Source organism: Chiroxiphia lanceolata, chromosome 1 (assembly GCF_009829145.1).
Source record: "Chiroxiphia lanceolata isolate bChiLan1 chromosome 1, bChiLan1.pri, whole genome shotgun sequence".
In the NCBI taxonomy this organism is placed as follows: domain Eukaryota; kingdom Metazoa; phylum Chordata; class Aves; order Passeriformes; family Pipridae; genus Chiroxiphia; species Chiroxiphia lanceolata.
In genome coordinates this window covers 18,024,356-18,168,534 of record NC_045637.1, presented here as the reverse complement: position 1 = coordinate 18,168,534, position 144,179 = coordinate 18,024,356, and the positions used below count along the sequence as shown (strand labels likewise).

At 36.4% G+C, this 144,179-nt stretch overlaps 1 long non-coding RNA gene across 3 annotated transcripts; it reads right to left on the bottom strand.

Annotated features, from left to right (window-relative positions):
* Positions 1–131,269: 131,269 nt before the first annotated feature.
* Positions 131,270–135,650, bottom strand: LOC116792345. Of its 3 annotated transcripts, XR_004359087.1 has the most exons (4): positions 135,584–135,650; positions 134,390–134,810; positions 133,564–133,668; positions 131,270–132,229 (listed from the first exon to the last, which is right to left on the bottom strand). It is a non-coding gene; the product is annotated as an uncharacterized LOC116792345 (long non-coding RNA). The 3 variants fall into 3 exon arrangements; XR_004359088.1 differs by lacking the exon at positions 135,584–135,650 and having other exon boundaries at positions 133,564–133,671; positions 134,390–135,271; XR_004359085.1 differs by lacking the exon at positions 135,584–135,650 and having other exon boundaries at positions 134,390–135,271.
* Between the last annotated feature and the right edge of the window lie 8,529 nt (positions 135,651–144,179).

Sequence of the window (144,179 nt, the reverse complement as noted above, 5' to 3'; positions counted from 1 at the left end):
GTGAATGGCATCCAGCCAGGTACTGAGACTGAAAAACTACAAATTGGTGTGCTGTTTTCTTTATCTCTCTATTCTGACCTGCTTAGTAAGAGATGTGGAAAGCAGGCACAGCAGGAACATGAGAGTACAGGAGTGAGCATCTGAGTGAACATGAGGTTCATCTCAGCAGAAATCTGATGGGACTCAGTGACATAAGGGATAAGAAAATGGGGCATGAAGCCATTTAGACTGATTAATTGGGTCTATAATCATCAATGAATTTCTAAGTGATGGTTGTCTCTTGACTAATGTGAAAGAATCTGTTGGACTTGGTAACATTTTTCATTGTACATGTAACTACCTGGAAGTTTAAAAACAATAGTAGAATAGGTGGGATAATAATAAAATGCTTTTGGAGAGTGACCTAATTTTCAGAATTGGGTTAACACAAATCACCTTTAGGGTGAGTGGCTTTAAGGTGCTGATGCTTGGGGAAAGGACAAAACTTAGAGTAGAAGGAACTCAATGAGCCAGTTTCCATGACTGCTATCTTACACAAACATATTATTTAGACTTTCTTAAATTGACTAGTACTAAATTAAATCTATGATTTAAAAAAAAATATCTTACTTTTGATTAACAAATTAATGAATGGACATAACCTATGCACCTTTTTCAGCATGGTAGGTCATGCAGAAATATTAAAAAAAACCCCAAACCAAACAAACAAAAAAACAAGGGGGTGTGTGTAGGAATCAAGTATACTTTAGGATCCTTTAAACAGTCTCCATTCTATTTTTATTGCAAACCATCTTCTGCCTGTGGTATAGTGCAGTAGGGGTGGATTAGAGGGCACAAATCAATCTCTGCCTGAAATGTTAGAACACTGCTTCTGCTAGACAACATGTATAACTTTTCAAGGAGACTAGGTCTGTGTCTTGCTCCCATTTTCAATGGCTGCTGAACATGAAAAGCTAGGCTGTCTGACCCCAAAACAAGAAAAGTTTATTCATTTCCTGCTTGTGACATTTATAACTTGTATATTTAAAAATCCATCAAAATAACTCTACAGAAGAGTTTCTGTTTGCTGTCATGGAGATATAATGGGTTATTCTGGTGTAGACAGCTAAATACCAGGGTTTATCTTAGGATCTGCTAGTAGCTGAGAACCTGTGATGTAAGTGTCTCTACTCATGGTACCAATTCAAACAAACAAATCCAAAATGTATGCAAAATATGCTCTGCTTTGTCATCCTCAATGACCAGCACTCCAGCTTTTGTAAACATATCTGTATTGTCTTATAAAATAATGGTAAAAATACCTGAAACAGTGCACCTCTTCACTAACTGTATTTTTCAAGTTTAAATTCTATTTCTATTGTTCCATAAGCTCAAATAATTTCTATTATATTTTAAAAATCCAGCATATTAGCCAGTATGCTAGTCTTAGAGTCAAAAGTCAATTTATATGGAATAATTTGTTCAATTTGTTGACCATTAATTAATAAAGTGATGAACTGTCAGATAAATCCTCATGTAGCTATGTATAAATGTACTCGTAATTATATTGTGAAATGCTATGACTTTATATATTTAAACTCAGTAGGGAAAACATATCCAAGATACTGGAATATCTCTAAATAACAACCTGTTAAAAGCAGAGTCTGTTAGAGTATCATATTTCTGTAGTGAATTTAAATTCACTCACCAGAAGGTGCCAGTCTTGGTCCATAGACCCAAGAATCTAGTAATTGCATTTCAGTAAATCCTATTTCAAGGGTTTCAGTGGAAACTAAAAGCACAGAGTTCTGGTGTCAAAGAAGGCAGCAGCTAATGAACTCTGAAGGTAGAACGCAAAACAAATTCCAGACCAAACATAATACCCCATAACAAATGCACTAAAGATATTAATCATTCTTTACTGATTTTTACACTGATGTAAAAATAATATGGTCCACATGAAGGAACAGACAGGGGAAATGGTAGCTTGTACACCTACAGAAGGCATTTCTTTCTTCAGTCTATGTGTACTTGCTTTTCATTATTATATTTTTCATTTTTATGTTTTAATTGATATAGAGTAGGTATGGATAATTTAGACTGTGAAGTACTGAGTTTTATCTGTTGAAATTGATTTTATTCTCTGAACATGTCATCAGAGACACATATATTCATAGCAATATATGTAAAGTGACTTTTCTTCCAAATGCTATAGATCCTCCTTGTATTTTACATAAGATCAAAGAATAAGCCTAGAGCCTGGAAGGTCATAATGTGGCACTCCTACATACTATCATTATATAGTACATGCAAATGTGCAGTATTTATAACACTTTATAGTGGCATAGCTTTGAGAGCAATTGTTTACTTTGCCATGAGCTTTCCTACTTTTGCAGGACTCAGTCTTCTTCCTTGTTCAAAAATTCATTCCTTTCTATGCAACATAAGCAAGCAGTCTGCTTAAAGCAAGGGTGTTCCTTGCCCAGCTACTTCAGTCTAAGTGTTCTGCTACCTTAGTGAAGCATGTAATGAAAACACCTAGATACAGAGATAGATGCCTAAAATTTCCCGTGGTTTGGAGGCATAGGCTGTCATGGAATCTGACAAAGGCTTAGATTAGAGTTGCAGCATGAAGTAACGGCTTCATCCTGGATTTATGCCAGTAATTAGACTATCACAGCTACCACATGTCATTTACCGGATAAAGAAACAGGAGAACAAGGAGAAGTGAAGAGAAAAAAAAAATACATTCAGCTTGTTTTCCAGAAACATTGAATAAATCATGACAAAATGGATCCATTTCTGTAATCCAGCAGTTAAAAAAATAAGACATTGTGAAAAGAGCTTGTAAATATTAAAAAACCCCAAACTTTAAATACATACCTGAATGCTCGAGAGCAGAAGTTATAGAAGTTGGGTTGGAAAACTAGTTTAATTTGAGAACAGAATGATGTTGAAAGAAACATATTTCTCCCCAGACTTTCATAAAATCAAGTGGTTAAATGCTTTCCTGGATAAACAACTTGAGTCAGGTCATTTCACAACTTCGATATGAGACATCTAAAGAGCAGCATGTGGCAGTTTGCTTTATTAGTGCTGAACTGTTGACCTCAGCATGTTATTAGGGGACATAAAGTGACTGGAGGGAATCTCTTAAATAAGGTGTAAAAGCTGAAGTCCTCAGCAATCAGATTTCTGAAAGAATATTAAGAATGACCTAAACAAATTACTTCCTGATATTTCCCCTTGATTTCCTATGTAAATGCACAGGTGCATCAGTGCAAAACCCTGGATTGTTTTGTTAGTTTGTGCCAATTACTTCTGATGAATATCTGATGGCCAAATTTAGTTAAACTTGACAGAGCAGGAGAGGTCTTAAAATTCCCAGATATTTCATGTTAGTAGGTGTCTAGGTAAGGAACAGAGATCCCATCAACATGTGAACAAAGACAAAGTACAGGGGAAAACATGTATGTCTTTCTAGGCACCAGAAAATCAACTTTTCGGGCAAGAGTTTTTTCTTGCGTGGTTGCTCCAGAGTCAATAATGCATGTCTTCTCACTGGAGCTTTTCTTCTTGTTGAGGTAGCCATAATGCTTCTCGCCTCTGCAGAACCTTGGATGTCTAATAAGAAGAGACTTTCAAGAAGCCTTATTAAAATTCACTTACAAAATAAATCAACCATGAAACACAAATCCATAGGAACCTAAGCTTCATTAATTCCACTTTCAAGAGAACTATTTGTTTGCTTACCATGATTTCCCTACAGTTTCCCTGAAACTACACATATTTTTTTCCCCCTACTTCTTGAAGCTTTTGTACATTTATTCAAAGTTTATATAGCTCCTGTAAATTCTGGAGAAATAATCTGCAAGTTAGTCCTTTTGTTTTGCTCTTTACCCTTGATTTCAATAGGACAATTCCAGAAAGAAGATACTACTCTTTACTAGACCAAAGGTGGGCTTCATCACTCCAAACTTTGTGCATTTACAGTGGAGACATCCACATCTGAGTTAATTATCTAAACTCCCATTATAGTCACTGCAAACAAATAAGTACTTGCAAACTGTGATTCATCTCCTCCAAGGCTGACATCTAAAACAGGTCAGATGAATCACCTTCTAGAAGTGCTCTTACTCTGACCGTAAAGGGAGTGCGGAGAACTGTCTCACACAGAGATCTCTGCTGTTGCAGAAGTCTGAAGTTAGGTCATGTGATTTAATTTAACATATCTAATCCTGACCTAACTTGGTTAGGGACATTACATGTCCCTAACTTGGAAGTAATGGCACGGAGCAATGACTATGGATCTTAAAAACACGTAGCTCTCATAGCTCCCTTTTTAAAAGAGAAGTTTAGCTATAAACATTTGTGATTAAAGAAACAACACTTTTCTGGCTTAGCATGATAATTTTTTATCCTACATGGAATGAATGAGGTATGATGGTATTTACCATCTGAAGGAATAATTAGTTAATTGGGCATTGGACATCAAATTTGAAATATTTTGATATTTTCCCTGTATTTCTCCTATAAATAGAAGTTCACTATCTAGAGAAGAATAGAGATCCCTGTATAAATAAACACCTAAGCATTATTTTTGGTCCATCTAAAAAGGTATTAAATGCCACTGCAACTTAGGAAAACAACCCATTTCAAAGTGCTTAAGTTCCAGTAAAAATTGTGAACTCTTATCTTCCATTTAACTCTCTAAGTGTCCATTTCACAGCAGTAAGCAGGCAGATGGTTCTGTTCTCTTTCTACCACAATGTTCATTTTCTGTTTTTATATACCATGCTTTTTGACTTAAGCTTAAAAAACTTAATTAATGCAAAGTATTGTATATATTTGAAAGTGTACTCATTAGTAATTTTTTTTTATTTTGGCTTTGTTGTCAGTGGTTATCTTTGATTTACTCATCTTTTATATATTTAGCTTAATTTTTATTTTTGATACTTATGAGTTACAGAGCAGGCACTGGCATTAAATAAAAAATTAAAGACATTCTAACATCATGAGGATAATAAAATGACAACTATTTGAGATAGCGTTCACATAGGTATTTCTCGCTTCTTTTTACTAAATGTAGCTTGGAGAAGAGTATGTGACAACATGTCTTAAAAGTTTTTGCATCATACAGCATAACTTCATGCCAGAATAATGCACCACTGCACTTTTGGTCTCCTAAAACCAATGAAGCAGCCATATTTTACAGGAATCTTCATTTAACCTGAATATATAAATCCCAGAATCTCCTTCTTTTGACCTGCTGGATTCCCATGAACTGAGAGTGTGAATGTAGGCAGGAGGCAAAATCTGAGTCTTATGTGAAGAATATAGAAAGTAGAAGACTGAGGATGATTCTATAGCATAATACATGTGAGCAGAGAGAAAAAGTGGCAGATGCATGAGCATCTCATTAGGAGATCATCCTTCCAATGCCCTTGCTAAACACATTACCCTGAATATCATTGTGCACAATCCTATTGACAGGCATATACCTCCTGCATCATTATAATTTCAAATAATTCCACTGCAAAACAAAGCAACTTACACAAGCAAAGTGTATCAATAGAGTCTGATACTGCAGTAGCTTTCCCTCATTTACTCTTGGTACAGATGATGACACTGTCACGTTCACACATTCTGACAGTGGTAAAAAGGCCAAGGTGTGAGTTCCTGTGAGCCTTTGGCACAATGGCCTAATTGCAGTCAGATCCAGATTCGGCCACTGGGCTTGCCAGAGGTGCACCCTATGCTGTGGCATGCAACCACATGAGTCATATTCTCTGATTAGGACTAGAGATTTCACAAAGGTGATACTCTTAGTCTTTCAGGTGGATGATGTCAGGTTTATTGCTTGCGCCTAACACACAGGTACGGGAAAAAGAAGAGCTTGAAATTTTCCCACTGACACATTCATCCTTTTTTTGCCACATGTGTCAGATTTATTTAATGTTTGTTAGTAGCTGCCAAATCCCATAGCCTGATAGAAGTGAAGCTTCTGCTACTTGTCCCCAGGTCCACCCAGCAGCATGGCTGAGCATGTGTTTCCAATAGAAACACATGCACACTGTGCATATATACTTGTGCACACAGTGCATATATACTTGTACACACAGCTGGCAGCACAGACCAACACAGACAGAAAATGCAGCTCTTACATGAACACAGACAGTGCTGATGGATTGATGCCTCTTCATTCTCTGGCTGAGCAAGATGGAGGCCCATTATTGGGAAAATATGTATAAACACACGCAATGTAGGTCCATCCAGCAGCTGGGCAGACAGTCTGCCCAGTATCAGACCCTCAATCCCAGTTTCCTCAGTGGCTGGCACTTGCATACAGAAACCCACAAAGTTACAACCCTACTCTGGTTGCTGGTAGAGACCAGATGTATTTGCACAGAGCGGCACAGTCACAGACACATATATGGATCCCCTGAGCATCTGGGCTCAAACACTGGCACTCCTCAGCAGAGATGCCCTAGCCACCCCTGCCTCATGCACACACGCACAAGTCAATCTCACAATCAATCCCCAGACCTGACAAACTCTCTGGAAGCTGGCTGAGACCTCCAGTAGCCAGCCCACAGACCCTCTGGTCCTGCCAGGATCCAGCTTAGATGTCTGACTCCAAAACTCCTACCCTACTCACTGGCTAGTCCAGCTTGCGCTCAGACCCCAGGCACCCATGAATACAGAATAGAGAGAACCTTACCCGGGAAAAGAGGTAGAAATGGAGTTTAATGAGAAGACAGGAGAGACCATGTTGATCAGGCATAGGACGTGGCCAGACCAGCATGCTGACCAGCAAGTTGTTTGCTGGCAGACCTTTTATGTTCTTATCTTTCTGTTGTCTCATTGTTTCTCTACTCCATTTGATTTTAATCCCTCCCTTTCCCAACCCTTGTTTTTTCCCTCAAGCATCCCGAAATAAGTCTTGCAAAACCCCAGGTTGCTCTTCTCCTGCATCTAATAATGATCCCCATCCTGCAGGACCCGTGATGATACTCCTTAGAGAGGAGAAGGGGGCCAGGGCAGGCACTCATGTCTCTGACTGGGGTGCTGGGGCATCCCTGATGTCCTCTGCCTCTGCGTTTCTCTGTGTGCCTGGGACATGAGCTTCATGTGCCCTAACACTATTATAATTTTTTTTTTTTAAATCAGGGTAAGATACAGCACCTTTAAAAACATTCAGATAAGAATTATACTCTAGAGCTGTCAGAGTAGGATTAATCTACATTTCTTCTATTTTGTTCATCGTCTCTTCTCTGGTTGGCAGATATAGCAAAGACATGAAAGTGAAGAGCAGCATTTCAAAGAATATGACACCAAAAAAAATATAGGAAACTAAGGCTCTACAGCAGTCCAAAGAAAAGTTCCATACACATTTTAGTACTTAAGGAGGTAAGTGCCACTACTTGCTGTGATTCAGACACTTCCAGTGGTGTGGAATCCATTGCATTCCACTTTCACTTTGCTCACATTTCCTGTAACCATTCCTTTTTCACATAAAAGTATAATATTAGACACAGATGAAGGACACTTTCTGAAGCACAGAACAGACAGTCTTTAACAGTAGGAGTAGCATTGCTGAAAGTTTTGTGACATCCAAAGCTGTGATTACAGGTTGACAAATCTTCTGAAGAACGAGTGAGAGCGTCACGTGCCTATCTTCATCTAACACCACGTAGATACAGGTTACAGTCTAGGAAAAAAACGACCAGTCCTGGTAACCTGATAGTGAAATAGGAAAACAAAAAATTACAGAAGGAAAAGGTTAACCTTTGCATGAAGCATTAAACTGAGTGTCTGTGGCACTCTCCACTCAGTCTGCACTCTGACCTTGGAGAAGCTGTGAAAAAATATGCCATAATTACCTTGAAAAACTGCAATGTTTCTCTAAGACCAGATGCACTGGTAAGACACCAAGATCTTCACTGCAATAGTGACTACTTAAATCAGAGAATATTTTCAAACTTGTAATAGCTTAGGTAAAGTTGTTTGAACATTAAACACTTATCCATAACTGCTTAATTTTAAGAGTATAAATTATACTGATTATAAGATACAGACCTTTAACCTAACAGAAGTATAACATGAGAAGGACATTATGCAGATAGGAATTGATGGATAAGACTGTACATAGAGTTTTCTGATGGATGAGCTGGGGGGCATGCTAAGTCGCTCACACATGTACACAATACTAAGTTGCTGCCAAAAAATTTATTTCTGCTGATTGCTTTCGGTTTTCTCTGTTGAAAATGCCATGCTCCAAGCTGTCTTTCGTTCCAGGTACCACATGAAGAAACAAGAGATAGAAGTCCAGCAAACGTCCTTAGTCTGTGACTTGACAAGCAGACAAATTCTAAGAACAGAGATAGACATTTAACTATATCTTCCACTCTGTAAATCCCCCTGAATTTAAAAGTGTACACTTCTTTTACATGTTTGCTGTTAAAATCAACTTGATGCTCAATGCTGAGAAACTAGTGAAAGCTCACTGCTTTTATGCCTACAATTACAGTCTTGGTATAATTGTGTCTTTCAGAAAACTACATCTAGTCTTGGTATAATTGTGTCTTTCAGAAAACTACACCTATTGCGTTTGGCTGAGCATACTGACACTTCAAGATGTCTTTTATGAATGCCAGGCCTCTACTTATCTCTGCTTGTGCTCTTCTCATTCAATTTATTTAGGCATCTGGAAACGTCTGTAGAAATGGCTGGATAAACATTGTCTTATTGTAAAATTACAGTCCCTTTAGAGCACAAAAAGCAACTTGAACTAGCTAACATTTACATTTATTTGACCATATTAATTACAGGAGACTCATTTAGTGTTGATGGTGTTATTGTTCACACTTCAAAAATGTTCTTTGACATATCACGTATTTTTTAAATAATTTCATTATAATTATGTGTAACTATTGGATTTGTAGTTAATTCTATTTGTCTATGTTTTATAATATAAAACTAAGATTTGGGAATGGATTAATAATTTCATTTGGTAACACCAAAGATGGACGGGGCCCAATTATTTTCTTCTGAAGGAATCTGAACTTCCTTGTTTAGGACAAATCAGAGCTTTGCATGTACGAGGCATGTAGTACTGGGGCTAAACAGCACTTAGCAGCAAAATAAGTCACAAAAACTTGTGACTTGTGGTCAGTTGCAGTGCTTTTTTGGTCACTGTCTAAGTGAGTGACTTTACCACTGATTTTCCCATATGATTTTGTGCATGTAGCTTGAATAATGGGTAAAAGCAATTTTTCTGTGTGCCATGTAGCATTTGCTCTAATGTGACTCATCAATTTACTGTGTGGAGCAATCATAGCTCAACCAGGTTGATGTTTTTAAAGCTAATGAGCCACTGATTGCTATATGAGTGACTGAAGCTAACAAGATATGTTCTCTTCCAATGATTTATAGTGATGAATTAATTAATAGGATCCCAAATTCCATCTCCAGTGAAATACGTGCCTTTCCTGATAGCTGCATAACACTGAGGAACTGCTGAATGTGTACACTGAATATGAATGAAGCTTTGCTAGTGATATGCCAATCTTAAAATGACACTCTGTATGTTCATACACATAATTTAAGTGCAAAGGTGAATAAAAATACTAGAAGATGAAAACTGGTAACAGAATTCTGTGTGCGTGAAATCACAGAATCAAAGAATAAGCTCATCTGGAAGAGACCCACAAGGATAATTGAGTCCAACTCCCAGCCCTGCACAGGATCATCCCCAAGAGTCACACCAGGTGCCTGACAGTATCAGCCAAATGCTTCTTGAACTCTGGCAGGCTTGGTGCTGTGACCACTTCCCTGGGCAGCCTGTTCCAGGGCCCAACCACCCTCTGGCTGAAGAACCTTTTTTCTAATATCCAGTCTAAACCTCTCCTGACACAATTTCAGGCCATTCCCTCCAGTCCTGCCACTGGTCACCACAGAGAAGAGATCAGTGCCTGTCCCTCCCCTTCCCCTCACGAGGAAGTTGTAGCTGCAATGAGGTCTCCCCTCAGTCTCCTCTTCTCCAGGAAGAACAGACCAAGTGACCTCAGCTGCTCCTCATACGACTTCCCCTCTAGACTCTTCACCATCTTTGTTGCCCTCCTTTGGACACTCTCTAACAGCTGAATATCTGTCTGATATTGTGCTGCCACAAGCTGCACACAATATTCAAGGTGAGGCTGCCCCAGTGCAGAGCAGAGTGGGACAATCCCCTCCCTCGACAGGCTGGTGATGCTTTGCTTGATGCCCCTCAGGACACGGTTGGACCTTCTGGCTGCCAGGGCACTGCTGACTCATATTCAACTTGTCTTTGACCAGGACGCCCAGGGCCCTTTCCATGGCACTGCTTTCCAGCACCTCATTCCCCAGTCTGTACATCCATTGAGGGTTGCCCCATCCCCAGGTGCAGAATCTGGCCCTTTCGCTTGTTGAATTTCATGTGGTTGGTGATTGCTCAGTCCTCTAATTTGTTAAGGTCTCTCTGCAGGACCTCCCTGCATTTGAGGGAGGCAACAGCTCCTCCCAGTTTTGTGTCATCTGCAAATTTGCTCAGTATCCCTTCCCGTCCTGCGTCCAAGTAATTTATGAACATGTTGAAGAGCACAGGGCCTAAGATGGAGCCCTATGGAATCCCACTAGTGACAGATCACCACTCTGATGCCACCCCATTCACTATTACCCTCTCTGCTTGACCCATGAGCCAATTTTCACTGACTACACAACGCATTTATCCAGCTGTGTGATGGACATGTCCAGTAGGATCCTGCGAGAGACAGTATCGAAATCCTTACTGAAATCTCAAATGATCTCATCAGCTGCCTTCCTTTGATCAACTACTATACAAGATAGTTCTGGACACTTATCACGATGACACAGAATTTAGGTACATCCCAGCACTAATATCTGTGCATCACCCATTGCATGATGCTTTCTTGTGCATACAGCTCTACCAACAGTGTGATCACATTCAGAAGGTGAAAAAGAAAGAAGGTTCTTAGTTTTAAAAGTGTAGGTTTAGATTGTAACCGCATTTCCTTTATGCTTCTCTTCCCTTCCCTTTCCTTCCTAAGAATACAGATAATTTATTCCCAAATTAGTTACATCACCCCCAGATTTATAAATTGCTGAATGAAATATCATCATGTGAAACTAAGTGTATGCAGATGGACAACAAATCAAAAATACTCAAGACCCTAATAGTATAGATTCCTAGCACTGGGAATAATTTTTAAATATTTGGAAGCAGGAGGGATAATAATATTTATCTTTTGCAATCTTTTTTTTTCCAGTAAGGAAACACCTTCCTGAACAGATCACAGATAAAGATAGATCAGATAGGTCACAGATAAAGTTTTATATTCCCAGCATGGTTCTCAAAAGATTAGTGCTTTTCATAACTCTAAGCTGATATTTCTATTGTATTACTAATTTGATAAAGTTATTCTTCTTGCATGTTGCTCTGAGGAATGCCAAAATATAACAGAAAATAGTGAACATCATCCATTAGTTATTTTGGGGTTTTGTGTTAGCTATATAACTTTTTTCCAAGACTCTTAATTCCTCTGCCTTATTAATATTTTACTGCACTTGAAAACCACATTCACTCTAGCTATAACACTTAAGAATATATTACCATGAGCTACTCAGTATTAATTATCTGATTAAGGTGGTTCCATTCTTGTCTCCTCTGATTCTAAGATTAACTGGAACATTATGGATGATCGATTGTAGTACGTGCCAATGAGAACTTGACAGCATCTGGAGGAAATCGGGTGTCCTTTACTGAAGCCATTCTGAGCAAAAAATATCAGGAACCGTCATACAGAATTATCTCATCAAAATTCTCTCATAATTTTGAGTTCTAAGGCTAAGAGTATTTCTTGTTGTATCTATTGGGTTCTGATTCTCTAAACTTAGATATAAATCTAAGCTTTTGCTAAAGAAAAATCTGATTATTGTGGGGTTAGAGAAGTTTTTAAACAGACAACTAATACAAAAATAATGATGACTTTAACTGATAGTGGAGATTTTCAGCAGTTCCAATTTAAAACTGAGATCTGTATATCAAATCTCCTGTTCCTTGGAGTAAAATTTTTGAAGGTTTAAATTTTTGAAGGTTTAAATTTTGGAAGATCTTTAAGCTTTTTCATTCAGTCTCTTTATTAAAATATTTGTTAGGAGAAACAGAATTTGTGGAGAAGGATACATTAAGCACACACATTTCTACATTTGAGAAATAACTACCTCATAACAAAAATTTAAAGCAAGTAAATGTTCGTATATACAGAACCATCTACACATTCCCTCTTGTTTCAGAAAACGCAAAATCAATCTGAGCAACTGTTGCTCTACATTGGGAACAGAGTAATAAAAGTCTGCTGACACACATTGCATTCAGTAAGGTTAGAAGAAAAATGTCATTTGGTAGATAAATCCCATGACCTTGTGGATGAAAGAATGCCTCAGCCAGTATAGTGTCTTCTTGAGAAGTAGCCATTCTAAGATCATTGCAATAGAGACTTGTCAATGGTGAAAAAAATCCAATTCATCGAATATAGACACAGTTGCAAAGTGCCAAGTAGCTAGTTGTTCCTTAATGTGCATTAATTAAATAATAATCTTATTATTTAGCTCACTGAAAAGCTGGAAACATATGTTTCTTAACATTCTGTAATATAGTTTAGCTTAATTCTTTCTCTTGTCTCTCTTTTAAGATCAGTCATTAGGATATATTTTTTTCATGCAAAACACTGCACTTCAAATGGGATTATAATAATTAAATTACAATGCAACCCCAAAAAAATAAATAACTTCTTTTCTTCTTAATTCTTTCCCCCTCCCACTACCCCTTTAATGTTTTTAATTTTTCCCCTAATAAGTTCTCCTCAGAATTGTTTCCAAGATCTTTGGCATTTTGTTTGTGTGATAAAATTAGCAAAACAATCCCTATTGTTTTTCAACAAAAGCCTGAGTATTAATTTATCTAATCAAGCTGAGCTTAATATTTTACTGTGCAAATTTATCCCCTGAAGCTTTTTCAGTTCGGCATCTTCAGTTTGCAGTTCATTTGAACCACAGAGAATAGAGGACACCTCACAAAGGTCAGCTATATTAATGCAGTATATAAATAATGTGTATCAACATTCCTCAGTGTACTGGGTCTGGCTGGGATGGAGTTAACTTTCCTACACAGTGCCGTGCTTTGCATTAGTGGCTAAACCAGAGTTGATAACACACCAGTGTTTTGGCTACTGCTGGGTTGGGCTCCCAGAGAATAGAGGCTTTCCTTGCAACCCCTGCCTTGATGGCCAGCAGGCTGGATGTGATGAAGAGTCTGGGAGGTGACACACCTGGGATAGATGACCCAAAATGACCTCAAGTATATCCCAAATCATATGATGTCTCACTCCGCAGTGAAAGTTGGGAGAAATGAGAAGGAGTGGGAGCATCTGTCATCTGAAGAAACAAATATGTGTTCTCAGGACCAGCTTTACAGGCCCAGTTGATGTCATCCTTTTGGATTTCAGTAAGGATTTCAATACTGTCTCTCACAGGGTCCTACTGGACTACATGTCCAGCACACAGCTGGATAAATGCATTGTATAGTTGGTGAGCAACTGGCTCACGGGTCAAGCAGAGCGGGTAATAGTGAATGGGGTGGCATCAGACTGGTGACCTGTCACTAGTGGGGTTCCACAGGGTTCCATTTTAGGCCTATGCTCTTCAACATCTTCATAAATGACTTGGACACACACCTGGTTCTTGTAAACTACGCAAATTTGCAGATGATACAAAACTGGGAGAAGTTGTTGCCTCCCTCAAATGCAGGGAGGTCCTGCAGAGAGACCTTGACAAATTAGAGGACTGAGCAATCAGCTCAGTCAGCAGTGCCCTGGCAGCCAGGAGGGCTGTAGTGGAGAAGGATACTGAAACTGAAACCATACACCATTGAAAGCTCAACAAAAACAATATTTATTACCAAGAGGTAGTCAACAAAATGAAAACCTGAGAGAGAGGAAGGAGAAGGAAGGAGGAGGAAAACAAGCCCTCAGTACAACTCCCCGTCTCATCCAGATGTTGCTTACGAAGTTTTCTTACTGACCCCAGAATGCCTGGAATTACCCGTAGCAGAAGCTGCATTCCCGGAGAGTCGGCAGACTCACAAGATAGCGGGCGTCCCCGCAAAAGGTAAGGTTGTCCTTTGATGTGAAGCTTGCATTCCCCCCCCAGCATGAGCCATCTGCTTTTTATACTATTAGTTGGTGATGTCTACCTGGGCAGGTGTGGCCAGCACTGCCCAGCCAGAGGCCTTCGGTCCCTTCCCCCATTATGTATGCGGTATCTCTTCTGTGCATGTGTGGGTACTCTGGAATGTCCCCCCGTGCCATCATGCTGAACCTCAGGGCGTCTTTCCTAAAAGAATCTGGGGGCTTACTTCATCATCCTCCTCTTCACTTCCTTCTACAAATGCCCTTGAAAGGTCATCAGCCAATAGTGAGGTACCAATTAAATATAGTTTCTACAAGATACTCCCTTCAGGGACAAAAGTTCTCTAACTTGGCAGGAAAAGAATAAACTCTCACAAGTGGCTGGGCCAACCACAGACCAAAAAATAGCAGCATCTAATTAAGCACAAATACAAGGTCCAACCATGTTCTGAGGGGCATCAAGCAAAGCATCACCAGCCTGTCGAGGGAGGGGATTGTCCCATTCTGCTCTGCACTGGGGCAGCCTCACCTTGAATATTGTGTGCAGCTTGTGGCAGCACAATATCAGACAGATATTCAGCTGTTAGAGAGTGTCCAAAGGAGGGTAACGAAGATGGTGAAGAGTCTAGAGGGGAAGCCGTATGAGGAGCAGCTGAGGTCACTTGGTCTGTTCTTCCTGGAGAAGAGGAGACTGAGGGGAGACCTCATTGCAGCTACAACTTCCTCGTGAGGGGAAGAGGAGGGACAGGCACTGATCTCTTCTCTGTGGTGACCAGTGGCAGGACTGGAGGGAATGGCCTGAAATTGTGTCAGGAGAGGTTTAGACTGGATATTAGAAAAAAGGTTCTTCAGCCAGAGGGTGGTTGGGCCCTGGAACAGGCTGCCCAGGGAAGTGGTCACAGCACCAAGCCTGCCAGAGTTCAAGAAGCATTTGGCTGATACTGTCAGGCACCTGGTGTGACTCTTGGGGATGATCCTGTGCAGGGCTGGGAGTTGGACTCAATTATCCTTGTGGGTCCCTTCCAACTCAGTACATTGTGTGATTCTGTGATGTCTGGACACCTGCCCACTGATGGGACTTACTGAACGAATTAGTCTTTTAGCTTTGTTTCTGCACACAGCTTTTACTTTACTTAGGAAACTGCCTTTATCTGAACCCATGGTGTTTTTTCATGTTATTTTCTCCCCCTGTTCTGTTGATGAGACAAATGAGAGAGCAGCTGGATAGGCGTCTGATAGGCAGCCAAGGTCAGGCTATGACACTTGGAAAGAAAGAGTTTGCTGAGAAGATAACCCCTGGATGTAACAAAGTCTGTCAAATATATTAACTCAATGTATTTATTCTGAAATCTTCCCATGTGTTCTATGCAAAATCTGCCCCATGGATATCACTAACCTTTTGCACCGCATCAAGATAGAATACCAATTTCGAAATAAAAGAAATATAAAGCAAAACTAGAGAGTTGCAAGCTTATTGTCTTAAGAAGTAAAATCTAATTTTTGCACAAATTAGAAACAGGGAATTTCACTGGAGATTTCAATAGATGAAACTGCTCAGAACCAATTATTAAAATAAATCAAAATAAGCTGGATTTTGATCATATCGCGGTTAAGCAAAATGAAGAAATTCACTGGCATCGAAATTTCATGGGATTTATACTGAACATGTAAGGAGATACAAAGAGCACTGCATGAGATTAGTTTTGTGATCTTTGCAAATGTTGAGTTAATTTTAAAACAAAACCAATCTGGGATAAATCTGTCTCTAACTAATAAGATTGCAAAAAGAATTGTTATGGATGTCTATACTTTAAATTAAAGAACCACATCAGGTTTTGGTTCAGATTTTCAATTCAAAAGAGACAAAGAGTATTTATTTTTAAGAGATAGATCTATATAAACATAATAATTTTTTGTGCAACCTGGTTAAAACATGACTTTTAGCCGTACTGCAAAGCTATTTTTGTTCAATAGGAGAAATAATTGGAATAGTTTTTTTTGCTTTCCACAACTCCTGAATCTTTAAAGGATCTGCACTTAGAAAGTGTAATCAAAATATTATAGAGACAGGGCTTGCCCTTCTTTTGTTCCCCTACTCTATTACAGGAAGCAATGTTAACCAGAAGGTGTTCTTGACCGTCTGTGGTGGGGAATTTTCTAGTTAGTGTCTTAGGTCCATGGAAGCAATACGTCAGTTATGAGACACCACAGTTTTTGCATAAAGCTGCTAAAGGACCATCAGTCCTGTTTCTTCAAAAAACAACAGTAAAAAATTAACAAAACAAAAAACCTTGAAAAACATATTGGTAGTTTATTTTAAAAATAATCAGCAACTCTATATAGCGGAGTATTACAAACCATAGAGATAGTCTAATTATCTTCTATTAAAATAGCTTTTTAACATGTTATAAACATATTAGCATAAATAAAATGCAAGCATTACCAAAAAGTTGAATGAAGTAATCTTTGAAAAATTCAATTTTCAATTTATTTACATACTGGGTACAGTTTATGTGGGGTTTGTTGTTTTTCAGTAGACTGACTAATAATATGTGCCACTTCAAAAGACAGAGAACTGTGTTGGGGAGGGTAACTGCAATTCATGAAGTTCTTAACTACCAACATTTTACAGGGAAGCAAAAAAAAAAATAAAATTTCAGCAGCCTTTGTGTTCCTTTGTGCCTTCTCATACCTTGGGACAGTGGAGGCAGGGAGGATGGGTAAGTTTTCTGGATCTGTGTCTGATGCAGTCAGCTCTCCTAAAAGATTGAAGACACCAGCCTACCTCCAGGATAAATTACCGAGGAAACATTTCAGGAAGATGAAACTGAAAAGGACTTCTAGCCTGTTCCTCTCTTTGTGCAGGCATTACCACAGATAGACTGAGAAACTACAAACTGGTAGCTTGTTAGATCATTTTGTCCTGCTGCCTTTGGGCTAAAACTGTTCCAATATTTTGCACTTGCAGCTAAGTACCTTCCTGCAGCAATTTTGAACTAACATGTTGAATTTAGATATTTTGAGTCCCTAGTACAATCAAATACTGTTTCCATTATGTATCACCCATTAGCTCGAGGAGTTAAAATTCACTGTGTTTTCACAAGATTTGAGACAAAACAGAAAATGCCTCCAGAAAAGTTGAAGGGACTAGGAATGTGAAAATGTCTGATCTCTAAGCGGGTCTAAGCTTTTGTTTCTGTCTCTGTCATTCCATCAGTGTTTTTAAAATACCCACAAAACAGATTTAGCTGATTTTATTGTTCCTACACTCAATGAATCAGCAGCTGTATCACTTTATACCATCATTTGATCTTTTGTTTCCACGCTGCTTTCTAAAGGATTAAACCTGAAACTTTGCATTCTGACACCACTATAATTAATTGAGCAACTGCAACTCTGATTTCAGGCTCTAGTTGAATTTTACTTTTCAAAAATCTTAGAACATGTTATCTTGAAAGAGTAACATATTTCCATATTCTTTATTTATGTTGAAAATGTGTTTCTCCATTTTTTTGTTGTTGTTGTTGTTGAGATGTTTCCTAATTTGGTACAGCAGGAAGATGGTGAGCTATGCCACAAAATGCCACTTCTACACAATTCTATTATTAAGTATTTTCTCCCCCTTTTTGCTGGTTTTCTTTTGCACAGTGTCCTCCACTGCATAAATAAACAACATTATTGCAGTGATGGCCTATATCAAGTATCATGGTAACACAAGGTGTACATATAAAACATATTTTCAAGTTTTATTTTAGTCCTTTATGGATGATGAAAGGTACAAGAGTTTATAACCCACCAAGTTTAACAGAATTTGCAAGGGTACTCTTGGGTTTTGGAAAAGCCAGTGGATCTTAAACATGTGAGAAAGTGTTCTGTAATAAAGAACATCTCGCTGGCTCACACTTACTCCATATTTCTTTACTAGATGATGTGATAATAACAGTTCTCCGGTGAGATTTATGAGCTCAGGAAAACAACATTTATTAAAATATTACTGCGGTTTAGCATTGCAAGCACTTGAAAAAATAGAGGAACTTATTGACAGAACAGGGTTTTTTCTTAAATTCATTTTAAGAGAGGTAATAACGAAGAAAGGAAACATACAGAAGAGTAAAGGAAGCAGTAAAGGAAGCCCTTTCAGAAAGGACTAAAAGGTGATTTTATCTCAATTGTAAGAATTTAGTAGGGCTGTTTTCTTAATATGATATCTCCTGCACATTGCAGTTAAGACTTACTCTGGCAAATTGAATAAATGTACTTTCCTATGTCTTGAAAAAATATTTATCTTCATTAAATATCATATTCAGTTTAGAAAATGAAGCTGCTGTTAAAATAATTTTTTGCAAATTAAAACTTTATAATCTTTTTCATATAGCATACAAATTCATACTGTAAATTATGTCACTGAAAAAACAGTATTAATTTTGCGTGTTTCTAACTGCTCAGAACAAACACAGAGTTTACAACATATAAAGCCATAAACAAGTAGTAGTATTTTTATGTTATATATTAACTTCCAGAGGGAGGGTAAAATTTTTGGCAAATGAAGGTACTGTGATCCATTCTCCAGAATCTGGCATTTATTATTAACCAAAATATAGCTTTGTATTAGATAAGAATATATATTTTGGGTTTGTTTGGTTGCTTTTTTTTTAGTCTTAGTCTTTGCCAAAAAGAACAGGGCAAACTAACTAGTTAGGTGCCATCTTAAGACCTTGAATGACTGAACAACAGTATTTTTGTAATTAAGTGGTCCACTTGAAAAATAAATTAAAAAAGCTTAAAATCTACACAAAGCAATGCTGTAACCAAACATATTGTTGTGCTTAAGTCCTTACAGAACCCGAGGCATAGTTTCTGTAAACAAGGGAGTGAAAATTAATCTTTGGGCAGGGGAAAAAGCATACAGTAGTGCACATGTCTTTCTTAGATATTTCTATTTTCTGTAACAGTTCTCAGGAAACATACCCACATTTTGAGGGTACAGAGATCAGGCAGTAAAATGACCTATTAAAATTTACACAATCTTTGTTTACAGAACACGTAGTTCTGAGTTCAAATGCTATCAATATCCTATTAACTTATGTCCTGAAGCAAAATGAACTAAAATGTAGATTCAAATAACAATCATTAATCTGCCACATTTTCTGACACTAGAAAAATTGTTATTGCTACTTTTTGTCTACCTTTGTGTAATAATCAGGAAAAAAAAGTGATGCTTCTATGAGTTTGGAGGGATTTTTATTTCTTTTTTTGAATACCTCATTTTTATGCATATGTCAAACTGATAAAATGTGAACTTTCAATTTAATAAGCAAAGGAAGTGCATCGAAGTGCAATTGATCTTCTTTAGCAAATCTTTAATGCCTTTCCTCCCTGGTTGTTTTATATTTCCAGCTGGAAGGGAAAAGAAAGAAACACAAGATGAATGAACAGATTAAACCATAAATGACAAATTGAACTCCGAGAAAACAAATCATGGACTGTCTTATACAAAACCACCCCATCTTTCCAGAGTATCTAATCCAAAATTGAACATATTAAGCAGCTTCACATTATAATGTCCCTATTTCGTCCCATCCTGGAATTTCAGCCTTTTCTATTGCATTCTCTTGCAAGCTTTAAAGAGGAGACTGGAACTGGAAGTTCAGTACATGGGTAAAATCAATATATATTTACAACCATGAGTATCCAGGTAGTGTCTCTGGAGAGTTACCAACCTCATGAAAAAATTTGGGACAAAAGTTTCAAACTGACAAAAGCGCCAATATGTGGTACGTCCAGGGAACAGTTGTTACAGAAATGTCATGAAAATTAAAGGCCATTATAAGCCATTTGTACCAGAAGAAATGTACTAAAAAGTACAAACTACACCACATTATTGCAGGTACATGAGGAGCAGGAAAGTGTATGAGAAGCTGGTGCCATATGAGAGCAGCTGTGAGGTCACTTGGCTTGCTCAGCCTAGAGAAAGGGATACTGAGGGGAGACCTCACTGTGGTCTAGAGTTTCCTCATGAGGGGAAATAGAGGGGCAGGTACCAATCTCTCTGGTGAACAGATCAGGGACACGAGGGAATGGCATGGAACTGTGTCAGGGGAGATTTAGGTTAGACATTAGGAAAAGGTTCTTTACCTGAAGGGTGGTTGGTCATTGGAACAGACTCCCCAGGGAAGTGGTCACAGCAGCAAGCCTGCCAGACTATAAGAAGTGTTTGTACAATGCTCTCGGGCACATGGTATGATTCTTGGGGCTGTACTTTGCAGGGCCAAGCTTTGGACTTTGATGATCCTAGTGAGTCTTTCCCACTCAGGACATTCTGAGTCATTAAACAATTTTAGGGCAAGTACATGAAGCAAGTATGATGAATGCTTCTGGTAGTATTTTATAGAAATTAAAAGATGATGTGGATACTGTCAAGTGAAGTACATTTAGAAAGGGACAAAATCATATACATATTCTTTAGATACCTTGAAGGATCTGCCTTTCATCAAGGGCTGCACACAGGCACAGCTGACATTGTAAAATTAGAAAGTATTAAACACAGAAGACAACTCATGTTGATTGAAAAGTCTCAGGACAGCAGATCACTGCCATCTGGAAAGATATTTCAGGGAAGTTAGCAATCAGCACGCTCTTGCCTTATTCTTATAATTTCTCAAGCACCTTCTGTTGTCCTGTTGAAGATACGTTTTGGGACAGACAGACCACTGATCTGATGTGATCATTCTAATCTTCTTAAAGTTTGATATTCTTCAAACTTCAAGCAATATTTTCTACTTTGATATAGTAAAAAATGTTCTCAGTTGAAGTGATTTTTCTAGACCAGGACAAACAAATGAGCACATGCTTGTACTGCTGTGACACCTCTCTACTCTTTTTGGTGTGGTTGCAGCTTTTAGCTAATATTCTGCAGTGTATTCTTTCTTTCCTTTGACATTATTAATTCATTTGCTGCTTTCCCAATGATCAAAACATAGACTTGCATTTGAAATCCTGACCTGGCATTTTCTAGGTTGAGAAGAATATTTCAGACTGTCAGAAATATGCTGTTATCTCAGAGTTTAGCTTTCCAAACATTCATTGCAATACTTGAACCATGCTATCCAACAGGGATGAAATTCAGATTTTCACAGTATAGTTGGATACTACCTGTAATGGCTGGAAATTGCACTGTGAAAAGAGCTGTGTCTTACTGATCAGCATCTAAAGCAGATCAGAAAGATTTGAGCATACACATATGCATAAGAGTGGCCCAAATATCAGTTTTTCATTTTACTGTTACATTGACCCTGCACAGAGTTGTTAGTTTTACAGCAGTTAAGGATTTATCTCATCTTTACTATTCCAAGAAATTTAAATATAGATTTAGGTTGCTGTAACCCTATATATTTGTGCAAAGGAATAGTACCAGGACTTGAGGGAATGTCACTTTTGAATGTGCAATTCTATCCTCCAAGGGAAACGGCTTTGACCACAGGATCTGGTCCATAGATTATGTCCAGGTCTTTGTCATTGTATTTTAACTAATTTGGACATTTGGAAGTCTGTTGGCAGATTCTATTTGACTTTTTCAGTTAGTGTTTCTGTCCAAATTATTGCTTGTCATGAATAGACATGTTTTTTTATCTCTCCAAACAATTTTAATGATTTGAAGTAATGGTCTACTCACCAAGGTTATCTAAGCAAGAATATATCAGTAGTGTTGTGAACAGTTGTACATAGCTCAGGAGTTTATATATTTAAAATGTATAAGCTTATCTCAGTGACATTTTTATAGGGTAATTCTAGAATATTCCATTTAAGTTAAATAAGCATAATTCCAAAAATATTAAAGACTATTCTTTCAGGGGTGATCACATATCATACACTGCATGTTTGTGGTGAAACATCACATAGGGCACAAAGTATTGTAAGTGGTTATTTGTTGCAAAATTGATGTTGTTCTGTGGTAGCAAAATAGAACACGAGACAACAAGAGATAGATAGGATTTTGTATACAGCATTATTCTGCTGCAGTGTTGAATGTGTTTAGGATTACTACTTATTTTTTTGTTTGTGCCCATGCTATTGCATTTATCTAGGTTTGAAAGTTTATTAAAGTCTTCATAAAAAAGATTCTTTTCTGTCTCTTTTTGTTATTACAAAGTATCCGGGTGTATGGACTCGAAAAATCCAAGACAGATTGTCTGGAATCTAGTTTCTTAGATATAGAGCAATAGTATGTGAATTCAATTCTTGTATATTGGTGGCACATGCTGGGATGGTGCTATAAAACTGGACCTTACATATTAAACACAGTTTTATGCTTTTTCATGTTTTTAGCATGACCAATTAACTGACCATTAACTGACCAATTAACTGTCACTGTTCCTTACAGTGACACTTGGTTGGTATTAATGTTTTCCTAATGGAAAAAAAAAAAAGAAGATATTAAAATCATAAGAGCATGGTCATAAAAGTGTCCGCTCTCAGCTGTTACATTCAAAAACAGTTTGCAAAACAAATTGTTTTCCAAAGTACTTCTGTTTTTGTTGCTCCAGGTTATTTGAAGGCCAGTCCAATAAGTATATTACATTTCACCTGAGTATGTCTGGCAAGATAAGCAAAATAAGGTTAAGCAGCATAAATTTTCACATTTTTTCCTGGGTATAGTGAAGGTATTTAAAGCTTTTCTGAAGCAAGCATTTAATTCCAGCCACTATGTTTTGAGTTTTTTGGTTTTGTTTCTTTTTTTTTTTCCTGTGTTCTGGTGGTCTTTTTCCTCATTTCTAAAGTGTCCTGTCCTTCACATGCCTTTCTTCCTACATATGTTAAGCTGCATCCTAATTTTGTTAGAAAGGCAGAAAATGTCTTTGATGAGGACTAAGTATCACTTTTTAGTTTGAAAAGGCTCAGGCTTGGCAAGAAAAGTTTCTCAGTGCTGTATGTAGAAGACACTGTAATTAATACTGGTCTGCGAGAACCCTACCTAATTTGATATGTTATGGAAAAGACAAGTGAAAAAGCTGATCTTTTTTTTTTCTTAATATTCTTTGTGTATCTGCACCAGGTATTCAAAAACATTCAATATTGCATAGGATGAAACCATCCACTGAAAATCCTTGCTCACTCGATAATTCTGCCTTTTGACAGGAATATAACAAAAAACTGTATTCAGGATCAAAGGCAGTTGGTAAACAAAATTAAGAACACCATAACTTACTCATACACTTCTCAGCTTGTGAGGAATCACAAGAAAAAATCCATATCTACCACTTTTATTTTGTCTACTTTAACAAATTGATTATTTCTTTTTGCCCTTTAGGCATTTAATGCCTTTTTTTCTCTCTCTCTCTCTTTGGGTAGATTCCTTCTATTTGACAGTGTACTTCTTATCTTAAAGTGTGCTATTAGAATGATCTGTCAGATAACTGTAGGTTAGTCTCTATTCTACTGTGTGTGAGCCACGTAAGCTAAGAGAAAATTTCAGAAGAATTCTTTATGAGCTAAGTTGCTTTTTTTTTAACAAGGGTATCAATTCTCAGGATTGATTTTCCATCTGCAATATACTTGTATTCAAGAAAGTAAAAGAAAATTATGTGCAGACAAAGAAACATTTGGATGAAAGTTTAGTTTAACAAAAAGAAAACAATCTGGAAAATTAAACAAGTCATTCTATATATAAGAATAACTGTGGTCCTGGTTTTCAGTGATTTCCATATCTAATAACTAACTAGGTCATTAATCTTTCTCTCCCTAAAGTGTAAGCTGGATCTTTTCTGACATCACTCATTTCATCTTGCTTTTTCAGTAAACTTGTAAGAAACACTCATCTTTTAACTTCTACCACTGGATCATATTTTGCAGAAGACTATCAGAATGCAAAAGTTACTAGGAGCATATTCACAAAAATTTAATTACAGGGGATGATGGTATAAATAAATAATTGTTAATAAAACCAGCTGAAAACATTGACAAAAGCTGGCAGTAGAAGTTTTGTTGGGGATGACTAAGGAGGATGGAGTTCCCACATTTAAGCCATCATATGTGCTTTCAGTCATGCTTGACACACACCTGAGAGCATGCAGTGGGTCCCTACAGCAATGCTCACCATCAAGAACACCCTTTTAACAGTGTAGTAGCATTTATGGAAGAATTACCCTGTTAAATCAATGACCACTTAAAGTTTCTACATTGAAATGGCTCTCATTGTGTAGCTCTGATGTGAGTGGTCTGCAACTTCTTTTCTGAAAAAAATATTAGTATTTTGGAAAACCAGATTAATTTTTTTTAAATGATGTATCAGAACTTCCAAGAAGTTAAAATATTTATGTAAAGAGGAGCATAACATGAGAGGAACTTTCCAGGGATAAATAATTTTAGAAAGTGAAGACAGTTATGAAGAGAGAGATGCAAAATTTTCAGTCAGTAAAGCATCTCTCTTGTCTCAACAAATAGTGTAGAGATCTTTTTAGATCTAAGCGTATATCAGATAGAATGTATTCAAATAAAAACTCAGGTTTTAAATGTTGCAGCAGTTGGGCTTTAAATAATGTTTAAAAGAAAAGGTCATATTTTAAACCACAAGGCTACTTTTTCTCTCAGAACTTATCAGTCGGTAATGTTTGAGGTAGGTTTGATACTAAAACGGTCATTATCTTTGGTTAAATCTAGTTTAAACCACAGAACCCTAGGGGTTGCCTAGCTTTAATTGTGTCTAAAAGTTAACATAATTTATTATGTCTCCTGTGAAATGGCTAACTTACATATAAGAGCAAGATGTTCTATTAAATGTACTTCTATTGTCAAAGTCAACTGCTTCTGGCAGTGCCATTTCTGAAATGCTACTGATCAAAAGGTAATGAGAACTGACAGGCAACATCACAAATGTTCCATGGTAAACACTCTGTTTGATTAGGAATGAAGTGAGTGCTACTGATTGTTTCTACAGCAGTGAAATACAGCAGAAAGAACAAGGGTTTTTAACACTCACTTGCGCATTATGATGAATATACCTACACATTAAAGCATATTGGAAATAGCCAACTACTCTGAAATACATCAAAGTGTGTATATAAATTGCTTTCAAAATAAATCTGAGTATCATGACATGCTAAACTATAAACTTCTCATGTTTTCCTTTGCTGCACAGTTATTGTTGTATCTGTATCAGTTAGAGAACCCCAAAAGAGTAAAATAAGGGAAATAAAAGATCTCACAGATGAGATAATATCCCACTTCAGTGCAATTCTTTCCAACTTTCATTACATTGGCTTGAGTAATGGTTACAGAGCCAATTTATAGGTGTCGTGCTATATTCCTCAATTAATGAGAAAAAGATAGAGCTCTAAATTCTGGCTGTGCATGTCTGTAACTGCAGGGATCAATATAATCATTTGAAGTGTATCTGCTTGGATGGGTCTGTGACCATTACTTTTTGTCCTGTTCCTTGTGGACACAGCAGTCTAATTTCTTCCTACTGTCAGCCTTTAACATACCATTATCATGTCATACTTTAAGCTTTCTCTTCTGTTTTAAACAATCCCAATTATTTCATTCAACAGTTCTGTTACTCTCCACTGGACTGTTTCTGAGTAATTTAATGTATTCAAAGACTCAGTGCTTTTCCTTCAATTTTCATATATGTTACAAACTGATTAACGTTTTTCTCATACAGCATCTAAATGCTTAATTACAAAACTGGGCAGTAGGAAGCCTGGAACATATTTTTTAAATACCTTACTTGATACAACTTCCAGTTTAAGGACTATTCCACATTGTTTAACTGTTTACTTACCCTTCTATTTTGGTTTTATCTAGACAATGTTTGCCTGACTTCCCTAGGAAAATTTTAGAACCATACTGATCTCTAATTCTGTATTAAAACATGACACTTGATACTATTCTCTTACATACAAGAACTTTTGTTGTGTCATAAAAAGACATTAAACTGTTTTGATTTGTTTTGCTCTTGATGGATGAATGCTGACTATTAAAAATAGCTGGTTTATTTTTTTGTTCCAGGTTTTCTGCATATTTTTTGTATCCTGAAGGTAGGCTGAATAAGCTAGAAATCCCTGACCATCTTATTTTTATTTTTAATCTTTTTTCTTGTTTTTTTCTTCTAAGACAGCATATACATTTGTAACTTTTTAATCTTCTAGAAATCCTCCCTTCCTCCACAAATTCCAATTTATTTTTTTTAAACACATAATAATCCTTATGTAGCCTATATGAATAGCTATAGATCCACTTCCTCTGAGACTTTTAACAAATCAAAACATTCTTATCCTCACTTTAGCTGCCACATTTATATGTGCCGTTAGTGGCACTAAGCTATAGCTACTACTTACTTTAATAAAAGTTGAGCAAAAAAAGCTTCAAAAACTTGTCATTCCTGTTATTGTCTATTATCATCCTTCTGTTTTCACTGAATACCTCACAAAAGCATTCCTTGGTTGCGTTCTACTAATTTACATATGTCTTTTTCTCTTTTTTTTTCCTGTCACTCTCTTTCCAGTGGTTTATTTCATACCTTATCCCTCCTGATTTTCTCCTGTTGTGCTGTAGCAGTTTGTCTTAATCCTTAGTAATCTCATAATTTCTCTATTGTTGGACTCCTCCTTGAGTTTCAGACCATTGTAGAGTTGAATTTGGTCAGATTAAACTTTAAGTGTATTTTATTACATATTGCCTTACATTTTGGTTTTGCTCCACCACAAATCCTTTTTCTTTAGTATGTTTTTTCAGAAGTAGAAAATCATTTATCTAAAATCCCCTTCATAATTCCCTTGTAAAATGCCCAATTAGAGATATAAAAGCAACTGCAACTATGACATTTCTAGCGTCTGACTACTTGCCCTTACATCCTGGGTAATATATTGCAGAACCATGTAGAATAAAACAAAAGAGACAAAATTGTTAGCTTTACACACCTTTTCCCTGCCCTTCACAAAAGTTCCTTCCAATAATTTTACCTTTAACACACACATCAGTACAGAAATTTAGACTGCTATCAATGCACTCCTACTTACTATGACAGGATTGTAAAATCATGGTAAGAAAATCTGCATAAACCAGTTTTAATTAAAAGTGAATTAATCAAATCAAAGCTCTTTTTCAAGATAATAACTTTAGTGCATGTGAAGTTTTCTAAGCAAACAAGTTTGCATTCTGTCTGATTTCTCAAAGAACTGTTCAGAACTTGTACAGAGTTTAGAAAATCTTCCTACATTGTTAGCTTTAGAAAGGTAATGACTATTTGGGAAGGTAAAGTCAAATGTTATTGACTCTAGTCTTTCAGCTTGCCTTTTTTTTTGTTAGTTGATTCAGAAAGAACAGTAGCAACATTTATAACTCAATTTTCCTAAAGAGGGGAGATACATTCATATTGATCAACTCAACCTGATTAAAAAATATATTTTTTCAGTATTCAGTTTTAAGAAAAACCACCAAACAAAACACAACAACAAAAAAAATTGTGCACAAATATGCAGATGCACAGATGAGCTGTTTTTCAAACTCCATCTGTTTACCACTGATTGTTTAATAAGAATACAAACAGCACAAACAAAGAAAGATCAGAGAAGCCTGTGCTCCTCAAGGCTATTACCTAGCTTATCTAATTTATAAAGCCAAGCAAAATATTTCCATCCTCTTTGCATTTGTTTGTATTAATGCATCACACTGAAAACATAAAATTCCAAAAGGAACTGACCTCTGAATATCCTTTCCCTATGTGAATAGAAAAATTCATTCTTACAACTCTCAACTCATGCCGAGGAAACACAGATCACGAAACTGAACGCAGTCCTGTAAATTGAACTGCTCCTGTAAGTAATTCAACTTAACCATGACTACTTCAGCCATGGGCATTTAGTTCTTGTGCTACTGACACCGACCTAATTACACGACAAGTTGCAGGTGATTGTCCTACTTAATCCCAACTGACTACATAGCCAGGAAAACAGTGGATTTCATTCCATCTGATCTGCTGGTAAAGTCACATATTTCCTAGCCTTTTCATGTTAGAACAAAACATCTGAAAAAAAAGCACAGGTTTGTACTGGTAAATGAAGACTGAGGAGACTGGTACATAATGAAAAGACGTTAAAGTATCGACAATAGCATTATTTGGTATAGACTTAGAAAGTGGGAACACGGGTTTTTATTAGTAACCTAAACAAGAGTCCAGATACAGAAAACTACAAGATAACTCTCTTCTTAACAGTACCCTGATATTTTAATATTCCAAAGGGCTACCACAAAGAGACTTGCATTTACTGTGCCAGGGTAATATACAAAGATGGCATATTTGAGAAGTCAGGTCTTCTTTCTAGACACGATCCATGTCCATGTCTTTCTTACTCAGTACTCCAGGTGGGGTCTCACCAGAACAGAGTAGAGGGGCAGAATCTCCCTCAGTCTGCTGCCCATGATGCTTTTTGATGCAGTCCAGGACATGTTTGACTTTCTGGGCTGTACGTGCATGTTGCCAGGTCATGTCCAGTTTTCATCAGCCAGCACCCCCAAGTCCTTCTTGTCAGGGCTGCTCCTGATTTGTTCGTCTGCCAGACTGTGTTGATGCTGGGGGTTGCTCCACCCAAGAGCAGCACCTTGCACGTGGTCTTGTTAAACCTCACGAGACTCCCATGGGCCCACTTCTTGAGCTTGTCCAGGTCCGTTTGGATGGCATCCTGTCCTTCAGGTGTGTCACCTGCACCACTTAGTTTGGTGTCATCAGAAGTAAGAAATTTTCCTTAATTTTATTTTAAAATACCTGCATAAGATATAATCTTCTATCAGTTGTGTGTTCAGTTAGACAGGGTCTTTCAGTACCTCACTATGTATCTGATCATCACAATAAATTCTTTTCCCTGTACATACAATACTTTGAATCTGTCTTTCAAGTGCAATTAGATCTAAACAGTATCAGAGGTACCTTGTGTAAAGGCATTAAAAAATCCATTCTCCTAGGAATTATTTTGCCCACTAGAGATATTATGTCCATATTTACCTTTTAAACATTTACTTTTCTTGGGTAAATTTTTATCAATTAAGGAGTACATCCATTTTTTCTTCTCTTCAATGTTTCTCTGGTATTCTTATATGTTTCTTGCTTTTCCCTTTCTGTTAAATCACTCAATAAAATTCCTACATATTTCATAAAAAATTGATTATGGGAGAGCTTCCAACCTTGTTGACCTTTAGATATAAATTGCAGATACATCTTCAATTTTCAGTAATATTGGGTTATCCTCCACAAGAGTAAGGTATCATCTAAAACCAGAAGTCTTTTCTCCATCAGTGCATGGATGTCAACTCCTCCTATTGGGTATTCTATTATTGGTCAACTTCATGTTCTCACAATTAAACATGTTTCCAAGCCTCTTATTATATTTGTGTCATTGGCTGCAATTCTTCTGCTTTGCCAATATCCCTTTTCAAATATGAATGACAGGTGTCTACATCCTATCTATATCAGGGTTATTAATTATATGTAAAAGGAAGGCCAACCTTCTGTTCCTGACAGTTTTCTGTTTCTGATACAAGAAATTAAACAACTAAATTTCATAACTAAAGAAGGGGAACAAGGAACTCCCTTTCAAAGTATTAATTATCACAATCCCTACCACAAGTCTTTTTCAATATCTGTACATTGACAGTATGATTTACCATTTTGAAAGTGTACTTACAGACTTTTTTCCTGTGTGACCTTTCAGCTTTAGTGAAAGAAACCTCTGCTGTCTTAAAGCATAGATTATTAAAATGAATTTATTTTAATGAGCAGTTCAGAATAATTTCTGGACTGATCTACCATTTATTAACCAAACCATCATGGTTTACTATTTTCTGCAGCTTTTCATCACAGTTTGATGTTATTTCCAAGTCAGGGTAAATATATCACTGAATCAAAAGGAGATTTCTCATTGCTTCTTGTCACATGTCAGTTAAAAATTTTCAGTTCTCTGATGTAGTGCTTTTTTTTCTGTGATATTTTAAGATGGGATAAATCAAACAAAAAGAACTTTTCTTTGCTGATTAGGATCTTGTGATCTAGCATGTAGAATGTATGCATATAATAGGCATTTTGATGACAAGCACATGTCAATGCTTTTCTAATGTGAGAAAGATGCTGATTGACAGTAAATCAAAGAAATTTAGGAAGACTAAAAGCACAGTAAAACCAGAATGAAATTTAATCTAGAAAGAATAATAAACATACTGGAAAAAAGGGAATATGAAAATATGGGTTAAAAATTAGACTGGACAAAGATAATATTTTCTTTCTCTTCTTCCTTTCAGTCCTATTATTTCCCTTCCTCTCTTCTTTTCATTAATATTACATTGTGTTTATGCAGCGGAAAAACAAATCTATAAAATCTCACATATTAGAATATAAACTAATGCAATTAGTCTAAGGCAGATTATTGGAAGAAGGGAAAGTAGAATAAGAAAGCAATACTTTTTCCCTAAAGGTTTTTCTACTCTGAAATAGAATAAGATGGTTTCTGAGTTGGGATTTTACAGAAATATTCATATGAAGATTGTTTCTGGAAGGCAACTGATTTATGAACTAAACAGACATAATAACTCATAGACAGCATGCTAGCATGTTTAAAATTAAACACAAAAATAAACAGCATGACAGCATGAAGAGGATCATCATGAAAAGTTTTTCTCAAAACATGATGCATCTCTTGCTGGTATATTTCAGTCATTATGTAAGAAAAAATCTCAAAGCAGGCACTCATATATGGTGTAATACCTGTAGCCTCAAAATATCTCATTAGACCCTGTTGATATGTGTTTTTTTACCTATTTGGTTGCTTAATGACTGACTAAAAGGGTTTTTTTAACATTCAGCAAATTAAAATTTTAACTGTAACATTTTAGCCAACACCTAAAAATTTTTAGTTTTAAGGCATTTCAATAAAGGGAGAGCTAGACTTACGAAGGAGTTAAAAGCTTTACAAATTTAAATTGATTGATTTATATTGATTCTTCTCATATGCTTGTGATTTTGCTGACATTTTTACACTTACTGAAAAGAAAATATAAATTCCCTGAGTGGATATAGATAAAACATAGGCCAAAAGAGTTTAGATACACTTGCTGCAGAATACTTTCCTAGTTCAACATACTAGAGATATCTCTTGAGAAGCTGCAGAAAAGACATTTGAAATAGAACATCCTAAGCAAAAATAGTAGCACGAACTTTTTCCATCACTAGCTGGAAGATCTTGCCCTTTCCAGTCAGGATCTCAGCTTGAACTGTGATTGTCACTCCAGCATACAGCAGAGCATTGGGACATTTCTAGCTAAACAACTACCAGAAGAGGTATTCACCAGCTGCAAGATTATGAGTTGTGATTTTCAGCATGTAACCTGTCAAAATCTATTAATCACCTCTTCACACACACTTTTCTCGGATGTGTACTGATCTGGTTAGTGATGTGTTGAGATAAGACCTTGAGTGTACTAGAGATCTAAGATAAAACGGCCTGCACATTTACTTCAGAACAGGACATAGCAAAATACCAAAGCTGTGTTTTATTTGAACTTTATCTTCAAAATAAATTAATCTAGATGTAGAAAACTCAGAGCATCTGGTAAAGCAGAATAGAAGTCAGAGTTATGCAAGCAAATGTCTTTCCAGCAGTCTTTCAGAATGGATTCCTTCCTTAAGTTTACTTTCAAGCCAGCAACTCTCAGTGGGTTTCTGAGTTGCACCAAACATTATGGAGTACCTAAAAAAAAAATCATCATTTTTTTCCTTTTGCTTGTTCTGGATCACGACTGTCTTAGTTCTTAGTCCTCTCAGTCTCTGATCTTGCAAACTTTCTTTAAGCCATGAGTATCTTCCACCTCTCTCCTTCCACCCTGCCTGCTTATTCCCCTCTGAGTGTAATAGGACAACATACCACATTACAACATAACTTTGCAATAAATATAAGAAAAATGAATCATACATGATAATCATTTCCACAACTGTTCTCACCATTGACAAAGATCCAGTTAGTTTTCCTACAAATAGTTGGAATTTGTTACTCACTGCTTTTGTAATTCAATCCTAATGCTATTACAAATGTCAGTATACTTCATTTATCAGGACTGTGTAATCAACACAGATTCCTTGCTCTGTTTTAACTGTTCTGACTGATATTATACATGCTTTGACAATCAACAGAACCCTTACATCCTTTCGGTACAGAAACCATTTCCTCAAAAATAGGAGCAGTGTGGTAGTTGCATAACTAAGCTGTGAAAGGCTTCACTCAGAGGTAAGTGTGCACACTAGAAAAAATGAACAAAACTGCATATTGGAGTTACCAAAGAAATCTTATCAGGGAACTGAATTGGTTGACTGAGCTGCTGACTGGAAGGTATGTGGGGTAAGGATGGCTGGACCTACAGTGTACATGTTGAGAGAATTCCTTGCTGTCTTGTCAGGAAAGGAAACATATAATTAGCCTATGATAAAATGAACCACAGAAAATAACCTCTCCATGTCACAGTGGAAATAACATTGTTTTTTTTATTTATGGGCACACTGGTAGTTCAAAGTAATCTGAGTTAAAAAGTAAACATAGATGCATAACAATATCGTCAGTAGGTGCAATAGGCTTTGAAGGAAATGAAAATAATTATGTGAAAAGTAATTCTTTCTCTGAGATGACTCTTTCTGTTTGGCCTAAAATTCCAGTACTTCTAATGTCATTCTTGTTTATTCACTTTTGTGAAAAATAACCCTTCTAGCAGCAGTCAGCTGGCTTTCAAATGCAAATCAGACTTTTATCAAAGTATTCTATGTCAAATATACTATTTCTCCCTTTGGAGTTATGCTTCTTACTCCTCTTCATGAGCTTGTAACAGATTCCATAATTTGGAGCCTCTCCCAGCATCTCATTCTAATTCTCAGTACTATCAGTGACTTAAGCAGTGGAAGCCTTTGTTAACACACATCAGTTTAAAAAACCCTGCCAAAACCAAACCACTAAAATCCTGTCTGTGGATTCTATAGCCATCTTAAGACCACTTTCAGATTTATTTTCCTGATCTAATAGAATTATAAACTTCAGCGGAAACAGACATTTTAGATTTAAAAAGAGGCCTGGCTCTGCGGTATCCGAGTGTGAAATTCTGAGTTTCTCACATTTGGATCATCTTGGACTAATGTAGCTGGAATGAATCTCCCTTATACAACTGATAGATGACTTCTGCTCTATTTAGGATACCCTGGACAGATGCATGAGGATATAGTAAGATCAGAGCAGTCCTGGAACTACTTCTTTCACTTCTGGTAAATTTGATTTATACCAAAGTACACATTCAATTATTAAAATCATATTCATCCTAAAAAAAAATAATAATTGAACTTAATAGGGCATACCTGTCTGGACACTGCTGATTTTTACTGTCATATATAGCTTCACAGCTTTGAACATTAAATAAAACTCCTGAGATTTCTTGGAAAGTATTTCTTCTACTTTCCTGGATATTCTAAGTATATGTATTTAAAATATTTATTTCACCTCGGAAAAAATTTTCTCATTCCCCCTCCTCATTGTTATCTGTTGAACAGACAGTATCTCCAAATCTTATATTTTACTACAAACACAGTAACATGACTACGTAGCTGTACCACTTGTGGATTAGATTGACTGTGTAGATAAGAAGCTTAAGAAAGTAAGGCCTTTCAAAAACAATTCAAATAGCAACATCTAAGACAATTTAAATAGCAACATTTTAAAATGTTAAAATTTCCCAAATTTCTTGAATTTCATTTTGTGGAAACCTTTTTTAGGAGAGTTTTGTGACTATAACTCACATTAAAACTGGTTACACAATACGTAGCACACATATATGCATATGAACATAGAAACCTATATAACAACTTTTTTTTTCTCACTGGGAGGAAAAGAATTTGCAGATACTTTAAATCTTGACTATGTAGCTATGCTGGAAGCTGCCAAATGTTGTCCTGATTTTCAAAGAGGGCAAGAAAGAGGACCTGGGAAAGCAGAGGTCTGTCAGTCTCACTTCAGTGTCTGGTAAAGTTATGAAGGTTATTCTGGGAGGTATTGAAAAACACCTGAAAGACAACACTGTCATTGGTCGCAGCCAGCAGGGCTTCATGAGAGGAAAGTCCTGCTTATCAAACCTAATTTCCTTCTATGACAAGGTAACCCACCTAGTTGATCGAGGTAAGCCAGTTGATGTGATCTTTTTGAATTTCAATAAGGCTTTCCGTACTGTCTCTCACAGGATCCTTCGGGACAACATGTCCAGCACACAGCTGGATAAACACACCATGTGGTGAATGAGCAGTTGGCTCACAGGTTGAGCAGAGAGGGTAATAGTGAATGGGGTATCATCAGACTGGCCACCTGTCACTATTATGAACATCACATTTATGAACATCTTCATAAATGACTTGGATACAGGACTGGAAGGGGTACTAAGCAAGTTTGCAGATGACAGAAAACTAGGAGGAGCTGTTGCCTCCCTCAAAGGCAGGGAGGTCCTGCAGAGAGACCTTGGCAAATTAGAGGACTGAGCAATCACCAACCATAGGAAGTTCAATAACAAGAAGTACCAGATTCTGCACCTGGGATGGAGCGACCCTCGATGTACATACAGACGAGGGAATGAGATGCTGGAAAGCAGTGCCACGGAGTTTAATATGCCTTGACAGTGCCCTGGCAGACAGGAGGGCCAGCCGTGCCCTGAGGGGCATCAGGCAAAGCATCGCCAGCCAATTGAGGAGGGGATTGCCCCGCTCTGCTCAGCATTGATGTGGCCTCACCTTAAATATTGTATGAGTTTGGGGCACCAAACCAAACCAAATATAAGACAGATATTAAGCTCTTAGAGAGCATCCAAAAGAGGGCAATGAAGACAATGAAGAGCCTTGAGGAGAAGCTGTATGAGGAGCAGCTGAGCTCACTTTGTTCATCCTGGAGAAGAGAAGACTGAGGGGAGACAACTTCCTCGTGAGGGAAAGAGGAGGAACAGGCACTGATCTCTTCTCTGTGGTGACCAGTGACAGGACCTGAGGGAATGGCCTGAAGTTGTGTCACGAGAGGTTTAGGTTGGATATTAGAAAGAGATTCTTTACCCAGAGGGTGGTTGGGCCTTGGACCAGGCTGCCCAGGGAAGTGGTCACAGCACCAAACCTACCAGAGTTCAAGAAGCATTTGGATGATACTGTCAGGTACACAGTGTGACTCTTGGGGATTGTCCTGTGCAGGGCTTAGAGTTGGACTCAATGATCCTTGTGGGTCCCTTCCAACTCAGCATATTCTGTGATTCTGTGTTTCTGTGATAACTGGCAGCTGTATACTTAACTAGTTAGCTAAAATACTCAGAGCATATTCTTGCATCCTATCAGTAAATATAATTTAACATTAACTTAAAAAGTGACTTATATTTCTTAGTGAAAATCTGTAACTGAAACTGGTACCCACTGTCTTGCATCACACTTTGTCATTTACACCTGCACTTGAATATACAGATTCTCTGGCCAAGCAGAAATAGTTGCGATCACTATATTTTCTGAGAGTTTGCATTTCATTAGATGATAATATGGACCTGTAAGGACTAAGGAATTAATTATTGACTTCAGTGGGAATTTTATCTGGAAGGAACACAGTGCCATATCCAGTGTGTTGTGCTGCTGTAGGTTGCCTTGTCTCTTTTGTTAATGGAATTGTAGATGCACTTTGCAGGAGAGAGACTTGCATGACATGAAGTCTTTTTTGGATGTGGAGAATGCACCTTTCCAGCTTTATGGGAGAGAAACTTTGCATTGGATCTCAGACTGCATTCAAAATTTGATGAGTTACGAAGTGCTATCACCCCATCAGATACTTCTGAAGTTATAATAATGCATCATGACCGAAATGTTAGGTTACCTTCCTCTTCATATTTTACAGAAAGTCAATCTAGATCATGATCTTGTTAAACACATATCTAAGGTAAGACCACTACTGAATTTTTTTTTAGTTTATTTTTGTTACTACAGACAGTAGTTTCTAGCACAGACTGCACAATTACTTTAAACTTTCTCCTTTACTCTAAAGACAATATTATTGCAAAGCTGTTTACTGGAGAAAAATAAGCTATCCTTTTAATTTGATGTGCTTCACCAGACTGGATTTTCAATATATCCAGAGTCACCGTACCCTTTATAATCATAAAATTCTAGAATCATTTATGTTGGAAAAGACCTTTAAGATCATCAGGTCCAACTGTTAACCCAACACTGCCAAGTCCACCACTAAACCATGAGCTCAGTTTGCTGAGCTAATGTCTATAACAAGGAAAATATTTGATGCTCAAACAGAGTGATACATGTTTCCATGGAAACCATAACCCTTAGGTTCAAACAAATTTGGAGAGGGAGTTAAGCATTATATTCCAACTGAAGAACAGAATGGTCGGAATGCCTTGTTTTGTTCAAATGCATATCTAAATACATAATCACCTCTCTCTATAGAAGTGAGTATTAACATGATCTAAATTCTGTCCCAGCTGAAATTAGTAAAATATAGCCTACGATGCTATAACTCAGTATCAGATTTCATGATAATAAGTAAAATAAGTAATTTATCAGAGTTATGAGTACACCAAACCTAAAGGATCAGAAAAAGTAGTCTGTAAAAAGCTTTCTGTAAACCATATAATAAACCATCTTCAGGAAAAAATTTGAGAAATCTACAAAGAATATTAAGTATATAAGGATATGTAATCAGGGCAGGAGAGGAAAAGGAGGATAATATCTATCTAGAAAAGAGAAAGGAGAGCTGTGGGGAGAGTAGGAGGCAGCAATATAGCTATATACAGTGAGGAATTGCTTTTCAAGGGCATTAGATATTGACATCTGTTTTCCTTCCTGACCTAAAATAATAACACCTTAGACAGAAGAAATAAAATCGCTATTTATGTTACATAAACACTGTTTGAAATCTATTTTCTCTTTTTAAATAAACAAAACAAAACAAAACAAAACAAAACATTTTTTCTTGCACAGAATATTGTTACATGGGCAATTTTGCACAGATTTAAACCAAAAAAATAAATTTTGTTCCACACTGGCCCAGTGGAATAGTGGGGCTTTTTTGAGATTGTATATACATATTTCCACATGGTCACCTCTTTCTGTAAAAACCTAGTCCTTATTTTGGATACCTAGACCTCTGTTGGATATGGTCAAAGGTTATAACACAGCTATTTGAACCTACAAAATTGTTGCTGTCACAGCACAGCAATCAAATTAGGGGAAAAGTCAGAAGACAAAGGTAGCTATAAAATAAATATTAGGATCAGTCAGAAGGCTGATCTTCTCAGCATATATAGATTTATTTTTCTGCTGCTACCTTTTCAGTTGGCTTTTGAGGAAAAGAAGGCATTAGGTTTGTTTACAACAAATGTATTTGGCTTTCAGTTTTACCACTGTATGACAGAATATGGAGTTAGAAGAGAAATACTGATTTTGTTGGAAAAAAAATGGTCTAGGAATACTTTGGAATCACAAAAAAGCTCTTTTATAATAAAAATAATGAAGAGTTATTGAAGTTCTCAATGTCAAAAACTGAAAATAAACTACCTATATACACCTTAAATTAAAATCAAAACTGTAAGTTTTCTTAACAGATACCAGGTAAATATTCTTTCTTCTGGCTTAAAATATTAAAAATGGAATATTTACTAACATAATGAGTAATTACAAGCTAAGTTATTCTACATCCAAATTGAGTGGTCTCTTTTGAGCCATGTGGTGATGTATCTCTCACTCCCTACTCCTCATAAGAAGTGCCAATAAATTTATTGTTTTAACTGTTATACAATTTCCTCTCCATCCAAATTTTCATTGCTGTGTGCATCTTAATCTTTGCTATTTTATCAGTTTTCTGTAGTGATATGCTTCTGTGGATAATTATGTAATTATTCAGTAATGAAGATATTCTGAGAAATCACTTTAATCTAGATGTCTGAGGGACAGTCTGTTTCCCATCTCACATCTAGCTGACATGTATCTGGCAAAGACAACAACAACAACTAAAAAAAAAGAGAGAAAAAATAAGAATGAGATCTTAGTAGGAAAATTGATTTCTAGGCCAGGAAAAAAGATTTCTAGGTGTGGGAAATAATACATGAGACCTAAATGGAGAGCTGGAGGTCTTGGGAAGATTAGTAAAGGCAACCTGAGTGCTATTCATTTCAAAGCACATGCAACAATAAAAAAAAACCCCTGCCAATAAAAAGAATGAAAAATAAATAACCAGTACAGGGCCTTTCAGAGTCATTAGCCCTTCTTTGAATACAAATATATTAAAATATATGTCAAATAAAAGAATATTTTTAAGAAAGATTTAAATTACAGTAGAATTAGCAAAGACTGTTTTGTCTAAGTGGTTTCTTTATTCATCAGGGTTCTAAACACTATTCAGCCTCCACAGACATAAATGAATGGAATAACTGCTAAGTGCATGAAAAATGTGCTACATTACCTAAAAACAGACAAACAAACAAAGAAAAAGTAAACCTTTATGCCAAATATTAGAAACATTTTGTGCATGACAACTACATTACCTAGGAAAATACAAAATGAATAATGTCAAAGTAGAAAATATGCTAGGCAGGTTTTCTATGGGAAGCTGATCTCTCTATTATATCTGAAGTGGTGTATGAGAAAGATCACAGATCATACATCTGAAAACTTCTTTTTAAAAAGATATGTTCATTGTATTAAAAAACACTATCCTAAGGTGGAAAATTAATCACAAACAAGAAAATAAGCTTTTAAAGTGAAAAGATGAGTTCTATGCAAATTACTAGACATTGGACCTGAATCTTCATTTTGCTTTTTCAAGAATTGTGAACTTCAAGAAGTTCAATTCGTTCATACTGGTAACATAAGTCAAAAAATGTATCTAGCTCTTTCTCTGGAGCATTACTTACCAAGTATTTACACAGAAAGAAAAACAAATAGAATGTTTTAAAAAAATCTGAGAAAATTGATGATGCTTTCACACGTGTATTTCCTTCTCTCATAAACAGATTCCCCAAAACTCTCCATCAGTACAAAATGGAAGCCCCACTGCCCCACAGCATTTACAGAAATTTGCAGTATTTAGCACTTTTGCTTTATTCATCATTCTTCAGCAATTTATAGTGATATTGGATGCAAAAGCATGTCTTATGGGACATGGGGCTGCAATTTCTTCTCTACAAACTCTGATGTGGTGGGGGAAAGGTTCACGGTGTGGAGTTTCCCACAACCCAGTGGGTGCAGAGGGTTGATAAAGCAGGAGTTGCTCTGGTCTTCGACTGCTGAATACAGCTTGTCCATCTATCAGGAGTGTAGTTTTTACCCTTTTGCCAGTGTCTGAAATGCAGCAGTAAATTTGTGTCTGTTCAATGATAAATGGAGGTCAAGGTCTTGTCATTTCAATAAGGTCTAGCCTAGCTTATAAATATCAAAATTTACATAAGTGGCAACTGATTTGACATTCTGATGTTTACTTATTTCACTTACTCAAGAAAGGACTCTTTTTTTCATTCTTTTTCTGGATCACTCATAATTTTTGCAACTGACACAATGGGAACATGAGCTGATTTTTTTTGGAAGATATAGTGGAGATTAGTACTGCTACTCATTTGGTGAGGAACCTGCTAGCTATTTCTAGACCAGTGTATTTTCATCTCTTCAGAGTTAAAACTCAAAATAACACAGTCCATCCTGTCAAAAAATCCTCCATGTAAAACAATTTAAAATATATCAGACAGCTGCAGAACAGCGGTAGAAAAATTAATCATTTCAATTATTCTCAGAACAGTTCAGGTCATCAGTGAATAATGTAATACCTGAATATTTCTTCCTGTTTGATTACATGTGTCATGGGTTTACTTGTTCTAAAGAACCAAACGGGAATTTTCTTTCCCCTGCCCCACTGTGGGGGAGGGATGGTGAATGGGGGAGGGCAGTTTTTTACCTTGGCTGATTGACCTATACAAAGGAGCTGGCTGGCAGAACTACATTCCAGGCTGATGGCCCTCTCTAAGGCTGGGGTATAGGGGGGTTTGTGCTCATCGAGGAAAGGGGAGAGTCCCAGCCACAGCCAGCAGCAGACAGAATGAGTTTCGTGGGAAAGCAATCGCCCTCCTCCCCTTCCCCTCCTTGGTGGGGGGGAAATCTCCATTTCGGCTTCTCCCACGATCCGGGGCCCACATGCGGTGACCGCCAGAGCCCCACAGTGCCCTCTGCTGACCAACACCGAGCACTGCAGGCTCTGCACCTCCAGTGATCCAACAGCGCCCCCTGCCAACCGTGATTAGAACCGCGCTAGAGAACAGAGAAGTCTCAAACTCTTTCCTTTTTTAAGGGGACTTTTGGTTACAGGATTATTGTTTAGTTGTTTTTGTGTTCTTTTGTTGTTCGGCCAATACACTTATATCCTTTCATAAAGGGTTGCTTTTTTTCGTTTTTCCACACTTCCTCTACTGGAGCCTCTTAATTTCAGATTTACACTTGCTGAGAGAGAGGAGTTTGGTCTATGTCATAACTCATCCTTCCTTAGCAAAGCACTTCACTCTCCTTAAACTGAGACAACATGGAAAATATCTGTTCAGTATTTCTGATTTGCTTCAATGATTCAGCCGGAGTCCAGAACATGCCAACACCACACCTGTTACATCTACTGTGCAATCACTTTCCAATGTTCATCAGTTAGCAAAACAAACAACCCAATTCATGCCGTCTTTCTGGCAACTGTATGAACCACCATATTTAGTTTTTTCTTTACATTTACATCCTCTCATGCCATTTGTTCAATTTGTAGAAAGAGTGTTTTGGAGAGGGGACCTCATTGTTAAGGGGAAATTTACAGCTAGGTCTAGTACTACAGTCTTGAAAAGTAACTTCCCCTGAATTCAGACAGAAAGAAATCAGTCTCAGTGACAGAGATACCTCTCAGTCTTTGGAGATAAAGGTGAACAAGAAGACTGCATCATCCTTGGTTTTAAAAAGAAGGCATTTAGTGAAGAAAGGTGAAGAGCACAGGCAACCTCAAGGAAATTAAGGAAAGTAGAAAACAGTAGTATATGGGAGACAACTGAATAATGCTCTAGGTTAAAGATGTTGACTGAAAAACTTGTAAAGTTGCTATAAAGTGGAAGTCTCCCCTGTCTGAATTTTGTAACCAAGAAAACAGCATCCGGCCAACATTTTGTTTACTTGCTGGTTTTGTTTGTTTGTTTGTTTGTTTTATTTTACATGAGAATACGTAAACCTACCTTGGTAATAAGAGCAAGCCCATGTTTTAGGCACAGGCTCCAGTGGAAGAACTCTGAGTTTGGGTTGCCATTGAAAGACGGTGGGAGAAGGTTTGGAAGGACACCAGAAATTGCATTGTCTGGCAAAAAAAAAAAAGAAAATTATTAAAATATAAAGTGCAACACAGAGCCTGATTATTTTATAAGCGTTATTGGAGTAAAGCCTATGACAGTAGCTACAAGTTTTCTGAAATGGACCAAAAGCTGGATATGATCAATTATATCTTTGTTGGACCAGCAGCTACAAAATGCTCATTTGACAGAGCTATTTTATGAAACTTCTATTCTCTCATGATGAAAGGTGTTGAAGAGGTTAAAGGCTGGCACAAACAAAAGATTTTCCCACAAAAACTGCAAGAGGCGTGGGAAACATGACAGTCCAGAGCCTTCTAACAGAGATATCTGTGCCAAAGATTAAAAGAACTTTAAGAGAATATAAGGTCACAAACCCAAGTGTGAAGTGAATAATCAGAATGAAGAACAGATTATAAATTGGAATTTTAATAATTTATCAGAATTTTTCATCCATGACAACTCTATGAAATATATTCCCCAGAAAGAGATTTTGTAACAAGACCTGTACAGTACTTGTACGCGCATCTAGAAGCTTATTATTAGTCAGATGAACAGAACATAGCAAAGGCATAGAAGATTAGAATTTGTCTTGTTTCTCCTGGTCAAACTGACAGTGGACATGTAAAGAAAGATATTACTATGTGTCCTAATCCCAAATTTGCCATGGTACTACAGACTTTCCTTGAAGGATCTCCTTAAAAGATGAAATATGCTCACTAGAGGAGAGACAAAACTAATCGCAATGAGATTTATTTATAGTACTTACTGTTCTGTGCCTAATTAAGAAGTGGTGAAATGCTGAGTAGTACTCTGAATAGAGTGTGGGATGACAGAAATTGTCAATGCTATATTTATTGGAATCTGTTCTGTTAAATGCTGATCCTGTGGAAACACCGACCTTATCTAAAACTCTCATCCATACAAAAACTACTGTACAGGGCTTGAGAAGGTCACTTGGCAAAATTAAGAGGCCACTTGGCTAAGGTAGATGTTGTCCAACGTTATGTATTTTATGTTGGATATAGTCTTTTTAGGGTTAATTCCTAAAACTTCACAAGCTCCAGCTAGTTATCTGGAGCTACTACTTTCCAACATAGCCAAACACTGAAAGTGTCTAGACTTATGAAGTAATTTGTAAGACACTTCATAGCTTCTCAAGCTACAAGCATCCAGGGAAGTTTGGCAGCCTAAAAACCTGTAAGGCACACCTTAGCATTAAGAAATTTCAGTGTACATACCATTTAATCCCTAAGTCAATCTACAGGGCACTCTGAAAGACTGTATTTGGAACACACAGAAGAGCAAGAATTATAAAATTTTAAATGAGCTGTGAAAGAGACTAACATGCAATTCCAAAAAGCCTGGGGTTCTGAAAAAAAGTATGATATTTAGCATGTAGTGTTGGGACATTCTGGGAAGGAAAGCAGACACCTGTGTAACCACTTTGGATAACTTTGGTGTCCTCAGAGGCCCCTACTTCTTAACTGGGGAAATCAAGCAGTTAATTTAACAAAATAAATAATTATTTTAGGAATTTTGGATTTCCCCTGTAATAATATTAATTTTAAACATCAGATGGACCAATTCCTGTGTTGAACAGAATAGAATTTTATAGTTTTATAAGCAGTAGCTCAGATTTTTATGATGCTGAAATCCTGATTTGTATTTCCTCCCACAACAACTTCCACCTTAAGGGCGAGCAGGACCTTTTTTTGTTTTTCTTTGTTTTACTTCTACTATACTGTTAGGGGATTTCTACTTGTAAACTGGCAGTTAAAACTTATGCTTAATTTTTAATTGTACACTTTTAGGGACCAGTGTTTAAGTAGTGCAAGTAGCCTCCAACATACTAGGGATTCGGGGAAAACCTAAAGAGAAATCTTTCAGGTCAGGAGTGTAGAAGGAAGAAGTTTAGAGCTATGATCAGAGAGGAAAGAAAATTTTCTTGTTCCCAAAGAAACAACTAAATTCTTAGAATCTGACTATACATTCTACCATCTTTGTTTATTCTTATAAAGAATCAGAACTGAACTAAAGATACTAAGTTTCCATTGTCAATTTCTTCTCACAAATGGAACAACATCACAATAAACACGTGGTGTCTATTTATTCAGGCCAACATGTAGCAATATGTTAACTATGACATTATTTCTGGAGCTACATAAAAAGTCCTTTACTGAATTTGACCGATTTTCTAGCAGGTGTTGAACCAAAAAAAATTATGAAATTAATAGCATGAGTGAAGCTATAGATATCTGAAGATAGGTAAGATTCAAGAGAAACATAAAGGCTCAAAATTTACAAATGGGCACACTAAGGCAGTTCCAGAAAACAAGGAAATCAAAAAACCCCAGTAAAGTGAACAGAAGTCTGCACAGTACATGAGTCTAGGAAATTCTGTAGAGAGGTAAGATATTATATTAAAGCTCCATGAGTTTTTATTAGGGCCATAATAAGTACTATTTTATCATAGTACTTTAAATACACTTTCATTTTGTTTTAAGTACACCACAGGACATCTAATTCAATATTTATTGTAAGTGTCACAAATAATTTATGAAACAACAGTTCCTAAAGATTTGTGCAATGTTTAGTGACAACTCAAGATTGTAATCAAGGTCGTATGCCTACCTTTCTTGTTCTCTTTTGTCACTCACTATTTCGATATTCCTTTTCCCTTCAATGACATTTTAATTAGCCTATAATTAGAAGTGCCAGGAACAGTCTCTATTCAGCTTCCTTTTATGCACAACACTTGGAAAGTTGAGAGACAATTAGGTAGCTTCTTGTAGTAACAAGTAAAACAACTTTTGTTATATTTATTTACAGATAAGAAACAATGAAATAAAATTATATTTGCACTAGGATACAAAGGAAAATAAATTTGAGGTACAATCCTTCTCCAACTATTTTGCGACACTTGAACCTGTGTTTTGACTCTGCTTTCTACAAGAACCATGTAGCAACGTGTTGGCAATTTGGTTTTAGTATGTGCATTTGGACTGACTTCAATTGTCAAACGCTGATATAAAAAAGGTTCAAAGGGGCCCTACTTTCCTATGGCAAGGATAAATGGACGAAGGAAAAAGAGAGAAGGTGCCTTAGGAACCTTCCCAGATTATTACTTCCCTCTGAAGCACCAACACTATTACAGCTGTTAATGCTGGTGCACAAAGACATTGTCCTAGCCTAGATGACAGTGTGGTTTTCAAGTTGTTTTTTTCAAAGCACCATTTGTACCATACAATAATGGTAAATACAAATCATAAACGAAGGAGTTTTTGCTTTATGCCAGGCACCAAGGAGCTTCTATCCATCCAGCAAGAATTAATTGTTGTGGGGTTTTTTTTTTAAAAAGTCTCAACAACTCAAGTGATGTGTTCATAATAACACAGCACCGTTTTGTCCCATGGGATATGAATGTACCTCTTTTTGTAATAAAGTTCTTTCTTCTTTTACATTTTCTCTATGCACAAAAAGTGGCTGAAAGTTGTGGGGAAAAGAAGTATACAGTTCTCTAACTGAAGTCAGTTCCATAATTATTCTCCCTACTGTTGCCATACTAAGCATTGGTAAATTTGGGTTAGCAACTAATTAACAATATTTTGACAGTGATATGAGCTAGGCCTCAGTACATCAGAGTTCCTGCAATGTCTGCTACACTTCTCACATAAAATATCAGTGGTGATAAAAAATTGGCAATTCTCATAAGTTCATATTTTGCCATAGAATAGATTTTGTTTTATATTACAAGAGAAAACCACAGAAAAATATTTGAACATTGAATTTTTGCATCAATATTACTATATTTTTTCAAAGTATATTGTTTCATGTGACATTTTCAAAGAATAAGGAAAATCCAACACTACCTAACTTATAAAAGGTATGGTAGGTTTTGTTATGTCACTTTGACAAGCTAATCATTTTAAGCTCTGACCTCACTCCCTGTATGATCAACATTGCAAATTAGTATCTGCCATGACTGTTTGAAAATTTCTATTTCCTGCATATAAGTTTTACATATGATTTGATAGAACACTTAGCTACATTGTTAACATCTAGATCTTGGCTTCAAAGGGGCTTTTAGAAACAAGAAAACAATATAAAAATTTGATTTTCTAGAAAATCACTTGTATGTGAACCACTATGAAGAATTATTGACTTGCAGTCTTCATGTTAAAAGTCTTTATAGTCTTCATTTATACATTTGTTCCAACACCGTATTTTTTCAAAAGTATTTAATTATTCTGTCTAACACAAATACTAGCTACCAAGTGTGACAATATTTTACAATGTAATTTTTTATTTGTGAATAAGTAATAGGTATTTGCAGATAGAATACCAGTGTAGCAAAGTAAGAAACTGAGATACAACCAAGAAGTTGAACCATTCTAAATTAATATTCTTATTTACAATTAATTTCTTTGAACAAATTATGCCATTCACCATTTTTCCTACTCAAACTTTCCTTAGAGCTTTCCTATGAACCTATTCATTGTAATAATTATATGTCTGCAAACTCATGCAAGAACAATGCACTCTGTTACTTGCTGCCAAAACCTACTATTCATGTAGTCAGCAGTTATCTAAGTAATATTATCTATTGATTGACAATCTGACCTAACTTATAAATAATTTCACTGCTGAAATATAATTTAATCAACTAATCTTGTTTCATAAAAAACTTAAAAGTACTATTAGCCTAAAACTGCTTTATTGTATGAACATAATTTGAAACAAGACTTAGGTCTCATAAATTATTGATGAGAAAGAAACTGATGACATAAAAGGGCACCTAGTTCACTGAAATGTTTGTGAGGAATTTTTTATGCCTATAATAATTTTAAATGAAAGGAAACTCAAAAGATATATAGAGATATTAAAAAAGGAAAAAAGGGCTTTTCTACTCCTTTTTTTCTGAAAGAGATTTTAATTTTTCAACAATTAGAAATTATTTTAAAAGGGCTATGTAATTCGATAAAGCAAAAAAAATTAAAAAGTCAACATTAGTATCCTGTGGAAAAATATTCCCTATCCTATGATAATAATCCCTCAACCAGCCTTTCTACTTAACCCCTCAAAGCAGTAAGTTTTTTCTGCCTTCTGCCTCTGTAAAAAAGTATCTCTTCCCACTTGCAAAAATTCTCTGACTCATGCTTTCCTTCATCAAAAGAGAAAGAAACAATAAATGTGCCAGGTAAATGGCAGATGCAATTTCCTACCACTATTCTGTGAAACAGAAGTAGAGTGACTTACCATTTCTCCTGCAAGGAGCTGGTAAGGAGGGTTAACCTACCAGCTGTAGAACATTGATTGGTTGTTCGGAAGGGCTGGCAAATGCAGAGAAATTCATTCCTTACCAACAGCCATTTTGCTCAGCTGGTTGAGAAGCACATACTGCCTTTCAGTCCTTTGGGAAATGAGATATTTCCCTATATTTTGGCTGATAGCTTAAGGAAAATGGCTTTGGTGAGTGTGGTTTTTTAGCACACTCTAGAGAATGCAAGACAGAAACAAATTAAAAAAACCAGTTTTACTATTGACTCCTACCAGTGCACCTATGTTCAGATATTCTGGGGTTTTTCTACTTTCCATAAATTCACAGCATTCAAACAAGGAAACTTGAAACTCCCCAGATCATTATCCTTCTTAATCCACAGATGGTAACTTTGGGATAAATAGCCCTTGATGGATTTTTGTGCCATGAATTTTTCTGATTGCTTTTAAATTGCAGATGAGCTTGGAAGATTCAGAGACTTCTGTGGCACAATTCCCAGTACCCAAAGAAATATTTCATTTTTCTTTCTTTGAATTTATCACCTCCTAGTGATATTTGATTGCTCACTAATTGTTTTGTGTCTTCATGTCACTATGTTTTCTACAGATCAGCATCACTTTCTCCTTACATTACCTTGCAATGCTGAAGAATCATAGTCTGCTTAGTGGTTTCTGAGAAAATCTAGATATTTTATCATCCTGACTGTCCTTCTATTTTTCTAATTTGATTATATTATTTTTAATACGGGTGTCATATGGGCAGACAGTATTCAAGAAGTGGATTCTGACTGATTTGCATAATATTCTACTGATCTTCATGATTTTATTAGGTTGAATTAAAACAGCTTGCACAACTGCCTCCATATTTTCTGTAAGAATACTTCTTGTATGGAAAAATGAACAATACAGAGAATAGTGAGAAGCTTAGGAAATAGTGGTGACAATTTGAGTGGAGCCTGCATTACTAATAATAAGAATATAAGAAAATCTGCATTCTATACTAATGACATAAATCCTAAAAGACCAGAGAGGAGGTTGATGTATTTTTTTAGACAGATCTCAGTGAACATGTGAAGAATTCACGTATCAAGACTAATAAATAAATGCATCCAGCCTTTTAAATCACAGGATCAGATTAATGTTTTACTTTATTTAATGATAAACAAATGGGTAGAGCAACAACTTATACATACTTGAAAATATTAAAATAAGAAAGAAGTATCACTTAGCTTTGCATAAAAATTTTATTCATATCTTATTTGAAAAATTATAGCCTCTGATTCATGCATTGTTGCTGTATTGTTTTGACTGTTCATCCAAGATTTAAATTACCATGTGACTCTCTGAGAGAACTAAATGCAAAAAAAAAAGTTTGTCTTGACTCTGACCCTTACTCTAGCAATCGTGATATCCTAGGCTGTGTTTCTTCTCCATCCATTTCGTCAATAAAACAGCCAAGGAGATCAATTCTGTATAATTCTCCCTTAATATGGGGCTCAGACTGAGTCCTCCCAGCTTCTCTTAAAAGTGTCTACTTTCATTCTCCTCCTTTTAGATTCCAAATTCTGAATACAGGCTTTATTTTTCTATAAACCACCTCTGGAAAAAGTAGTGAAACTTCTTCCTCCTCTCTTCATGTGACAAACTCAACTCTACCTGTTTCTTATGACATTCAGTGTCAGGAGGAGTAGTAATCGTGGGAAGGAGTGGAGTTTAGCTCAAAATAGTTCTTTAAACAAGGTGTAGCAGTGGTACCAGTAAACTGATCTCTGGCAGAATAATTCATAAAATGGTTTTATTGTGCAAGAATGTGGCCAAATTTTTTTAGAATAAATAGAGTAAATTAATACTGGAGAGGAATAACATTGAGAGTTACAGGAGAAAATAGAGAGTTGTACACAGTAAGGTAGCAACAAATCCTATTGGGATGTTCCTCTGGACAAATTCATTAGCTAGAGAAAATAATTTGAATTCAGTGTGCAATTCATTTTCTGCTCTTCCCCTCTGTGGTATGATTCCAGAACTCAGAAAAATACATTAAAACAAGGGACCATGCAGTGGCTTGTACAGGTGAGACGTAGATCAGTGCATCCCTCGTTTAGAAAATTAGAGATATTTCTTGTTTATCTGTTGCTAAATCAAAGACCAAGTGTGTGTAGCAGCCGACCTTGGTATAAATTTCTGGGCTATGTAAGGGTTCTACCAGTACAAATTGAAATGAAGTTTGTGGACTCAGTTTGAACCGAGAAAATATGCTATATTCCTTCCAATTTGCTCCTATGCTTTTCCAAACTTCCATCAGGGATGCTAATTTGTGTTAATTGATGCAATTTTTTTCCTGTTCCTGATAATTCTCATTGTGAATCTGCTTGCCAATCAAAGAGATCATAATAGACCATAATGGTAGCTTCACTAAGAATAACCAGCCATTGCTGTAATTAATATCTGTAGTATTTTCCTATCACATATGCTTCCTCATGGTGAACTAAAAGCTGCAGAAAAAAAGTGTCAGGAGCACCAACAAACATGAAGAGGGATTTTACAAGTTTAGAGAGAAAAAGGAACATATTGTTAATGTATAGAGTATGGTACTGAAATAGAATAAAAAGCAAACCAAAACACAAGAGATTATTTGTAAATCTGGACCACGCTATATAAAGAAATAGAGTAATTGAAATTTCTCAAGTGATTGAGTAGTACACTAAAACCTAAGTTCACAGCTCAGCTAGAAATAAGAGGGATGATAAGATTTTGTAGCTTTAAAAGTTTGGTTTTTTCACCCCTATATTTTAGGGCTGTGTGCTGAAGAGAGAGCACATTTTACTCACTTTCTGGTAACTTCTTTGCCAAGAAATGATAATTTTGAGAAGACTATTATCCTCCAGGAAAGTTTTTAATGAACCCATGGCACATGTGTATCCTCTGCCTAAATGGCATTGGCATGGATGCTAGTGTTATCTTGAAAAGCAGTTTTACAAATTCTGCTTCCGCTCCAGGGAAGCAGATATCAAATTTTTGATCCAGCTCTAGTATGTGGTGAGTTGAAGCAAAAATATATTCACTTGAGGGAAGATGTCTTCCCCCCCCTTTTCCTAAAGGGCCACAGATCGATTATTTTATCTCCTGAGAGCTGCTATTACAGATCACAAATTCAGATTTATAATCCTGGTCCAACATCTACAGCATGGCCATGTCACTTTGTAGATATGCTTGGCCTGCCTAATCCAATCTAGGAATTAAGGAATGACATTACTTCTTCCCGGGCTAACAGTCAAAAGGAAATTGAAATGCATCTTGAAGACGCCTAAAACATAATTCTTCACTGAGCACCAGTATCTTTAAAATATGCTACTCCTTCCAGCAGAAACAGAGGTTGAGGTTAAAAGATGGTATGTAAGCCATCACCTCTCATGAACTCTAGAAAGAAATGAAGAGGTCATCATGGAAGAATACAGGTCATAGAATGAAGTTCTGTGTTCCAACCAGTGACTTAAAGTTCCTCCAAAAAATGCAGACAAACTGGGAAAAAAAAAAAAGAAAAAAAAAAAGATAAAAAAAAGTTTAAAAAATCCAACAAAGTTGAAGATGGTCTGAGTTAGTTTTTTAGCTACCAAAGGTACAAGGGCTTGGTATTTTTTGGCCTTGACCTGTATAAATTCTGGACTCAATAAGTGCTTCATATAACAGCATGAGAACATCAGATGATCCAAACTAATGATCTGACAATATTAGTCAGGATTTTTTGGTCTTTAAAGTTGTTCATACAGATGTAACAGTTCTGCTCAGGAGATGATTGAGGGTGCACAAACAACAAAGTCCTTCTGGAACAGCTGTTATGGCAGGAGAAAAGGTTTTGAACTCTCCAGCTCTTATTAATTTACAAGGCTAGAGCATGTGAAACAGTAGGGAGTATGAGAGAAGAACAGAGGACTGGATGAGGTCAGAGAAGCTGCCAGATCTTTGCCCTCACTGTTGGAAACTTTTTCAGCTGCTAGGAGCAAGGAAAATAACTAATCAACTGTCTACTCCTTTCACAAGTCCCAGAGCAACCTCTAAGGCTGCCATCTGTGCAAAAAATATGATGGCTTGAGCACCTGTCTTAACAATCAAAAAAGTGTGAAGTAAAAGTGAAAGTCTTCCATTGCAGTATCTTTCTGCTAAAAGCTCCTGATCTAAAAATATTTTCTATTTCAGAGGGCTGTTAATATTGGACAAAAAATTGACATACATTAATAGGAATATTCCATCGTTGTTGATCCTTATTTTCCTGCCTCAGGCTTTGGGCAGTACTGGAAGGGAAGTGTTCAAAAGTTCTCTAATTGTACCACGATGAGCAACTCCCAGTGAAGTATGTTGAACTGTCAATGCAATGAGTTATACATAAGCCACGAAAGCACCTTTCACAGGATCCCACTCTTATCCCAAGTGTCTATCACACAGAATATACTTTTATTAACAAGAAAAACATAGTGAGTGTGGTCTGTCTAAGCAAACAGTATATGAAAAACTGTTCAACTAGTGCAAATATGCAAAATTACATGAGAAAAAGTAGTAATAACATGGTTAAATAGAAAACCACATATAAAAAACCCATCAGAATAAAATAAAAAAATGGGTTTGAAAGCTGCCATTTAAATGTATTTGCCTTTTAAAGAGTCTGAGAGATTGAGATGTTTAGAGACGTCCTATGGAGTGTGTTGGAGTGTTCCTTTTATGATTCTTGCTTGCTGTATGGTTTTTTACTGAACTGGTTGTGTCTAACACTTCAGATAGCTAGAGGATGTACTAACCTAGAGTTTATATTCCCCATAAGAACCTACAAGTCAATTCATACTTCCACTTGGCAATCTTCTTAGTAGTGGCAGCTTTTAACTTTGTATGGGAAGTACCAGGATTTTGAATGGGCACCACTCAAAAGTATGGCCAGGCGTAGCTGTCCAGTGGATATTGAAATTGCACTGAAACCTGAAGGCTAGAGAAACTAATGTGGGAATCTAAAAGTGGGGCTACAGTTAGAAATCTTTAGGAAGCAAAAAAAGTTTTGTGTGATCTCAGGGTTGATGACACCTCTCAAATGGTGTAGAACAAATTAACAAACAGTAAATTCTTGAAACTAAAGACTAAACTTTGCATTTTGATACAGAATATGCCAGTAGTCAATGAGGTCTGAGGGTTGATTTTGGCCCATCAGTCCAAGAATATGTGTAAGCACTTTAAAGGACACATCCATACATTAAAAGAAGCCAGAATAGGAGAAGAGGAAAGAAGCAAAAATACTGCATGTTTGGAATGGAGTAATATATTCAGGGGTAGATTGATGTTTACTGGCTACTAATACTCTACAAAGCCTCCTAACTCATATCAGGACAAAGGAGTTATCATGGCCAATCAGATACCAGTGAGGTAACATGAGTTCTTACAAGACAGTAAAAAAAACTGAATTTGAATGTTGCTGGAAAGCAGGGTCGTACAAAAGTAGGGCAGCACCTTTATGGAACCCACTTCCCTTTTCTGGTCTGTGGTGACCACACAACATAAAGGGCAGTACAAACACAGAAGTGGGGTGGAGAAGCAGGCATAAACTGATGATCAATCCAGTAGAGGGGGATCAAGAACATCAAATGGCCCTCAAAGCCCCTGGCCCATTTCAGGGAAAGGTCCAGAAGAGCACACTGCACATGCTAACTCATTTGCATGAATAGTGAGAAATCTAATCCCAAAGCAGGGTAAATTTGCCTAAAAAAAAGGTAGTCCCACAAAGCCTGGGTGGTACTCCCAGGACCCTGAACACCTTGTCATCTGGTTTGATGTCGGACCCAGGATTGGTGATTTCCTTTCCTTTCCTTTTCTCTCTGATCTCCCTTTCACTTTCTTCCCTCTTTTCTTTTATTCTTTTTTTTCTCTTCTCTTACTATTAGAAGATAGGGGAAAAAACATACCAATTTCCGTGCTGAGTGTATAGTATGCTAGTTAAATTTACAAGATATTTTGGACCCTTTTGGCTTTTGCCATTCTTTTTTGACCACGGGTATCTTGGGTGGTCCTCCATGTAGGAGTGGGAAATGACAGCTCCACACAAGCATGACATCATGATGAATGATATGTAGTCTTCACTGGTAGATTTACCCAGACATAAATGATTTACCTAAAGTGGACTTGCCCTCTCTGTGGATTAGCAGAGATGGAAGCGAAATTTAGATTTCTCTGATTCATAGAAAGTCTACTAGATTATTAGTACAGCAGCAATTCATTTCTACATTAAGTGAGGAATTAGACTTTTTTATTTGCCTTAAAACATTGCTGCTGGAGTGAGGTGTGCAAGACTTCTGCCAGGGGATTGAAGATAAGTCTGAAGGAAGGAGGCCATAGCCCACAAGCTGTTAGATTTGTGAGGTCCTAGGGGTGAAGTCTTGGATGTGTGATGCTTCCTTTGGTGTGTGATGTTTATCTAAAGAAGACCAATGGCACTTTGGGGGTGTGATGTTTATCTCCTATGGACCAGGCCCATGTCAAAGGAGGCCCCTGTGTGCACAGATACAGCTACCCTGGAGAAGGCCTCTTAGCAGGAATACCTTTGAAGCAACCCCTACCCCAGCCTAAATGACTTCGCAAAACCCAGCGCTTTTGCACTCTGCAAAAGCAGCACCCCCCCACACACACACATGGGGCGGCCTCAGGAAGGTTTCTGAGGGTACCTTAGAACCATCATAGAACCATAAAACCATCAAACTGAATGTTTCCTGGGCTTCTGTCCCCTACCACTCCCCAGTGGACCAAGACACTAGGGTCAACAACAACCAAGTTTGTTGAAGACCTCTAAAGTGGTGACTGTAAACCTTTATTCTTTTTTTCTCTCTCTTTTCCCTTTAACTCTGATTCTTTTCTCTTTCTCTCTCTTTCTCTCTTTTCCCTTGGGTGGATATATTACAACGAAAACAGCTAAATTCCTGTTTTCCTCTGCAAACAAGTTGTATCAACCCTATATATATAAAATAATTAAATAAATAATAAAAAAATATATATGTATAAACCCTATATATATATATATGAAAACACTCATCATCTAGTATTGTTTTACTTTAATTCACTCCAAGCAATTTAATGATAAAAGTGAAACCTAGTAGGGCAGGGAGTAACACATTATTCTAGATAAGAAAGAACAATTTTATAACACTGGTTCAGAGAGAATATGATCGGTCACTAAAGAAAGTGCAAAATATCAAAATCAGTCCAGATACAATCTGATTCATGAAGAAAGAAAATTTTTAGGATGTATACTCTTTTCATGGGTTCAAGTCAGATGACAGAAGTCTCTGTCATCAATGGAAGCACCACAGGACAAGATTCATTGTGGAAAGTTCAGGATAAAATTAATTAAATTTTTTGTACAGCAAGTATTTTTGGAAACATCTTTGACTGATTCATTGAAACCACCATTACATAAGAACATTACTTGTCAGTGTTCATGACATGATACTGAAGCACTACCCTAAGGCATCAGTGCTTAGATTCTCTGACGCCAACATGGCAGTCACTGTTTGAGTATATGCACCCAGAGAAGTTTTCAGAGTTTGTCTGTAAGACAGAACTTGTTTCATATGCAAGACAGTTTCTAAATAATTATGCCCAGATTGAGAACTACTTACTGTGTTGTCCATTGCAAAAGGTGGACAACTGGGGAAGACTGTTGTAAGGTCACATCACAATCTATGGAAAACAAAGTAAAAACACTAGAAAAATCTCATGTAAGCTGCAATATATTTTGATTTAGCTGCAAAAATTATTGTAAATGTATGTTATCTCATATACCAAAATGTGTATTTTAGGTGCTACATGGAACTGCAGTGAAACATATCTCAAAACCAGGGAATGAAATTTTACCTCTAATATGATCTAACTCTGCACCCTATATAATTTTATGAGATTGAGAGAGAGCATAATTTTAGCTTCACACAAAGTTTTTTATGAAGATTAGCTTCACAAAACCTAATGGACTATGGAACAGAGTGGGCTACAGAAGATGCTATGGTATTCTGATAGTACAGAGGCTTTGTCGATGGTAAATGACAGAAAAAATATTCTGAGAATATAGAAAAAAACCCACCAATATAAAATTAAAGTGTTTCTTTATCTGAGAGTGAAGATGTTCAGAAAGAAAGAACTAGACTGGTATGCAAAGTAACAACAAGGCCTGAGACTACAAAAATCAAATAAAAATCAAATAAACAAGAGGAAATGTAATTTTATTGCAATTTTTTTGCATTTTGGTGAACACTTATGTGCTTATTTTTTCCGAAATGTGTTGCATCTACAAGACAAGTCAGCATTAACTGGCTATTCCTGAACTAAAGGCTGCTTTTGCATGGCGGTATGTTTAAATAATCACGAATTAGATTAAAAAAAAGGCTCTGCTATCACTTAGCAAATTTACCATTTGGGACCATTAAAAACGGTGGTAATGTTGCTACTCCCGTTTGTAAAGAGATATATGATCCAGTGATGACAAATTTCATGTTACACCAAGGAATAATCAGTGTTCAAACGACTGAAAATTTATTATCCATGAGAAGAAAAGAATTGATTTTTAATGGGTAAATCTACCAGGTTTTTTTGGATTCATCTATTTTTTGTTCTGAAAGCTTAGAAGAACTACATCTTTTCAGTCTAGGCATTAGAGAATATAGTTGCATTTAGATGGCAAATACCAGAAGAAATAAAGGCAAGAGAGACCTACTAAAAATTACAATAAAAACAAACACAAAAGTCAGAGTGACCAGGAGAGCCATAACAGCTACAGAAAAAAAAATGGGGCCGTAAAGAAACTGACTAAAGACAATTTTTCCCAATCTTGTGATGCATAAGATTGTCATGGGAATATTGTTATGGTACCATATTTTATAATAAAACGAAACACAACACCTGGGAGCTGCTATGGGACTTATGTTCCCAAATAATGCTAAAACAGGAGTATGCAGGACCTATTTGGAGATGTAATTATGCACACGTTTGTTTTATTCTTGCCTCTATATGATAAAAACTGAAACAGAGAATAAGCTCTGTTTCAGTAAAAAAAAAAAAGATCATACTAAAGATTTGTTACATCATGTGAAAGAAAATGAATGATGCAACATAGAAATAACTGAATCAGGATCTAGATGTTTGTGTCGACTAAACACATTTATTAAACAGTTCAGACTACTGAATGCTTACTTGGCATATCTAATGATGAAGTAGTTTTCACTGACAAGCTGGTTTTCTCCCAGATTTGGTACCCATATGTCTGAAATTTATGCAGTTCTATTCACCCTAGTTCTCCCTTAAGAAGTAGAACAAATGCTGATGAAACCAATTTTGAATAGCCTAACAACAACTTTTTGTCTCCATATGTCTAATATTTTCCCTTTTGCATGTACTGTTTTTGAATGCAACAGATTGAAAACAAAACAATTTTTTGCAGATTTTTTTTACCTGACATACACAAAGGAAAATAAATCTATTTGTTTACTTTTGTAAGGAGAAAGCCTTATACTTGTTTGAAAACTATGGCTGTTAATTATTCATTGACTGTCAGAACACTCTTTGAATTTAAATTGTACAATCACAGAATAATTTAGGTTGGAAAGCACCTTTAAGTCACCTATTCCAATCTTCTGCTCAAAGCAGATTCAGTTGCACCAAGGAGCTCAGGTTCTTGTTCATTGTAGGTTTAAAGCTCCAACAACGGGAATTCTGCAACTCCTTTATTCTAATTTTCCTTTTGGAAATATTTAATTGTAATATTAAATTGCAACTTTTTGTTCATTTCCCTTTCTCATATTGCTCTGCATCTCCCAGAAAACTCTGGGACTTTTGCATGAATTATCTCTTAGTCTTCATAGATGCTGTAGATGGTAAACTTCCTCCATTGAGCATGCTCAGCTGTTGCAAAAATTTCCTTTCATAAATCTACCTTAAACGTTTTTAACAAAATGCCTAATATTTATCCAGAAACTGAAAGCAAAATCCATAGTTCTATCACCTATCATGTATTTCAAAGGAAAGAAATGAGATTTTTTCAGATGCTTAGAAAAGAGAGTCACAAAAGCTTACTTTCAAGACAGTTTTAGACTTGGATAGAAGTAATGCATTTAACCATGAAAAGCTCATGCCTCAAAGGCCAGTCACTATCCTCAGTGTCTTTTATCAACTGTCTTTAAATGCGTTACTGTCTAGTAGATCTTACTGCAAGGTACTACTTCTCCCTTGCACTGCAGAGGGGTTTTGGTGTATAAAATTGTGTTCCAAATGACACTACGGCTAAGATGATGCTGTGACTAATTCTCACAATGATCAGTCTTCTTCTGGGCCCAGCTGTAAATCCTGCCTGCATTGTTACATTTCATTCAGCTGCAAGCACTACTGGTGAAGGTGTTCTTGGGATCACTTCTCTTTACAGAGTTAAAATTACCTATATATTCCTTTCACAGTGAAATACAGAATTACTTCTCCAAAGTCTTGGATTGACTGTATGTATTTTCAACACAATATTCCAATATCTTTGATTTCGACTATGAATAGGTAAATATCTGCTTTTCTACTTTTATATTTCAACTTTTATGCAGTTTCATCAACCCATATCCCATTAAAAATGTATATACTTACTTGTTCGGTTGGTCTTCATACTCTTTCTCTCTCACTTTCTTTCTCTCTCTCTCTTTTTTTTTTTTAATAAAAATTACTTCTACTATAGTAGTCTGTAATAGGTCAGCCAGGTTTAAAAAAGGCTTTTACTTGTATTAATGCCTTTTTTGGGAACTTCCTTATTTTAGAGTCACATTTACAGATCCTATTGGTTTAGAGAAGAAATAATCATTTTGTGGCACAAGATAAGTCGGGGAAATATAAAAGAGTTTCTACATCTACTCACATTTTATAAGAAGTTGTATCTGACTTTAAAGAGGTATTTTTGTTTGATTGCTTTTTATTTTCTCCTTCTTAATATTCATGACATCAGTTCAAAGGTAACTATGTGTTAACCCAGAAGACTGTTGGATTAGAAATCATGTGAAAGTACAGTCACTATGAAGAAGCCAGACTGTGATACAAAGCATCTTGGTTAACCTTGCAAACTGGGAAAAGCAGACTTATCCTGAGTACTGACAGGTTTTCGCCTGATGAGCTGCAGACATTCCATTAGAACCTGGTTGTGTTACTCACCATAAGATGCCTATAAACCTCTCCAGGATGTGATGGTAGACAGGGAAAGGTAAACGAGATTTAAGATTTTAATGCACAAATTATTTCCAGCAGAGATGAGAATGTTATTACACAGAACAGAGCTGAAATCTTGTTGGGATATTGCACAGATAAAATATGCCAGCAAATATAGGGAAGGACAGCTAAAACTAAAATACAAATGTAGAACCTCTCCTAGTAAAAAAAGAAAAGGCTTTGACTAAGAAGAAGGAAGAGGAGGGGGATTATCAATAGTGTGTGTTTAGACACTGAGGAGGAAACCTATAAAAGCTAAAGGATAAAGTTGTCAAAAGAAGAAAAAAGTATAATGTGAGCATGAATAAATTTATGTTGCTAATTAGTAATTTCAAACCCTGAGAACAGTCAGGTATTGGAACAACATTTTATTCAGAGTAATGAAGGACAAAAAATTCAAAAACCTTCTAAGATGAAGGTGAAGAAATGTATAAAAAGGCTTATACACTATGTTTGCCTTCAATAACAGGAGCTCAAGTCACTGCTGACCCAGAAGCCTTCTAGCCCTATATTCCCAAGTACACATGTATTTTTTAATTTTAAAGTTAATATAAAAGAAATTGCATTTTAGTCCATGTCCTATAAATCAAATTTTAATATTTGGCTATTTTAGAGCTACATTTATTTTTTTAGCGGTTGTTACTCTAGAAGATATTTAAAGGTTCTTACAGCAACTTGTGATAATATTAACTTCCCTTGATTGATACACTGAAGGTGCATACTAATTGGAACCATTTTCATCTAATTATTGCTGTGACATTTTTCATAATAGCACTACTTGACATTTACAGTGAAACATATGATTGTTTCCTTATATTAATTTTCTTTATGGACATTTTAGTTTGCCATCACAGTAGGATGCACATTGTATATGAACTTTCTCTTGCACTGTGATTTTCTTTAAATTTGATAACTTATGTAGTAATATTTGATATTAAGAAGGACGGGAATTTTATTAAATTTAGCCCTCTGACAAGTACTGTTTCAATTTCTCAGTATGTGTACAAAAATTTTCTGTATGTGAATTATTACTATTGCACTGAAGATACCATACTGAAAAGATAATATGAGAGACAGAATTATTTTTGCATTCTGCTCAGTGTTACAGGTAGAAAAATATAGAGCTTTTTAAAAAATTTTAAAGCTGTATGACCTCCAAATTAAGTCTTCCTAGAGTATATATAATTTCATTTGCTCTTCCTCACTTTTAAGAACCAAAAATGTAGATTTGGTCTGTATTTAGTAGTTTGAGGGACTGCAGAAGAATGACTAGAGTTCTATGGGACTTTGTTGATGTCGATTTTATTTACTTGGTGAACAGTTTCACTTTGCATTTTAGGAAAGAATAAATGCTTATAAATATAAAAGTGAGAAAAAAATTTTACTTCATCTAGCAATCAATTCTATATAATTTGAAAATATAAATTAGCTTGCATATTTTTACGTGCAACCTGAAAGACTTTCTAACCTTGTAAAATAGGGACTTAATGGAGCTTGGTATATTATGTACCTTGCTATTCCAGTTTTACCGTAAAATTTCTCCAGGAGTTCTATATTTACCTATACTAATCAGTTTTTCTTGAAGAGAAATCCAGCACTGAGTTATATATGAATTGCATGGAAACCTATTAGTGTGCGATTATTAGCACTACATCAACAAAGCTCTTGGTTGTCCTGTCTCATACCAAGGTCATAAAAAGGCTGAATTGCAGTATCTGTCAAAGGTACAATAATTGGCCCAAATTTTCCAGCATAAGAATAATATGTCACAGGCTGTTTCTTGCTGCTGCTTCTCTCATTTGGGATGTTGTGAGATATTTTCAGTCATAATCCTTCGCTTGCAATTGCTGTCTCTTTCTAGATGTGTGATTAACAGCAATGTTGTAGAAATAAAGCAGACTATGCAACATGCAGTAGAATGAATTTTGAGCCAAAATATTGACTAGTACAACTCTGCCAGTTGGAGCCTCAACAAAAAAATTCTCCATTTTTCACAAAAATTTATTAAACATCTTTGAAAGTCCCAGAAGCCTCTGGGTCTGCCAGAATGTGGAATCAAAAAAACAGTTTATATGAAAATTTCTTTGTTCATTAAATGTAAGATTTTCTTCTCTTTGTAATTAAGGCCATCCTAATTCAGTATTTAAATTTTATTGATCAGTACAAGTCTCTCACTTGCTTTTTCTCTTGCAATTCATCTTTTTATGCAAAGCTCTCGCTGCAATTTTTTCATTTTATCTTGCACTGTTCTTTGTGTCTATAACATAGGCTTTGCCCTGAGCTGTCCAAATGACAGTTGTTTGACCCTTAAAAAATCAGTAGTATCTACCACTAACTCTCCAAAATGCCTCTCTTTTCTATGCAAATAAATGCTAAGTAAGTCCTCTAAATTTTAACTTTAAATGCATGATGGGTAAAAGTGTGGTAGTCTTGTGAGTAGAAACTGTTAGGCGTTGTCAAATTTGGTGGTCCATCAGAGGTGAGGCTGCTGCAGCTCCATGTCTCCAAGTCCAGCTAGTAGCGAGGATGAGCTTGTGCTCCCAGTAGGTTGTAAAGCCCCAGATTTGCTCAATGAGTTTCTTAAAGGGGCTTAGGTTCTTTGATACCCTGAGACAGGTGCACGGGAGTAACACGACAACGATCTCAGGAGGTTAAACAACAAAATTTTACTGGCAAACTTTAGAAAACAAGAGTACTTGGCCAATTTTAAAGCAAATATTCAATAAAAATAAAGCATTGACTTTGCAAATTCTAACCCATTCAACTTTAAGTTGCTCAGATTTCAAGAAGAGAAGATTAGGAGAAGAAAAAGAGAGAAAGAAAAGGGACAGAGGAGGATTAATGATCACTGCTTGAATTCCAGCACGATCTCAGCTACTATAATATCCAAGAGGTGGGTCATGAACATGTGCACCTTTGTGACATTGTTTTTGCCTGCTTTGGTCTCTCTTCCAGCACCTGGCCTTGGACTTTTGCCCAGGAACTGGCCCCTGGATTCACCAGGTCTCCCCAGTTGTCTCACGCAAATACATGAAAATGGCTTTTCCAATAGGTGGTTCACAGCTACAGACTCACCAACAGCAGACTCTCAGAATCCTGGCTTCTCTGGTAATCTGCTTGCTCCTCCAGAAACCAACTCTCACATCATCTGGTCTCTTCAGTGTCCTGTGACCTCCCTGATACCTGGTTCCCAAACTTTTTAGTCTACTCTCTGTCTAGTCTGGTCTGATGCTCACTGCTAAAATACCTGCACATAGATATACACACTCACCATATACACACTCTGGTCTCTCCTTCTGCTGCACCATGGACACATGGGCTCTGACCTGTGGCCTGACTCCAGTAGCTGCACTCAGAGCACAAATACACCCAGAGACAGCCCTCAGCCAGTCAGAAATGGAGTTTAATAAGAAGACAAGACAGATTGCCTTCTATTTTCCTCTATTTTACCATACTTGTTCCTCCTCAAAACACCGTAATCCTTCGCTTTCTCCACCTTTAGTTTCTCCTTCAAGCATTCCATAACAAATCTTGCACAATCCCAGAATGCCGTTACAAGCATCTGATAATGAGCCCCGTTCACACTTACCATGTAAAAACAAATTCAAGCAAATTTTCACTAGGGACTTCTCCATCACCCAGCTGGCAGATTTAACCTCAGTGAAGGAAGACTTAAAAGATATCAGTATGGCTTTTCGGGCAAGGCAAGGGCTGAGTTCATTCCTATTCTGAGATCTTGCATAAGATGAATTTCACATGCTGAGAGTGATTTTTAGGTTATAATTTCTGGACAAAGCTTTCTTTTTATTGCACATACACTTCATACTCTACATACTGTGTCTGTAATATGGTTTAAAACTGTAATATATCACAACCTGATCCACAATTAGGTTCTGTTCCTAATTAGTTCCTGTTTTGGAAAAAGCAGATGAATAGATGCATGTGACTCTTGTCATGTTATGCATATGGAATTTTAATCCTTCAAAAAGGTGATAGAAGATTGAGAGAAAACATAAACATGCTTGCAAATACCTCTCTTAAGGCTTTACCCATTTTTTTTTTGTGCTCTACCACTGTGGCAACAACAATGGTCTTTTACTAACGTGTACATTATTATAAAATGCTCTGCTGAAGAAAATTTGAAACTATATATTGTCAAATTACAACTGCTGGCCTCTTTTTTTCTGATTTTTATTGTATTTAGCAAGCTAAACACAATATCTAATATAAGTTTATGACAAAAAAATACACACTTTAAAATCATCTGAGCAAAATACAACTGTGCTGCAAAATATCTATATAGCTAAAATCACTTAAATTATGCTCATTTCAAGTATGGAGTCTTTCTGCAAATATTATAGCAAAGACCTTAATTTACTCCTTCTACATTCTCTAAAGGGTAATAAAATAATTATGGTGATACATATGAAAATCAATTTTTAGCTAACATATTGAAGTAGAAAAATGTTATGTGTTATCAGTGTTTATCAAATCTAGTCAGAATAACTTTGATTCTGAAAGTTTACTAGCAAAAATGCACCTGCATAACCTCAGTGGAACCAAATCCTCTGAGGGGTTTAGGTCTCTGATTTCACTAATTTCCACATGAGGTTTACTTCTTGAGCCAACAGACTACATCATAGGAATTCCAGAAAGTAATTAAAATATGAATAGAGCTGAAACAGCAATATGAATAATGAAAAGGTGCTAAACACCACTGCTAAACTAGTTATAAAATGTATATGCCTCTTTAATCAATCAAAAAACTTTTCATAGAGGGAGACAGTGATTAAAATTTCTAAAATTAAAGCAAAGAAACTAAAATTAACTTGATAAATGCAACTGTTATCCTGACGAAATTATAACAGTATGTTCACAGAAAATTGTTTTGGGGTTATTTCTGGAAATAGTTTGTGTGTGCATTGGGGTTTTGTTTTGTTTGTTTTCTCTAATGTGAAACTACCCTTGTGGGACCACCTGTAATCACACAATCTAATGGCTTTACTGATAAATTTCAACAAATATTTTCTGATGTCAGTAGACTATATAAAGTTTTCTGCCACAACAGAACTAAAGGTTCTATTGGAAAAAGGGTGTAAATCTTGTAAGATATTTTTCAAAAGTAAGGTAAAGAACAATTTGAACATGATAGCTGTGGAAATCAATATTTTTCATTCATTATCTTTGAAAAAGTTTTGGGACTATGAAAAGGTACCTTTTTACAGAACACAATTCAATGACTATTAGATTTCTGTTTGATCATATTATAAACAGTTTTTGGCTTCACTTCTATCTGAAATGTTTTACCTTTCTATTATGCAAAAGTTTTGCTATTGTTCCAGTGGTGCTTATGAAATTGATATTAGTTATAGTTGTGAAAGTCAACAACCACCTATCTGCTAATGATGGCTAAATTAAGTCCTAACATAGACTTAATTCATGCCTTTTTGCCTACAGGCTTACACAAGGGTAATTCAATTGATACCGATCAAACTAGTTTCAGGGTGCTGCTGACATGCTGATAGCATATGATCTAGGAGGGTTTGAGTATCCTTGTGGTGATGATGAGCTCATTGGTAGGACCAGGATATAGCTTGCCAATTGCTTTTGTGCCATTTCTAAGTATTTGCTAGAAAGGAGTCATAAAGATGATGATGTCATCAAATCTGGGGCAACTACAGGCCTGGTGGTATCTGAATTTTTAGTCTATCACTTTTGCATCTTCCCTGCACCATCCCCTTGAATGAAGGATGGGTTTGACTTGTGTGACCAGGTCAACTGCTTTTGTTTCTTGTCCGGCTCAAGCTGCAGAACTCAAGCACATCAGTTATTCTTAACAGCCAGCAAACTATTGTATCATTGCCTGTCTCATTATCCCCTTTCTGGATCCTTAACCTTTTTTTCTCTCACACTCATGACTATCCTTTTCTCTTTTCCCTTTGATCCCAGCTTTGCTATATCTGTACTAAAATCTGATTTTTCTGATCCTGTCTGCTTATTTTGATGCGGGATAGAGTCAGTTTTCTTCACAGCAGCTGATATGGTGCTATGCTTTGGATTTGTGCTGGAAACAGTATTGTTAACAGAGGGATGTTTTTGTCATTGCTGAGAAGTACTTACATAGTGTCAAGACCTTTTCCATTTCTCATGTCACCATACCGACGAGGGGACTGGGATGCACAACAAGCTGTGAGAAGACACATCCAGGACAGCTGATCTCACCTGACTGTGAGATCCAGATGTCTTTTGTGTCACTGTCTCTGACTATTCCCAGCCATGTTATGTGTTTAGGAAGGGTAGGTCCTGTCTGACCAACCTGATCTCCTGTTGTGATCAGGTGACCCACCTGATGGATGAGGGGAAGGCTGTGGATGTGTCTATCTGGACTTCAGCAAAGCCTTTGACACTGTCTCTCACAGCAGACTCCTGAAAAAGCTGCAGCCCATGACTTGGACAGGGACACTCTCTGCTGGGTTAAGAACTGGCTGTAGGGCCAGGCCCAGAGAGTGGTGGTGAACGGTGCTGCATCCAGTTGGCACCAGTGGTGGCCCCCAGAGATCAGTGTTGGGCCCAGTTCTGTTTAGTATCTTTATTGATGATTTAGATGAGGGGATTGAGTATACTATTAGTAAATTTGCAGATGACACCAAGCTGGGGGGGAGTGTTGATGTGCTGGAAGGTAGGAGGGCTCTGCAGAGGGACCTGGACAAGCTGGAGAGATGGTCTGATTCCAGTGGGATGGGATTCAACCAGGCCAAGTGCCGGGTCCTGCATTTTGGTCACAACAACCCCATGCAGCGCTACAGGCTGGAGAGCGGCTGGAGAGCAGCCAGGCAGAAAGGGACCTGGGAGTTTGGATTGACAGGAAGCTGAACAGGAGCAAACGGTGTGCCCAGGTGGCCAAGAAGGCCAGTGGCATCCTGGCCTGTGTCAGGAACAGTGTGGCCAGCAGGACCAGGAAGGTGATTCTGCCCCTGTACTCAGTGCTGGTGAGGCCACACCTGGAATACTGTGTCCAGCTCTAGGTCATCAGCTCAGGAAGGACACTGAGGTGCTGGAGCAGGTCCAGAGAAGAGCAACAAGGCTGATGAAGGGACTTGAGCACAAGTCCTATGAGGAGAGGCTGAGGGAGCTGGGGTTGTTTAGCCTGGAGAAGACGAGGCTCAGGGGAGCACTCATCATCCTTTACAACCACCTCAAAGGAGGTTGTAGCCAGGTGGACATCAGTCTCTTCTCCCAGGCAACCAGCAGTAGGACAAGAGGGCATGGTCTTAAGCTCTGCCAGGGGAAATTTAGGTTGGATATTAGGAAGAAATTTTTTACAGAGAGAGTAATCAGGCATTGGAATGGGCTGCCCAGGGAGGTGGTGGATTCACCGTCCCTGGAGGTTTCAACATAGCCTGGATGTGGCACTTAGTGCCATGGTCTAGTAACCATGGCAGCACTGGATCAAGGGTTGGACTTGATGATCTCAGAGGTCTTTTCCAACCCGGTTGATTCTATGATTCTACGATTCTATGATTCTATGATTCTATTCTATGTCCACTTGCTCTGCTGAATCATCATAACCTCAGCCAGCACCTGGTCAGTGGTCAAAGCATGTGCCTGTAACCTAACAGTGCAATCCTGTGGACATCTAAACAAAGTACATGGAAAATATTACTGTACCACTAGTTTTAATGTAAATATAATGATTCTGGATGCAGTTTAAGTACTGGTCATAAAAAACTGTCATGCTTTCCTTTCCTCTAGTAGATTTCTTTCATATGGTTAGCCACAAACCAACATGTGGGTTTTTTGTGGTGTTTTGTTGTTGTTTTTTTTTCAATAAGATAACACATTCTAAGGGAGACAGGGTGCATTATTTTTCCACTGCGTTCCCACAAATAAAAATTGCTGTCTGCCATACTGTGTTGAAATGCCACCTGTCTCTCAGGTATGGTCTGCCATATATCTTGATAATGAGACCCTATAAGCTTCTCCTGAGATGTGCATTTCAAAGCAGGAATACATTCTTTTAAAACAGGCAGTAAAGTTGTTAATGGCCAACTGGTACCAATCCTCAGCAGCAAAAAGAGTTTCATTCAGCATAAGGGAGTTAAAATCCTCACATATATTGCCAGCAAGATGCAAGCCTTGATCTCAAAGGCTTTAAATGCTGGCGTTACAGTCTGCTTTTGCAAAGAAGAAGTCAAACTTTACAGGGGTACGGGTAGATTGGTAGAATCGATTGACTCTTTAGTCTAGTGTTTCAGACACTTGTTCACAGCTCATAGGATTAATTGTCTAATTGTGTTGAATAGCATCAACATGACGTGCAGAAATAGTACAGAGAAGCAGATTGTCTTTCTCATCTCCCTCTCCTTGAATTCACTTAGGATTCAAAGGGGCATTGTCCTTTTCCTTTAATCTGTTTCCTCACTCCAAATTTGGAAAATATGTGTTTTGGAAATATAGGTGTGGAAGGGTTTGAAAATCACTGTGATATTTCATAGGAAAGTCTAATAATCACTAGGTTATCACTTTGGAAAGATGAATGGCAGCTTCTCTCCCTCTAATAATTTCAGAACAGGCAGCAGCCATAGCTATATTTTATGAGAAATTTAATTTTCTACATTTGTATGTAGGTGCACCTGATTTTTGAACATGTTCTGAGGAAAGCCTGGGTTACTCTGAATTCAGTGAAATTTAGAGGAGATAATCATCAAGCTTCTCAGACAGAAGCAATTCTGAGACAGTCCATAGTTAAAACTCTAGGGAGCAATGATTTCAAGCAGGGAGGTATCCATCTACTTAGATACATCCTGTATTATACAATGCAGCTAAGCAGGAGTTTTTGATATTGATGAAATTCATTTAAAGACCTCGGTTCTACCCAAGCCCTTCTTGGAAACTTAATTCATGTATTTAAGTTTGCCCGGTATTGTCTATTAAAATATTTGATTTGCTACCAGCATTTCTGAGATTTTGTCAAGATGGCTACAGCCCACAACAAAACAAAGATTGTGATATAGGACATGAAAATGTATAAATTCTGCTGTTAATAACTGTGAAATAGAACACGAGGCACTGGAAAGAAAAAATAGCTTGTAATTAGAGCAGTTAAAATATTTGATCTGATATTCAATTAATGATTGACTAAAAGGCATGAGCAAGATAAAGACAACTGCCAAGTGTATGTCATAGTTGGGAGAGCATACTGGGGGACTGTAAAATTTTACTTTCCCCACTAATTAGTAAAGTTAAAAAAAGAGGGAAGCAGCCTTAGCAGAATTAATCAGGAGACTGAGTTAATCAAGAACACGTGGAACTGTGTGACCAGAACAAGTATTAATCAATAAAATGTTCTGGAATAATGCTAGGCATTAGAAAATGAGTGCATTGCAGTACCATATATCAAGGTTTGCAATGATCAATGAACGTATGATGGGAGCTCTTTTACCAACTGAAGCCCCAAGAGGAGTAACCAACCTGAGAGTGTTCATTGCTATGTTTTTTATAGTACATGAATTCACACGTCACTGCAGTAGAGCAAAAGAGCTTATTAATTTCGTTACTGACATCGGTGACAATCATCAATATGCAGTTCCTACAGTGCACAAGAAATCTTACTTTTCATAGTCAATCTTGAGGTAGTTTATTGATCACAGTTCACCAAGTAATAGGAGAGAAACAGCACAGACTTTGCTTGAAGGATGATGGATCTCTTCATCCCTTTGGCTAAAGGGCATCTCCTAGTGAAGCCCATTTTATTACCTCAGGTGAATAAGTAGTTTCTGATAGAAACTTCTTTGTACAGTTGTGGAATATATCTATGCTAGACAATATCAACGCTGTAAATGTATTAATCTTTAAAGTTTCAGTGCCCTTACTCTTGTAACTCAAACTGCTTTATTGTGTTTGGAGACTGCTTGAATGATGGCAAACCACAATCACTATAACCTACAATGTAACAAATCACAGGTCTTTAAAATTTCTTTTTCTTGTACAGTGGTTTGCTAAGCAACTCTAAGCTATCTTGATTATCTCAAGATAATTTTTTCACTAGGGTAGCAAGAGTTAGGGTCTCAATGGTAATATTTATGGTCAAGTGGTATTTTGGTAATACAAGAAAAATTTCTAATCATATTACATGATTGTGAGTTGTACAGTTCTCGTCACAAGATGCCCTGACTGGGCCCTTTCCCTGGGCAAAAGTAAAGCCTGTGTGATACAAGACAAATATCTTAGAATAACTCCTCCTAGATTTTCACAATATTTTTTTCAAAAAGTGACTCATTTTTTTAGATTATTCTTCTCTGTCTCTTTTTTCATAGTGTTTTCTACTTAATATTTTTATTTTCCTATTTTCATTTTCTAATTCTAGACTTCTCAAAGAAAAAATTTCTGAACTTTGGAGGGAATTATTATTGTTGCAGTTATTAAAAAAGGGAATGCATTAAATAGGAAAAAGATTAATGAAACTCCAAGCTTTCTAATCATATATTTTCATTAATTTAGAAATTAAAAGTAGGAGTTACAGTTACATTTTATCACTTGTGTCTAAGGGACAGTTTATAGACAGATTATACCCCAATGAACTCCAATCCTTCAAGGGTGATGATCAGCAACTAGAGGATGGTGGCTCCTGGCCTAAGAGGAACCTAAAAATTTAGATATCCTGTATATTTACCTGCTGAACTTCTGGATCAGGGTGACAATTTCCTGACAGTCATTCATGTTGTTCAGGCTCAGCTCTCACTATATCAGCCTGTAGTTTCACAGTAATGGAAAACAATTTAAGACTGTATTATAAGCAGAGATTAGTAAAGATGAAAAATTATAAATAAATTATAACAATTGTAATTTTGTTTTGTGATTCATTAAGTATATAGGAAGCTGAATGACACAGTTAAATTACTCCTAGTTATTTATTGTTACTTTTCATAGTAATTTTGGTTTTAGGGTTTTTGTGTTTTGGGGGGTTTGGGGGTTTGTTTTTGGGGTTTTTTTGATAATTGAAATATAGCTAAAAAAAATTATGAAGGGCTAGAAGGGCTAGAGGAACATCTCTGAACTGACAAATGAGGATGGATGGAAATTCATTAATTCAATACTTCTGAATTTGGGTCAGATAAGTAAAACCTCTTTTGAGACTCCTTGTCTGTTGGAAGAGTGAGAACCTGGAGTACCTGTGCCTTGAGGGAACTCTTGCATCAGGTGATTATGAGAAATGCAAGAAATTAGCTCCCAATTTTTGCATTGACTGTGTTCTGCATTACATAGATTAGATAAATAATCAGGCCTCCAGGATAGGATATTTCCATTTAGGGAAGAAAAATCACAATTTTTTTTCTTGTTTTGTTCTAGATTCCATAAATCTAAGTCTTCGTTATTACCAATGATAAACAGTTCTGATCATGTAATAAAAAAGATTTGGACACTTTTGAAAGTGCTACCATTTTAATTTCAGTGAAAACTGCTCATCGATTCAAATCACATTTGGTTTATCCAAAATTGCATTTAGTTTATTCAAAATTGCATTTAGTTTTAAAGTCAAGTACTAGTTCTAAAATATGTTCTAAATATATATTACCAGATGTTTACACAGATGTGTAGACAGTCAATATCAGTGTGAAATCAGTTGTGCACTAAGGAGCTGCATTGGAGTGGCACAGTCACACCACCTGTGAGGCTGTTCTACTTCAGATTATACATTTAAAGATGCTGAGCTAAACCTAAAACTGAGAAACTTTAGAAGTCACCTACTCTTTTCTCCTGCATCTTTTCATCTGTTTATAAGTCCTCTAAGTTATGCATGAGAGATTTTGGGTCTTTCTGTGCTAATGCATTCTGCTGTGATGTTATCATCATAATTTTAGATTTTGAAGATAAGAGAAAAATGTCTATATCTCTGGTCTTTTATTGCAGAAATTAAGCAATTGTTGAGATTTTCAAAATATCAGGTAGCCTTGTGTTGTGCCAATATCAGATCAATATGAAACATTTTTTGATTAAAATTTTTGAAACAATTTTAATATGTAAGTAGTGGGAGTCCGAGGGACTTACCACAAATTTTAGAAGAGCATTTACCACTCTCTTTAGTGGATTTGTCTAACATACATGTTTCTTATGCCCCTGTTTTTCTTGTGATGTGAGTGCTGTACACTCTTGAACTCTGAAAGGCCTTTGATTTGAACTGCATATTAGCATAGAAGATGCATGGACAATATCAGGAAAGTCTGACTGTTAAGACTTCTATTGTTAAATTAGAATTATTTTAGTGAAATCTAACAGCTCTCCTGAACCAGAAATAAGAAATTGTCAGAGTTTCTGCTGAACATTCATTGATAAATTTCAAAAGGTTATAACTATTTTTTTTTCGCATCTCTAAAAGTTCTGGAACTGGAACTAATTAAAGAAATTTTATGGTAAAATTTACTAAGGGAAAATAAAATAAAACTGTGTGTGTTTTTTAGCTTAAAAAGAACAGAAATCACTATTTATCCCAGTCTTTGACCCTGAATGGATTGTTTTGGTTTTTGTTCAGGGTTAATTTTTTATTTGTTTGTTTGTTTGTTTGTTTTTGTTAGATTGGAGATATTTTCACTTTATTGTATAGCAACATTGGGCGTGGCCCCAGACCCGAAAGTACGTGCGGCACAACCGACCCTGGACGGGGAAAGGAGAGGGGGAGCTTCGCCGTGTGGACTGCGCCCTCATGGGAGAGGAGAGGGGGAGCCTCGGAGCACACAGAGGTTTGCCAGTCAGGTTTGGGGGAGGGGAAGGGTGTCAAGTGGGTCATGGGGGTCGTCAGACTGACGGGAGGGTGTGCGGGGCAGCCCTGTATGAAGTGTCGCAGGTGAGCAGTACATGGGAAGATATGTGGTAAAACGGTGGGGGGAGGATAAGATATGGGTGGATAGTGGGTTCTTCTGGGGGGTTGGGGGTCTCGGCCAGGCTGGGGCCTTGAGAGGTACCTGAGCCCCGGGTGGGTATGGGTGCCAGAACAGTTTGTTTTTGGCTCACCTGCGGCTACTGCCCAGGTTCGGTATGTTCTGGATATATTTGTTGCATCCTGAAAGTGTGATCAGGACAAAGGGATGTTTCTGGGTACTTCCCTGGAATTGAATATTGATGGGTGGTAGAAAAGTAGGGATTGAAAGCCTTACCCTAATCGTCTTAATGGGAAAGAAGCCTGTGTACCCCTTTGCGGTTGCGAGCTATGCTGGTGATGGTACATGCCTTTGGTAGGGTCACCCATGCCAGACAGGTCAAAACCGTAGGGTCAGATACAATATATCCATGGGCAGGATGAGCTTGCTAGCTTTCTGGCAGTCATCCTATGAGAAGGACAACTCTAACTCCAAACCTGGGCAGATGGAAATTGCTTAGCCCTGTAAGGCCATCCATCTAAGAGAAGGATACTCTAATTAAACCTACGTCCTGAGGATCTCGCTGCCACCATCCAAGCTCGCTCGGCACTGGCAGATGAACCTTAGGATTAAAGGGTGGGTCCAGTTACATGCATACTGCGTCTCACCTAAAAAATCCGTTGTGCAGGCTCAAAGGCTTTACCCACATTTGCAAAGCCCTGTAGTGATGGGCGAGGGTCGAAACGGCAGGTGAAAGGTGCACTGGAAACTGCAGACCCAACCCTGCATGCAGGCGGTTCAGGATATTGGTCGTTAGAGACTGACCAGAGATGACAGTCTCTTTTGGCAGCATCCTGAATGACCAAGCAACCTTTTTCAAGGAGAGCACTGCTTGCTCCTCTGGGAGAGGAGTCTAGAAAAGTTGACCTAACCAAAGATCATCTCCCTCTTCACCTGGTTGGTTAACCGCGGCCAATGGGCAGCTTCTACTAATGAGGTCACACAAAGATCAAAAGACAAAGGCTTACACCTGACACCAAAGGTGTACCCAAATTGACACTCACATGCTGGAACATCAGAACCATACTTGATACTGTGGATAGTGGACGTCCTGAGCATCATTCTACCCTAATTGCCCACAAACTATCATGTCTCAGCATCGACATCGCTGCTCTCAGCGAAGTTTGTCTCCACGAGAAAGGCAGCCTTAGAGAACATGGTGCCAGTTACACACTCTTTTGGTCAGGTAAACACAGAACCAAAAAGCATCTCTCAGGAGTTGGTTTTATAATTAAAAACTCCATTATTCCTAAACTTGAAAATCTACTGACAGGTCATTCTGACTGCTTATCTCCCTACGCCTTCCACTACACAACAAGCAACACGTTGTCCTCTTTAGTATATATGCCCCAACTCTCCAAGCTGACCGTGCCAAAAAAGATAAATTTTACGCTGACCTGTGCCGCCTTACCCAAAAGATTCCTGCAGATGATAAGATCATTATCCTTGGTGATTTCAATGCCAGAGTAGGAAAGAACTTTGAAGACTGGAAAGGAATATTAGGCAAGCATGGTGTTGGAAACTGCAACGATAATGGTCGACTTCTGCTAGAATTCTGTGCGGAGCAACAGCTCACCATCACTAATACTATCTTTCAGCAGAAAAATAGTCTGAAGACAACCTGGATGCATCCTAGATCTAGGCATTGGCATTTCATTGATTATGTCTTGGTGTGATGGAGAGATGTCCGTGATGTCCATCACACCCACGTGATGCCCAGTGCAGAATGCCAAACAGATCATCGACTTGTGCGCTGTGAACTTAACTTCAATCTTAAGTTCAAACTCAAAAGTGGCGGTATCCCAAGGAGGAGACTCCAAGTTAACAATCTTCAAACAGCTACAGTGAAAGACAGATTCCAGGCAAACCTTTAAACTAGGCTCGAAAACCTTTCCATAGATTCTATAGATCCCTCTCCTGAAACACTTTGGCAATATATTAAAAATAGCATCCAGCAGTCCTCTGAAGAATCCTTAAGGTTCTCCTTCAAGAAGAACAAGGACTGGTTTGATGAAAACAGTCAAGAGAATCAGGAATTATTGAGGAAGAAGAAAACTGCTCACCAAGCACACCTTGCACTGCCATTCTGTCATGTAAGAAAAACAGCCTTTCGTCTGGCATGCAGCAAACTCCAACAGAAACTCCGTGACATCCAGAACAAGTGGTGGATCAATGTAGCTGAAAAAACTCAATTATGCGCAGATACAGGTGATCATAGAGGATTCTATGAGACCCTGAAAACAGCAACAGGCCTACATACCATGTCCAAAGCCCTCTACTCAGCGCAGATGGTCAAACGCTTCTGACAGAAAAAACCTCCATTCTGAATCGATGGTCTGAACACTTTCAGACTCTTTTCAGTATTAGCAGTGTAGTCCATGGCTCAGCTATTCAGTCCATCACTCAGCAACCGGTGAAGTATGAACTGGATATTGTCCCCACTTTGGGAGAAAACTTTAAGGCCATACAGCAGGTGAAAACAGGCAAGGCAGCTGGGGTTGATGGAATTCCACCTGAAGTCTGGAAACATGGGGGCCAAGCACTCCATGCTAAATTTCACAAGTTTGTGGTGCACTGTTGGGAATTAGGCGAACTACCATCAGACCTTTGAGATGCAGTCATTATCACCCTGTATAAGAAGAAAGGAGATAAATCAGACTGTTCAAATTGCTGAGGTATTACTACAATGGACTGCTCTCCATTGCTGGTAAAATCCTGGCAAGAATACTCTTGAACAGACTAATACCCGCTATAGCAGAAGGAATTCTACCTGAAAACCAATGTGGTTTCAGAGCCAACAGGAGTACCACAGATATGGTATTTTTTCTCAGACAACTGCAAGAGAAGTGTAGGGAACAGAATAAAGGTCTCTATGTAACCTTTGTTGATCTCACCAAGGCTTTCGATATTGTGAGCAGAAAAGGTCTATGGCAGATTTTGGAACGTTTAGGTTGTCCCCCCAAGTTCCTTAAAATGATCATCTCACTCCATGAGGATCAGCACAGCCAAGTCTGATATGGCAATGCACTTTCCGAGCCCTTTCTAATTACCAATGGTGTGAAACAAGGCTGCGTTCTTGCACCAACTCTATTCACAATCTTTTTCGTCATGATGCTCCAAAGAGCCATGGCAGACCTTGAGGATCAGGACAGTATCTACATTTGACACCGTACTGATGGAAGCCTATTCAACCTAAGGTGACTTAAGGCCCACACCAGGACCTTAAACCATCTTGTCCGGGAGCTGTTTTATACTGATGATGCCGCCCTTGTGGCCCACACAGAAGCAGCTCTGCAGCGTTTAACATCCTGCTTTGCAGAGGCTGCTGAGTTCTTTGGGCTGGAAGTCAGCTTAAAGAAGACAGAAGTTCTCTATCAACTGGCACCTCAGGATGTCTTCCATCATCCCCATATCACCATTGGCCAATCAGAGCTCAAGTCAGTCCAACAGTTTAATTACCTAGGTAGCCTCATTTCCTCGGATGGTAAGACTGAGGGGGAGATAGACAATGGGTTAGCAAAGGCATATAGTGCCTTCGGAAAGCTTCATAAAAGAGTTTGGTAAAATAAACACTTGAAGAAAAGTACCAGGATCAGTGATTACAGAGCCATTGTGCTGTCTACTCTCTTATACAGATCTGAATCATGGGTCATCTACCACCACCACCTGCGTCTCCTAGAATGCTTCCATCAACACTGTCTCCGTACAATCCTAAACATCCACTGGTCAGATTATGGGACCAATACATCTGTTCTAGACAAGCAGCAGTCACAAGTATTGAGGCCATGTTGATGAGAACACAGCTGTGCTGGGCAGGACACGTCTCAAGGATGAAGGACCACCGCCTCCCTAAGATCTTGCCCTATGGTGAACTTGCCACTGGCTGCCGCAAGAGAGGAGCCCCAAAGAAAAGATACAAGGACTCCCTGAAACAACATCTCAGCCTTGGCCATATTGATCAACATAACTGGTCTACTCTGGCCTCCAATCGGGAGGTCTGGAGACACACTATCTTTAATGCTGCTGATGCTTTTGAAAAAGCACACAGGATCATTCTTGAAGAGAAAAGACAACACAGAAAGAATCATATCTTGCAGAATTTACCATCTAAGGAGTCTTTCTGCTGTGCCTTTTGCAATCGGACGTGTCTATCTCGTATTGGCCTTTTTAGCCACCAGCATGCTTGTAACAAATGTTGGTAGAGCCCTTCTCAAATCTTCGTTCGCAAAGCCTAGCCATGACGATGATAGCAACACTGATGGAAGTAGAGCTATTATGTATTTACTATGCAACAGAGTAGATTTTGCTCTATGTTGTGGAAAACATGTACAAGCATTTTGTTTTGATTAGCTAAAGACAACTATTAAGGAAAGAAATCTATTTCCTCATCCTAGGAGTCAAGTTAGACATTCCATTTTTGAAGGAACAAAATTTCTTTGTCCATTTTAAGAAATACTTTATTTTTCTTAATAATGCCAAACACATAATTTTCATGGGATACCTAAAAAGAAAGAAAAAAAAATCCCACAAAATGAAACAATAATTTTATGTTTTTTAAAGAGCTACATATGGAAGGTAAGTAACATAACCTTCAATGAAAACTAAAAGAACAATGAGAGAGCTCATTTTTTTGGTCCTCTCATAGCTCACCGCATGTCTTATTATGCACTGAATGGATCATGTGCACGTGTGTCAAGATATAAAAAAGCCTGGTTGTATCTTATCCCTCTATATGAAACCACCTTTTTTATGGGTCTGTTATGGGAAACTAGAACTATGAGAAATTCTTTGAGACCTTATGTTGCCTACTGAGTCTGAAAAATCACTACCATCTCTTACACCAAAGGAAATTTGTTAGTAAAGAGTAGAAAATTTCAACTTCAAAGATGGGGGTTTTGTGAGTTACCTGTAAAAAATGATATTCTAAAGAATTATGTTATTATGTTACCAAATTCAAGACTAAAATTCTCTTGCATTTCTGAACCTTGAGACTTCTTTTCTAGAAATTTTCTTACTCGTGATATGCTTTCGATGACCTAAGGTTTAATTTCTTCTTTTCATCTTCCTTTTTCTCTTGCACTGGTTATTTTACATGGTCAAAAAATTGCATATCTTTTTTCTTTAACATAAACCTTCAGTTCTATTTTACAACTGGATTTTATACAAATTATTCATAATTTGTGTGTTTTCAGAATGTGTATCTTAAACCTAAAAAAACCCTATGATATATCTGCTATGTGGATGTACCAATTATCTTCTTATGGGAATCAATGGAATTATATTCATTTACCTATGTTGCACAGGTGTAATTGAGTCAAATTTCCAGAAAATAAAATTTATCCAGGGGATTTAGTAGACTTATGTTGAGAACTAAGGGGGTTTGTGTGTGTGTGTGTGTGTGTGTGTGTGTGTGTGTGTGTGTGTGTGTGTGTGAATAAAATATAACAACCTGTGTTGGGTCTGTTGAAGTGAAATCTGGAACTTATCTTTTAGGCTAAGCAGGGGCAAAATATTGCTAAAAGGTGAATTTGGGGAAAGAAACATATTTAGAGTGCAGTCTTATTGTATTGAAGTCATAAACTTCATCTTTTATGTCTTGCAACTACGTTAATGTCAGAAAATGCATAGGGAACATGTGGATTGTAAAGAAAACAGTGTTTTGTGATATCAGAAGCATTTCTTTCAAATGGTGTGAAGTTATTAGACAGATTAATGATAAAAAAATGGCACCATACAGTTGATGTATTAATTTTAATTAACCCGCAGATCTCTCACTTCCTGAAGTCTCTCCTACTTCCTATGAATCGTCTTCCCTAGGTGATTCCCATACCAATAATATTGCTTTCATTAATATTTTTGGGTCCAAAAACACTTAATATATTCCTGAACTATAGCCACTTTTAATTCTAAACCCTGCATTTACAAACCTTTTACTCTAATTGAAAAAAGCCTACAGAATACAGTAGAAAATTGTTATTTTTTCAGTGTCTGGAATTTAAAAATAAGCATGGAGAGAGTAACACATCTAAATTCTTTTGTGGATTCTTAGACATCTTAAAAAACGTGATTAAGATGGAGAAAATGAGATGGAGAGGGTCTTTTTCTTTCCAACTTAGATGGTCATATATTGATTTTTTTTCCTTTTCCTCTTGCTTAATTTTTTCCTTTCCCATTTGTCAAATGCACATTCCAAATGTCAGTTGAAAAATCTGCCGTATTTGTTTGAAATTAGTCTGTGCTAAGAAATGTGAATACTGAATTACCTTCTAAGTACATTGGAATTTGGAGTTCAGAGAAAGTGATACAATAGTCGTGTACTGTGCATTATGCTAAGTAAACTTAACACATATTCTTCATCAAACACTACTTTTTATGTAGGAGAATGTACAATGTCTGCTAGAGAGCTATGCGTGTTATAAGAGTGTGGGTTTTTTTGCTTTCCCATGGGGAGCAATTTGTTCAAAGAGATTCTAAACTTATTTTCGTAAATATAAAGTAAAGCAATTGATTTCCTCACATACTTCTCAAGATACACTGTTACTTTAGAAATAGTTATTAAGTGTTCAGTCAATCTCCTTTCCTCATCTTTCTGCTTTTTTAATTTTTGCTTTGGATCTAGAATTTTTAAAAGGCTTATTTAGAAGTGCGCAACAAAAATATTCTCTCCCTTCCTTTCTACTGATTCTGGATACTTAATGAAAGTTTACTATCAAGTGTCAAAGGAGAGTTCAAGCTGGAAGAGACCCCAGGAGATCCTGTGCTCAACTTCCTGCTCGAGGCAGGTCAGCTATGAGATCAGATCAGGTTGCTCAAGGCTTTATGCAGTTCAGTCTCTGAATGTGACTGACAAATACGACCTAATTATTTGGCTTGATTCTTTCCTTGGTGAGTGAGTGCTTTGTATTACGTAATTTGTCAATAAGTGCAAAACTTCCATTGAATAACACAACTACATCGGGCTTATTTTCAAACAGCTTCATTTACTTCAACTGAGTAATGACTTCTGGTTTTCCCTGTTAGGACAAGATTGTATCTGCTTTTCAAGAATATCTAGAACATCTAGATCTAGTAATTACTGACTCCTGTCCTTTTTCCTTGTTAAACTGTACATTTTATACTCAGAAAAGGGTTTGATTGTTGAGGAAAAGATTTACTTTCTCTACATTTAAATACTCAATTATGTTTCATTGTCTTAAAAACTCATGCTTTCAAGATTGCTCACTGTTGTGCTCACACTTTTTTTCCAAAAATGTAATAATGAAATACCAGTGAACTTTAGCAGAATTGGAATCGAGATAATACAAAAATGCTGAAAATATCTTCTCTCAGTTGTTACCCATTCTTTTTATCTCCTTTGGTTAGATATAAAATTTAAATTATTATAGCAATGCAATTGTTAATTATTATGAATTTTCAAACTTGGATTGTGTTTAGATAGACAATTACCAATTCTGGAAAGGAAAATACAAAAAAAAAAATAAATCTATCTTAATTTCCTAACTTGGAAAATCAGTCTCTTTCTTTCTTTTTTTTTTTTTTCATTTTTCTTTCTTTTTAATTGAAGCTTTTGAGGCCTTTGTGTTGAAACTAAGTAAGTTACTCTCTCCTATTTATTTATTTAAGAGAAAGCTTACAGTAGAAATGGGTAGGATAGAGTTCAAATGTTTCCTATTAAGACTGAAATCTCTAGTGAAACAGGATAAGTGCTCTTGAACCAGATGAACTCCTCTGTGGATGAGAAGAGAGTACCTTGGCTCCTCCAATCTGTTTCTTTAACAAAGGTAGACAAGGAAAGGGAATGACACGGACTGAAGTACATCAGAATGATGATAACGTGCAAGCAACTTTAATTAGGCTCTTATGGTCCACTTATTATTTGGAATAGACATAGGTGACAGAAATGAAGTATATGCTGAGGCATTATGGTTCAGTAAGGGAGCATTTTCAGGAGTACCTATTAATGGAATGCAGATGGATTTTTTGTGTGGATACCACTGCTGCAAGATGAAGCCTTTATAACTGTATCCTGTATGGCATCTTCTGAATTTCTGCAACCACCCCACTATCATTATGAAATGCGTTACAGTCTTTGCAAATGTCACTGTTCTGGACCACCCCAGGTTTTTGGGACTTGTGCTTCATGGCGTTGTACACATAGCTTTGACTACGGGAAGAATGTCCTCTTGGCCTATAGAATATTTCTTATACATTAGTTAATTATGACTTCATGAGTACAAGGCCTTACTGCACTTTGTCTGCAGATGGACAATTTCAGAAGACATCTAACAAATTTCCTTAGTTCAGTCTTGAAAGGACTCTGGGGTATAATTCACCTTCAAAATTTTGTCTTTGGGCTTCCTATAAGTTTTACAGTCCTTAGCAGTTAAGCAAGATGTTGATGCATCATTTCCTTAGTTTGTAAGACAGATGACATTTGATTCAGGAACTGGAGGACTCTCTGTCTGTTGACCTTTGCTTCTCTCTCTATTCCATTGCTCTACAAGTATTTGTAGCCCAGCATTTATGGGAAACCATGACTACTTAGTACTGTAATGCTTTTTTTTTTGTGTGTGTTAAATTACACCTGAGTACATTAGTATTGCTATCTAAGCAGCAATATTAATCACTACCTGCATTCTTCACAATTTTCTTTAATAAATCTTGTTAATAATTAATGTCATTCTTTTGATAACTCCAAGATAGGCTAGGAAAGATCTAATAACTTTTCTCCAAATGACCTACCAAGGTCTCAAAATCTATTATAATAATTAATGTTTAGCTGTGAAGTTGAACATATTTCACATAATTTTTTAATGTGTCCTTCTGATAAGTACTGTTTACAATACCAGTGATTAATCAGTGCTATAACTACATGTCCATATGCATAAAGGAGAAACACCCCAAGCGAATTTAAATTTTGCTATTATTAAAGCTAGACAGGAGAAACTGTGAGCTGCATATGAGGTAGTGGGAAAGAATGCTTGGTAGAGCTGCCTCTGAAGCAAAACTAACACATTCACAATGATATATTTGTAAACTGAAGGGTTGCAGTTTCACCATTATGATGATACAGGATGCACTCTAGGGCTCTGTTCACAGAAATGCATGGATGTGGTGTGGTTTTCTAAGCATAGCTGCTTTCAGTCATGTTGTTCATAATATTGTTAATATAAGTGTCTGTTGAGAAGGACATTATATAGTTGTGCCAGCCCACAAAAGGTAATTCCTCAATCTAATTTTCATTGTAAATTCAAAAATATCTGGGTAAAAATATCCTACAGTTTATATTGAGGGTAAAATTATTTATATCGCTTACTTAGTTTTCTCAATGTAGAAACATTCTAGAAAATAACTAATATATAACAAACATCATTAAAAATTATTCTCCATTCATTCCAGTACAGAAATTATAGATATAACCAACTTTAAATGTATATGCATCCAGCTGCAAGGTAGAATGTGACTTAGGAAAAAAACATAGTGTCATCATGGAGAAGTTTTTCTTTAGTTAAATGCTAAAGGACCTGTCAGTCTGCAAGACAAAACTTGTCTAAAACTTTTCATAATTATTTACCAACAGAATCTCTTCATGGAAATTCTTAATCTCAGAATACAAAATGGCCACTTACAAAACACGTGCTATGTATTAAAATATTCAAAATCTAATGCCTCTGTGGTCTTATTGTAAAGCACAAAAATTTGAAAAATTATAAAGATTTTTAAGATTTTCTTTTTTTGACATCTTATTTCAAGGGATTGGGGACTTCAAGGATGGTTTCCATAGTACCCCTTAATCTGTCAATAAATCTCCAGAACAGTTGAATAAAACTATTAAGATCTGTACTACTCACATTAACATTAGGTGAAACAGTAAAGAGAAAAAGAAACTGAAGTGTTTCCTTTTTTTCTTTCATTTCTAAAAGCAAACACTATTTTGGAAGTACTGTAGTAATTAATATGTTATTTGCTATTCTTTTTTTTCCTGATTTTCTTTATGTGTAATTTTGTCCTTCTTTATTTGCTTCATGTGGTGTTACTGTGATACTATTGGACCATAATTTAAACTCTGAAAGTTTCTAATCAAACCCAGAAAATTATTTGGACTATGATTCTACATACAGATCCCACAAAGACTCCCAGTCTTGTAACCAGCATATGTAGCATGCATTCAATTAGAATGCAGTTCATTTTTTCCCCAAAAGATGTTAAAATGTACAGAACCCTTTGATTTTCATTTTGAAGAAAGTGATGTCAGTTGGCAACCATATTAACAGTATGTCTACAAAAAACCATTGTGCCATTTCCAGAAGTTTCTTTATATTAGTTGTAGTTCGTAGTTGCAAAGCCTGTAATTCTGGGAGGAATGAAGGCTTTCTATTCAAACATTACTGTATTCAAAAATACCCATGTTTGAATGCTCTCTGGAATTTTATGTCCCACCAGTGATTCAGTAAAATCCCAGCTCTGTTGTAGTAACTCTTTAGGAAGACACTCAACTAGTCCACCATGCGTGGTGTCTTGAGGCACATGTACCCTTGGTACATCTTACCAAAAAGTGGGAAGTTGGGTGTCTGTAAAGCTCTGCAAGTCCTGAGCAGTATTTAGTATTCTTTAACTTGCAGTTTAAATTCTAAAAGCAAATAAGTTCGAAGTGATGAGGTATAGTGCTAAGGATATATTTCTGATGGTGTTCTGATCAGTTTGTATTATCCTTCCTCTTTAAGAAATAGAACAAATAATTTGTGCTTAAATTATAACTGGTGGTATAAAACTTAACGAAGACTTATTGATCTCTTTGTCTCCTGAAATGGTAAGGTAGCTGGAGAGAAGGTCTTATCTCTATCTTCTTTATTTTGGAGAGGGAATATTCTTTGTTTGAGAGTTAAATTAGATTATACTTTCTTAAATTCCTTTTTATTGAAGAATGTTCTTAACAAGAATTCTGTTTTTATTTATATATATATATATACATATTTTTTTCAATGTCGCCAATTCCTTTTCTTAAGTGTATAATTGTTTTCTTATTTTTTGCCCTTTTTTTGTTATTTTTTGTTATAGGTTTTTTTTGCTTTTTTTTTTATTTTATTTTTTTGCTTGACATCCCAGAAGTCCCAGGCAATGTTGATGAGATATAAAACCAAATAAGATTACCAAGATTTTATGTAAATTTTTTCTTACTATAGTGATTCTGTGATGATGTTTTAGAGGTATCTTATTTGAAAGTAATTTACTAGAGATATTTGGAACTATAGTGTACAAAATCAAAAGATTTTGTGGTAAATATATTAGTGGTCAGTACCCTTTTGGGGTCTTTTCTAGTCTTCTGAAATATATATCTGGTAGCAGAGAAACATTTCAAGTGTAGAAGACAGCAATATGATTGCACTGTTGAATTGTGTGGAGAATATGGTGTAAGTCAGCTGCATTATATATGACTGTGTACAATAAAAAACTGCATTAAAAAACCCCAGATTATTATTCTTATTTTAAAAATACTACAAACTGAAATTCTGCTTTCTCTTCAGGGTCAAATACAGATCATTGTGCATCTGAGCCATGTTTACTGTTAACTCATGTGTCATCCCTCCTATTTATATACTTTTACTTCCTGAAATATTCACTTGCTTCTCAGTGTTAAAATCTGCTATGTGACATTCTGTCCTTTCTTCTACTGCACCAATGCATCATGGTATTATGAAAACAAAGACAAAACTGTCTGCTGAAACCTCTTCCACATTAAGTTTGGTCTGTTTCAGCAAACTGAACTGTTTCATCAAAACTTCCAGGAAAGGAAAGAATCAGAGTAGTTTGTAACAACAGCTTATTTTAGGGACTGAAGAAGGATGTGTGTCAGTGCACCTTCTAAACTACCCTGGATTCAGAAAATGTGTGGTCTCTTACCAGAAGAAGGAAAAGGATGAAGAGTGGTAGTTGTGAGATTATATCCTAAGTTTAGCAGAAAGAGTTTAGCAGTCAGTATCTGACAAGCCACTAGTTTAGCTACTGAGGGTTATGTCCAACATGCTTTCATGTTGTATTCTTTGGGGGTTTACATCTTCTTTATGTTCCACTGAGTTTTTGTTGGAGTGGTCTGAATCAAGGAGGATAGACATAGAAGCCTATGCAGTTTCTGTATGGCAAGGCAATGCATTGTGTCTCCTAGCCAATAAGGTGGGTGCTGGGGCATGGTTTTTTCCAGGTAACTTCATTATATTCTTATGTTTACTTTCAGCTAAAATTAAATATTAAAATACGTCTTCATAATTATGTTTTCTGCCTTACTAGAGTGGAAAGTGTACTGTGTATATAAAATATTAAATCTGTACTGTTCATTTGTGAATAGAAGGTCAGAAGTAAATTTAAAAAAAAAAAAGGGTATCTATAACATTTAGGAAACTTTTCTGTTTTAAAAACACGTTTGACAATGGAATGAGATAGGAAGTGACATTTACCTGTCCTTATAGAACGGTATTATATAATAAACATATTTTTTCCCAATTCTCATTGGAAATTAGTGTGAAATTGTATGAGGTTTAGAATTATTTAAAATAATCTATTCTTCATGTACAATCCTGTATCTTGAAATAGAGATAACCCAGGCATAGAGGAATAGGTAATCTCCATAGATTTCTAAGGTTCACATATTGTCAAATTAAGCTGATTTTAAGTTCCCACTTCTCTGTAATCAATATTAAATAAGGTTTATTTTTTAAAGTACCTGAGCATTTTGAGCTTCAGAAAAGTTGTTCCATCTTATATGTGAATAAGAGAATATATTGTTTAGTTTTATCATTGGATTATAGTCCTATAGTTCAATGAAGTTATTGAATGCTAATTCACCATTACAATAAGCAGTATTGTTTTCAAAATAATGATAAACCATTGTTAAAATACAACAATTTTAAAATTATGTACTTACCTGTAGTAGAAAATTATATTTTCTTTAATATCCTATCAGGATTTACTACTATACTATTATTTTTTAATACTTAAAGTTGGAACACTGCTCTTAGAGATTATAAAATACATAATTTTCCCAGAGAAGAGGACAACATAAAGAAAATATTATCAAAGAAATAAAGTATTCATTCTGAAAATGAGGTATATGCTAAAGGTGTTTTAAAACTTATTTAAAAAAGGGAAGACAGTGATAGTCTCTAAAACTGTGGTTTCACTACTGCTTTTATATCAGTGTGATCAATGTTAGTAATTTCCTCGGCAATGGAAGCCCAGTTCTTGGAAGCAAGCAGTAGGGGAATATAATGTGGAACTTTATTATTTGTGCTGTGATAAATCTCCTGAGCTCCATCCCCACTAACATGTTAAAGTCACTTAGTTACTGAGAAGTATCACTGTAAAAACCCACTTTAGAAGAACTCTGTCCTGTGTTGGGGGTCCCATTCCTTGGTTTGATACATAGACTTTTGCAATTAGGTGAGGAAGCATTTTAATGTTTAATTTGAAATGATGTCTTTTGCTTTTCTGTTGGACTTTTCATGAGCTGTAATTATTTTTGTCACTAATCAAATCTGAAACTAAAAAGAAAAAAAAAAAAAAAAAAGGGTTGTCCCAATATTTTATGGGGGAAAATGGAGAGGTGTTGTTCTCCAGTTGGTCAGGGCTTCTGGTGTTGATTGTAGGGTAAAGTTCAAACAGCTGTTATGCAGGATGCAGAGTAGGGATTAAAACAATCTCTTCTCTAAAGGACTACCCCAGTCAACTATTAAGCAGAGTTGCTCCATTATTCCTCCTCACTTTTTCTTTCACTCAAAGTTGCTGAATTTGAAAAATCTTTCAGATAAACGTTTTAACTGGAAAACATGTTACAAGTGAAACAGCTGTAACTGTAAAAATACCAAATGTTCAAAAAGAAGCCAACTTAGCTCTAATTCTTCAATGACACTGCTGTAGGTTAATACCTGCTCTGTAACATATTGTTTACTGTATATGATAAAGGTCTAACAATATTAAGCAGTAAGAATGGTTGAACAGGCTCTTTAAAAAAATAAAAAAATAATACCAATATGGACCCAAGACTGATGAAAGAAGAAGTTTCTCCACTTCATTGTTATCATACTCATCTCAGCAAAGAACTCTGAATGCTGATATTTCATTGTAGCCCCTTCTGCAGAAACACCAGCTTCAACATTGGGGCCCAGAGGGACATTGGGAAAGTGGGTATAATAAAATAGGGGCATACGAGCAGGTTTATGTATGAAAAGTTAACTACATCATTAATTCAGGGTGGGGTGGTTTTTTTTGTTTGTTTTAATAATTACATTATTTAGTCTGTGCTACCATCATTGGCACTGGACAAATTATAACTAATCTTTACATTGGATTTAGTCTGTGTAGAATTTATTTGGTCAAATACTAAACTCTTGGCTCAATGTAAGGTGTGTTTTTGGACATAATGAGATTTTGGGTCTAACATGGCAGTTTTTTATTCAGTTGTTGAAGTTGTTTGGTTTTGCTTAGATGTTGGTGTTTCTTCTGAGTTTATCCATTTGAGATTATTTGACATTTGAGGAAATTTTTCATCCACATAGGTAGACAGCATTTACTTTCTACTTTGCATGGTTTAGCAGGACAATTGCATGGGAGACAAGCCAAGAAATGCCTGGATGCTAATTAAGATGAAATGATCCAATGAATCTCCATGAAAATTTTGTTGCCAGGTCTATAGGAATCATGTGTAGGTCAGACAGAAATTAGGTTAAAACCCTTAATAATTTCATCTTCTATTACCTGTAATATTTTCTAAGAGAGTTAACACCAAAGCTTTTAAAGTTTAAGTAACTATTTGTTTGACATAAAATATTCGATAGAATATATTAGCTTTCAGGCACAAAATTCTTTACTCAGGTCAAATATTTGATTTTTGGAGAGAAATACATTATTTTTGGCATGGATAGGAAAGCATGGTGTACAGTTGGTCTAAGCAGGTAGACTAAATCTGAAATATTTGGAATGGATGCACAGAACAGATAAGATCAGGCATTTTTAAAAAATGTTGTATCTACAGTGTAGGCTCACAGTGCAAGCTCACAGTGCCCGTTTGGCTCCCGTACTAAGTTAAGGTTTTGTTGATTCCCTTTGATATGTGGCTGGCACTTCATACTCTAGAGATTTAAAGTCTTCCTTTAACAATGCGTTAAGCAGAGGTTTCTCAAAAGGGTGAGTAGCCAACATAGGAAACAATACATTTTGAAAGCAAAGTTACTGATTGTATGGTGAACAATATAAATTGCTGTTTCTAGATAAGAGACTAGAGAAATACTGAGGTTTGTTTTTCTTCATAGGGCTTTATCGTTCTACAAAAGGTAGTTGTGTCTAAAACTCCTCTAAATTTGGATCACATAGAGTAACCAGTTTCCCCTGCTCTCTGTGGGTTTGGAAACAATCTAAACACGTACAGGCATTTTAGAAAAGCAGAAGTTTTTAAAAGGAAGTGTTTCACAAAATGTCTGTACTATGTGCTGCTCTTCAACTACCATCCGCTTTCACCAGTTTATGGTCATTTACCTTTCTGAAGAGCTGGTTTGAAAGCAGCTTGAGCACAGAAACGTACTGTGGTATAGAAAGATATTTAGATCTAAAAATATAAAAAAACTTGCAGAAAGTCATCAAAAAGAAGTTGGAGAGTTTGAATACTTCCCATGCAATTCCTATAGATTATGCACACTTCAAGACAACAATCTAAAGACGTATATTTCTTGTTAGAATAGATTGATTGTTTTTTTCTTGCTGTTCAACAAGACAGTGCTTGCTCAGTAGGATAGAGCTGACTGGTAGCCTGGCTTCACTGTTCTCTTCTTTTGAAGGACCTGCAGGAGGGAGAGAGATGAGAGGAATGGAGTTAGACTGCCCAAGAGGGACAAAGGAACTTTCAAGTATGGACAATTTAAAGAAGGACAGAGATGATTTTTATTTTGCATACCAGAGTTTTTGGGAGGTTTTTTGAAAGAGATATACAACAGCAATCAAAAGTGCCTCCTGGCTTTTGCCCTAGCATCTTTCTAAACCCCTAGGGAGAGAGTGACAGAAGGAACAAAAATATCAAAGGAGTAGTACATATGAACTTTTGACTGGAATTAATTTCACTACCTTGCAGGTAACTGCTACTCAGTGTGACTGAGGGTTGAGGTTGTACTATATTGCCACGCTACAGAGCAAGCCACCTTTAGGTACGCATGTAAGTTAAGTTCTGTCACCCAGGTAGAGATTGGTATATCTCCTGAAGTATTAAAATACATGTGGAAAGCTACTCTAATGAACTAATTAAATTTTTGTTTTATCAAAATTGCTAAGAAATATAGATAGGTATTCAAGTCTATTGACTTTTTGGGTCACTAATTCTACATATTGAAGAATGTTTCACATGGGTGGAGGTTCTAGTCCTTATTTTGGTGTAGATGAGATGTTCTAAAAAAATATCCTTTCTGAATCCCAAAGCTTGAAAGAACTTTTCTTGGCACACTGCATACCTTTTTAAAAGATGATCAGTTCAGTGATGCTGACAGTTCAATTACAAATGGTTGAGTAGTTCTGCCATTTAGCTGGCAAGGGAAAATGAGACTGATTTTAGTATTTTGGGAGATTTGGAATATATTAACCTTTCTGAGAAGTTTGTTTGATGCTACCTTTATCCCTACCTGCTTTCCTATAGTTTTCGGTACCTTGTGTTAAGCATGAAAAATTCATTATTAGGTATTTGAAGTGAACTTCCTTGGAAACCAAGGAGAAAACATAGGGTTTCCATATGAAAATCTGAGAATTCGGCTTAATCACTGTGATATTTTTTTTCTCTCTTCGTCCTCAACCAACAAATCAGAAAATAAAACTTTGTTAAAAAAAAAAGTAATAAAATAGGAAATTTTCTATAAAGGAATTGCACACATCTGTGTATCAGGATTTGACCTTTCTACCAGTTCTAGACAGCTAAATTCCTCTTTTCGGTGAAATGCCTACAGTGCTCTTTTCTCACTTGGTGCTTGCTTTTATTCTCTTTCATTTAAATGAGTTCTGTATTGCTTAGGCATATAATTACTCCTTTCTTCCTATCCTCTTTCTTTTTTTTTTTTTTTTTTCACCAAAAAGGGTAGTGCAGACCAAAAATAAACCTTGAGAGAAACAATGACAGAAGTGGTGTGTAAGGAGGTCGCTAGCTATCTGTGTTTAGATTATCCAGGAATAAGTTTTTAAAATAAAAATAAAGGGAGAAATAAAATCACCCTGGATAGCATAAAGTCCAGTTGGATTAATTACTAATGAAAATATGACTATTTTTTAATTTTATTTATTTATTTATTTATTTATTTTGAGAAGCCTCCAATTCTCTCCAGCCACAGCAGGGAGGGGAGGGAGGGGAGGAAAACAGTGGCAGTGTCATTTGGAGAGTCTTAGTGGGAGTACTAAACCAGGGAGTACCATTCCTAAAACACAACACCCTTTTTGAGCAGTTGGTGGGGAGAACAGAGAAAACATCAAGTTGCTATTTTTTAAATCAGGGGAGTAGATATTAAGTCCACTAAGCTCATAATGTTGAATATTCTTAACAGAATATATGAAGGTACCACATCACCTCCAGAGTAACAAAACAGGGTTCATAAAATATTGGTGTCACTTAAGCAGAACTGCAGCACCGTTTTCAGTGAGGCTCTGTAGGACCTGTCTCAGGCTCATGCTGGGACTTCAAATGAGGTCTGAGATTTTGAACCCTTCTGATCATTAAAGGTAGCATGATGTTTTTTTCATTATACTAATATTGGTTACTACTAAATTCTCAGTTAGAAGCCGTTATTAAACTGAATCCTAGAATTTCTAGTCAGTAGCATTATTTGTAGATGCATTTAATCTATTGATAATCTCTAGATTATGAAACTGATGGTTTGTAACTGCACCTCCACTCCCATGAAAATTGCTGCACACTTTGCTCCAGTCAAGATATATGTGCTAATAAGGAGAAAGTAATATTCAGACAACAAAACACCTTAGGATTCCTTTGTATATATTCAGGAGCTGCTACTATGTTTCAGTGTCTTGCTTTGTATCTGGAGCTGTCAGGGTGCTCCTGAGTTTGGGTTTCTTGTTTTTGATAAATCGCTGCAGTTAAGATTACATGTAATCCCAAAATTAAAATGGTTTGGCTTTTACTATGTCAATATAGTGGTGGTTATTACAGAAAAATTGCAATAATATGACCGATTCTCTGCAATATTCATAATTCCTAAATTATTATGCCCTGATAGGACTAAGGTATTTACAATATTCACCCTTGTTGCTCTCACTTTTCTATTCTGCATAGAAATATTTGACCCTCGACTGCACTTCTTGCACTTAGTATACTCCTGTTTAGAGCCACCCTCTTCTCCTTTCATCTCCATCTTTTTCACTGTTGATTGCTAGATGTGTTTTTTTTTCTTTTCTAGCCCACAGTTGTTGCTACTTCTCTTTATTTTATTGTATTATTCTTGATCTGTTACTGGAGCAGAAGTACCATACACAGGAATCAGTAAAAGCAGAACATTGTCATTTTAATTCAAAATAATTTTGCACCTGCTGCATGGTCAAGTAATACTTTGTCTGGAATGGATTTCTCTCTGACACCTTCCAGGCCACTAAACCTGAGTCACACTCTTTCCTTTTCAAATGGTCAGACCATGTCTCTACTACTCCTGTGGGTATGACACCATGATCTAATGTGACTTCAGCTAGACTCGTGCACTGCAATTCTTGTTCCCTTACTGCCAACCAAAAAACAGATTTGACATGTACAGAGTTTTGCTTTTGGAGCCTTGTAGGCAGTAAGAATGTACAATGACAGAGGAATGATTTATGACTTTTTTGTTTGAAGGAGAATAGCATTCGGTATGTTTATGACACACTGTATTAACCATATCTGGCATTTCAGTGAAGCCTGTAGGTAGATATGATGTAGCCTTGCTAAATCCTGCAATTTGCAATGTTTCTTTGGGAACAAAGCATGTCCTAATTCAAATTGCCCTCACTCTTTCAATATGTCAGATTCTAGATGCTGTGAGGCAGATTATGCAGATGATAAGTATGTATTCTCTTTTTAAAATCTTCCTGTTCTCACATATGGGACTGAGGAATTACAATTTCACAGCTTCAGAAGAGAAGGATATGTTGAACAGAGTTGTAAGTGACTCTCTTGGATCTAGCCCTGTTTGGCATTCAAATACACTACAGGACACCACATAAATATGACAATTAAAATTAGCTTCAAACAAAAAAATGGGAACACCTACAGATATAGGAAGACAATAAAAAGAAGCCCGAGATTTTATATAATCCTGAATAAGTGCCCCAAAGGGGAGAAAGATGTTACTCAGTAAACATATTTCCATAAGTAACATATTTAAAATAATTAGTCACAAAATGCAGAGAAATAACTTACCATATAACTAGGTCAGAAAAGTTTTGAAAAGGATCATGAAATGAAGCAGAAATCAATGTTGTGTCTCCACTGTTGCACAGATTGTGTAAGCAGAAGTAACTGCCAAAAAATTATGTGAGTAATGCTTCAATGATACTTGGGAGCTGTAAGATTCCAGCAAAAGAAATCTGTGTAATTCTGGGCACTCATGTTAAAGAAAGATGTAAACCAGTTAAAAAAAGTCCTAATGGACATTAACAATAATGCCCAAAGGTAGCAAAAATGAAGTTCGTGAGGAAAGGTAGAATGATTTGCATATATATATGGGTGTATGTGAGAGAGGGAGAAAAGGAGACAATATGGTCTTCAAGTATATAAAAAGTTTCTTAAAATGGGGAGTACTCTGCGGGTTCTTGGTGACAACCATAGGTTGTAATGAAAAAATATTGTAGAGATGAGGGAATTTTTTTCTGACAGTGAGGGCAGTGAACACATGCAGAGAGAGGTTGTGGAGCCTTCAGATGTGACATTCTTCGAAAACAAATTGGCTAAATATCTGTGAGGAGGGGTACAAATATAATTCTGTCCCAAGAGAAAGACATTATATTTTTTTTCTTCTTGTCGTTTCATAAATTCTGATAGTTCTGTACTTCTTACATGTATGAATAGCCCAAGTATATGGAAATCTTGAAAACGACTCCTTTTCAGACAAGTCAAATCTGATGAATGTTGTATCATATAAGAGCAGTGTAAGTGTGAGAAAATTGTCTCTGCCCAGATATAAACAACTTTGAATTGAAATAGGGGAGAGGAGAATAATTTGACATAGGTATAGAAGAGCTATCAGTAGGTGTATTCCATCTATGTTTTTAACTGTAAGAAGAGTTATAGACAATCTGCTTTTATCACAGTAGAAGTATAAATCTTCTCCAAACACTGACAGTTTTCTCATAAAAACTTCTTATTTTAGGCCAAATAAATTTTTTTCCTAAGGATTTATTTTACATCGTATAAGGATAAAAGATCTGCACTGAAGATTTTGGAAGACAGGCAAATCCTTTAAAGACTGGTACCAGGTGACTTCTGGTCTGAAAGCAAGTGTGATTGTGCTGTTTGTGCCATCATTGTCATCATGGAATTATTGTTCCCAGAAAGTCGATGCTTCAGCATGCACAGTCCATAGCTAAATAATGACTTGAGACCTAAATGACACAGCAAGCAACACTAAAACTGCATGTTTTAGCAATGTGTCAAATAGCTCTCGTCAAAGGGGTTATTTTCTCCAACCTGCAAATATCATGACATTTTTTGTTGAGTTAAAGGGCAGATTTCCCATGCATCTTCTTGTAGAATTATGGCATTTTTGTATTTACAGAGAGTTCAGTTTGGCATTTTTCCCTTTGTTCCAAGAATAACACTGAACTTAATGCTTTTTTTAGTTTATATTCTTTTGTTTGCAGAAATATCTGACGTTTTAAATCATGAAAAAAATAACCTCTGTAGTTTATTTCTTACTACAGATGTCAGCTCTATGTAGAATACAACTTATCTTTGAAAATACTCAGGATAATAAAAGTAAAGACTGTGTACGGATCTTTGTGTACAGTGTTAAGCTTTTACTAAGACTTTCATTAGTAAATCAGAGCTTTGTCACAGTTTTGGCTTTTTCTATATTAAAGGTGACCACTTCCTGGCAATGTTTATGTATCAGTATGATTCACTCAAGCAAACACTTTCTTTCTATAACTACAGTATATATTCTGTACTTATTACTTAAATTATTTCAAATTACATCCCCATTATTAATATTTAGTATATGGTTGGGCATTTGAGAATAAATAGACTTTTTCCATAAAACATTTTTATCGACTGAAGTGGCTGATTTTGAGAGCTTTTCAGGTCCCAAGAATTGTAGTTGTAATTTCTTGACTTTTTTTCCCAATGATGTATTTATATGGCAGATGGTAAAATATGTTGATGAAAGACTTAAGGGTAAAGTAACTGAAGATTTAGGTCATAAAATTCATTTTCTGGCTTATTAAAATTAGTTTTCAAGTGAATTCCAGCATAATAGATGGGATTTCATTAAAAATATTATAAAGAGCACTACAGTTTTAATTTGGAAAAAGAAATTTGCAAATCTTTTAAAGGAAACATTGTTTTCTGAGGTCACAAAACACTTTCATTACTAGTTACTGGAAATAATGTCAAAAAGGAACTGTGCTCTTTACACTAGAAGAGAAGAACCACTGCAGAGTATTTAAATGGAAGTTTTTTTAGAGTTATAGTCCTGTGGTCTGTAAATTAACCATTGCAATTCAACTAAATATAAAAAAATGTAGTAGGCTAAAGTTGTTTTGCTTCATAGACACTGAGAAAATAATGTGAACTATTTAGCTAGAACTATGCAGTAGTCATTAGAGACTGTTGGGTTCACAGAATCCCAGAATAGTCCAAATTGGAAGTACTTCTTGGTTATTGTATATGGGCATACAAATAGAAGAATCCACAAAATCTAGTTTTTCAGAGAGCTAGATCATGCACCTAGTACTGTTTTTCATAAACAGATTTTTAGTTCCATAAGAGAAAAAGCATGAAAAACAAGGACCTGGAAAGATTATTTTAAGAGAAGTTCAATAGTAATTCAGGAAATTTTATATTATCTGATCTTACTTCCCAAAAACCTCATCATGTTTTTGTTAGAATTGTTTGAGTGACTCAAGAAAGAAGCTTTTGTTAGAAAGTACAAAATGAATCTATAATACTGGTATAAGCATTATAACAGTACAATATATAATAATGAAATTTGATACATATTTGTGTGCTCTTTAGGGATTGCTGTAAAACATAAATCAAACATATTAAAGAATATTTAGAAAAAAATATTAAACAAAAACCAGAATAAGACATGAAAAGTGTATTTATAAAAATGAGTCTCTTGGAGCTGTTTCCCCAGTCTGATCCTTGTGTACATCTCACTGCCACAATTTACGCTTGCTTACCCTTGAAAATGAGGCTGCAAATTGAATACAGTACATATATTTGTTCAGCTGCTTTTGTCCTGTTTTCTATGAGATGTATTTACATTTATATTTAGTAAAAAATGCAATAATGATCACTGATTCTGTTAAATAAAACATAACCTTTTTAATCTGTTGAAAAAACAGCAGAGAAAACCAGTAACATAGCAAAACTTTAATTAGGTCCATCCAGTGTGACAGCAATCACACTTGTTCTTCCCCTCACCTTTTTCCACAACCGACAGACTTTTTTTTTAAATTATCTCTTTGCAGAATGGACCTTAAAAAGCAAAAATCAACTTTATGTCTGTGAACCCCAAATCCCATTGGAAGTAGTGGTAAAAGTCCACTTACTGCAGTGGGAGTAAGACGCAGTTTTGAAAAAGGTGGTTAAGCATGTCAGGCAGAAATGCCTTCTACTATGTCTTTTTAATACACTTGCTTCCTTGGTTTCAAGTCTGGTTTAAGTTTGCAATCAAACTGTACTGAAGGTAACTAATACTCTATGGAGTACAACCTGTGGTCTGCAGAAGAGCTAAGGTGTAAAAAGCCAGAATAGATGACCAGTAACTGGCTGTTTGTTGAAGTTCAGACATCTATGCTGGAAAAATTGAAGACTTTTGTGGCTTTTGATATTCTAATAAATGGAGATATTTTTGTCTCAGGCCACTCGTTTTAGTTCATTCTGTGTTAACTTGGCCTTAAAGCCCTGGCATCCAGGTGTCTTTGTGTGGAGTGTGTTCAGAATGACCTAATGAGAAGACACAAGCAGTCTCAGTGAAGGCAGTCCCTCATGTAGCAATATATATCAATGTCTGGAACAAATCATGTCAGTATCTAATTCAGTCTGATGGGATGATCCCTTCACATCGATTTGTTGATTTTAGAAGGTATGTTCTGAAAAGTATCAAAGAGAAGCATGTAATCAATAGTGCTATCGATGTAAACAATACTTCAAAGTCAAAGACTTTTAGAAGTCTATTATTCTAGCTTTCATTTATTCTCTTTCAACAAAAAGAAATTCAAGATGGAAGCGATGTTCTCAAAAAACTAAAAGAATCCTATTACTTTTATTTTCCTTCTGCTAGTAAAGTTTCATTCAATTTCTTTGGAAAAGGTTGATCTACTCTACCAAAGGAGATTTTTTTTCTATAGGGAACTGAAAGTCAAAGATTTTATGGGACAACTTGCATTTTCCTCCCAATTATTAATGTAAAAATCTCTCCAGTTTCCTGAATCCTCACTCTGGCTTTTTTATTATGTATTTAATGTAAAAATAAAATATTTCTGAGTATGAATATAACATAAATGTAAAAGGAGTTTTGTGGAAGAGCAGAAATCAGAATGGGAACAGTTCCAGGTGTGGAAAAAGATATACAGCAATTGAAAGGACTTTATTATATGGACTTTACAGTTATTGTATGGTTTCATTGTATGTTACCCCTAAAGTTGTAACTGCCCAGGCATGTCCAGGCATACCACAAGCTGTCTACTCCCTGCTTCCCCATTCGTCCTTTCCTCTCCCGGTTCCTTCCCAGTTCCTCCCTCTTCGCCCGAGTCCCTATTCCCATTCATTCCCCTGGTTGTCTGTCTCATGCTCCACTCTGTTTTCTGGTGCATTCCACACCAGAGCTTATATAAACCCCACACACTTTCAATAAAGGGACCATTGCACCTTCACCTCACTTGGACCCTTTTGTGCAGTGTCGCGGTCCCACACCCCTCCCCCCTCGGACCGTGGCAGAGTATTTTAAAATGAAAATACATATATATATATAGTAGTTGTTAACTTCTCCCCATAAGATTTAATAAAAAAATTTCTCTTGCAAATTTACTGTTAATCTTGTAAGAGTTAATGTGTCAGTAGATTTAAAATCTCTTAAATTTTAATTGATCACTAGTCATTGATAGCATGAATATCTTGTCTTAAAAATGGTTCCAACCTATGAAGTAACATGGTGACTCTAAGGGCTTTTACCACTAAGTATATCCATAACTTTCTGTTAAGTTGATAGTTGTGACTGTAAATGTCCTTATGCTCCAAATGTGCATCTTTGCCCCCTCACTGACACTTCTCTTTAAATAAATTTTAGGAACACTGAAAGAAAAGCATTTTACACCCACAGAAGGTCCATGAGGGTGATCTAGAGTTCACCAAAATCATTAGGAGTTTACAGTAGATTTTTATTTGGGCTGTATCTCTCCACTGCAGTACTGAGTGGACTGTTCATCTGGTATTCAAAAGTAAAAATCACACTTATCTGCTACAATGAATGTTGTTCTTGATATCACATAGCCCTTAATAAACTGTTGCTATTTTAGGGGCTACTTTTACCAAAAATTCTTGATGCTACAGAGTAGACCTAATAGTGTGATGGAACAACACATAGGTAAAAAAAAATCTTTCTCAAATGTGCACTAATCATTAAGCTATCAACAAGTATCACAGCTGTGTATGCTGTCACATAGTCCATTTGTACAGCTGTAGGAGTGAAGTGCCAAGGAACTGTCTCAGATGTTTTGTGTCTTTCTGCCTCAAACAGCATGTCTGCAACACCACATAGGTCTGCAGCACTCCTGTGATGAGAAACGAGGTTCTTAAGAGGCATAATACATAAATGCCTATGTTATTCAGCTTCACTTCTAAAATAATTTACTGCTTGCTCAGTCTGCTTGTGGCAGTCTAGACATTTTGCTTCTAAAGAAAGATTTCTGCTCTTGGGGAAAATGGAATTGACTGTAAGGCAGACATTGCAAACATCTGAAAGACAGTTTGAGGCTTAATGATTTCTTCCAAGATCTGAACAGAGTGGCAGCCAGAGAGGCTGTTTCTAGTTATTCCCTCTTAGCTGTCCATTACTCAGGGGAGTGATTCTTATTTCCCAGTTCTCCATTTGAAAATCTGTTGGCTTTAGTGTACCTGTAGGTACCACTGGGAATCATTGTATTATGTCACTTTTTTCTCCACATGTAAAAAGTGCATATTTGCAGGGATTTATACAGTAAAATCAGTCAAGAAATTCACTGTTACAAAATAGATAGCTTTTGGTTTTTTTCTGCAACTATTTAATACATGATTATTTTTATATTTGAGTTAACTTACTTATTCTACTTCTCCCACCTGTCAATTTACAGAATTCATGTTTTCATTCTCTCTTTTCAATGTTCCTTTTTGTCTTTTACTCTCTTCCACATTTCCCAGGGATTTACGACATCAGAGAAATGATGCCACAGACATTGCTATTCCTAGTTTTCCTTTAATAGAATGTCACCAGGGAATATCTCAACCATCTTGTGTGCTTTACAGGGAGTGTAGACTGCTTGTCCCACTGAATTCAGCTTTCCATTATTCACTTTACTGTCATGTAATACTTTGATTAGTGTGTCTGCATTTAATCTAGAAAACCTGTTTGCTTCTTTCCCAGAGTTATTTGCTTTCCTTAATAATATCTTATGAAGAACCTTAGAAAAATATAAATTATATATATATACAGAGTCACCTTTATTGCATGTTTTACTTTTGTTCCTTCAAACTAGAAAATCTTTACACCCTGCCTGGATTTATATATGTGTGCATAAAAACCACAGTTATCTGTGATACCACATCAATATAATTTCTGCTCAATATATTTCCATTTTACTATTTTTGCTATGAAATTTCAAATAGTATATTTAAGAAGCTCACGACAGACACAACTATAAAAATAATTTTCCTCTTTCCAGTCAAATATTACAAAAGAAATTTGCCCAGGGTTGTTTGTCAAATCATACCAGAATTACACAATAGAGTGCCTCAGTTTCTCTGTGAAGGCAAAATCAGTGACACACGTTCTGGGTATATGCTGAATGAGGTCCACCCCGCCACTGTAGCTTGGTACAGTTTCAAATTTTTGTTAATGGAGTCAGGTTTTTTGCTGAAATCTGGATGGCTCCACAGTAGGACACTCAGGTGTTTTTAAAACAAATTCCCAAAGGGTAATGGGAAGGTATTATTCGTTTAGAAGAACTGCTGAGTTTGAGCTGGTCCAGAGTATTTTCATAACAATATTTTAGAGTTAATAATGCCTGTTACACTCTGGGAACAGAGTATAAAGAACCAACTGGCTCCGCAAGATGGAGCTTTGCTACATGGAAGCTGATTTGAGCTGGAGATAAGATATAGCACTGCATCTGTATGGACTAAGTCAAGGTTGTTACTGTATAAAACCAGGAAAGCTTTGCAATTAAGTGAAGTTAGGTGGACACTAGAGTAGACACTACTGAAGTCAGCTTAGTTTTGCTTGGCACTTTGCTTGGCACTTTAAATTCTAACCTGTGTGGAAGGAGGCTGTCTTGTATAATAGCTATTTGTATCTCTTTCTTAAAAAGCATGCTTAGTCCCAATAGCCTCTGCACAGACCCAATCTTGGTGCATCATTTTCTCTGGAACAATTAGTACACAGTCCAGGAAAAAATACTTATAGTTGAAAGAAGTAAGTAAGAGCTGAATAACAATTAACTAAGAACTTAGTCCCCACTATGGAATAACCAGGGAAGGAAAATGGTGTGTAATGGTCTTCTGGTATTTTATGCTCTCATGAATAACAGTTTAAAAGCTTATCATTACCAATGAGATTTTACTGTATTTGGACTACTGATATCATTCTGACAGGACTAAAGATAGATGTTTTTTAGGTTTTGATCATAGTAAGATTTAAATTTGACTAAATTCCTAGCTTCATACATAAAATGTGTTCCCAGGGCAGAGTTGTTTTCAAAGTGTTTTCCAACAACAAAAAAAACAAGCACTACCTACAGCCTGATAATCCAGGCAGGTTTTTACCCTCCTGGTAATCCAGACATCCAGACGTCTTTGCTTGGATGCAAGAATATTGGGAGAGTGTCAAATACACTACTAAAGTCAAGAATAATGAATTTTGACTGCGGTCTGTTAATTTGTGGATCCAATCACTTTTATCTGTGCTAAATTTTAGCTCTGTGATCTTATTGTGACAGTTCTATGATCTTATTCTTGATAAATCCATGCTGGCTGGTTCCAGTAACCCACCTTTCCTTCGTGTGACTAGGATGGCCTGGACTGGAATGTTCTGGGGACTGAAGTCTGGCTAATCACTCTCGTATCCTTACCACTCATACTTCTTGTCCCTGTTTGAAGACAGGTGCAAGATTTTCTTCTGTTACTGGGGACTCTCCTTGTCTTCACAGTGTCTCAAGTGTGACAGAAGAAAGTGTCACAATGACATCAGTTGTCTCTCAGCACTTTGGTATCCATTCTATCTGGTCCCACAAGGTTACAGTGGTTGAGAATACCACTCTTATCTAAAACAAAGTAAACTCAAATTTATGGTTCAAATACACACTTGATTTGTTACAGAGTTCTACAGGGGCTCTCAGAGCAGTGGGTCTTCTCAGATACAATAAGAAATGCAATAACTAGACATAATGAGATTCGATAAGGATAGAGTTTTCACCTTATTTCTGAATTGCTTGACTTTACCCAGCCTAGAAGATATCATGTGTATCTTTCAATAAATCCTTTTTCTTTTTTATATGCCTGGGTATAGATTCAGCACTAGTTATCTTGAAAATAAATCAAACACCTAGCTGAATCTGCACTGCATCAATATTCTGTTTTCCTAATATCCCCTGGTAAATGAAATAAAAGTTGTCTGAATTGTATACTTTAAAGGGAAACTATATAATATTGTTTTTTTATGTTCATAGATAATGAGGGCAACAGGGAGAAGTGAAAGCATTTCTACCTTAACTAACTATTTCCTGATCTATTTAAAAAGAGGATTTTTTTTTTTTTACCATGTGAGAGGACAAAATGTACTATTATAATTTTTCCATAATAAGGTATGAATTACGTCTGGTTGAGATGGAGTTCATTTCCCCATAGCAGCCCTCATAGAGCTATGCTTTGCCTTGGTAGCTAGAAAGGCTGTGATACACCAGTGTTTTGGATACTGCTGAGCAGTGCTTACACAGCACCAAAACCAACTCTCCAACATTTCCCCCTTAACAGTAGGCTGGGGTTGGGCAAGATCTTGGAAGGGGACATAGCCAGGACAGATCACCTAAACTGACCAAAGGAATATTCCAAACCGTGTGACATCTGCTCAGCAATAAAAGCTCAGGGAAAGGAGAGGAAAAGGGTGGTATTCATTATAATGTTTGTCATTTGGAGCCACCATTATGCATACTGAAGCCTTACATCCCAAAACATGGCTGGACATCGCCTCCTGATGGGAAAGTGGAAAATATTTTTCTTTGTTCCATGTGTGACCTTTGCTTTTGTTTTACAGAATTGTTTTTATCTTGGCCTGTGAGTTTTTTTCCATCCTATTTTCTCCCTTCCCTGTCCTGCTGAGGAGGGGAGTGATAGAGTGGCTTGGCACCTGGCATCCAGCCAAGGTCAAGTCCTCACAGTTGTTAGATTATGGATTTAGTTTGCTTAATATAGCTTTGCTAATTGATATAATAAACCTTTCATAATTATAATCAGAATTTGAGTTACTGCATTTGTGTCACTATTGTGTTTGCTACTGCCGGCTCACTTGCAACAATGCATGTGAGCATTAGGGACTGATTCAGATGTTCATATTGTGAATGAAATAGCTGTTCACATTCAAAGTTACTAAATCTATAGTTTCGTTATATTCAAATCAGACCAGAAGGATAGTTTAGTTACTGCATAGCAACACTAAGTTACACAAAAGCTTTTCTCCTCAAACTGTCCATAATCTCTAATTTTTAATATACATAGATACCAGGGAGCCAAATAAACACATGCCAAATAAACAAATGAAGCAAAAAGAGGTTTTCCAATCCTAATTCTCTGTTATTCTTAATTTTGTATAAGTGCTGGTAGTCTCAGAAAGAAATTGCATAGTCAAGATACAAGAAGAGTGGACACCTCACATTTTTACAAAACTGGGGCTTTACTATTACAAAACCGTCCACAGTTACTGGTTTATCATTCCACATCCCAGAGTCCTGGGGAGCTAGTGATTACACTGAGGCAGATCTGTGAATAGTAACTAGGGAAACCATACCCATTGTGTGTCCTGCAATTTGTCTGGAGGCTGGCCCCCCCTGAGCTGAGTCTATCTGGGCCAGGAACAAGAGGCCCTTAAGAAGCTTGGAACACAGGAGAGGTTACCTTGCCTGATTCACTCTGCTCGTTTGCCATCTGCCTATTATTGACCCAACTAAGACTATATTGTACAAAAGTACTGCTTCCAGTACCAAACTAGTAATTTAAACTAGTTCAACTTCTGTGCTTTCTTGCAGTCCAGTCTATCCTGTGGATTTTAAAAGTGCAATCTTACTTTTGTTTTCTTGATGGAAAAAAAAAAAAGACATTCAACATTACTACTTTTTTGTAATATTTAATCTTGTTTTTTTTCCTTCCAGCAAATATAATTTGAATGTTCCTTTTGAAAGAAATTGTTCTAGGATGTATTTTATTCAGGTTTAAACCATAACTATCACAAACTACTCTTGAAATATTATATGTTGATTTCTTAACTGTATTTGCATTCTTACTTGCTGAAATCTTAAAATTTAATGTTCTTTCAAGGATTCAGAGCTAATAGATCTGGTTTGCTTTGTCTCATAAGCTGTCTGTGCACTTTGTGACACCCTGTGACAAATAGCATTGTGTACATGATAGCCTACATGCAATATCTACTGAACAACACAAAGATCAACACAACATAGATAATGTGTGCCTTGTGCTGGGGAAATATCTGCCGGAAGACAGTGACATTAGGATAGAAATATTAAATATTTGAAGTTGGACAGAAAAGAATAATTAGTTCAGAGTAGTTGTAACTGCTTTATTTAAGAGATGATGGATAACTCAGTATCATTTTGTTGTCAAGCAAAATCTGAGTGATTTGTTAGCAGCTGGCAGCTTAATGGCTCCAGTGTCCGAGAGATCAGGGATATCTTGGTGCTCACATCAGAACAGGGAATGCAGCCCTCTCAATGAGCCTTCAGGTATTCAGTGAATTAGGAAAGTGATTTCCTTTATATCACCTGAACAAAGCAGATGAACTCAAGGTGACTGCTAATTAACAGTGGAGATGGCATAAGTTTTATTATCATGGCTTTCAAACCTTTCGCGTGTTAGTGAAGGACTTTCAAATTCCAGAAGAAAAGTAAACTAGTTTTGCCAATATCATTATGGAGTAAAGGTTGTGGGGTTTATTAAAAACATGTTTTTGCTGAAGGTAAATCTATTTAATCTCCTCTTTTTGATAGAAATATTTGAGATCATATTAGGAAACATGACAGGAAGCCTGACTCAAATATCTACAATAAACAGTTCTGTAAAATACAGAATTCTAATTTTGAAAGCCTGAGTAGAGCTTTATGTAATTCTCAACACCAAATATTTCAACAAAGATATTCCTTGACTTAATCAAAGGTATTAGTTAGAAATAATAGCAACTTTGTGAACAAAAAAAAAAAAATACTTAAATCTGAGTAATTTCTAGAATTGTTTTTCTCAGGTTGACTGTCTTCTAAAATAATAGTAACAGCAATAAAAATTATAAAAAAGACAATTTTTTTGTGTGTGTGTGTGAAATGTTCTGTAATAATGAGATACCTGTATTGGTGAGAGATAACTTTAAATGTAGGAAAATAAGATTAGATGAGATTCACAAAGCATCTTTAAAAATAGAATTGATTCTAAATCAAGTTGTTACCTAGTTCAAAATTATATCACAGGTAATTGTATTTGTATTATCAATATTTGTTGGCTTTGATATTAATGTGTTTTTCAGAAATGCATGAAACTGCACATTAATAAAGAGTTGCTGTTAAGTTAGAAATTAATCCTGTGTTTGCTTCCTCATATTGTCTTCAAAGTCAGAGCATACTGTAGATGGATGTCTTCAAATCATATCAAGGATATCAGTAAAATCCCAAGTCACTAGCAGTTGCCGATCTCTCGGAATAATAAGACAAATACCTTTCCTGTAAATAAAAATAATTTTGTACTTTTATTCCTAGGCAAAAGCTAATTTGGTTAGAGCTGATAAAAATATGTTATTACTCTGACATGGTGCAGGATGAGATATTAGTGAATATGCCAAGGAGAGACAATGCATAATTATGGTATTGTGTACATTTTTGTACTGAATGTTCTTGGCACTGTAGCAGTCATAAACTGGTAAACTTGAAACTCTTTGATGCAATGGGCACAGGAAAGAATTTCCTATTCATTAATGTAACTGGTGAAGTGTCAGTAATCAAGAAAGATTATAGCATCACACTTTTATGATACAATAGTGATGATATCAAATTATAATACTTCAAAGATCTCCAAAGTTTAAATGACAAGCAAGCTACACATCTATTTTTGTGGCAAGTTAAATGCTTTTACCATCAATACAACAATCCTGCCACATCAGTTTCGTTAATTATCTTAAGTGGAGCTGCAATGACTTAAAATAATTAAGGATTTACCCTTGCATGTTGCTACAGGGATGACAAAGTATACGGGAGATGTAGTCTTAGGACCATACTGTTACTTCTTTTGGTAAGGATTAAGCAATAACATTGTAAGTTGTTTCTCACTCCAAGTAACCATAGCACAGATATCAGCACAAGTATCCTGTGCAATGGAGTAAGGTCAAATTGAGCAGTTGTCATATCTAGTTTTATTATTGTTTCCAAGTCACATTATTTTACTGTATAAACGGTGCTTTTTGTGGTTTATCTTTTTCTTAATTTGCTTGGAAGGTGTTGCCTGCCAAATAAAAGGTCACATAAAATGGGTTAGTGTAATAGAGCAGTGATCCTGTACAAAGTATCTTCTCTGGTAGGGATCTACATTAGTTCATAAATAATCATGTTATTGTGATGTTGGCTGCATAGTGAACACTCTTAAACATAAATTCAAACAAGAAAAAAAAGGCAGTACAGTATAGAAAAGTCTAGAAGATAAGCATTGTGAAGGTGCTGGGGCAGTGAGGCCCAAAAGAGCATGTGCCGACATAGGTAACTCCATTGGCTAAAGAAGTCACATGGTATGTAAGGATAAAAGAGCAGAGATTTTGAAATAAACTCTTTTTACCCCACCAAAAAAAAAATTAAAAAATTGTGGCAGTGCTGAAAGGAGCAGATATGAGAAGCAGCACAAATCTCAGGCATTTGCCTCTCCCAAGCCACTAGCCATGGTAAAAGATTTGATTTCAGGGCAATGAACAGGACCTGTAGATTTTATGACTTGGGGGAGAGGTTACACTTGCATGGCAACAGGAAAAGAACTGAAGTGGATCCCCTCCAGGTGTGTAAAGCCCTATTTAGGTACACAATCACAGCCACAGGAACCACATAACGCAGGAATTTAAACAGAGTTACGTTATGTTTCAAGTTTATATTAATGAATGACCAATGTGGTAACAAGCAATCTACAAAATATCGGTGTATGTATGAGAGTGAGTAAATGACGGTCGTCAGTGAATGAGAAGAGTGAATGAATAAAAAAAATTGTGTGACTGGTCAAATATCAAAACACAGAAGACCTCACAAAACCATGTTACCTCCACCACAAGGTCACTTTAAAAGGATTGAGTTTTGCTAAGCTTCCCCTGTTTTTTTAAATAAAGTTTGAAATCCCCAGTTATTTAAATACCCTCAGGTTAATAAAGGTTATAGTTTTATTCACGGTTGGGCTAAGGCCCTAAGTTAATAAAGTAATTCTCCAAGTTGCACTATCCTATAGGACTATAAGAAAGTTTTAAAAAGGTTTACAATAGAAGTATAAGAAGCCAAGCAAGCAGTGCGCTGTGTCACTGCGAGTTTGGTAGTTTACAATGTTCTGATTGTTTGCACTGTTGTTTTGTACTGTTTTTTGACTTCTTTAGATAATTAAGGGAGGGGATGTGTGGAAGGTGTGTCTGAGGCACAAGCAAGGTGCCGGGGCAGTGAGGCCCAAAAGAGCATGCGCCGACATAGATAACTCCACTGGCTAAAGAAGTCACATGATATGTAAGGATAAAAGAGCGGGGATTTTGAAATAAAGGCTCTTTGCCACACCACCGACGAGGAGCTGTATTTCTTCCTTGTTATACAAGGACCCCACCGTTACATTCATGAGTAAAGGAAAGACATTGTAAAAAGAATATCTGAATATATTCCATTTCCATCACTCCAGTATCTGAAATATAGAAAAAATAAATCAGATGCAGGGATTTTATAGAATAATAGAATGGTTTATGTTATACTGGACCTTAAACATCACCTTAGTTCCAACAGCTCTGCCTCAATAAGGAACACCTTCCACTTGACCAAGTTGCTCAAAAGCCCCACCCAACCTGGCCTTGAACACTTCCAGGGACGTGGCATCCACAGAGTCTCTGGGAAATCTGTTCCAGTGTCTTACCACCCTCACAGCAAAAAATATTTTCCTAATATCCGATCTAAACCTACCATCTTTCAGTTTGAGTCCATTCCCACTTGTTGTGTCACTACATGACCTTGGAAAAAGTCCCTCTCCAGCTTTTTTGTAGATCCTGGAGCCTTCTCTTCTCCATGCTGAACAACCTCAACTCTCTCAGCCTGTCTTCAGAGCAGAGGTGCTCCAGCTGTCTGACCACACGTATCCCTCCTCTGGATTCATTTCAACAGGTCCATGTCCTTCTATGTTGGGGGCCCCAGAGCTGGACCTAGTATTCCAAGTGGTGTTTCACCTGAGCAGAGTAGGGGAGGAGAAACAACTCCCTCCACCTGCTGGAAATGCTTCTTTTGATATACCCCAGAGTAGGTTTTCTGGGCTATAAGCACATCTTGCTGGGTCATGTTGAGCTTCTCATCCAGCAATATCCCCGAGTTCTCCTCAGGGCAGCTCTCAATTCATTCTACACTTTCTCTCTGTATTTTTGCTTGAGATTTCCTCAATTTTAATTTCTTCAATCCAACATCAGAATTTTAACAAGAAACATCAGATAATAGAGGGATTCCAGTAAACTCCAGGAAAGGGTAACATAGCCCATAAAATTAATATGTCCAGAAGTACCACTTGCTTCCTTGTTTGTTTTATTGTTCAGGGTTTGGGTCCTAAAGCTGAAAGGTCATTGGAAGTCCAGTGATTATTTGTACTTGCGTAGTTACCAGTCTCTTTTATTTCTTGTAGAATGCTACTTACAGTGTTTGGAACTAACACTACTTTAGAGAAAACTGAGGAGAGCTAAACAAGAACCTATAAAAGAAAGTCAATACTGACAACAATACCTATATATATATATCTACACATATATAATCTTGCAACAAACGTGGGTAGAGCCCTTCCCAAATCTTCGTTCGCGAAGCCCAACCATGATGATCATGACACGTATATAAATATATATTTATATAGAGAAATTATTATTATGATGAGATATATAAAACACCTTTAAATTAGAATAATTTAGATGTGAAAAATCCCCAAATTTAAAATTCTCAGTTATATTTCTTCAAAAGATTAAAATGGATAATGAAAACCTATATGATATTTAATTATTAGTCCTAAATTTTCCTTGTCATATACCAGGGTGCTTTCTAATTGTATTGTCTTTGCATTCTAAGTACTTTTTGAGCTTAAAAAGCCTAAATCCACAACTCTGTCCTCTTTTCTGTAGTTTCTTTCAGTTGAAAGCTCAACAAGAATAAAATCTAGCATATTATCTCTTTAACAACACTTTTTTCTGTAGTAATTTTAAATTCTTTTATTGAAGGGGGAGAAAAAAGAGAGAAATGTAACTCAATTGTTTTGCTTTATTATTTAGAATGGGTTTTTTTTCCAGTGGATCAAAAAGTGTCCATCTTAATTCTTTTTTTTTTTGCCTGATTGTGCTCCTCCTGAACTGCATGACAAAGTTTTCAATGTCTTTTAATAACCTTACATAATATGAGAATTCAAGTTTCATTTTGATTGGTTTAATATAGGCACCAGGATGAAATAAAGTAGAAATGAAACAGAGGAGCTCATTGCTGCAGTATGGTCTAGAAACTAAAAATATGAATAGGTTTGAAGAACAATTAATTATCTGCTAAACACAATAGTCTAAATATATTCTTTGGCTCAGAAAGTCTGTAATTGCTGAGCACTGGACACTCATTATCCATCAGATAATTCTAGATTTTCTATGGACTTTTTTAGAATCTTTTTTTTCATTCAACACCATTTTCTACACATCACGAATCACCATTTCAATTCTGTTATTAAAAATTGAAAAGAAAACCAGGATTTAACAGTCAAAAATGTCTGATAGACATGAGTTCCCTCAATTTTCAGTAAGCTTTTTGTTATTCTCCAACAGCCTTTTTATTATGATCCTTTAAAAAGTAATATTCTTAATACGGGTGCTAATGCTGATGTAAAAGCTTTAAAATAATGACCACTTGGTGAAAGGAATTTTAAATGCAAAATATTCTACAATTATTTGCTCTTTAATATTTTGATTTCTTCTTGAATATAAGTACCTAACAAAAGGGAAAATGATAACTATTACTAAAATGATCTATTTATGACCTATTTAATCTCATCAAATTGTTACACTTCAGTTAACTGCATTATCTGAGTTCCCTCATCTGATCTGTTTCTACATGTTGAGCCTTAACATGGCCTTAAACCCACATCCAGTATAACAGAATGCTCCTTCCACAGAAAGGAGTGTCACTAAGAGCAAAACCGACCTTAAATTTTTAGGCAAAATATATTTTTTATGTAATCTGAAATGTTTCATTAGAAATAGCATAGCTCTTAGTTGTGTCATCACACCTTACATGGTAATGTTCCCTTTATATGTTATAATGTAAAAGTCCTTGTCAGCAGATTTAGATTTTTTTTATACTTATAGAGTGTTGGACATATGTAATGTGCATCACTTTTTTTTTTTTAATCTGCTGGACAAAATTCTCTACATATTTTTTTTGGCAGGTACAACTTAACTTTTGTCTTAATTATATTACATCAGTTTGAATCTACTTTGTATTGAATTTTATAGTCCAGTTTTTTTAATCATGTTAAAGAAAACAAAGAAAAAATAATGAATATAGGCTTCTAAAGAACATAATTTTAAGAAATGAAGAATTTTTAGTGCTGTTTCATCAGGGGAGATGTGTCTGATCTCACTAAATAATCTGACAGCATTAGCCGACAGAGCAAGTAGATATCGAAGGGTTAAGACCCAGATATACATCATTTATGAGAGACACAAAAAGGAATGAAAGACCATAGTGAAAGCGGTTGGTAATATTACTGATGCCACTGGGGACTGAATCAGCTAGTACTTCTTCAGAACTAAGTGAATAACAAGAAGGAATCTAACAGATTTGTGGTGTCTTGAAGAATTCAGCTTTGGAGTGAGCATGAGCTAATTGACATAAAGCATGGTTTGGTTTGGAGTCATTTTTGATTTTATTTAATTTACTTTGGTTCTTTCTGCATTCATTTGTAGTGCCTAGGAAGCTTAAAAACTCAACTCTTTTTGGCATTCCACAAAAGCTGTTTCCATAAATCACATGTTGTTTCGTGTGTGTCTGCATTCCTTCACATATCTCCGATGAATTGTAGGATATATGTATTAGGGAGGGTTACTGTATCACGTAAGGTCTGAGATATACAGACACGTGAAAACAGACACCGTTGCTAACTCAACAAAAAACAATATTTATTACAAAAGGTGGCCAAGAAAATGAACAAACCCAAAAGGGAGGAAAGAGGAGAAGATAAACCCCTAGTACGACCTCCCCAGTTACCCAGCTGTTGCCTATAAAGTTATCTTACTGACCTAGCATACCTATAATTACCCGTAGCAGAAGCGTCATCCTCGGAGAGTCAGTAAGTTAACAAGCTGGCAAGCGTCCCCACCAAAAGGCAACGTTGTCCTTGAAGTAAAGCTAGCTCTCTCCAAGAAAGCACTATCTGCTTTTTAACTGAGTGACCACAACCTCCCAGCTGTGGTCAGCACTGCACAGCCAGAGGCCCTCAGTCCCACCTCCCGGTTATGTAAGTTCATCTCTTCTGCGCATGCGTGAGAACTTCGGAAATCCCCGCACGCATGCACAGAGTGTTTTGGGGGTCTATCTTAATTGAGTCTGGGGCCAAGCCTTCCTCACTTCATCATCACTTTCTCCTCCAAATGCCCTTGACGGACAAGTAACCAATCACAGGACAGCAATTAAAACAGTTTATACAAGAAGCTCTCTTCAAGGACAACTTTCCCACTTATCAGTGCTTGTTTTCCCATAACTTGGCAGGGAAAGAGCAAAGCTTTCACAGGTGGCAGGGCCAAACACAGACCAAAAGTATCAGCATAAATTCACCCTGGTACAGATATATGAGAAAAAAAAGAGAAATAATACTGAAGACTACAGCTGCAACACCTTTTATACAACTGCTCAGTTACCAATCTCAGTTGCGACTTTTTCCCAGATATCTTGCCTTTTTTCTTGTTTTGCTAACTATGGTCTAGACCATTTATGAATAAAGCACTTATGCAGTCAGGTGCCTGTTTTATGACGTACAGAATATCACTACCAGTCCCCACTATCACAGTTCAGTACCTGTGTGATCCAGTTGAAGGTGCAATACAAAGAAGAACCATATTAATGTTCAAGTGGTGACTAACTGTAGGGTTTGTCTTGGTAGAAAAATAGTATTGTTGCCAGCAGAAAAGGATTAATAATTTATTTTTTTTTTTAAATACTCAGGAGGGCATTTTAATGGGGTCTTTTGGTGCTTCAGATGCTTGACTTCTACTGGTCAGCATCTCCCAAGTACATAAATGTAGCAATAAGCTTTACATAAAAATCCTTATATATTTTTTAAGGGTGAGGCAGTATCCTTAAACAGGAAAAACACATGCACTTGTCATTAGCCTTGACAGGAAACTTTATGTACATTTTTTAAATCTCTTGAAAAAGGGGAAGATTTTTGTTTCCTTCTATTTTTAGACATAAATTTAAACCATAAACAATTAGAGGTATGAATGAATAAATATGTCTTAAGGCATTAGTAAATGAGAAAATCTTGTTTCATATTAGAAAATAAATACAAAAAACCAGAATGCACAACTCTAACTAGATCATTCTATTTATCTCCCCGTGAGGAAAATATGTCACATAAAATCTTTCAAATACTTTTTTAGGTCCAAAATTCAGGATAGACTATAATTTATCCTGACCTATTCCCGCTGGTAAATTGAGATCCTAACCACTAGGCTAAACAGCTATGAACATACTATAATGTTAAAAATTATGTTTCAATGGCAGGCAATGATATTAGCAATGTATTTGGGGCTGTGTAATTCAAAGCAAAAACAATTACAGAAATAGATCAAACAGGAGTTCAGTTTAAAACACAGCAATTAAATAGAAAAGTAGGAATGATATTTTGCTTATGAATAAAAATATGCAAAGCTTTCAAGGATATTAAATAACTGCCCCAACTTTCTAGATATTGCAAATTAACATCAGATTGAAATTTGAAATCATATATCAAATATGCAAATTTGGATTGACAGGAAGCTGAACATGAGCCAGCAGTGTGCCCAGGTGGCCAAGAAGGCCAATGGCATCCTGGCCTGGATCAGGAACAGTGTGACCAGCAGGATCGGGAAGTGATTCTTCCCCCGTACTCAGCGCTGGTGAGGCCACATCTCAAATGCTGTGTCCAGTTCTGGGCCCCTCAGTTCAGGAAGGATATTGAGGTGCTGGAGCAGGTCCAGAGAAGAGCAACAAGGCTGATGAAGGGACTGGAGCACAAGTCCTATGAGGAGAGGCTGAGGGAGCTGGGGTTGTTTAGCCTTGAGAAGAGGAGGCTCAGGGGAGACCTCATCACTCTCTACAACTCCCTGACAGGAGGTTGTAGCCAGGTGGGGGTTGGTCTCTTCTCCCAGGCAACTATCAGCAAGACAAGAGGGCATGGTCTTAAGTTGTACCAGGGGAAATTTAGGTTGGATATTAGAAAGAATATCTTTACAGAGAGAGTAATCAGGCATTGGAATGGGCTGCCCAGGGAAGTAGTGGATTCTCCGTCCCTGGAGGTTTTTAAGATGAGATTGGATGTGGCACTTAGTGCCTTGGTCTAGCAACTGCAGCGGTAGTGGATCAAGGGTTGGACTTGATGATCTCAGAGGTCCCTTCCAACCTAGCTGATTCTATGATTCTATGATTCTAACTGACATACAAGCATGCAGTGTTGAGGTCAAAATTTTAGTGATTTTTGAAACCTTCACTAATGGAAGGCTACAATATTTATTCCCATCAAAGGCCAAGACATGGCAGTGTATGATTCTGCTCTTTCTTAGCCCTTTCAGGATTGGAAGGATCTCACTAAACTCAGTAGTAGTTACATTCATGTTACAGAAAGAAGTATGAGATTCTTTGGACTTTATTTTTGACATTAGATGCAAAAGATATAAGGCAAATATAGATTTGCAATACTCTACTAAATAAAAATACTCCTACCTCTATGTTTATTCACTAATATTAGGATTGTTATCATCTAAGAAAGTCGTAAACCAGAATACACCAGCTATGTAATATTTTATGATTTTCATTGCCTTGTTTGGAAGTACTTAAAGTTGCTTTTAAGGTTGCCACCATTAAGATGAAACAAATCTCACAAAATATAAGACAAATCAAGTGTTTAGTTTCATTGTGATCAAGGTAATGACATCCTCCTCTTTTCACAGATTTTTTTTCCTCCTTTTAATTTTCTGAAGTGTACCTTGAGTATTTAGATAGCTGAAGTTTCTGCTTTTTCATGTGAATTTAAGAATTTTCCATGACCTCTGCCTGTAAGAGATATATGACAGACATGGTTGTGTTGTATAACCACCATAGGAATATAGTGTCTATGGTACCACAGGGACAGAACACCTCTGCTTTGTTCTGGTTGTAACCAACAAGGTAGCATGCATTGTAAATTTTTTTTTTCAATTTACTATATGTCAAGCACTGGCATGATTTGCAAATGGATCATTAAATGAAATACAGTTCTAGGTATCTGGTAGACTATTGCTTTTCGGATAGCTGGCAGGTATTTGCCAGTAGTTTTTTCCTCCATTATTTGATGCACTGTCAGATCTGTCTGTATATTTTAGTTTTAATTGTAACATCTGTCCTAGAAAACATGCTCAAAATCCAAGCCAAATCTTCTACTAATTTCTCTCTCATTCTCTTTCTCTCCTCTCAGTTAAAAAAAGACTCCTTCTATTCTCTGCAGAACAACTGCATATGTGTTTGCTTAACAGCTGAAGTTTGGTAGGATTGTTTCATCATTTCATCCTACCTCTCTTGATGACTTACAGTTGCATCACCCTTGTAGCTGATGGGGAGCTGGGTGTGCTTTCAAACAGATTCACCTGGTGGCTGAATCTGAGCCACTCAGGACCACAAAGAAGTGCGTGGTGCATGGTGGTAGGAGAGTCACCATGTAGGGGACAGAGGCCTGACCTGCTGACCATATTTGCCATGTGAAGAGGTTTGTTATTTGCTGGGGGCTTGCATTCTTGACTTTCCAGAGAGGTGACCAATGCCAGCCTATTCCAATCTCTGTGTTCTTCCACATAGGCACCAATGTTATAGACAGGGGAATTGCCAAACTTGTCTACAGGGTTCTGGGGGCAATGTTCAACAGCATACACATAGTGTTTGACTCCTGCCACTGAGGAGGAAGGGAATTAGATGGATCTAACACATCTTCTAGGCCAACAATACTTTGCATAGATGGTGTTTGAGTATGGCTTCAGGTTCTACAACCGTAGGACTCAACAGCTCTTTGGAAGGGACTGAGTCCACCTTGACTAAGTAGGGCATCTTTCCCAATAGACTGGACAAACTGGTACAGAGAGCCTCCTCAAAAATCAAGCGTATAAGTTTTAGATGGGGTAGGCAAACCAAAAGCTCAGGATGATGTGAACAAGAGGGACACAGTGATCAATAAAAGAAGATTTAAATGGAGTTTCTTCAAGCTTGAGCATATAAAGAAATGCGTACAGAACAGCTTCATGGAGTAAGCTCTCAAGCTTTTCCTGGGAAATCAACACAACTGAGTGCCCCTCAGAAATGCCTCTAATACTTGCAGCATGGGGAATAAACAGGGGGAGTTGCACGTCCCCTAACTCAGATGTTTCAGGAACCAGCTGAGAAGTAGCTTCAACCTTCTGCATCCTGGTCTGAACAGGATGTCATACGTACTTTCAGCAGGCAGTTGGTCTAGAGACCTGCTGAGGTCACTTCCCAGCTGAATGATTTGATGATTCATGCCCACAACTTACATCATATTAAAATGATAGAGATGTAAACAGTGATGTTTTCAGATGGTCTATATAGTTCACAGTCAGCATCTTCACAACCAATAATTCATGATTAATAAAGAGCTTAGATTCACCTCGCCTAACTAGAGCCAGCTAAAAATTAGGTTGTCAGTTCAAGTTTATTCTCTACTCTCCCTTTTTAATTAGTATGAGTTTCTCCAATAATATATAAGATAATGAAGTATCTCTAAAGGATAATCCATATTATTTTAGATAAATTCTTCAGGTACATTTGGATAAGGAATTCCCTGAACATTTCTGTGCGTCTTCATTTGTTGTTGAGAGCTGACCGAGCTAGATTTGGCTATAAGCTTAGCTTAAAGATGTCTATAACTAAATGGAAGGAGTACTACCCTGAATTTAAGGTGTGCTGCACACTAAAGTACCCTTAGGTACCAAGGAGGTTTTCAGGTCCCAGCTGGATAAAGCTTTGAGCAACCGGGTCTGACCTCAGACATGACCCTGCTTTCAGTACGATTTTAGACTAGAAATTTGAAATTCCTTCCAACATAAATGATCATATGAATGAATGATCTATCAGCTAATGGGGGAGTTTGAATTTCAGAGTATTCTTCAGGGAATCATTTTAAATCTGAGATCGGGCTTTAAAATACTTTTTAACAGCCTGTAGTTTTCTGCTATTTAAAAATTATATATTTTGTAGATTTAATTCTCCCGTAAGGACATTTCACATTTTCTCAAATGCTGATTCCTTGTACTCCTGACAACAAAAGAAGTACGAATGGGCAGTGTTACTTTTTTACCTAGAACAGCTGTGTACCTGAAATGAGAAATTATTCTCTCTGCATGGAACTGACACATTTAGATGCAGTGGAGAAACAGTGTGGTTTACAGTATCTTTCAAATTTATCTTTCACCTAAATTTGATACTGACTGCTTCATTGGTCATTCTTAGAATAAAATCATATTTAATTTATTTAATGGCTAATGGCTACACTATTTTTTAATCTCTACTTTTTTAATGTTCATTGGGGGAAAAGAGTTCATTATGTCTTAGTGTGTGCATGTACCACATTCACGTAAAAATATTAAACAGACAGTATCTAGAAAATAGCGGCTTTCTCAATGCCATAATTTTAAGCACCGTATTATAACTGTCTAATAAAAGATGTATTTGAATTTGTGCTAGAGTGTAGAATTGGAGGTAAGAGACCAAGATATTGAAAGAGATTTGCTGATACAAAATAACATGGAATTCTCATCTTACCTATGCAGAAATAGGCGTGAACCAAGTAAGCTGTTTCAGGTGCAAGCACCATAAAGAGTGCTGTGACATGACCCAGTGACAGGACAAAAGGGTCTTGGAAAAGAAAAAAAAAGACAATATTGAGACTAACCAACTCTGGATTTATGGCAAACTGTTGATTTAAAGAACTTTTTTTTATTATTAACAACTGAAATCAACATTTCAGATGAAAAAATTATAAACATGTTATTTACAAAAATCACAGAATTATATAATATGCTGAGTTAGAAGGAACCCACCAGGATCATCAATTCCAACTCCTGGCTCTACACAGGACACCCCAAGAATCACGCTGTGGCTTGGTGCTGTGACCACTTCTCTGGGGACTCTGTCGCAGTGCTTAACCACTCTTTGAGTGAAAAACCTTTTCCTGATATCCAGCCTAAACCTCCCTGACTCTACTTCCCACTGTTTCCTCAAGTCCTGTCACCGGTCATGAGCGCAAAGGCATGTACCTGCCACTCTGCTTCCCTCCTCAAGGATGTTTGTAGACTGCTATAAGGTCTCCCCTCAGTCTCCTCCAGGCTGAACAAACAAAGTGACCTCAGCCACTCCTTATAATGCTTTCCCTCCAGACCCTTCATCATCCTTGTGGCTCTGCTTTGGATGCTCTCTACTACCTTAATGTCTTTTTTTTATATTGCAGTGCCCAGAACTGCACACAATATTCAAGGTGAGGCTGCACCAGTGCAGATCAGAGTGGGACAATCACCACCCTCGACCAGCTGGTGATGATTTACTTGATGCCCTTGAAGACATGGTAGGCCCTCCTGACTACCAGGACACTGCTGACTCATATTCAACTTGCCATCAACCAGGACCCCCAGGTCCCTTTCTGTAGCACTGCTCTCCAGCCACTTGTTCCTTAGTCTATACTCATAACCAGTGTTGCCCTGTCCCAGATGCAGAATCCAGCACTTGCCCTTGTTAAAATTCATATGGTTGGTGATTGTGTTTGCCAATTTCTCTAATTTGTTGAGGTCTCTCTGCAGAGCCTCCCTGTTCAGTGTTGTTGCCAAACTTATTTGGTATTCCTTCAAGTTTTCTGTCCAAGACATAACGAACACATTCATTAAGAATATGTTGAAGAGAACCGGGCTGAGGATGCAGCTCTGCGGAACCTCAATAGTGACTGGACACCAGCCTGACGATACTCCATTCACTATAGCTTTGTTCCTGACTCACCACATAACATAGTTATCCAGCTGTACGCTAGAGATTTTGTCCAGAAGGATACTGTGAGAGACAGTATCAAAAGTTTTGCTGAAATCCCAAAAGATAACATCTATTAGCTTTCCTAGATCAATTAGGTGTGTTACCCTGTCATAGAAGGAAATAGGGTTTGACAAGCAGGGCTTTTCCCTCATGAAGCCACGCTCGATGTGACTGATGATTGTCTTGTCCTACAGGTGTTTTTCGATACTTCCCATAATAAGATTTTCCATGATCTTACTGAGCACTGAAATGTGACTGACAGGCCTGTAGTTTCTGGGGTACTCCTTCTTGCCCTTCTTGAAAATCAGGACAACATTCACCAGCTTCCAATCAGCTGGGACCTCTCTGGATTCCAAAGACTACTCAAAAATCATCAAGAGAAGTTTGTAATGACATCAGCCAGCTCTTTGAGGATTCTTGGATGAATCCCATCAGGCCCCAAAGGTTTGTAGGAGTCCAACTAGAGCAGCAGATCCTGCACAAGTTCAGGATCAGCTCAGAGCTGATCAATCTCACAGTCATGGTTCTCCAGCTCCGGGCACTGAAGACCCCCTTGGTCCATCATCCACGTTGAAGGCAGAGGTAAAGAAAGTGTTAAACACCTCTGCCTTGTCTGTGTTCCCGTTTGTAACGTGACCGTCCTCATCCTGTAAGGGGTCGATGTTATTTTTACATTGCCTTTTATCACTAAGATATTTGAAAAAAACCTCTTTTTATTATCTCTCACATTTCTGACCAGCTTCAACTCCAGTTGAGCTCTGGCTGCACAAATTTTCTCCATATGCTGGCAAGCAGCATCTCTGTGTTCTTTGCATCTCACCTGACCTTGCTTCCGCTGAACGTATATCTTCCTTTTCCATTTTATTTCCAAGAAAAGATCTTTATTCAGGTAAGCCAGCCTTCTGCCTCATCTTCTTGACTTGTGACATCTAGGAATTGCCTTTTCCTGAGAAGGTGATATTTAAAAAGACCAGCATCTACAAAAACATTTTCCCAGGGGACCTTGCTCACTAATTCCCTGAGCAGCCTGAATTCTGCTCTCTTCATGTCCAGAATTGAGGTTATGCTGGCACTTTTTCTCTTGTCAACAGAGATTTTGAACTTTATAGCTTTGTCTTCATTGTGGCCAAGATGGCCACCAATCTCCACTTCGCTCATGAGATCCTCTCTGTTGACAAGCAGCAAATCAAAGATGGCATCTTTCTGAGTCAGCTCCCTTAGGACCTGTTCCATAATGTTGTCATCCAGTCTTTTTAGGAATCTTCTGGCTCAGGTTGTAGCAGCTGTGTGAGGCTCCCAGTTATTTTCTGGCAAGTTGAAGTCTCCCATAAGGACAAGAGCAGTTGACTTGGAAGTGTCCCTTAGTTCCTCAAAGAAAAATTCATTGGTGTCTTCATCCTGGCTGGGAGGTCTAGAGTAGACTCCCATGATGACAGCAACATTATTTGTTTGTCCCTTCATTCTTACCCAGAAACTCTCAACTGTGCCATTGCCAGCTGTGAGCTCCATATGTTCTAACCCCTGTATTACATACAATACCAACCCTCTGCCTTTTCTGCCCTGCCTATCCTTCCTAAAGAGCCTGTAACCATCCCACAGGGCACTCCAGTCACAGGACTCATCCTGCCAGGTTTCACTTATGACAATGGTGTCAAATCTCTGGGACTGGGCCAAAGCTTTGAGCTCCTTTTGTTTGCTCCTCATGTTGCATTGGTGTACAAACACTTGAGGTGCAATGCTTTGTAGCCAATACCTGGTGAAGCAGGTGATACATGATAAATACATAAACTCTCATGGATTTTTTTTGAGGTTTCACAAGAGGATTTTGTGACTACTTGTACAATCATTGAGGGAGATCCTCCTTCATAACTTATTCTGTAGTCTGTGAGAGATACTATATCATATATATGGGAGAGTCATATGCGAATCTTTTTCCATATGAACAATGAATCAGAACAGTTATAAAAATCAAGACCTTAACTGCAGCCTCTGAACTACTAGGCTCCAGAGTATTCTGTTTCTGTTCCTTAATTTTCTCCATTTCATATAAAACAGTATTATGAAAGATATAATTTCAGTGCTCTCGTCACCAAGCTGCAAAGTTATTGTCTCTCTTTTTAAAAATTTGTTCTTGTATATACTCACATAATTATTCATTTGCTTTTATTAAAACTGCTCAGAAATAAAGTAGAAAAGAGACTACATAAAAATGATTATAGCTAAGGAAAATATTCTATTTAATGAAAATCTTTTTTAAAAAATACATTCAATTTAGTCTCTCCTCTTTTCTCATTTTGTGCAATATAAAAAATATTCTTGATGATAGTGAGTTTATCCTAAGAGCTAGAAGTGGAAGTTAGTCTATTCCTGCGATACAAAATGTAAAAGCCTAAGTTTTATTACTGATTAAAAACAAAACAAAACCAAACCAACCAATCCACCAAACAAAATACCTCAGTTTCTGAAATCTCAAAGATAACCACTAAATATATTTATTTTTGTACTTATTTAAGTTTCTTTTTTTTGTCTCTTTTATTCAACTCAGGTGTCTTAGTAGAATGATTCCTTTCTAGCTAGGTTGACTGATTCAATTTCATGTTCACACACTGATTCATGACTTGATCAATCACACCTTCTCTTTTGACACTTTGTCCTCACAGACATTCCTCACTTTCTGATTCTTCTTTTGCCTGTATTTGAGACATGTCCAGAATAGCTCTTAGTGGACTTTTAGTGGATTTATATCTTCCCATTGATCAGCTCTGACAAACATTCATGGCTAGGCTTCGCGAACGAAGATTTGGGAAGGCTCTATCCACTTTTGCTACAGGCACGCTGGTGGCTTATGAGGCCAATACATGACAGACATATCCGATTGCAAAAGGCGCAGCAGAAAGGCTCCTTAGATGGTGTAATCTGCAAGACACGGTTCTTTCTGCGTTGCCTTTTTTCCTCGAGAGTGATCCTGTGTGTGTTCTCGAAGGAGACAGCTGCGTTATAGATGGTGTGTCTCCAGGCCTCCCGATTGGAGGCCAGAGTAGACCAGTTATGGTGATCAATATGGCCAAGGCTGAGATGTTGTTTCAGGGAGTCCTTGAATCTTTTCTTCGGGGCTCCTCTCATGCGGCAGCCAGTAGCAAGTTCACCATAGAGCAGGATCTTAGGAAGGCGGTGGTCCTTCATCCTTGAGACGTGCCCTGCCCATCGCAGCTGCGTTCTCATCAACATGGCCTCAATACTAGTGACAGCTGCTTGCTCTAGTACAGATGTATTGGTCACAAAATCTGACCAGCGGATGTTAAGGATTGTACAGAGGCAGTGCTGATGGAAGCGTTTCTGACAAACATAATTTCTAGTATAACATGATGTCCTTTCATAGGAGGTTTTCCTGTCCTCAACTACTGTCTTTAATTTTTGGTACCTCTTTGCAATAATCCTTTTCCCAAATTTCTCAGTGCTAACCACTTCAATCTGATACAACATCTGAATCCATCATACATCTACTCTAAGAAGTTGTGTAGCATGATCAAAACAGAGCTTTGAAAAGCTTCCAGTTCTTTCATGTAGTTCTTAACTCACAGGAGTGTGAAGTCCTGTGTCCACTCCTTGTAATGGCTGAACAAAAAGGTTCCTAGTAGTGTTGTTCCACGTGATCATCTGCTCAAGACAAAACTGCGTTATGCAAAAGTGACAAAGCAAAAAAGGCTGTGAACAAAATAAGTACAACCCACCTCAAATCCAGCTGTTCTCAATACTCCTTGAATGTTCTTCCTTTAAAAAAAAAATAAATAAAAGAAACAAAAATTCCTGTCACAGCTAAAGGACTCTAAATCATTTCAGCACCTCCTAGTGCTAACATTTTTTCAGAGGCCAGAACATTACACAGATACTTTGCTGTATTTTCTTTGCAATGTGATGAAACAGTTTCTGCAATGTCATATACAAATGACCTTCATAGTTTACCTTTTCCATTGAAGTAAAGTAAGATTGATGTAAGATTGATATTACTCTTTTTTCTTGTCAACAACAAAATAATCGAAATGAAAAGGAGTAGCTTCTTCGTCACTTTATAGATGCCACAGCATTTTTTCCAAATTTTCATTAGTCTTTAAAATTAATTGACATAGAATTTAATTGAAATGTGTGTTTAGATAAACTTTTGTTAGCATAACATCTTAAATTCACTTTGTGACAGTAATTCTTCTTCAGTTCATTACTACAAAGCTGGCACTGTATTCAGCAAGTATTTCAGCTTCAATCAGGCAATGCAAAATTCTCTTACACTCAAGGAATACTTTCAGGCAAAATGTTGGCCTTTAGACATCTTTAGGGAGGTTATATGCAGCCTGGATAATAAAATTTTTATGTCATAATATTTTCCATGTATTTGAGAATTTACAATATGACAATGGGAATTCCAGAATTCTTATTTCAAGTTATATTTCCACTATTTTCACCTTTCAATATGATAATATTGTCTAAAACATGTTTTCAATTGTTATAGATAATTGATACATTTAATTTATTTATTGAGCAGATATGAGAGCAGTTCTCTTTTTTGCACTTAGAACGATTTGGTGATATTATGATGAATTCAACTGTGGGGTTTTTTTTTTTAATGAGATGTTCTGAGTCATTGAATAAAACAAAGGCAGTGAACAAAGAAAGATAGAAATTTCTATCTGGCTTCATTGTCATCTTTCTTGACCAGGGAACAGTATAGTAACTATAAATACACAAGCTTCATAGAAAACTGTGCTGGATGTGGAACTAAATGTTAAGTAGCCTATGAGGTATCTACCAAAAATAGTTACTTAACAAGTCATTCTTCAAAGTGACAAAAGAAATCTCAAGAGAGAGGCACTTGAATAAAGTTCCAGCCAAGTATCAAATATATGACAAATACTTAATGGAAAATTCATTTAATATGTTCACAATTGATAAATAACAAAAAAGACAAAACCAAGTAAATTATTAAGTGCTTAGAAAATTAGCTCTTTTTATATAAGAAAGTGCCAGACCATTCAGCCAGTTTTTAACCCAGAAAAGAGTGTACCTGTCCAAGTAGTGGGCTGGCAGCTTCTCCAGGAAAATGCTGTGGAAGGCAGTATCAAAGGCTTTACTGAAGTCCAGGTAAACTACATCCATAACCTTTCCCTCATCCACTGGGAGAGTCACCTGATCATAGAATATCAGGTTGGTCAAACAAGACCTGCTTTTCGTAAACACATTTTGGCTTGGTCTCATCCCCTGGTTGTCCTTAAAACATCAAGTACATAAAATTTAAGAAAGTTCCATCCATCAGGGTTATTTTTATGACTCCCATTCAGCAGTCTTAACAGTTTACTAAGTGCAAAAACATAGGTTCCTGATGTACCAAGAACTTATTCTGAAAGCATTCAAGTTTAGACTATCTTTTCCTCATTCCTGTTATGCATTTGATTTAAATTCCTTTGTTACTAAAAAAAAAAAAAATCTACTTTTAATACATGAATCTTCTGAGCTTAAGGAGCAGCAAAAGGAAAAACCAATATTTTCTCACAAACCTCACGGTTTACTCCATGGTTTATAGTAGAAAGACTTTAGTAGTGAGGATCTTGCAAATATTTAAATAGAATGGTGTTGAACAGAATACTGATGACCACTAACTCAGGCACCTGTTTCTCCAGTCTGTGACCAGCACTGGGGACCAGAATGCTCCCTTTGATTTAGTGTGTCCTAGCCCTGGCTTGTGACCTGACCATGCCACCTGGGACTCAGCCTTCCTCAAAGTGCTGGAAATATGTGGATATGTTCCCACTAAGGTGTTAACATTTTCATTATCTATCACTTTCTAATTCTCATGGTTGGCACCAATTGTTAATGGCTTAGTTGATCACATCCCAGATAAACCTCTTTTATTTTGTCTATATGTAAAGGCAATTAATGGCCATTTGGGAGTATGTAGGTAAGGACTCATTTTCTCTCGTTGGTGTATCTGAGTAGGTTTCAGCCTGTGACACATACAAACATGTTAATTAGTGAGTAGATGGATGGCTGTAATCTGTACTGCTATTAAGCTATGGGTCATCATGCCTTAAGAAGAACAGAACAATTTTAACTGGATCAGTGTTATCAAGTATGTTTACTGAAAGGAAACAAGTTGAATGCTATTTTATAAAACAATATTTTCTACAATGTCCAGAGAAGTTCCAAAGAAAGTACACAAGGCTTGTACTTTTGCGCTTTTGGTTTTTGCTCAGGACATCAATCTTTCCACCCACCAGATAAGTACAAAAATATCTTTGCTTACTGCTATCTGTTAATAGTTTTCATTCAGGACCCCAGAGTATACTCCAACAGAGAGTTATAATAGAATGTATTTATCATGACAAGTTTTAGTTGTGGGATACAATCTCCACAGAAATGGCTTCTTTGGCTCCCCATGACCTGCTCCCTCCCAGACCTCCCCCAAAAAGAGTTAAGCTGTCCACCTTTAAGTAAGTAAGAAAACTCACATCTGCAATTATATTCTCAAATGGATTTTATGAAACCTTTCATTTTCAGGAATTTAATTCCTTGCTGCATATATTTGTAGTTGAAGAACGGAAAGAAACCTTATAGTGAGATGCAATTGAGATTCCCCTTAATAGATTTGTTCTCGAAGTAGATTAATAGTCTGGAGTTTTAAAACATTTTCTTTACATGTAAGTCACTGCATTATCTAATTAAAATAGGTAATAAAAAAAGGAAAGAGAAAATTGGAGTAGATTTGAGGAAATTCTTTGTATAAAAGTGAGATATAATAAAGGGTATTAGGCTTCATGGTTCTTATTCTTAAGGCATCTTGAGAAAGGTATCACCATTCATTGATTTAATGTTTTCACTGAACTGAAGTTATTTACAAAATATGAAAAGCATAAAAAAACTTCTGGTCTAAATCATATTCATAGTTATACATCTTGTAATGATTTTTCACTGTACAAATTATCTATTTAAGTAATTTAAAAATAAATATACTGGATCTAAGCTAATCTACACCTAAAAGAAATCACCATCTACAAAGGAAAATTTGAGAAGAAAAAGAAAAAAGAATAACATATTTACTGCTATTCTCTCCTCATGAAAAGGAACGTAACTGCTGAAATTTGATTCTGTTAGATATAATTACCTTAAATGAAAAAGTCTTAATAGCCTGCTGAGAAATTATAATACCACCCTCCAATACATGTCTTTTATAGCATTGGATTTGTTGATTTAACCAACTATAATTGTTGTACTTTTTAAAGGAACATCTTAAGTTTATGTCTAAGGTATCCATGGATTTATTTGTAATAAAACAATGAATAAATTTATCTTATTTAAAAATTGACCTCATTAAACCTTTTTGGTTTTTGCTGTCATTTTGTTTGCTTTCTGTTGTTCAAAATTACATTTTGGCTTTTCTAAGTCATAGGTTGAACTTACAGATGTTTCTGAATGTTAGATCAATGCAAACCTTTCTATCTCCATCTAGAAGCCCACTGATATTTAGAATAGTTTTAATCTTTCATAATTCCTTAGTTCATTGATTTTTTTTTTTTAATGCAAAATTTATGAAACAATAGCCTTAGTGTAGTTTTGTTACAAATAAAATCACTTTCTCCTGTAAGGCCATCTTTTTAATGCATTTTCTGTTTGGAAACTGTCTCTTTTAAACTAGTAAAAAAGCTCCTGCTTAGAAACAGAAAATGTTATTTTCTCTTGGCAAAAAAAACCCAGTTGTTGCTCAAAAGCAGAAAAAGGTAGACTGTTAAGAAGGATATCAAAATCCTAGGCATTAGCAAAAATACAGGGAAAAAAATAAATGCTTTTATATTCCCATTCATCCAGGGCAGGTTAGTTCCCTTACGTACTGTTATACCATGCTGATAACTTTCTTTTTGTTTTTTCTCTTTCAAAAGTGACTGTCTCGTAGTAATTTCCCCCCCCTTAATTTCAAATCAGAAATGCTCCTAGCTCTATGCAATGTGTTGGAGCTACAAGCTTCTCTCTTATCAACTGAGAGTATCATAGCCTGGAACTTAGGATACTACTCTTAAGATGATGGTTAAAAGAATAAGAGAATATACTACTTGCTCTCACTTGGACTGAGCGTTCTCGTAACAGGACCTCTTGGAAGCACTGAAAATAGAAAATGAGATAACAGATTTCAGTACCATAAGCCTCTGGTAAAAATGAGACCTGTTTCCTGAGACAAGAGGGCTTGAGGACATAGCATCAAGCTGTTTCCTGTTAGAATTAAGACTGGAGAAAAATGAAACCAAGTATCATGCAGAGACAGGAATCGGAGTGCACCAGGAAAACATACAAGCCAATTTCTTGCTCACAGCCTTGTCCAACTCATGCTAATCACTTCCCACCTGGGCGTCTTGGAGCTGTGCAGCAGAAGAGCTCAATCCCATATTCCTGACTGCAGACAGGCAGCTGAACACTGTGTGCCTGTTAGAGGAAAGGCAGAACTGATTGCTTATCCAAGAGAGGTAAAAACACTACGATCTACCAGTCGGATTTCTGTATGTAAACACTAGTATCTATGACCCAGTCTGGATATACTGTTCTGTACAATGTATATTATGATGAATTAGCTTTAAGTGCTGATTAGAGTGAAATAATTGCTAGCAGTGAAACCTGATGTATGTAGGAGAGATCAAGCCATAATTCCTGTTTTGTTGCAAAATCTAGACTGGAAATCTGTAACATATCTACAGACACTGTAGCAAAATATATATATAAATGATAGGGGTTTTTTTAATCCTAAGGTAAACTTACTTCTCTGGTACACAAAAAAGACAGTAACAAATGTAAACATATGCACATATTTCATTTTAGAATTATAAAATTGCCTGTCTAAAAAAGATTAGAGATAAATATGTCACAGAACACAGAAACCGCAGAATCACAGAATTTTTTGTGTTGGAAAAGACCTTAAAGATCATTGAGTCCAACCAGATGCCCCAGTGTAACCCAAGAAGCTGTGTGCCAAAAACTTCCGACCATTACCAAAACTCTGACCAACTAGGATCAGTAACTATCTTCCAGCATTTTACTTTCAGCTAAGCCTCGTATCCCAGCGTACAGTCAAATCTTAAAGTCAGATGCATTGTTCAGGTCTTCCAGGCGCTTTAGAGTAGACTCATCTTGAATGACTATGTAAAGCCACTATCCAACAATGTAACCACACCTGTTGTCAAGTACTATGGTAGCTACTGTAAGAATACAGATCTATAAATTGTTATGGAATACTGTGGAGCTTACTCTGTTTCAGACATAATTAGACTGCATAATAAAATGCTGAGCTTTTTTTTTAAAAAAAGTGTAATACATTAAAATGATGTTGTAAATTAAGACTCTAAGCCAGAATAAAAGTAGGAGTTATGAGACAAGGTCTTGGTTGATGTCAAAGGGCCTTTCTGTGCCTTGGTTCATAAGGAAACAAGCTCATGCAGTTGCTTACTATTCATCTCTGGCGTGATTGTCATCAGAAGAAAATACATCATGAAATATGAAGATCCTGTGAGTTTCTTGAAAATTACTGTTTTGTACTGTTTTGGTTTTTTTATGCGAAGCTGTGCCTTCTTCCCTCTACCCCTTCCATGTCACAGCAAACCACTTAGTACGTGCATGGTTTGGAAACAGGCATAAATTGTTATGCTCTCAGTAATTAGGGAGCAAGAGAAGTAACTGGCATTACTCAAGGAATGATAAAGAGAATAGATGCCAATTAAAGAATGTGAAAAGGAAGCAAAATGAAGATTGTATCAAAGTGTCTTAAAGGACTTATAAGAGCAGCAATGTAGAAGAAGCCTGTAGGAAGAAGCCTTTGTCAGTTCTAATTAAAAAAAAGGTTCTCTGAGAAATATTTTGTTGTAGATGTCAAATGATCTTTAGTTCCTTTGAGTCCATCGTTTTCAATAGGGGTCTGTAATATAAGGTATTAATTTTACCAACAAGCGCTGTGAGCTGACACTTTGCGCTTCACATTTTGTAAATGCACCCTGAAATGTTCCTTGCACCCTGGTTCTGGTCAGAGAGGGAAAGTAAAGAAGAGAAATACTATCCTTCAGGAATTTTGATATTTGGATAATTTCATTAATTCTTAATACACGTAGTCAATGAAACATAAATGCAATTTGGGATATCCTGCACATGAGAGCATCAAAAGAGATTATTTGATTCTGGATTGCGTGACACTTAACTAGTTCACTGTGGATGGTAAAAAATGCAATACCATACCTGCATCAATTGTCTGTCCTTGCCACGGATATAAAACACAGTATGCATATTCTGTGAACTCTGAAAATTTTATCTGAGGTGATTGTTTTATTGGCACCGAAATGTGAATAGTGCAGAGACCATGAGGGTAACTGTCAGTTTGATATCTGTTAAAAATACTCTTAGGGACTGTGGTTGATAATCTTTGGTATATGAAACCCTAACAAACAGTTTAAAGGGTTTGATTCTAGGTCTTACAGCATAATATGACTTTTGAAATCATGCAATTGAGGGCATCTCTCCAGATCCATATTTTGACCTTTTTGTGACTGTCAGAACAAGAACCAGTGTCTTGGGAAAACAACTATGAAAGCTTAAATAATGAATCTTTAGCCTACTGTGGACCTGGATCTGGTGTCATACATAAAGTGCTGGCTTATTTTGGCCAAATATTATTTCCCTGGCATCATCTTATCCAGAGGTAGTTGTTTAGATCTTTATATTTTCAAGTCTGCTATATTACTATGAACAGAATCCATAGCATCTTCATATAGCTATTACTCCTTAAAATAACTGTGAAAATATTGCATATATTCCTAATTTTTTTTAATATATTACCCTTTTCTATCACTTAAAGATCTGATCTTGGTTCCTTTTTCTCTATTCCTCATCCCTTTTTATAATACAATCTGTGAAAGAATATATCAGAAAGGAAATTGGTCTTGCAGAAGACTCTAATAAACATCATGCGCATTATAGGGAAACTGTTTATCTTGAGCTGAAATAAATTATTAGCATAAGAGAAAATGTGAACACATCTTTGACCACGTCTTTCATTTTCACCTTTGGTAGGCAAAAGCATCTCACTTGTTGTTTATACTTTCCTTATATCAAAATAAAAAAGAAATCTATCAGCATTTCGTATGTGTCGGTTGTCAAAAGTTATTTGAGAAACCTATTCTGCATGTATACAAATTCAAGGCATTTGTGTTTTGAACATTATTGACATTGAATTGTAACATGTCAAAAGCACATCATATCATTTTTAAACTTAATTGCTTCCAAATATATTTTGTTCTTTTTAAAAAGAGTGTTTTAAAACACTCTTTTTAAATGAATGTTTCACTTCAGTGCTATCATATTCTCTATGACTCTTTTCTTTTTAAAGAACTTTTTCAAAAGCTACATTTTAAATGATTCCTGCTAAGACATTATTCCTATGAAGTGCCACCTACTTGCTATTTTCTGGCTGTGTGGTAGGTGAAGCCTGCTGAATATGTGAATTTTGGCAAGAGACTGAGTGCAGGGAAAAAAACCCCAACTACTATCACATGCATCGTGACACAATATTGCAACTATCTCTTTCTGAATAAAGAAAAGTTGGTGAAGTAAAGTGTGAGGAGAGACAATAGAAGATGGCAAATGAGGTAAAGTCTGACAAGCCTTAAAAACGGGCTTAAGAAGCAGGCAAGATTAAAACCAAAACAACACATAACAAAAACCCCATAACATAGCAAAACAACATCTAATCCCCAAAATCAGAATCTGCTGGAAAAGAGTCAGGGATAGTAAATAAATTAATCTTTTGGTGGATGGTATCTATTTTTTTAATTTGATGCACTTAATGCTGCTGCTTCTCTCTAATACTTTCATTGAGAAAACACCGCATTAACTAAGGAAAGGTATGGAGAACCTTTTGCAAGCTCTTGCTTTCACTTGTTTAGCTTCTGTTAACCTCATACTTTCAGTCTCTTACCACTCTGAAGGGAAACTGGTATCGTTCAAATGGAATTATTAGGCATGGATGTATTTTCTATTTTTATTTGTAGTTCATATATACTTCAGTTTTTAAGTGTCTTTTTCATTAGACCTATCCAGAAATCAACTGAATGTTATACTAACTATTGCGGTTTCAAAATGTATTTCCTTAATCCCTTGAAATTAAATAAAAACTTCTCAAATAATTTTCAATGTACTATGTCAGAAGCTTCCACTGAAAATGGTAAATTTTCAGGCTTCTTCCTCCTTTTCCTCTCACTTCTTTCTGAAATTTATTGGAGTCTCCACCTCAGACTAAAGAAAACTTTTGCATTGAAAACACTGTTGAAATTGCAATGTTTTGGTGGAATGATTCTGCTCTGATAAGGTACTTATACCAATTTAGGTAAATGTATTCCATCCTACCCTCCTTTTTCACACAGCAACACAGTTGATAGTTCCCCTGTATATCCAATGCTCTTGACTTGCCATACATGGCAGCTTATTACGTATTTCTTCTAGCTTCTGCTCTAACCCTTGCTAGAAGTTTCCTGCCAAATATTTAGACACATAAAATGAGTTTGGTTCACTTTGCAGAAGTTATGTCAATCTGAAATCCACTGATGACTTATTCACCTCGTTAAAAAAGAATGAATTTGGGTTCACTTTGAAAGTACGTTTTGTTTGGGGTAAGGACTCAGCTTAACTTTGAATCTTAGTTTTCTTGTGGATCTGAAGGTGCATGTGTTTTTGGTTTGTTTGTTTTGTTGTTGGTTGTTTGGGGTTTTTTTGTTTGTTTTGTGGTTTTTTTGTTGTTTTGTTTTTGTCTTTTGTGTTTTTTTATATTTCATGCTGTAATATACTAATATAAGAACACAATTTTTTTCCTTGACATCAGGTTATCCATCTGTAACACAACTTCAAATGCAGTTTTATGGTCTTGTTTGTATGACGCTGGGATGCAGGTTGTATATTCTGTTGCACGTTTTGTCAGACACTATGTCTTTTATTGGCATGTCCTGTCATTTTGAGTACTGAAAGTCCTCCAAATATATTTCTGAGTCTATAAATTGTAACCACAGAAATGGTATGACAGATTTGGTTTCCAGTACTTTGATTCCCACTATATGATGTTTACCACGTTGTGTATGAGAAACTTTACAGCCACTGATATGTCTGTGGAGTACGTATCATGGGATGTATTTACTCACTTCATAAAAAATGGAAGTTCTTCATACAGACTGTGATGGATGCTAAAAGCTTACAGTCTCTAGGCAGTATAGTAAGTCTGTGGGAAAAAAAATAAATTCCCTTTGACTTATTATGAAAAACGATGTGTGATTCATTAAGTTCCTGAGGCACAAATCCAAGGTGGGAGAGTATTCAGAAAGTATCACTCCATAACTGCCTTGTGTTTAGATTTTTCTTTAGGTACGTGTTTTCTTCTGGTTTTGCAGATATGATGCTGCTCTAGAGACAGCTTTGGTCTCACTGTAGTCAGTCTTACCTCTCATATTGTTAAGAGCAGAGATATGTAAGAAGCCCTCTAGACTTTGAATGCAGTCCCCTGTCTTTTCTGGTAAAATGTTGACAACCTTTTTCAAAAACTCTGTTCCCACATCATGTTGAGTTTTCATCTTAAGTTCCCCCACATATTCCTTTGCAGAAACTGTGGGGGTGAATTATGTGAATTGCTCGAACCTATGGCATGGTGGTGAGATGTGTGAACTAATTTATTCTAGCTAAAATCAGAGCTTTGAAAATCAGTCCACAATACCTTTACTTATGGTTTAATTACGTCCTTCTCTCTGTCACATGACCAGCTCTTCTCTCCTCTTATTTACCGCCTGCTAGTCACTTAAAACTAACTGCCTGATTTTAATTGATTATGCTTTTACTTTGAGCACAACTTTTATTCATGTATTCCCTACTACTCTCCATCATTGCTTATAACTGTTGCTTGGAGGTGTTTTTCAGCAGTTTCCAAGGTGCTGGAATTGCCCCTAGAGAATGTCTTTTGTACTTCATACTCTGTAATTTTTCACTTATGCAATTCATATGTTCTCCTCAGCTTTGCTTCTATTCGAATTTACTTAACTCCAGGAAAATTTAAAAAAAAAAAAAAAAAAAGCACAGACTACAATTTTTCTCAGAAGGGTAAGTTGTGTAAATAAGTGATGGTCATGTGTCACATATTTCCCTCAAAAAGTAAACTATGAAAATTTAAATGTTCCCTATGTTATATTAATAAATCAATTATTTCCTTAATATATACAGCTATTTTTTCTTAAAAATAACTGTAAAATGCATAAAAAATTAATTTTGTATACATTTTTTAGAATTCTATTGGTTTAACTTTGTCCATTAAATTACACTTTTCTGACATTTGCTTATAGATAGTGATAACACCAGCCACACACATAATATACGACATTGCAACTGTCCTAAGAAAAAAATCAATATGTGCAACTCTATAGAAAAATACCAGTCATGAGAACTCATTCAGACTGGAAAAATACAGATACTACATTGTCAACAATAATTCAGATAAGGGTCACATCAAAAATCTCTGCTTGCTAAAACCAGCAATTTTTGAAAAACAAACCGGAATAGTTCACACATTTGAAACACAAAAAAGACACTAACTGGAGATATAAATGCAATATATACTGGGAAATATAGAAAATAATTTTGACAATGTAGTCCTTCCGAAAAACATCCCAACTCTAAAAGTTAGCAAGAACAAAATGCTTCTGTAAGACCTTATAGAAGCAGCATTAAAAACTACAGACCAGAATAGAAAGTAAAATACATATTAAAACTCACACTAGATTTTTGTACAAGGATACTCAGTTTGATTCACTGATTTTTTTCCATTTTACAGCCACTTTTACTTTCTTTCACTTCATTAGAAATGCCCATTGCTTTCATTTGCCTTTCAATATCTGCACATTATTTTGTCATCCATAGAACTATTCTGTGTATGGGTTAGTTGGTCAATTACCAGATGAAGTACGATTCTATGGATCATTCCTGATACTTTGGAATCAAGAAAATACTGTGTGCAGCTATTGTTCATTAAAGCATTTAAAACTGCATAGTTATATAAAGTGTTCTGCACTATATTTAAAAAAATATTTTCATACAAGCTAAGTAGAATGAGCTGAGTGACCAGATAACAGACTGAGCATACAAAAATGTAACAATTGGAATAATCATGAGCTACTTTCATAATTCATTCTATGTCAGATAAAGCATATATACTTTTAAGACATGTTAAACAGTTACCTTTAAAAAGAAGGTCTGTCCATCTATGTCCATTACGAATTACAGCATGTAACTCAATTTTTTTTAAGAACTCTTAGCTTGTAGTTTTCAAAGTTGGTCAAAATTATTCCAGCATCCTGAGAAGTACCTATGGATTTGCTGCACATAGAACGGAAATGTGGAAGAACAGAGAATCATAGAATGTTCTGGGTTGGAAGGGACTTTAAAGATCATCTAGTTCAAATCTCCCTTTCATGGGCAGGGATACCTTTCACTGGATCAGGTTGCTCAGAGCTCCATGCAACCTGACCTTGAGCACTTCCAGGAATGGGGCATCCATAACCTCTCTGGGCAACCTGTTCCAGTGTCTCACCACCCTCACATCAATGAATATTTTTCTAATGTCTAATCTAACCCCACTCACTTTCAGTTTAAAGCCTTTCCTCATTGTCCTCTCTCTACATGCTCTTGCAAATAGTCTTTCTCCATCTTTCTTTTAGTCTCCTTTAGGTCGTGGAAGGTTGAAATGAAGTCACCTTGAAACCTTCTATTCTCCAGGTTGAACAATCCTAATTCTCTCAGCCTTTCCTCACAGGAGAGGTGTTTCATTCCTCTAATCATCTTGATGGCCTTCTCTGGACTCACTCTAACAGGTCCACATCTTTCCTGTGCTGGGCACTCCAGAGCTGAATGCAGTACTCCAGATGGGATCTCACCAGAGTGGAGTAGAGAGGTAGAATCACCTCCCTCAACCTGCTGATCACACTCCTTTTGATGCAGCCCAAAAGATTGGCTTTCTGGGTTGCAAGTGCACATTGCCAGTTCATGTCCAGCCTCTTGTCCACCAGCACCCCTAAGTCATTCTCAGAAGGGCTGCTTTTAATCTGTTCATCTCTTTAGTCTAGATTGATACAGGGGTCTGCCCCAACCTAGGTACAGCACCTTGCTCTTGTTCTTGTTAAACCTCTGAGGTTCCCATGGATCTGTTTCTTGAGCTTGTCCAGGTACCTCTGGATGGTATCCTGTCCTCCAGGTGTGTCAACCACAGCAATCAGCTTGGTGTCATCAGCAAATTTCCCTCAGGACTCCAAATTCCAACAATACATGATCCCTGTAGCCCAGGCTGCCTTCAGTTTTGATGATCCCAATCTGCTTGCTTACATTGGTGACCATCAGATCCAGTAACACATTCCCTCTTGTAGGGCTCTCTACTACTTGGCTCATGAAATTATCTTTCATGCATTCCAGGAGTCTCTTGGATTGCTACAGTTTATTGTGCTAATTTTCTGGCAGATGTCAGGGTGGGTGAAGTCCCCCAACAGGACAAGAGCCTGTGAGCATGGTGCATCCCACAGCTGGAGCAAGAAGTCTTCAGCAATAGGCTCCCCTTGTGTATTAAACTATGCAAGTCTGATGCCTTGGGTTCTATACACTGTTCCTTATCAACCAAAGCTTTCTGAAATCAGTATAAGCAAGTAAGCATTTTGTATGGAAATTTTAGATGTCATCATATTGGATACTTGTAAACATGTCTTATTTGATTCTTTGACTTTAACTTTGAAATAACATGGAGTCTCTCTTTCTTGTAGAATCATAGAATAGTTTGGGTTTTCAGTCTATTTGAACCATAACCAAAAATGTTTTGTGTTGAAAAATTCCTTAATATCACCTTAGAAACATCTTGACTATTTGGGGTTTGTTCTTGCAAAAGACGTAAAGAAACATTAGTAAATTAGTATTAAAATCAGTAAAGGTTCTTCTCTAAAATCCAAAATTTGAAACAGTAAAAAATCAATCACTGTGTTTATCTCAACTAAGATCATGTCTGATATGAAAAAAAAAAATACCAATGAAAATTAAATTGATCCATATTGTAATACTAACCTTGATATGACATTAATTTAAGATGTCTTCTCTGATTTTGTTCATGTGTTTGACATTTATTCAGTAAAACTAAGAATTCTGCAATTAAGTTGGTACATTAAAAAGGTTCATATATATTTGTCTTTTATCCCATTCTTCTACATGTCTAGATATTACAGTATCCCATGCCATTACAGCAGATATATCTGCTGGAGAATTCTGTCAGTTTATGAAATATTGGAACTTAATGCTAAATGTCAAATGTACAGATATATATCTCATACTTTTTTTCCCTAGAAAAGCAAATTTTACATTTTATAGATAAACCCTTCACTTTGATCACGGGGGAAGGCCTAGTTTCATAGCCAACATTTAGTTTTCCTGATTTTTCACATCTATGAGTTTTATAGATATGTCACAGGAACTTTTAATCAAATAACATTATTTTAATACAGCAATCAGAACTGAAAGAGTTTTTGAAAAAAAGCCAGCATATTTTGTAATGGTAGATGTGTCTCAGGATTCTGTTCCAGCTTGGAAGAATAGTTCCAAGAATCTGCATGTTGCGATTCCTAGCAGAGTACCAGAATCATCTCGTAATTCCACTTGCTGCTTTCAGTTTTTAAAAATGAATTTGAAATTTATTTCCCATTGTGAGATTACATCAAAACTAAAAATGATACTTAAAAAAAAAAAAAAAACAAACGGAAAACACAATCCCCTCCTTACTTTTTATCCTTTACCATTCAATTTATTGAAACGTCCCTCTGCTACAATATCTGGCTACATTTTGTATTAATGGATATTTAACACAGGATTTCTTTTTGAATGTAAGGGAGTTGTTTAAGATATGCCTCTACTCTCTGGCCAATGAAGAAAGGCTATCATCACAAAAAGGCAATTAATCTCATTTTTCTTATACCTTTACTTTAACTGGAAGAATAGGCAAGCTTACAGGCACACCACCTTTCTTTAACTGGCATACATATTTATTATGAGCAGATTCATTTGTAGATTGGAGTACAGTAGTATTTTAGGCCAAAGTCATATTTCAAGGCTTAGTTAATTAATTAATTATTACAAAGCACTTTGAGAACCCTGGATAGAAGACATTATAGAAGTATGTGATGTTATTTTAATAATTTTCCATTTCACTGAGTGGAATGAATTACCTTGGAGCCCTCAGGGTCCTGGGCCTGATTAAGGACTGTTGACTGCATTACAGAAAATATGGTTTCCACTTCCCTTCAGCTTGGCAGCCTTCCAACTTCAGCTGCCTGCTAGTAAAAAGAGAACTCTGTAGATTTTTATATATGAGTTTTGAAAGGTTAGAAAAAAGTTTTAGAAAAGTAGACGTCAGCTAATTTCATCTAAGCAGAATCCCTGAGAAGTTGCTATGGAGAGAAAAAGCTGTTTGAGTTTCAATGAAAACAGAGAAAACTGAAGCAAAACATTCTTTTCTGTGGAAAACCTTGAATTTCCAGCAACATACCCAAGGATCTTCTTACTTAACTGAAATGCAAAAAGAAAGCATAGAAAAACTGGAGACAAGGCCAGGAAAGATGAGAACACTATAATAACATTACTAGGGACAGTAATGCTAATCAGACAGGACAAAGCTTATTTGGAACTAAAACTAGCTAGGGACTTAAAGGGTAATAGATATGCCAGTAGTAAATGGATTCAGAAAATGTGGCTCCAGTATCTGCAGAGAGAACAAGTATTTCTTTAAGTGTCACTTCAGGAGTGATGCCAGCCACAGTGAGGGAGCTTCAGACTCTATTCAGAACAGCAGTACCTCTTCAAATTCATGTGCTAGATGGTATTCACTTGGAAATTATGAAAGTGATGGCTTGTAACAAGTTTTTTTTCAATTTTTTTATGAAAATAATTTAATGACTGGGAGAGGTCAATGAAAACCAGAACATGGTTAATGCAATACATATTTCTCTAAAAAGAGCAAGAAGGACATGGGAAATTGTGACCAGTAAGCCTCACCTCTGTCCCTAGACAGATCTTGAAGTAATGGAATCAGTCTGTTTCCTGAGATGTAAAGAACAGGACAGAAAACAGGAGCAGTCAATATGATTTTTTTCAAGGATGATGCTTATCCAGTCTTCTTGACTTTTGCAAAGAAATTGCTGTCTGTATGGATGAGGGGAGAGTGGTGACTGTGATACTGTTGGATGCTGGTAGATCTTGTAACACCATTTCTCATTGCATTCTCATTTGGAAACTGAGGTCTGAAACACAGTACTGTTTTGGGTGCTGAAAAATGGATGGATTGCTAAGCTCAAATGGTGGGAATCAGTGAGCTTGTGTCCTATTGGTGGCTGATAATAGTATCAGGGACACACTGGGACCCATATTGTCAATTATTTTAATTGGTGATGTGAACAGTGACAGATCCATAGTAAATCTTCAGAAATAATAGAGCAAAATTATTAATTGACACAACGAAAGAATAATCTGCAGTTCTGAGTGACCTTGATAAATTTGACTAAGCAATCACAAGACTTGAGAAGCTTTTCAAGAATAAAGGTCTAGATGCTCTACTGGATCTGAGTCCACTTTTCACTCTCTTCACAAGTAAAGTGAACTACACACTGGACCTGCTTCAGGAGGAGTATGGTAAGGAAACTCAACAAACTTATTATAACCCTCTACCCTGTGCTAATAGAGTTGCATCTGGAATACCTATGTCCATTTTGAGAGCACTGTTAAGAAACTGGAATAGTGGATGTGATGGATTGCTATTGTGCAGGTCAAGGGCCTTGAGCAGATGACCTACAAGGAGAGGCTGAGGGAGCCACCCTTCTCCTTTTGAATAATGGATGCTAAGAAGTGGTCTAAGTGAAGGATGTAACTACTTGAATGGCACTTAAAGAGCTACATCCTTTCAGGATATAAACTCTTTTGACAGTGGTAGACAATAAACTAAGGAGCAATAACAGTATGCCATTACCTCTTAAGAAACTCCTTCACTATGAGGAATAGATTATCATAAAAAGTTGTGGGCTCTCTACCCTTTGTTTTCCAGACAGACCTAGTCCAAATCTCTGCTTCTGTTACAAAAGTTTGCATGTTTCTACTTTTGTCCATTCATGGGTCAGGCCTTGTCATTAGGTGTATTTTATGTACATGTGTCTACACAACATTGATGTGTGTGCCTACCTGGAACACATGCTCAACCTTGCTACTGGCTGGATCAGGGGCCATGGAACTGCCACCATCTTGTCTCTGCTGGGCTACTGACTTCAGTGGCTCCTAGTACCTATGTCTGATTTACTTGAGTTCGAGATAAAACTATTTATAGTCCTCCAACCGTGAGTATATCAGAGCTGTGACAAATAGCAGTTTCATTTATTTCTAATCATAAAGTAGAAAAAAACACTTTTAGCAAATCAAAAAACCAAACCTGATTTGTTTAAGTGAAATATTTTATACACATGGAAGTAAAAGGCTTTATTTTGATGTTAAGGAAGAAAAAAAAAAAGAACTTTTCACAATTTCAATGTTTTATACTTTTAAAAGTCTTTAAAAATTATTCAGATTAAAAAGTTAAGGTTTTATTTTCAAAGTATTCTGGTAGTATGTATTTCTTGTATCCAAGGGAAAAAACCAACCCTCTCAGCTATAATCAAAGCAAACATAAAGTTAATTCAAAAGTAGGTTGATATCTGATGTCATAGAACCTACATTTTTATCAAAGGGAAAAATCCATAGTACTGTTAATCAGTGAAATACTACCATGATGGACTAGATCAGAATGGCAGGAAGAAAAGGTTTACGGGAAAAAAAAGATTTTCAAAGTTGAAAATTATTAAGATTACAGTACAAGATCAAGTACATAGAAATAAACCTGTTCAAATGCTTTCTAAATTTACATGTTCTTAAAGGCTAGACTCTTACCCCCTTTACCTTTTCCATCTTCTCTTTCCCTTTCCTTCCCACTTCCGCTTTTATATCTCCTTCTCTTCCCTTTTTGCTTTCCCTTCATCTTTTTCTCCACTCCCTTTGCCCTTCAGCTTTTTATTTCTTTTCCCTTTCCCCTGCCACCTTCCTCTTCACTTTCTCCTTTCCTTTTCCTTTGTTTAAAGCTATGTTCCTTGTTTTACCATGGCTCTAGATATTCAGGTAAATTGGCAACTTGGCCCTAAATCTACCAGATTCATAAGAATGGTTCTACACTAACATTTTAGCTGGGCCCAGGACGTGCTTTTGAAGCAAATCTCACATTTTTTCTCTACTTTCTCTGCTTTTTTTCTTGTCATGCAACTGTTTTGGAGCACATGAACAGAATTTAATTTTATGAAACAACCATAAAAAATTAAAAACCTCCAAGATCACATCTAATTCACCAAATTACTGGTGAGCATCCAGTCTACAGGATCAAACTAGAGCAGGTCCAAGATAACCATCTTAAAATGCTAAGTTTCATGTCTCCAGTGCCAACTCTTTGTCTCTGCACGTTCACTCTTATCAAATATTTTTTGCTAATATAAGTAAAGGCCAAAACAAGCTCAGTCTAACTGGATTTCATCTTAGCTGTGTAAGTCATATTTTACCATACTTATCACAAGTTCTTCACCATGACACTGTAGGCTCTTTAGAGCTGAATACTCATCAGTTTGCCCAGGACAGAATAAACCCAGGAGAGGGAATGAAGAAGAACCAGAAGCATCATTCTGCAGCGTGGGTGGTCAGCTGCACAGGTGTCAAAGGGATGGTATCTTTGTAGGCATGAATGTCCCTCTGGGAGCGGGATTGAAATGCTAAATCTGTTTTCCTTGTTTTCCTGTTGCTGACCATTGAGCAGTTAGATTTCAATATCCTTCTGGCAGGTCTGACTCTGCATGAGCTAAAACGGATCCTAGATGATTGATTTCAGAGAAAAGGCCACAAGTGTTTTATTTAGATACGGTCCATTGCTTCATTTGCTAAAACTGCAGTTTGAAAAGCATCTAAATCCATGGTTCTAAGATTTTTAAAAGCTCTTTCATGAATCAATGCCAAGCCAATTCAGGAAATGCAGGAAACAACAATTGAAAAAAAAGGAATAATTAAAAAAATGGAACACTTTTGCTTCAGAGACCCTCTCTCCTTATGCTTAATGCCATAAGAAATAACAAAATAAATACGAGCTGTTCTTAAAGCTTCAAGTGTGATGAAAAATCACATTATGAAACCAGTGATGTTATCTTATTAAAAGGTCAGGGAAGTAAAAATGTCCATTTAAAAATTCTCAAATCAAATCTGCAGTGAGGGGTCTCATAATACAAAAAAACTACCCTTTCTAATTGAGTTATTATATGAGCAAAACTTGTTATGTATTTTGGATCTGTCATTTCACAAGTCAAGCGCAAGTACAGTAGGAATACAAGAATTCATAACTTCTCCAAAACTATTTATATTCAGAAGTTGATATGATATAGGATGATATGATATGATAGCACATGCGTTTTTACTCAGACTACTATGGAGTCTTGACCTGGTTCTCCGAATTTCTCTTTTTTTTTTTTTTAACATTTTTTGTATATTTGAATCCATTGTATTTTTTATCAGGATTATCAATACACACATACTAAAGCAATGCAACCAGTTTATTAAAAAAAATCATGAATTTATTTTTTTAGGTTTGAATTTTTATGAGTACAGATAGAAATAATAATGTCCTCATACAGTGTATGCATTATGTAAAACTTTTTCTATCAGCAGTTCTTAGCATGTCTAAAATGGGAAATTGGTAACATATTCATTGCACTCATAGAGCAGTCATTATTTTTTTTTTCAGAGATTCTCTCTTCAAAAGCTTCTGCTCTAACAATTTGACTAAACTTTATGAAAAATAATGATTTTGTGATGCAGAATCTTCTAAATTAATTGCCTTAATTTCTGCTTCAGATTTGAAGTTTTTACATAATGGCAGTAAGTCGTTGACTTCACTGAAGTTCCTTTCTTTTTTCCCACCACAGACTTTTTTGTTGTTTTTCCCTGTGCAATCTTTGTATATGTATGTGGAGGAAAAGGTTAATTTCCTTTGGTGTTCTCAGTTTAAGTGATGTTGAAACTGTTTTTTCAAAAACATTTCAAGACAAGAAAGAATTTTCTTTTATGAGTTATCTCCACGTAAGGCTTTATAGCATTGCAAACTGTCAAAAAAAGTGAAAACAAAAACTCATTAAGAAAAGGAAGTTTAGAATAAAGCTGTCATTCATAGTTTATATTATGAAACAGGAAAATATTCTTATAGTAGTCCCATTATTCATTTATTTAAATTTAAAACTTACTAACAAGAGAAACTGTTGAGTTTTCACTCAGAATCTGATCCTGAGGTTGATCAGTTCATTCATGCAGTAAAGTACGTTTAAAATGAGATCTCCAGAATAAAAAATCGTGGTAACATTTCTTAAATCCATTTTCTATGAAAATTCTTTCACATTCATTTTAAAATAACCAGGAGATGAACACTCCTTCCACTTTAAATACATGCTAGGACATGCATGAATTTTTTTATATAAAATCCTGAATTGAATTGAAAAAGTACCTTGAATTGTAATCTGAGAAGAAATTAATATTAAAAATTCATATTAAAAAAATGCCCCGAGAGTCTTACACTGGTAAATATTTTGGTTTTACAAAGTACATATTCCTCTGCTCTCCTGGATGACTCCAACCCTCTCTCACTTGCTTGTGCAAGGGGACAACAGTAAAACACAATTAGCAACTTCTAGGGAAAGACATTACTTTCATCATGGCAAAGTAGTGGTAGCTGTAAAATAATGATGTTGACAACTATGATTCTCACATATTTTCTTTACACGTTAAAGTTAGAATGTCTGTACATATTATTTCAACATTTTACTCTGCATCCTGACAGGATATTTCACTTGGAATAGCACTGCTATTTCAGGCACAATAAAAAAGGCTTTCCAGTGAATTGAAAATACACTTACACTTTTTAGAAATAAATGGACTGTATATTTGTTCTTCATGGTAATCTTGAAGAGCTTTGCAATCAGCTGTCTTTTTTCAGCTGCCATCTGCATGTTCCTGAACTCATTCAGGATGTCATAGAGCTCTGAATAGAAAGCTTCATAAGGTCATTTTCTGTCTTAGAGCTTTACACTTAAAAGATTTGGCATATCTGCAGTTGCAAAATGCAAAGCATTTCACCCAGAATAAATTTCCTGTCAAATGACAATTCATATCTGTGCAAAGCACAGCTTTTGTTTATGCGTCACAGGACTGATTATGTGTAGATCAGCTGAAGCCTAGAAAGGTGTCTTAACTTTTCCTGGCAGTGACCAAGAGCAGACAGTTTGCAGTGAGAAAGCAGCTGGGAACCTGTGTGACAGAATATTTTTTAAATTTTAAATTCAGGAGCTGAATTTTAAATGTGTTTTCCTTGCTTTATTATCTCAAACTCTCAGACGGTGGACCAGATTTGGAATAATTCTATGTTTAGCTAGGACTTTGGATGGAGCTGGGCTCACTGGGGAAGCATTGTGTTTGGCTTTTAATCTGAATTTCTCTAAGAGTTTGCTACTTTTTCTGAGAGTAGATTTTATCATTAGTTTTTATTTATACCGTGGAGAGCTTTGGAGCAATTTCAGACAATGAAGAGATTTATCAGGAAAGTCAAGGCATGCCTCAAAAATCTTTCAAGGTGAGACCCTTAGCAGAGCAGAAATACAGCTACATGAAGAAAAGCAACTTAGGAAGGTCTCATAGAAGGCATGAATATAATCAAGATTTCATGTTTTAGTCAATATTTATTCACTCAGAAAATTAGTTTCTAGCTGCATGGAAATTTGGGTTTTTTCTGTTGATATGATCAGATAATTGGTGAGGGGAAAAACATGTGCCCAGAAAAATAAGTAAGAAGCCAGAGGAGGGGGAGAACATTACACCTAGTAAAAATGAATACCAAGATAATATGAAATGGCATTAATATCGACCACATCTCTTCTTTCGTGAAAATTCTGGAGATGAAAGAACTCTTTTCTATCCTGAGAACTTTAAGTGCATCATCACTTATCCTGTCTTTCATTTGAAACTTACCGTAGGTGTCAAAGCAACTTTTAAAGGTAGGAATGTGTTGCATTGCTACTGTGCCAGCAAAGTAGTTGGAATCACTAAAATGCAGTAGGATTTTTTAATCCAGGTCTTTGCTAAGAAAAATAGTAAAGGGGCCTCTCTTAGCCATAAATATGTTTCATGTTAAAAGGCCACTTTGAATAGAACAAAATATTGCAAAAATGACAGGCAAAGATCAAAATGTCCAGATAAATTTTTAGAAGTAGTTATGTACCTACCTCAAGCTATTACTGGTCAAAAAAAACAGGTAGATTGAAAGTATTCTGGAAATTTAGGTCTATTCAGCTGGTCTGGGCAGTTGGAAATGTATGTTACCCTATGCATAGGTGAAAAGGAATAATTTTTGCATTTACCCAGCTTGTATCATCAAAATAAGGTGTTTCACAAATAAGTTGTATAGATTTATATTTAATCTTTAGCTATGAAACGGAAGAATTAAAAAAAAGGTCTTTACTTACACTGAGTGGAATGAATATGAAAAAATGTGAAAAATAGCAAAAGGTTGCAAAACTTTGTATTGTTTGTCTGTATAAATTGTAAAAATACCTGTAGTAAAACAAGCCATGTTCTGTACTTGTTTTTTAGCTGTGACATAACACAGAGGAGCGATTGTTAAAGCCATATGTGTGATATACTCATCCATTTGCTTAAACTAATAATGTTTATCACATATGTGTGAAACTAATTTCCCTACTTATTCAGAGTTTAAGTTTTTGGAACCAAATTTTGACCTTTGAGTCATCAGTACTTTGACTGATTCCTGATTTTAAAACAAAATGATTTTTATACTTTTGGAAGTAGAACTGGAAGATAATAATACGAAATTAAGAAGGGAAGTGGTATTCAGTATTGCAACCTTTCTCTTTATTCAACAAAATTATCTTCCACCAATTTCTGAAAGAAGCATAACTAAAGAGGTATGCTAGGTAAATTTTTTGTGGTGTCTATTTTCTGTGGGAGGCTAATTTCACTACAGACTAGTGAGCAGTTGACAAAACACATCTATGCTTTCTGTTTAGTACAACATCAGTTCACAAAGTTTTTAAATAAAACAAGACAATAAAAATCAATCAAGCATGAAGAGAAGGTAATTTTTCTTGTCAACAGTGTATGGATTCAGGAAAGAGAGATGAAAAGTTACAGTACAGCATTAGCTGGTGGGCTGGAGAGATAACATTGTTAACTGAGAAAATATGGGCATAAAAAAATGATCCTGGTTTGGGGGTGGATAGATAATTTTTCTGCTGATAATAATTCTCTGCATAATTTGCTACATTAAATAAGCAAATCACCTCAGATCTTGTCAATAGCACTCTTTACAAAAAAGAGAATCTGTCCAAAACAGTCAAAATCAGAATTTTTCACCATACGAAAACCAGAAGAGAATGAAAATTTCTTCTGTATAGAATCAGAGGAAGACTCAGCTTGGAAGGGAACCCAGCATCAGATGTGTTGTCATATCTGGTTGCCCAACTTTACCAAGAGTTTTAAAAATGCCAAAGGATGAACCTTGTACAGTTTCTTTAAAAAATTTGATCCAATGCTTAACTGTCATTATGGGGAAAAAGTGTCTCCTAACGTAGAGTCAGAATCTCTCTTCTTTCAATTTATGATCACTGCTTCTCTTTCTCCTGCCATTAATGGCTGGACTTGATGATCTCAAAGGTCTTTTTGAACCTAAACGATTCTACGATTCACTGCTGATTCTCTGATGCACTGGTGTACAGGAACTGGCTCAGTATTTGTGGTAACCTCCCCATAGGTACTGGCAGGACCCTGCGAGTTCAACTCCCTCAACTTTACCTCTAATGCCAACGGCTCCAATCCTGACCATCTCGGTGGCCCTGGATCCACAATTTTCTCTCCACAACTGGGAGGCACAATTACTTTACATTATCATTAGCTGATGTGTCATTTCTAATTTAATGTCATATACATAAAACTTTCTATGAAAATTAGTCAATTATTACCCTCACTTTGTCAACAGCTTAGCTATGATTTAGAAATAGTCATTGGACTTCCTATCATAAATTTTACCTACTCTAGGTTTGGTTTGGATTGTTTCAATAGCTGCTTCAGATTTACATTTTACATTATAAAGAGCCATGGGAATTTTCTTCAGTATGTAAAATATAGATCTCATGAAGAAAATATGGTCTTCTGTTTTAATTTGCTGAACTTGACTTCTATGGAATTACCCCACTATTCTGGTTTCTACCCTGAATCTACAGCTTTATGGTATTCTTTCAATTTGTATGTGATGTTTAATGTAGTATATATCTGCTCTCAAAATTTTACTGCTCCCTTGTGAGAAAATAAGTTTTCAAATAATATTTTGATTTTTGAAATGTAAATATGTACGTACTTTTTTTAAAGTGGCAAAATTATATTATTTTAAGTTGGTCTTCTAACTGAAGCTTTGTTTTATACTTCTTGTTTTATACTTCTGTGATGTAATTAGAATTTTGTATTTATTTTGATTGCTGTAATGCTTGATACCAGAGTGGTGCTTGTAGATTTGTTTTAGCATGATTGAATTAGGATCAACACCTAGTGTCCCCATATTCATATTCATAAATCCCTTCATGTAACAAAGTTATTTACATTTGACCTATTTTATTAAAAGTTTAAAAGCCAAAACTACTTATATTTATTTAAGAAATTGCAAAGGTTTCCACTGACTTTGGACTGTGTCTTCACTGTATACTTTAATGTAGCTAGAGATCAGTCAAAATTTTGACCAAACAAATATATCTTATACTGTGTCCAATACTAATCAACCTTGACTATGACACTTATCAAGAAAGGGTAGGTTTTAGGACATGGATTTGTTAAATTTCTGTAGTCTGTATGCAGCATTGAGTGCCATTCGGGCTTTAAGTTTTTTTTGCAGTTCGTGATATTCAGTTAATAGAAGAGAATAATCCAATCACAAAGAGAGCATAAACTGAAACATTAACCTTGACAGCAAACACATACGCAAGCACACAATAATTTCATAACAACTTACACTTAATTCTTTAAGTTTGAACAACCTTGGGGATGTGTTCTTCGTTTCAACGAGATCACTGTGAACTTTAAATTAATTTACAATCTGGAACAATCTGTTTCATGCACATCCAACTGCCTACTTTATCTATTGAACAATAAATACAATTATGAATAAACAAAAATTCAGACTGAAATATCTCACAGATAAGTACCTGATACAGACATATTAGTGGATGTTTAAAATTTCATAAATTGAAATATGTCTTGAATAAAAATTAGTTACATGGCATAATAAAGCATCTAAGTTTGAACAAGAAGAGTAAAAAGAAAAAAAGGAAAGAATAGCATTAGAGCGGTCTTTAAAGGATTTAATGGGATATGTTGGATCAAATTATATAAAACCTCTAATATATACATTCTAAATTTATTCATCTCAGTATCAACAACTTAAAATACGTTAAAGTAAGCAGTTAAGTTTTTAGATCCTCAAAAATGCTGGGTACGTATTTGTTTCAACTAAGTGAAGAAAGTGATAATGGGTTGGATTTTTCTTTGATGTAGTTGATTAGTTGTAAAGGAAAATGCAAAATCCTGTTTCTCTCTGCTCTGGAGAAATGAACCATGAAACAATTTGTCTGCATATAATAAAAGTGCTTGTAATAAGCCGTCACTTCCAAAACCATTTCTTTAGACTTTT